Raw genomic sequence first — 125,311 nt, forward strand, 5'->3', positions numbered from 1 at the left:
GAGCTATACACACAAGCAAATCAAGAGTACAACCACAAATAAAATATAACAAACCATTCATTAAACAGGTCACCCAATAACACATTCACCACACCTACATATCATCACACAAAAAAAGTCATAAAACCCAATCGCTCAGATAATCTCATGGTCACGCACTCACCTTAACAAGTGATTCAAGAAAATAACTACAGCCAAAAGAGAAGCTCTCCAATATCCAAGAACAACCAAAATCGCTCCTACAACCAATCACAACAACAAACAAATATTGAAAACAAACTGCCAGAAAAATCAGAAAAGAACAACCTCACAAGTGAAACCACGAAATCAAAACGAACCGTTAACTTTTCAGTCCCTCCGGTAAAAATCAAGGTCTAGACGTCCAGCTTCCCACAAAATTTCAGCACGATCAGATGTCAGATGAAACCGCAATCGATCCCGAAAGACCTGCTGGTCTTCATCCGCGACTGAGAAGAAACACCCTACGTAAATGTGAATATCTCTTAGAATATTAACTCAAATTCACTTCTGTAAAAAGGAGAGTGTACGAAAATATCTTAACTACAACCCTACCAAAAATCAAAACCTTCCAAAACGAATTGTGCAGTCGGATCCTACTTCTCCCAAATCCTGACTGTTCTGTTTTCTCTATTATTCTAATGAAAAAGCTTTGATCTCCTTCTCTTCCTCCGTTACACCAAATAACCAAGAGTTCTGTCTCTTTCTCTCCCTTTCTCTGATAACAATGTCAATAATAGCAAAATAAATAGAGAGGAGGCGTGACTTATTTTGGAGATTAGGGGTTTTTGATTTAATTAGATTAAACCAGGATTTAATTAAACCGATAATTAAACTCCCCATATGGTTTATTCAACACAACCCAAAATATAATTCTGGAAAACGGATGTTACAATTCTCCCCCTCTAACAAAAGATTCGTCCTCGAATCTGCAAAACACCGCCGCTCGACCAAAAAACTCATTCAACCACCGTCGCAATGGTTCGCACCACCCAACCATCCAGTCTGCCGCAACCAGAACACCACTGGTCCAAACCACCCTGACCCCACTGGTTCCATCCCGACCCACCGGTCAACAACTTTCCGACCCAACCGTTCCACACCTTCCTGACCCCACTTATGTGCACAATCCTGACCCCACTAGTCCATACAATCCTGACCCCACTGGTCCACACAATTCTGACCCCATAAGTCAACAAAATCCTGAATCCACTGGTCAACACCAAATTCCGGGATTGAACCACCATCAAACCCGACATCTACATTCGGTCTCTATGCTTATCCACACGTCCTAGACATTATTTGCTCTCAACTCATCTACTCTCATGTCAAAACCTTTGAGCCATACCGATCTCACTCTCAGACCACTGTCCTCGAGTTATACCATCTCACACTTGGGTCTTCACCCTCGAGATCTTGGTGCCAGGGGGAACCACCATCCCCTCCGGAGAACCACCATCTCCCAGGAGAACCACCATCTCATGTGCCGCTCTCAGGGCCCACCACCCCTTAAGCTATCAGTATACAAGGAACCACCATCCCCTCAGGAGAACCACCATACCCACCGTCCCTAGGGCAAACAAGTCTCGGCGTCTCTAAGAACTACTTGACAAGAATTACCTTCCGTGGTCCGCGTAAAACATCGTAATGTCATACCAACCACCATATTCCCTCCCAGAATATCACCACCATCATGAACACTCTTCAGGCTAACTCTAGAAAACCCCCAACCACTCGGTTGTTTACACACACCCTTTCAAAAAATAGACAAGTTCTAACTCCAATAAAACTTTCCAGTTTTAGACACTTTCCATTTTTAGAAACCTTCTATTTATAGAAACTTTCCTTTTATAGTATTTCCAACCTATTTCTTTTTCCACATGACGCACAAGTCGCAAAAGAAAAATCCATAATAAATCTCAATCTTAACTTCTCGGAAATCCATTTCCAACACATCCACTTTCACAAATCACCGCCAACAGTATTTCCTGATACCGGCGTGATCCGCCACTTTCCAACAACTTGTCAATAGCCAACTGCACCTACCGTACATAAGGTAAAAACACTACACAACTTACAACACATAAAACAACTTACCATGGAATCTCATTGAAGGCTCGAAGAGGATGATACTAGGAGTCCATACTCAGTCAAATTGACTAACTACTCATAATCAATTTCCATCACACAACATCATTCACAACATCATATACCCAGCAACAGGAAAATAATTCCACCAATTATATTCCCTTAAATCTCTAACACCATACATTAACCCGCCCTAGAACCGTAAGGGCTCTGATACCAAACTGAAACAACCAGACCCGTTTTTTTAATAATAATAATATAATTAAATATCCCATAATATTTAATTACAATCCAAACAATAAACCAACATCTACAACTCCAATTAACATAAACCAACCATTAACATGCACAACAGAAACATATAAACCTAACTAACATAACCACAACACAACAATTGAGACCCTAGATCATCTTTCTCCTCATCGCCATGATTCCACGCTACACATTCATTACCTGCACCACAAACACAATGAGATGTGTGAGTATTAGCATAATCTAGTCGATCCTCCCATCTACGAGTTATACACACAAGCAAGTCAAGAGTACAACCACAAATAAAACATAACAAACCATTCATTGAACAGGTCGACAATAGCAAAAGAAATAGAGAGGAGGCGTGCATTATGTGGGAGATTAGGGGTTTTTGGTTTAATTAGATTAAACCAGAATATAATTAAACCGATAATTAAACCAAAATTAATTAAAATACTCCTTTGTTTTATTCAACACAACCCAAAATTTCATTCCGGAACATGGATGTTACAGCTATATACACAAGCAATTGAGACAACTCTAACCATCAAACAACAATCAATAACCAAACAACAAACCAGACATCCACATCAACTAAACACCAACCATGCATCGACCGACACCAATAGGGTACGCATTGTCCAACACCAATATGGTACGCATCGATCGACACAAGCTTGCATCGACCGACGCAAGGTTCACTTGCATCGACCGGCGCATGTTCGATATTGCACGAAATTCTTAATTACATCGACTGACGCCTCCACATGGCATCAACAATGCTCCTAGGTCAACTTGCACCGTCCTCGCATTGCATCAAACGACACACAAGGTGCATCGACCGATGCACACGCCGGGCATCGTTTTTTTCCGAAGCTTCTCGCCTGGTCTCCGTCCCTAAACATCCAAAAAAACAAAACCAATGCCACAAAAAGCTTCCCAAAGCCTCTTGCGACACAATAACATTCTAACAAGCCAATAGAACACATAAAACAAGCAGATCAGAGAAATCACAAACTTAGATAAGCCATGGTCATGCACTCACCTTTGCCAAGAAGATTCTGAACCTTAACCAAACAGAGAAACACTCGTAGGAAGCTCCTACACCGATCCCAGCTACAGTTGTCTACAGGAATAGCTTCAAAACGCCAAGAACTCTCTAGAACACCCTCAAAACTCTTTCTCTCTTTCTTTTTCTCCAGAAACGGCCAAACCCTCGAGTTTATGTTATTATCAGCGATTCCAGGGTTTTCCTAACCCCAAAACGCAACGTTTAACCTAAAATCCGTCCGCCATAACCAATCTGCATCGTTATATGCACATCTTGCATCGACCGATGCATCCCCTAAACCAGGATTCTGATTCGCGGATGTTACAAGATCTCTCAAAACCAGCCAAGAAAACTAACAAACCTCCAAAAACCTCAAGAACTCTTTTCTCTTCTCTTACTCTCTCTAAACGGTGACAAAAACAACATCCCAAAAACCTTTTCGTCGACCTTCCACTTAAATAGCTCGGTTTCAGGGTTTTCCTAAATCAAACCGATCCAAATCGACAATTAAATCGAACTGGTCGAACAAGGGTGGTGTCGATCGACACCCATCCCCAAAACTCACAGTTTCGTTCGCGGATGTTACAGAACTTCATAGTTAAACGTGCTTATGCTTGAGTAGTTTCAGGAAGGATGATCATGCAGGAAGGATGATCATGCGAGTGAGGACAAAGCACAAGGAAAGATTATATGGTGATTTGTAGGGACGGTAAAATAGTCTTTAAAGCCTCCCGGACGTAGCAAACCGGACGTCTCATATAGGTGGGCCTATAGGCTATGAGTTGACATGAGGCCCACTAAGCAAGGTGGGTCCATGGATTGGGAATGGACATGGCATCCACTAAGCAATGTGATGGTTGAGACGTTACAATTTTAGTATATTTTGGTGATTAGCAATTTAAAATTAGAATTATTAATCTAAGTGTTAATAAAAAATTTTATACAAATAATTTTATTTGACATAATAAGTAATTATTTTTTAAAAATAAAATATTCTCTACTCTTTTATGTAAAAATTTGCTAAATTACATTTGACTACCTAAATTTTTTAATTCGACATTTTCTTAGGTTAAATTTTATCATAAGACATTAAAACTTGCACAACGAACTGTTCCTAATCTAATTTATAATTTGAATACAATAATTCGTTCTAAACTAGTTATTTCTTGCTTTAGTATTTCTTATATATATCCTAAAAGCTTTAAACTGAAAATTAATTGGTCAACAAACATTATATTACCATGATAACTCTTTCAAATAGTTTTCTTATGATGTATACCAACAAAAAAAAACCAAAAAAAAAAAGTGATACACATATGGTTCAAATTATGGTATATATGTAATTATTTACCGAAAATAATAGATCTATATCTCTACCAAATATTTAAATGAAAAATAAAAGAATATAACAGGATAAACTCAAGACTATTGTTGTCTGCTTTATGTGTAAGTTAATAAAAATAAAGAAAGAAGTTGGTGTAGATAGAATTGGTAAAATATATAAATCAAGAGTAGCTAAATTAGAATGGTGCCAATTCAACCACCATAGACTACTGCAAAAGATCACCCCATTTCTACGTTTAAAAGGATTTAAGTGTCCTCCCTCTTACTTCACTCCTTCCTTAAAAGTTTTAAGTCAAGATCCATTTCTTCTACATTTAATAAAAAAAACAAAATTATTTACGATTTTTTTTACTTTTAAACGAGGTAAATTACATTACCTTCGTTTGAAATTAAACTTTACATTTTTATAATATTTTTTTTGTTCTTTATATTTAACCAATATGTTTATTAACTGTAACAAGAGAAAAATACCATCAATAAGTTGTACTTCACTTAAGCTTATTGTATATACTATATACAAATATGGTATTAGCTATTTAAAATTATTTATTTTACAATGAAAACTCTAAACAATGTACAACTGTCTTCCAAGTATGTTTGCTAGCAAATAGGTAAATACAATGGAAATGAACCTAAAATCACTAAACATACAATATAAAAAATGATGTGAGCGGGTAATGATTTTCAAAATAGATTATTATTATGAAGATACTTTTGATTCCAAAGAATCCAGAGAATATAATCTGCCTATTATAAAGCTGGGTTTTCTCTCTTCTCCTTCCTCTGTCTCATCATTTTTTCTTTCAATTTTAACAAATTAATCCACATCATCAAAAAAACATAAAATATTAATGCATCAATTACTTCACTCAATTTTATAATATTTTTATTATTATTAAAAATAATTTAAACTAAAACATAAACCAAAAACGAAAAAAAAAAATACAACCAAAAAAGTAATATCAAAGTAGAATAAAATAGAGATAATATATATAAAATTAGATATGTCAATCATAACATATAGCAATTGTGTAAATATTTGTAAAAGACTAACAATAGGCGAAAGATTATCATATATTTAATAGAACAACAATTACTTTTAAAAGTTACAATTATTAGGATAAAGAAAATAAGATCTAATGCAGTGGCCAATGGTAAGCCTTAATGCACAAGGCACCACACCCGGGATCGAGTCCCACTTCCTAGGAATGTATGGATTTGGCTAATGGGCCGGCCAGTTGTGGCCCAATGGTTGACAAAAAAAAATAAGATCTTTTTTTTAAATAAAAAAGATACAAAATTTTAAAAGTTTTTAATCAATTCGTGGTATTAAATTATAAATTCATGTTATCGATTAAAAGTCGGTATATATTGTTATTTTTAATTATGGTATAATATAGTTAATAATAATAATATATATATATATATATATATATATATATATATATTTAAAACTGGAGACTATGTTTGTGAAACAATCCCACCCATTTTTTTATATATCCTAATATCTAATGTTGAACGGGTGGGGCTGTTTCGTTTCAAGGACCCAACACTCCCTGGGTCATGGACATCGGTGCCACGAATCTCGTTGCTTCCAACATAGGTAATCTCCATTCTCTTTTTAATACGAGCACCATGCCTTTTGTCACAGTTGGCAACGATTCCTTAGCTGCTGTTAAAACAATTTGTCATGGTAACATTCCTTCTCCATCTCGTTCTTTTCATCTCAAAAACGTTTTGGTGTGTCCTGATATCATCAAAAATCTTGTATCTGTTCGTAAGTTTTTCACCGATAACTCTTGTACCGTTGAATTTGACCCTTGGTTTTTGTGTTAAGGATCTCCAAACCCGTAACAACTTCCTCCGATGTAATAGCCCGGGTCCTCTCTACTCAGTGACACCCTCATCCCCTGTCCTTGCTCTCTCCACTTCATCACTAGATAGCTCTGTTTGGCACAACCGTCTTGGCCATCCCAGCCATTCTACTCTATCTCGTTTTTTTGTCGTTATTTTCTATTTCTAGTCCAAAGACCGACTTGACTACTCTGTGTCAAGCATGTCAACTTGGCAAACATACTCTTTCTCCATTTTTTGATTCTCAAACTCTAGTTACTTCTCCTTTTGAAATTGTTCACTCTGATATTTGGACCTCTCTAATTCCAAGCATTAGTGAGATCAAATATTATCTTATTTTTCTTGTTAATACTCACACTTTCTTTGGGTTTATCCTCTTCGTCGTAAAAGTGAAAAATTTGGCAAATAGTTACATTTTTCTGCCTATGTACAGTGTCAATTCCAATGTCATATAAAATCTCTTCAATGCGATAATGGCGGAGAGTATGATAATCGTCTCTTTAAAAAACACTTTGCGCCTACTGGTTCCCGTTTTCGTTTTTCCTGCCCACATACCTCCCAGCAAAACGGCTGTGCTGAGCGCATGTTAAGCACCATTAACAACATGGTCCGTGCATTGTTGTTTCACATTTCTCTTCTGGGTGAGTATTGGGTCGAAGCTCTTCACACGACATCACACCTACTCAACATCTTTCCCTCGAAAGCAATCAACAATGATGTCCCATTCACACGTCTGTTCAAACAGGCTCCCACATATCATCATCTCCGCACGTTTGGCTATGTTACCTGAATCTCCTATCGACGTCTATTCACAAACTTGACAAGCGCTCTACGCCATCTGTGTTTCTCGGCTACCCCACTGATCATCAACGCTACCATTGTCTTGACCTCCACACCAGACGCATCATACTATCATGTCATGTCTTCTTTTATGAGAAGACTTTCCCCTTCTCCTCCTTTTCTTCCTCTCCTCCGTCATCTCCTCCTCCTATTGTGCCTATGCCACCACCCATTCCTCGGTCTATCTCTTCTCACGCTTCTCTTCCTCCTGCTCCTACTCCTCTTGCACCTATTCCTCCTCCTCAAAATGTTCCTACCACTCAAAATGCTCACCCAATGATCACTCGAGGTAAAAGCGGTATCGTTAAGCCGCGTACTCCATTGTGTCTTCACACTAATGCTACGATTTCTCTGTTACCTTTGACTCATGTTCACGCAGCTAAGGATCCGTTTTGGAACAATTCAATGAATGTGGAATATGATGCTCTTATTAAAAAGAGAACGTGGGATCTTTTGCCACGCCAAGCATACTAACATTGTGCACTCTTTGTTGTTGTTTAAGAATAAATTCAATGCAGATGGGACTCTGAGTCGCTATAAGTTGCGTCCTATTGCCAACGGGCGGTCCTAACAGCTCGGTATTGATTGAGAAGAAACCTTCTGTCCAATGGTTAAACCGACCACGATACGTGCAGTTTTCCATGTCGCCTTGGCTTGTGATTGGCCTCTTCATCAACTAGACATCAAGAACGCCTTCCTTAATGGTGATCTTGAGGAAACTGTCTACATGCATCAGCCTCCAGGTTTTTTGGATAAGACTAAGCCCGATTATGTTTGCCGTCTAAACCATTCTTTTTATGGTTTGAATCAGGCACCTTGTGCGTAGAACACACGCTTTGCTACTTATGTCCGTCGTCTTGGCTTTAATCAAAGCCTTTCGGATCTCTCCTTGTTTGTGCTCTTTCACGGCTCTGAGTTTGCGTATCTTCTCCTTTATGTTGATGACATTATCCTCACTGCTTCCTCTCCTCCCTTGTTGCAACGTATCATCGCTATTCTCAGCTCCGAATTTGAGATGTTTGACGACGGTCCCCTTCATCACTTCCTTGGCATTACCGTAAAATGTGATGCTTCTGGTCTCTGGCTCCATCAACAGAATTATGCTGCTGACATACTTCACCGTGCCAACATGGTTGACTATAACCCGTGTCTCACTCTAGTTGATACCAAACAGAAGCTTGCTCCCGATGGTAGTCCACCGTTGTCTGATCCTACACTCCACTGCAGCTTAGCTGGTGCCTTTCAATATTTGACGTTCACCCGTCCTGACATCTCTTATGCCCTCCAGCAGATTTGCCTCTTCATGCATATTCCCCGAGACTCTCATTTTCAAGCTCTCAAACGCATTCTCCGCTACATCAAGGGTACCATTTCTCATGGCATTCATATGACCAAATCCTCATCTCTCTCCCTTACGGCATACTCCAACTCTGACTGGGCAGGTTGTCCCGCTGGTCGTCGTTCTACCTCTGGCTACTGTGTGTTTCTTGGTGATAACTTGATCTCTTGGTCCTCTAAGCGGCAGAACACAGTTTCTCGTTCTAGTGCCAAGGCCGAGTATCGGGGTGTAGCCAATGATGTGGTTGAGGCAACCTGGCTTCGCACTCTTCTTCTTGAAATGAAGATTCCCTTATCTCGCGCTGTAGTGGTGCATTGTGACAACGTTAGTGCCATCTATCTTGCCTCTAATCCAGTTCATCACCAACGAAATTAACACATCGAGATCGATATCCATTTCGTTCGGGAAAAGGTTGCGATGGGTCACATTCGCGTCCTGCAAGTTCCTTCTCCTTACCAGTACGCCGACATATTCACCAAAGGCCTTCCCTCTCCATTGTTTCTTGATTTTTGGAACAGTCTCACCGTCCAGTCTCCTCCACCGACGCTTTGACTGCGGGGGAGTGTTAGACACCATATAGAGAATGTATAGAATATCTAAATATTCTTGTGAGATACGCTTCAATATTCTCTAGAAGATTCTATTGTATCATATATATACTTTACCTAATGAATGAGACATGACACGGAGTTTATCAATCTTACAAAAACTGCTGCTCCATAAGTCTTCTTAATGACATAAAAATGTACAGACTTGGCCAGACGATCCACAATCACCCAGATAGCATCCATAGTCCATGACACAGGCAAACCAGACCATGCACAAGGATAGTCCCATTAGTAGAGACCAGACATTCCGAACCTGCAGTCTTAGAGTCATTCATATATCCATTTTGTTTATTTATATATCCTAATATCTAGTGATCTCATACTCACTTACAACCTAGCCCTAATCAAACAACATCATATAACATAAAACAATTCAAATAATCAAATAACCATCAAGGAATAAAAAAATAACATAATTCCAACATCTTAAACATGTCATAAAAGAAATCACAGAAACAACAACCTAGCATCCGTTCTAGACAATTATGTTCCACTCTAGCATCCTAACAGAAGCACATAGCAAATAACCAAGCCTCTAAAACATCCTCCTCTTCATCGCCATGATTCCACGATCACACTTTGCCTGTATCACAAACACAAATGAGATGTGGGAGTATTATCATAAATACTGTGTGAGACGGTCCTCCCATCTACTGGGCTATACACACAAGCGAAAAGGCAATCACAATCGACACACAGAACAAACAAATCACACAATGCGTAATTCCACAACCTTGCGTCGACCGACGCACGACTTCCGTCGACTGATGCCTCACCGTTGCATCGATGCAACCCTCCAAATCCCTAGCTGCATTGACCGATGCAGCACATTGCATCATTGTCAAATCCCTAACTACATCTACTAATGCACTCCTTGCATCGACCGTTGCAGTCACGCGACACAACGCCGGACGCGAGTTCCTCCGTCTCCTCTCGGCTCCAATCCATCGAAATCGACTTCCAAAGATCATACAACTCACAAAGAACATTCACAAGCAATCAAGCAAGCCAATAACAACCAAAATCACACAAAACAACCATCAATTCGCTTAGATCAGCCATGGTCACACACTCACCTTTGAGAATGACGAAAAATGAATCTAAACCCACGAAAAAGCTTCCTAACAAGCTCCTACCACGTTCCTAGCCATAGATCTCCACTCCACCATTAAGATCTCTCAATAACAAGCACCAAAACTTCCAAAAACTCTTAAGAATGGCTTCTCTCTTTCTTTTCTCTCTTTCACCACTGAAAACAACCAAACCCGGCGAAAGACGTCAAAGTATTCTTTTATACTTGACTTCAAGGGTTTTCCCCAAACAAAAATGCAACAAAACGAGCGTTTAACATAAGTCGTCCCGCATAAACCGACCTTGCATCAACCAATACACACTCTGCATTGATCGATGTACATCCCAAACCAGAAATCCGGTTCACGGGGGTTACAGTTTGTTAGTGTTAAATTATAAATTCATGTTACTGATTAAAACCAGAAGGATTTGGTGCATATTATTATTTAGAATTCTAAATAATATGAATAATTAAAATTGTTTGAGCTATCTATGTTATTTATCTTTTTCAAAATTGAAAAATGGTAAAATTTGTTAAACAAAGGTATATCCCAAAAAGGAGAAAATATTAATCAAGTGTTTAAAAATTAAAATAACATATATATTAAATAGAAATGTATAAGGTTACTTGAAATAAAACATATTAAAGAAACTTATTCTGAATCTAACAAACCAAAAAAACAAATAGTGAAAATACTAAAAAGAAATTTGAGAAAGCTATTTGTAAGAAAAAAAACAATTATAAAAGTAGTGGTAGATTTTAGAATTTTAACTAAAATTTAAAATACAGGATAAATACTCATATTTAAAAGTTAGAGTAATCTTATGAGTTTGTAGGTTTAGGAGAATCAAAATAATAGAAACATAGTAGAGTATACATATTTGTAAGACCATCTCCAATGGTTTCCTCTATTTTTTCTTCTATAATAGAGGATTTCTATAATAGAGATGTGTTTTGCTCCAGTGGTTTTCTCTATTTTTTTCCTCTATAAAAGAATATTCCCAATAGATTCTATTTTTATTTTACAATTAACACTTTTATTTTTAAAAATTGCAAACTAATCCATTTTACTTTAAATTTTTTAACAATTTCATAAAATTATCTTTTGCAATTGATAGTCTCAATATTTTAGAATAAATTTTTATACTTAAATTTATATTATTAGTTCTTAAAAATACTGATTTTATTTATTTTGGTCATATATAAAAGAAGTTAAAGATTAAGAGGACTACTTTGCAAATAAAATAGTTTACCTCTATTAATAGAGGAAAAAATAGAGTTCCTCTATAAATAGAGAAAAAAAATAGCAATCTCTATTATAGAGGTGAAAGTAGAGTACCATTGGAGCAAAAATTACTCTATAATAGAGTATGGAGGCAAAAATAAGTACCATTGAAGATGCTCTAAGTAGAAAAAATTAAATATGTGAACATAAATTTTCTTTTTTCAAACAGTAAGATAAAATGTTATATTTGATGTTATAATATGCTTTTTATGGATAGAAACGAGTCTAAGTCAAAGAAACATCTCGACAAAGGGTGGGTATAGTCTGTAAAAAAATTTAACGTCTATGTTAGTAAGTAATGATCACACAACTGATAATAAAAAGGAGTATTGGAAGATGTAAAAGATGAAAAATAGTTATGATATCTCTTTATAATCAATATATTATAAGTGAGATAAAAGAATGTGAAAAGAGAGTAGATGCAAGAGATGCCGAGTATACCGAAAAATAAAGAGAGAATTAATTTGTAAAAAATGTTAAAAGAAATAGATAAGGTTATATATCGCTTAATAAAATAAATTTGATATCTGTATAGATTTATTTTTTTGATATTTAATAATTATAATTATATTAAATGGTTAGCATTAATAATAAAAAATTATAGTCTCGTGCAATGCTCGGGTTATAATTCTAGTAATATATATATAGGTAGCCTATGGACTTTTTCGGTGATTTAAATAAACAAACAAGACAAGAGCAACTAAACAGACACACGTAATCATTGTTGATATCTATGTTTTAAAAATCGCTAGGCGCAAGTCGGGCGGTCGAGGTGGGACTAGCGCCTAGTAAAAAATTAGAGATTAAATGGAGATTAATCGGGACTAGTTTTAGGTCTATTTTATTAAGTGGATTAATATTTATATATATAGTACTAAATATATGTATAATTCTATTTATGTTAAAAGAAAAAAGATTAAATAAAATATAAAACTATAGTATTGTCTTTAAAATTACGATAAACACATAAAAACATAATTTTAAAATAAAATTTTATGATTTTTATTAAAGATTGTACGTTAGTTATTGTAAAACATCACAAACTCTTAATTTAAATGTCTAAATAACAAAAAAAAAATTTGATTTATATTGGGCTAAAAAAATAATCGATATAGACAAGTATAATTAAATAATCGATGCTAGACTGAGATTAGTTTTTGATCGAGTCGGAAAGGGTGTGCCTAGCGATTTTACGGGGTGTAATGGGTGCTAGACGGGGATTTTTAGAACAAGACTTTTTATGAATACTATGAATATGTAATTAAACCCTCTTTTACATCACATTCAGTTCTAAAATAAGTGGCATTTGATTATTTATTTATTTATATAATCAGGAAATTCGCAAACAAAACCTAAACTATTCTTCGAACTATATATATAAAAAAAAAGATGAGTATTTTTTCATAATTAATTATAAATAAAAAAATTGAACCTTACCACATTCAATTAAAGTTCTCAGTACTAGATCACCAAAATTTGAGCCTAAAAGTAGAAAAATGTTAAGAAATAAATCATTTTCAGCAAAACAAACTAGAAAGCAATAAGTAGTAAGTAGTACTGCCAATTTGTTTCTTTGTCTTTTGATTCATTAACTATTTTGAGTAATGGACGATAAAATATAATTTGATGATATTTTCGTTTTCTAGTAGTTGATTTGTTACCATCTATTACCTTCATCTTCTTATAATTAAAAGAGGAGTACATTTTTTTAAATATCCAAAATGTTGATAGATATTACAGGAATTGCCATTCAATTATGTATGAAGGAGATGATTAATTAAAATGGAGAGGGGTAAATTTGAGAAAAAATAATCGAAATTGGAAAACCCGACCCATGAACCCAAGGATCCGTGTGTTTCTACATTGCATAAACAGACCCGACCCATTTAGAAAACACGCGGATCCTGTTGGAAACAAATTGATGTTTCATATATTTTTCCCTCTTCTCGCCGCCTCGCCAGATTCCCTTTGATCAACTTTCTTCTTCTTTGTGCTTCTTCTCTCGAGAATCTCTCGATCACTCAGAAAAATTTGAGGGTATTTATGAAGAATCAAAAGGTTTTTCAGAAGAGAGGCCAAGATGACAAAAGAAGAAAGATGAGAAGGTATTAGATTCATATTGTAGTGGTCGTTTTTGATTTTTTTTTTTTATTTTTAAAATGATAAGGCTCTCTATTCCTACAGCAAAATTCTAAACGGAACGAGAGAGATGTAGAGGAAGATAGCGCGGTTGACAGTTTTGGAGAAGATGATGTTCAACAATCAACATAATCATCACATGATGAGTTGTCTTCTGTTAAATAGTAGATCTAAAAAATTTCTCATAGCATGTAGTGAGATGACAGCCTAATTTCTGGGAGTATACATTAGAACAGCTCAAGTCGAGTCGACTACTAGGTTGAGGTATCAAAAGTTTAAGAATGTTCTAATAGGTTTTCGGTTTTTGTGTGAATTTGCATCCGTTGATGTGAGTGAATAGTACGCATTCTTCTCAAACTCTATGTTTCTTATGTATAATACTAAAAGCAGAGCATCTTATGTGTTAGCAGGGGACTAAATCTACATATGGTTTCCAATTTTTTTGGAGCAAGTTGAATATAATAACAGAAACAATTCGCAACAGTTCATAGGGTCCAATGATAGTGACACGTTTGAAGTAGAGAACAAGATGAATGGGGTTAGTTAAATTTCAGAAAATTATGTGCTCATTAATATAAAATGTTTTATGTGTTCAGTTTTTTATGAGTTTGAATTCTTTTGGTTGTTTCGGTTCTTGAACCTTTTATTTTATTATGTTGTATATTCTTTTAGGTTTTTTTGTTGTCAAAGTTGCAGGTTTTGTTTAATTAAATTGCAGGTTTTTTATTGTCTAAGTTGTAGGTTTGTTTTGTTTAAGCTATAGACTGCATATTTTAATAATAACCTTCTCTTAGCCTTCTACTTCCACAATTGACTGCATACATGTTGGCCAAGTCTGTCTCTATTTCAGGTTTATCAGTACGGTCTTAAAATTGAGATTAGAGGGTCATTGCTGAAAAGCTGACATTTTGTATATGTTTTGTTTTTAGTTGCTGGCAATCTATGAACAGAATTGCAGTTCAAGGCTTTGTGTGGGGTATCAATTCGTTTGACCAGTGGGGAGTTGAGCTAGGAACAGGTTTGGTTACTCAGGTGAGAAAGCAATTTCATTCATCATGCACTCAAGTTTACTAGCTTCAGTTCTCCGTCTTCCCTGAAGCTGAGATGTTACCAACAAAGTCTGTGTCCACTCTAGACACTTTTTGGCTTAAGGGAAATGCCAAGTTCTTGCTCGGAAGCGTCAATCCAAACCATCTATAGCTCAGAAGCAACAAATCAAACCAGATGAGCCTTGTGTGATGTTTTCATCAGTGAGCTTATCAAGGGAATAAATTAGTTTTCCCTTTTTTTCTTCTAGATTGTCACACTTTGTGTTTTCATTAATTATATGCATTTTCCTAGATTTTGATCTTTTTTAGAAAAGTTGAGGCATGTCCAAAATAAATCATTAAAAATGAAATTATAATTTTAAAAATGATTTTAAAATAATGAAAATGTAAACTAGAAACTTAAGATAGAATATTTTTTTGTAAATTAGAAAAATAATACCGTTAAAACAAAATTAGAAAAAGCGATATATATATAGTTATATGTACTGTGAACTCAAACAGGTCAGATGCGGGCATACTTTATACACCCACAAATTCATTTTATAATATTTTTTTTGGGTAAAAATCTTTAACAACGGGTTTAGACTATTAATCCAACACTAAAACCATTAACTTCTCAAATATTATAAATTTGTAACCATAGTTCATCTTCTCAACTAAGAATTTACAACAAACAAACAAAATGCATAACCTACCATATAACTATATTACTCTATCAAACAAAACAAATCTACAAATAATATATTATCCAATAAAATTCAACCAAAAGAATAAACACATTTTAAGTTGTAAAATATATAAACAAAAAAAAAGATAATTGTTTTGTGGTGTAGCACAAGTCCAAACAAATGATAAACTAACTAGACACTAAATTAAATAATTGAAAATTTATAAACTAAATAAAATAAAAATTATTTTCAAAATAAAATAACTAAAAATTAGTCCCGCGGTGCACCGCAGGTTCAAACCTAGTTATAATTGATAATTGATGGTAGCATGTTTGCTTAGAGATACCTTCATTATTACATCTATATACATAGATATATGATACCTTTACACCCTTAAATATAACCATCCCTTGGTTTTTACTTTTTAGTCGTCCAAAAAAAAAAAACAATAAAAATATATAAGCTTAAAGTCTTTTCAACTACTATTTAACATAACATAAACAAGAGTTTTCTGATAAAACAAATCACCAAACTCAAAAAAAGGCTAAAGTAATAAGAGCAACAGATCTGTCTCTCAATCTTCAGAATTACAAGAAGAAAAGAAGAGAAAAAATGGTTCTAAGAAGCTCAATCTCCAACACAAGAAAGTTCTTCCAAAAAACTATTGACAACTTCAAGTTATTTTTCTCCAACGATGGTACTTATCACAAACTACCCAAAGCACCTAACATCAATGCACATCATCATCCAAAGTCCAACATCATCACACCAACATCATCCACACACAAACAGTTTCAACCGAAACCCAAAGACTATGTGACTACAAACAGAGCTTTGACTCTAGAACCGAGAAGAGGAGACAGAGACGAGACACTACTTTCCCAACCAAAGGTGAATCTTGTTCGTCTAAAGCTAAAGGAGATGGAGAAGATGATGAATAATGATATAATAAGCGATGAGCATTATATCTCAGATGTAAGAGAGTTTTTGCATTGCTACTCTTGCCTTCGTTATACTGCTTATCGCGACGTGGTTGAGCATTTTTTCATGGAGGTCTACTCTGATTTCTTTAACTCTCATCATCATCTCGAGCACACCCGAGAGGCTGTACAAAGAAGGCATCCAACGGTGGTTCGAGTTGGATCGTACGGTGGCCATCAAAACTGATGGAATGGAAAACTTCTAATATACATGATCAGTGATTGATATGATTAGATTATAAAATTAGTTTCATTTTTTCACTCTTTCTTTTTCTTCGTATTTTTGTCAAATAGAATTTTTTTTTAATAGAATTTTGTAGTTTTAAATGTTTCTGAAGGTTACAAATAACAGTTGATGAAACGTTTTATTTTCTTTGTTTTGTTTGGTGGGTTATGTACCACTTTTCCTGGGAATTGTAAACTCAACTGGTTTCATTCAGTGATCAGGCTAATCAAATAAACTGGAAACAATCAATTTCAAATGAAAACAAAAACCGTTCAAATTCCGTTGAACAAATGTCATTAACGGATTTTAGTCCATCTATTATACGTCGTTGAAATTTAGATTGGACAAACCAAATCTTACAAAATATTATCCAACTAAGATTTACCCCGTGGTATATCATACCATAAGTCATTTATTTTATTTTTAACTTTTTAAATAAAATTTAGATAATTTTGTATTATAGTGAAATCGAGAATTTCTGAGTTTAAATATAAATGTAAATCCAAATTTATTTTAAAATTTCGCCAACAGAAATATACGGTAGGACATGTTGGATCAATATTACGATAGGGCGACAACATCGATCGATGCAGGGAGTGCATCAGTCGACGCAGTCGCGAGGATTCGCGAACAATCGAGATGATGCATTGGTCGATGCAAGGAGTGCATCGGTCGACGCAAGACACGATGCATCGGTCGATGCAAGGCGTGCATTGGTCAACTCGAGGGAATCAGAGAATTGCATCAAACGACGATAGGTGTGCATCGGTAGACGCGAGGCACGATGCATCGGTCGATGCAAGGCGTGCATCGGTCGATGTAGGGGAATTTGCATTGGTCAACACAAAGCGTGTGTCGGTCGATGCAGTTCTCAACTTACGAGCGCTTTGGGGCTTGGTTGGTTATTATTAATGTGATTGTTGTTTGTCCTTGGAGTTCTTATTGCTTGTGTGTATAGCCCAATAGATGAGAGGATTGTCTCACTAAAAAAAATAATACTTACGCTTCTCTTTTGTGTTGTGACGCAGGTAAAGGCAACGTGTGATCTTGGAATCAGAGCAATGAAGCGGAAGATGTTCTAGAGGCTTGAATTATTGTGGTCTAGCTATTGTTAGGTTGCTAGAGTTGAGTCGGTAGGGCATTGTAGGATGCTGGTGATTGCTTCTTGACTTTGTTGGTTTTTGGTTTGTCAGAGTTGGATTGGATTATTCAATGTTGAGATTATTTATTGGTTTGTTGGTATTATTTTGTTATCCGCTGCTATTGAATGATAATAGGTTGTTAGTGGATATGAGACCATTAGAGATTTTTATATAGTTCGTTGTGTTGCTGTATTTTTGGGATGTAAATAAGCTGGATTTTTTTGGTAAGATTCAATTTGTTTAAATGCCTATTTGTATAGGATTTTCGGTAGATATTTTTTCCGTATACGTTTATTTTTGGGATATATTTATCTATAATTAACTATTCTAACAATGATTTTTTAGGATGTTATTAATTAAAAATTTTAAGCAGGATCAGATTAGTGCAATCGAGTTTGTTTGTTTGAATGAAAACCGACCCGACTACCGACAATAATGATTACACAAATAACCTTAATGAGTTTTAATTAATTGGCTAAACCTAAGGGTAATAATGTGAGTCGTTTGGAAAAGAGAGATGAAACAAATTTGTACTCTGAAATTGTTAAGATAGATGGTATCTATAGAGAAAGTTATAAATGTAACTTCCATCACTTATTCTATAAATAACCATTCTCACATCATATCCTTCTCCACCTTATCTCAAATCTTAAATTTTTTTTTTTTTTTTTTCTTTTTAATGTTCAAGTATGGGTTGAAAACTCAATTGAGATATCATTCTAAGAGTTTAATTATATTTTTGTTTAATGTATATTTTACATTGTTTTTAGTTTTATTTTTTCTTTGTTTTATGTATTTCCTTTCTTCTTGATCTTTTTATATTATTGGTTCCTTTGATTCAACATTCTCTAATAATGACTCATATTCTCTTCTTCAGCTGAACATAAAAAATAATCTTAAAATCTCTAAAAGATTAGAGATTCTTGTAAATTAAACAAATAGATATATAATCATCTCTTAAAACAAAACATTAATATTTTATGTTATTTTACTATTCAAAACATTTATTCAGTATACACATGTATCAAATAAGTTATATATTAGAAAGAAAAAGAATATAAGTAATGAATTAGTTCTTGTGGCTTAGATCATAAGGCGCAAAAAATATTACATATAATTAAATAGTTTTAGTTAAATAGTTTTCATCTTTTCTAAACCATATCCCATCCATTCACGAAGTTGACTGCATTGAGGTTCAACTCTATTTGGACTGTAAACTTGAATGTCATTATAAAATCTCATCTGCTCCCCACACTTAAATAGACAATGCCATATTGTTTTACTGAATATTCTTCCCTGACTTTAATGACTCGCTAAGCTTCGTGGTTTAGGTATAGGACTCCTAAATCTTTTTTTGAAGCGGAAATGATATTGGAGAACTTGACCATGACCGAGTCGATTCCAAATTCTTATCATGTTTTCCTGACAAGCGTAATTTATTTCAAAATAAATAACAATAACTAACATAGAAAGTATTAAATGCTTCACATTTTTGGATCTAAAATGATAATTGAAATAATAAGGGTATTGTACTACCCGTGGACCGAATTGTGGAAATTCGGTAAGGTGTCGATCGACACCTTATGCGAATGAGTCAACTGGTTCAATTTTAAACTATATGGTTTGCATGGTTGGTTTAGGAGAGCTCTAGATCCGAGTATAAAAAAGAAAACTCGACTTCCTTCGTCTCTTTAGCCACTTTTGATATTTCCAGAGAGAAAAGGAAAAGAGATAGTTTTCGAAAGAGCGTTCTTGGGTTTTTAGAGATTCTTGTCTCTGTTGGTCTGTTTTTCCTCCTGGAGAGTGAGGTATAAAGGCTAGGGACGTGTGGGAAGGTTATTGTTGGGCTAATTTCATCGTTTGGGGCTTAGATCTCTTTGTTTGGCTAAGGTGAGTGCATGACCATGACTTATCGAAGCTAAGATCTCTGATTTCTGTGACTTTGTGTGTTGTGTGATTGTTTCCTTTCAGTTTTATATGTTTTTCGGGGCTCCTGAAGCTTGGATTTGTTCCTGGGATCATTTGGGACGAATTGGAGAAGTTTCAAGGCGAGATTTGGAGGTTCTTGTCGAAGAGAAGCGATGTTCGACATGAGTGTTGATCGACATAAAGAGTGTATCGATCGACACAAACGCGATCAGTTTTATATGTTTTGCGGGGCTCCTGAGGCTTGGATTTGTTCATGGGAACATTTGGGACGAATTGGAGAAGTTTCGAGGCAAGATTTGGAGGTTCTGATCAAAGAGAAGCGATGCTCGACAATAGTGTTGATCGACATAAGGAGTGTATCGGTTGACACAAACGCGAGGACAGCTCGAGGACTTTAGCGAATCTCAGTCGACACCATGTGTAGGTGTCGATCGACACTGCTAGGGTTTCGGGGATGTCGAGCAAGGTGTTGGTCGACACCAGTTGTGGTGTCGGTCGACACCAGATGGCAGTGTCGATCGACACCCACTGATGTCATTCAACACCCTTCTTCAGTGGCGGCTGATGTTGTGAATGCTTTGTATATTGCCTGGTTGGTTTTATTTTTTGTTGTTTGTGTCATGAAGATATTTTATTTCTTGTGTGTATAGCCCAATAGATGGGAGGATTGCCTCACTTAATATTTCTGGTAATACTTACGCCTTTATTTTGTGTTGTGGTGTAGTAAAGGCAAAGTGTGATCGTGAAATCAAGGCTATGAAGAGAAGTATGTTCTAGAGGCTTGGTTGATTGCTATATGTCTTTTATAGGATGCTAGAGTGGAACTTAGTTGTCTAGAACGGGTGTTGGGTTGATGGTTCTATGGCTTTGTTTTCTGTTTTGGATTGTTGTTGGTATTGGTACTATGTTATTCGTTTATTCGTTATTGATTTATTGGGATATTTTTCTGTTATCCGCTGTAGATTGATTGGGGTTAGGTTGCTAGTGAGTATAAGATCACTAGTTCTTAGGATATAAAAAAAAACAAAAAAAAAGGCCGTGTTGTTTCAGTTTGGTATCAAAGCCCATACAGTCCTTGGTATGGGTTCACTGTGTAACGCCTCGACTGCCACCTCTCAGTGGGCCACATGTCCAATCCCAGTTCATGGGCCCACCTTTTTAATGGGCCTCACGCCCTCTCACTAGGCCCGTGAGCCCATCTATATGCAACAGTCAGTTTGTTACGTCTGGGAGGCTTTAAAGACTTGTTACCATTCATACAAATCACCACATGATCTTTCCCTATGTTTTGTTCTCACTCGCACCGTTGTGACAGTCACTTCCCGGAAGGTTACCTAACCTAAGACTACTCCACCTTAAACACGCTTAACTCTGAAGTTTTCTCAGGACCCTTGACCGAAAAGATAAGTGCACTTTAGTGACATAAGTGGCTGAATCAATTCTTTTAAACCTCTCCGCAAGTCTATGAAACCGGGGTGTCAAAATTCATCCCCACTAACATATTGCAACGTCCTCGTTGCGCACCAAGACCGTCACCCCTGACGGTGTGAGTCTACTTGACTCCACACCGTCTAGGTTCAGCTCTGATATCACTTGTAACGCCCCGACAGCCACCTCTCAGTGAGCCACATGTCCAATCCCAGTTCATAGTCTCATCTTCCTTAATGGGCCTCACGCACTCTCACTAGGCCCTTGAGCCCATCCATATCCAACGGTCAGTTTTTAACGTCCGGGAAGCTTTAAAAACTTGTTACCATCCCTGAAAATCACCACATAATCTTTTCCTGTGTTTTATCCTCACTCACACAGTTCTGACAGTCACTTCCCGGAAGGTCACCCATCCTAAGACTACTCTCGCTCAAGCACTTTGAACGAACCCATATACCTTGGAGTCAACTTAGTCTACGTCAATGACCTGTTCGGACCCTGCAACATGGTCATCTTGAGGTACACTCTGTCTCCTACCTGAAACTCAAGATCTCTCCTCCTCCTATTGGTATAACTCCTCTGCCGGTCGTGAGCTTCCTTCATGTTCAGCTTGAAAACCCCAAATCTTCTACGAAGTCTCCTGAACAAAACTCGCCCCGTATATGCTCCTCTCCCCCATCTGAGTCCAGCATAATGGTGTACGACATGACCTCCCATACAACGCCTCATAAGGAGCCATCTCAATACTCGCCTGGGAATTGTTGTTGTAAGAAAACTCTACCAAGCTCAAGTGACCAGCCCAATGGCCACCCCAATCCAACACACACATTCTCAGCAAATCCTCCAGCAACTGAATTGTCCTCTCTAACTGCCCATCAGTCTGGGGATGATAAGCTGTACTCATATGCACCTTAGTGCCTGATGTGATCATGGATGGAGCTAGGGAGGAGGAGCTTTTAGCTGAGCTTGAACCCGAGGAACTTGTAGCTGAGCTTGAACCCGAGGAGCTTGTAGCGGAGGAATCATTGCTTGTACCTGAAGGACCAATGACTAGAGCAAAAGCTAAGAGGCTAAGAAATGCACTAAATGGGCTTATTCAAGAGCTTATGGCCAAAGAGAGCATGGGAAGAACTATTGGGGATGATACCTATCAAGTCCAGCCTACTTTGAGCCTAATTCAAGTCCAAGAAAGCCCAAAATAATCATTTTGTTTTGTGGTCAAAGAGGAGTGACGAAAATTGAGTTCAACTCACTTTCGGAAGGACACCTTGGGAAGACAAAGTTCAAGAGTTGAATCTTCATTAAACTATCTATCTTTATTGTGTTTTAGTTTCAAGAATAATACTTGGCTTTGTGACCAAGTTTTCTATCTCTATATAAACTCATGTAATCTCATTTGAGAATCATCAATCAATTTTTCTTTTCATTTTATGAGTTTATCTCTTTGTTCTTTGTCTAGAACATTTCTTTGTTTCTTGGTGTGTAATATCCAAGCAACAGCCTCCTTTTGCTGGACTAGTGTGTCATATCTAGCAGTGATTGGAGTTGGGAATATCAGCAGCCTTCCGCAACTGCTGTGCGACCCCTCAATCAATCAAATCTCCCTTGTTGCACCTAGCACCTTGGCGAGTTTCTATCCTTTTTAGTCCGGCTGAGTGATCCTCGAATTTTGGGCGTATCAGTGCCCATCTCTACTTGAAATGCTCTCTAGAACACCGAAGTGAACTAGGAATCTTTATCAGACACAATCATCGCTGGGACCCCATGCAACCTGACTATCTTCTTCACATATTTCTTAGTCAAGACCGCTGCTCCATCAGTCTTCTTAATGGCCAGAAAATGTGTCGACTTAGTCAACCGGTCCATAATGACCCAAATAGCATCAAAGGTCCAAGACACTGGCATCCTACCACAAAGTCCATCGTGACCATATCCCACTTCCACTCTGGAATGGACAGAATCTTCAGCAACCCGCCTAGAACCTGATGTTCAGCATTCACTAGCTGACACACATCGCACCTCGCGATCCAACTAGCTATATCTTTATTCATGTCGACCCAGTGATAGTACCTCTTGAGATCATGGTACATCTTAATCGCTCCTGGATGAATAGAGAACATGCTCGCATGAGCCTCCCTCAGGATTTCCTGCCTCAACTCCGCCCCTGCACCAATATAGTACCATTAGCTGAGACCTGATACTCTTGATTAACATCTTTAGAGGCATTCACCAGCCCCAAATCCTTCTCCTCAGCCAACCGCACCCTGCTCAGAAGATCTGCTTTATCAGCCGCCTCCATACCTAATAGCTCCTGAGAAACCGCACACAACCTCAACACACTGATATCTTCTATCAGAGACTCCATATCCTGCTCCTGAGCCGAAGCCACCCGCTTCTGACATAGAGCACCTGCAACCAAGTTAGCCTTACCAAGGTGGTAGGCTATCTCCAAATCATAATCTGCCACCAGCTCCATCCACCGCCTCTGCCTCAAATTCAGCTGAGGCTGAGTGAATATATACTTCAGGCTCTTATGATCTGTAAAAACCTACACCTTTGCACTATAAAGATAAGATCTCCAAATCTTTAGGGAAAAAACTACAGCAGACATCTCCAAATCATGAGTAGGATAGTTATCCTCATGCTTCCGCAACTACTGCGAAGCATAGGCAATCACCTTCCCATGCTGCATCAACACACACCCCAAACCAATTCTGGAAGCATCTGTATAAACCACGTAGGGTTCTTCCTGCTCTGGCAATGCCAACATTGTCGTAGTAGTTAGCATCTCCTTCAGGCTTGCGAAACCCTCCTCACACTCCTATGACCAAACAAAAGGAACATTTTTCCTTGTCAACTTAATCATCGGTCGTGCCTTGCTCGCAAAGCCCTGCACAAATCTTCTGTAATAACCTGCCAATCCAAGGAAACTCCTGATCTCTGTGGCATTATGCCGTCTAGGTCAATCCCTGATGGCCTGAATCTTCTCCGGATCTACAGAAACCCCGTCTGCAGACACAATGTGATCCAAAAATCCCATCTCACGCTGCCAGAAACTACACTTGCTCAACTTAGCAAACAACCTCTGCTCCCGCAGCTTCTCCAGAACTGCTCTCAAATGCATTGCATGCTCCTCAAGACTATTAGAATAAACCAGGATATCGTCGATGAAATGATCGAGTTAGTGTCATTGTGGAACCTAAAAAAAAAAGGAGTAGTGGAAGATGCTAATAAGGAAACCCAAAATGAGAAGACTCCATCATCTAAAATCAAAATACAAGATTAATCTGATTGCCGGTAAGTAATTATGAAAGTTTAAATATCTTCTTCTTCTCATAATAACCAATAAAAATCATTTTTTCTAAAGTAATTTTTTAAAAATAATATTTACAAATATATATCTGCATGTGAAGTTATGTGGAGGATTCTAGCTTACAATATACATTATAGGCAAACCACTGTTATGCCACTCACTTTCCATGAAGAAGGCAAACAACCTATTTATTACCGAGAAGGTGAGTCTGCACATAATGTCATGGATCATGACTCTCTTGATGAATCTCAGTTTCTTGCTTTATTCGAACTTAATAAGCGTGATGAGGAAGCAAGATAGTTATTATACGAAGAAATACAAGTAAGTATATTTGGGATGGGAAGGAGAAATAATTTTACAATAGAAAAACAAGTGCATTTGCTATAAGGAGAATTAACTACGTACCTCCGACGATAAACGATGCATATCGTTTGAGGATCCTTCTCAACTCCAAAAGAGGTCCTACTAGTTTTAATCACATAAAACTGTGAATGGTGTCATACACAAAACGTACCGTGAAGCATGTTACGCTCTTGGGTTGTTAGATAATGACAAAGAATATATTGAAGGTATCAAAGAAGCACACTTCATGTGTTCTCCAAAGTTCGTTCGTATAATGTTTGTCATGATGTTTCTCTCAGCCGTTTTAAGTACTCCACATATTGTATTGGAAGAATCTTAGGATTTGTTAGCTGAAGATATACTAAGGCAGAAAAGAGAAGAATTAAAGCGACCAGGTTCATTACATTTACTTTATTCTTAAGATCAATTTCTTTTCTTTTGATGTTAGATGAAGTAAATATCTTACCAAACTATATTTTACAAAGCTTACATTGATTGATGAAGAAAGGAAATTTTTTTTGTCTTCATGAGATAAACAAACAGTTAAAAAGGAATGGTTCTTCACCAAAGGCTTTTAAAACTCTTCCCCAGCTACAGAATGAGAACCTTCCTGTTTTAACCAGTTAATAGCTGATGAACGGAGAGTCAGCAATCAAGGTTTGGTATTCCTCTACATGTTCATAAAACATCTAAGTGCCATATGTCATGGTCCTCTTGAAACGACCCGACCCGTTTTTTATTTTTAATGAATAATAATAATAATAATAATAATAATAATAATAATAATAATAATAATAATAATAATAATAATAATAATAATAATAATAATAATAATAATAATAATAATAATAATAATAATAATAATAATAATAATAATAATAATAATAATAATAATAATAATAATAATAATAATAAGAATAATAATAATAATAGTCTAAACTAGTTGTCCCATACTCACTACTGGTCCAATACCCACTAGCCACCTAACCACAATCACACAACAGCGGATAACATAACAATACCAATAATCGAATAACCAATATTAATTCATAACGATTAAACAATAATCCAAACAACATGAATCAAATAACCAGCAACCTAAACCACATTCTAGTGACTCAACTCTAGGAACCTAGAAAGGCCAGACAACAACCAATCACATCACTAAAACATCCTCCTCTTCATTGTCTTGATTCCACGATCACACTTTGCCTTTACCTGCACCACAAACACAAATTGAGATGCACGAGTATTTTATAAACACTCAGTGAGGCTATACACAAAAGCAATAAGATCTCTTCATGCAACAAATAACAAACTAGGCAAGATACAAAGCATATGCATCAACCGTCGCAACTGAAGAAGGGTGTCGACCGACACCAGATGGTGTTGACCGACAATGGCAATCTGGTGTCGACCGACACTATACTGGTGTCGACCGACACCATGCTCGAAACCCTCAAAATCCTAGTTTGTGTCGACCGACGCCTCCACATGGTGTCTATCGACACTTGCCAAAGTTATCGAATCGTCCTCGCGTTGGTGTCGACCGACACCCCAACTGGTGTCGACCGATACCGATGCTGAGCATTGATTTCCTTCGATCAGAAACTCCAAAACTCGCCTCCAAGCTTCTCCCATCTGATCCCTGAATCCTCATAAGCAAATCTCATCCATCGAAGCCATGAAAACCCATAAAGAACTCAAAGGAAACAATCACACAAGCACAAAAACACATAAAATAGAGATCTTAGCTTAGATAAGCCATGATCATGCACTCACCTTAGTCAAACAACGAGATCAAAGCTCAAACGACGAAGCTACCACCACAGGAACCTTCCCACCACGTCCCTAGCCTTGGATCCACACTCTCCACAAAGAAAACTCTCTCACAGATCAAAGGAATCTCCCAAAAACCTCAAGAACAGTCTCTGGAATACTCTTTTCTTCCTTTCTCTCTAAAACTCTCAAAAACGGCTAAAGGGATGAAAGGGGATCGAGTTCCTCCTTTTAAACTCGAGTCTAGGGCTTCCCCTAATCCAACCACGCAAACCGGACGATTAAAATCGAACCGATCAACCCGTTTGCAAACGGTGTCAACCGACACCACAAGTGGTGTCGATCGACACCCTAAACAAAAATTCCAATTTTTGTTTCGCGGGTGTTACCCCTCTGATCTTAGTGAATTAGTAAAAGAAGCAAAATTGATAATATGGGATGAAGCTCCAATGATGAGTAAATACTGCTTTGAGATTTTGGACAGAAGCTTGAAAGATAAAATGCGTGATTCTGAAGAGAAACCTTTTGGTGGTAAGGTGATTGTTTTTGGTGGTGATTTCCATCAGATACTTCCTGTTATCGTTGGTGCTGGTCGAGAACAAATAGTCAACTCATCGTTAAACTCATCATACCTTTGGAATCATTGTAAAGTGTTGACGCTAACAAAAAATATGAGGTTTCTGCAAAACATTGGTCCGAATGAGGCCAGAGAAATTGAGGATTTCTTGAAATGGATTCTTGATGTTGAAGAAGGAAGACTTAACGAGCCAAATGATGGAATTGTTGATATAGACATCCCAGAAGATTGCTTATCAAAGAAGTAAACTCTCCAATTGAATCCATCATTAATGCAGTCTATGGTAATAGCTTTGATGCAGCGAAGGATACCAGTTATTTCCAAAGCAGAGCTATTTTGTGTCCTACAAATGATGATGTCAACTCTATAAAAGACGACATGCTATCAATATTAGATGGTTAGTATATCAAACTCTAAATGCTATATAAATACTACGGTTTGCAGTATTTTGTACTCACTATAATTTGTAGCTTAGTTTCAATGTTTTTTCTGTGTAACAGGTGACAGAAGGGTTTACTTTAGTTCAGATAGTATTGATCCTTCTGATAAACGTATGAAACCTCACATCTCACATCGTCCGTACCACACCGTCCGTACAACATATGAATGGGCTGTCCGTACAGCCTCATGTATAACGAAGCCCAGATCGTATATGAAGCATCTCCATCAGTCACAAAGTTCTCTAGAACCTTCCCAAGTAGCCGTTAGAAATGAGAAAGCAAGTGGGAGCTCAAGGCAAAGTCACATGTTGTGTTAAGAGAAGACATGTTGCTTTCATAGTCTTAATTGTCTATAGAATCTTGTATAGGATATTCCTTGTGTCACATGTGTCTATATTTAGATTGTAACTAGGAACTAAATTAAGTAAGAAGTTGTATTCTTCTTCTATACTTTTCTTATTCTCTCTACACTCTCAAACACTCATACACTCGCTTACACTCTCTCTCTCGTGAACACATACTCGATCTTCTTCTTCTTGTTCTCAAACTTACAAAATGGTCCAAAGACAATCATGCATATAGCCCCGATTTTTTAAACTCTGTTAGGATTTCAAGGGTACCAAACCATGCACTTCGTTTAAAAATTTGTGGTCCGGTAATGTTGTTGCGCAATATTGATGCGCATGGAGGTCTGATGATTGGAACAAGACTACATATTACACAAATGACTGATCATGTTCTACAAGCACGGATAATCACAGGTACAAGAGTTGGTAAAATAGTTATGTTACCAAGAATGGTATTAATACCATCAGATACATGATTACCTTTCAAGATGAGACGTAGACAATTTTCGATAACCGTTGCTTTTGCAATGACTATCAACAAGAGCCAAGGTCAATCACTCTCATATGTTGGGTTATATTTTCCAAGACCTGTTTTCTCTCATGGCCAGTTGTACGTGGTGATCTCCCGTGTAAGCACTAATCAGGATTGAAAGTTCTAATTACTGATCCAAAAGGAAAACCTCAAACGAAAACAAGGAATATCGTCTTTAAAGAGATTTTCCAAAACATTTGATTCATCTTCATGGATATCTATGTAAGACTTTAATTTTATTTTGTTTTCTTTGTTTTTAAACCTATATCTATATTCCTTATGCAAATTATTTGAAAAGGATTGTTTTCTTCCATTTTGCAGGTGAAATTATAATTTTTCAACCAACTTATAAATTTATAATTACTTCTTAAACATGTAAATTAACAATAAGTCTTATTCAGTTCTTTTATTTTTAATTAATTTATAATATTAATTATATGTGGAATCCTAATACTTCCAATTTATTATATTCATTACAATATTTTACCAACATACAAAAATAAAATGGTGATTATTTTCAAATTTTTTATCAAACATATATATTTTATATCCTATAGAAGAAATAATTATAGATTACTACATAATAAGGAAATAAATATAACACACCAACTAATACCAGACGAAATAGGCAGGACATGATTATTTGCAGCACGGGTAGTGTTTCCCGTGTCAAATTGACACTCATGGAAATTAAAAAAAAATATATATATATATATATTTTTTAGAGTAATAATAATAGTTTTAAAATTATAAATGAAATTGAATTTGATAACCAAAAAGTATGCATTCGCCACCTAACCATTTATGTTGACCACTAAAAAGGCAAATAAAATCAAAGCGGATAAAATAAGAACACCAAATAAAGGAAACTATAAGAGACATTGGTCATTATTCATTTGGTCCCTTCCTCTTAATTACACAGAAACAAAAGGAGAGCACATTTCAAGAACCATGGCGAACAGTGGTGAAGGTAAAGTGGTGTGTGTTACAGGAGCCTCTGGTTATATCGCCTCATGGCTCGTCAAGTTCCTCCTCAGCCGTGGCTACACCGTTAAGGCATCCGTCCGAGATCCCAGTTTTGTACCCTCTTATTCTCTTCTCTTCTCTTACCCTTCACATTTATTCGCTTCGCTCTAGGGATTCTATACCAATCAAGTATGCTTTGCATGCACAAATCATAGTTTTAGATTTTTATTGTAATAGTTTGTTGATTCACATCTTAGTCTCACTGGAAGGTGCCAAGGAGAGACTTCACTTGTTCAAAGCAGATCTTTTGGTTGAAGGATCATTCGACTCTGCCATTGATGGCTGCGAAGGAGTTTTCCACACTGCCTCCCCTTGTTATAATAATAAGTAATAAGTGAGTAATATATGATAGTGAAACATATGGTTGTGAGATAGTTGAATAAATGGAGGATTGTAAAATAAAGTAGAGAGTTGAATAAATAGAGGGTTGTAAAATAAAGCTTAAGGAATATTCTATGTAATATTCCCTAAGATTTGTACTATAAATACCAAGGCTTGGTGAAAAGTCTCATACAAGCTGAAGTGAGTGAGTTTGAGGAAGAGTCTTAAGAGTTCTTGTAATCCCTTTAAGTGTTTCAATAAATAAAGTTTATTCCCTTGTATAAAGATCTTTCTTATATTCTTACATAATCTTTGTCCAAAAATACTTCCTAAACACTTAGCATTGATCCTAAAAACCTCCTAAGTGGTTATACCACTATGTGTGTGTAATTTTGGTATCAGAGCCATGACAGTCTAAACTCTAGCTCTTCTCTTCCAGAGAGGTAATACGCCATGACGTTGTCTTCTACCATGCTAGTAAGAAAGTATGCTCTGTGGTTGCCATATTAATGGATCCTCCACATCAGAAATCTAACTATGCTAAGAAAAAACGGTATGGAGGAAAATTTCTATGAGGTTGTAATGCTCGAAGTACCTTGAGGCTTTTAATGTTGCAATAGGTTTGCCTCGGTTTGCGTAGCTAAGCACCTCTTGATTGATTTCTCTATATTCGTGGTATGTAAAATAAAACAGGGAGACAACTTATGGATTGTTATTACTTCAATGGTTAGAAGAGAGTTATAGTATTCTGTCTTGGTTTCTGGTTCTATCCTATATTATGGAAAGTTCATCTTCTTTGTCTAAAACCCCTTCTTTTCGATGATCAACTTCTAAAAAGATTGATTACTTATATGAAATAGAGTATGTGAGTGATGATAGCAAAGTTCCTATTACCCAACTCCCATTACTTAATCCTTACAAAGCTTTCACCAAACCAAATTCCACTTTTCCAAAAGTCATTCGACAGGTGTTTGTCCCTAACAAACATAATGCAAAGGAGCTTGTTCTAGCCTCTCCGTTAGAACAACACCTTATCCCGGCGACAGAAACAGAACAGATGATTCCCCTCAGAATCAATGAAGGCATGATACATCATTGGCGAACTCAAGGATATACTCATCTTCACTATGGAGCAATACGTTTGGCGCTAACACTCCATGGCAGAAAAGGCTTACCAGTTGTAGCACGGGTAGCTCTCCTTGACACCCGATACAAGGAATACCAGCATGCTTGTATTGCAACTATCCAGACAACACTAAACGTTGGTACTGTTTTCGTCACCCTCTTCCCAAATTTCAACGTGGCATTGGAAGACCCTCAAATATATCAGAACATGCAAATCCAGCTGCAAATCACAGGCGCTCCATAGATTGGAAACACTTATGCGGCAACACTTCACCATCAAATGGCGTACAGAGTCCAAAATCATGCAATGGACTTAAGTCTCCCAAGAGACACTGAAGATGCACTACTCATACAATTGGAGTCACAGCATAGCCCGTCTTGCATCCATATTCCTAGACATATTCCTAGAGATGAGCTTGTCAAGTTACTTCCAGAATCATGGGTTACCAATTACGAAAAACTCCATGACCGGAGTACCCCAATACAATCGGTGGACTCTTCTATTCATAGGAGAAAAGATGGAGCTGTAGAGATTGCCTTCAAGCAACAAGAAGAAAAGTCAAGACCAACGGCTTTCTGCACAGAAATCAATACAATTACTCCTTTTGAAGACACTCAAACCTTGGAGATCAATCCACGTTTAGATGGTGTTCCAATCTCATCCTTTGATTCGTTGGGAGATCCCATTTACGCTTTCCAAGATGAAACAGGCCACAAATTCTTTGATGTTTGCGATTGCCAACACTGTCAGATGAATAGTTCAGATGATGATGACACCCCAAGGCGTAGGAGAAAAAAGAAAACTACACAACAAATTCTCAAAGAACGATTTGAGTCTGGAGATCCACAAGTTGGCCTTCTCGGAGAACCAAGTGGTAAGAATTTTGAATACTATGTATTGTATTCAGGTGGCTCAACTCCCACAACACCTGAAAAAGAAGAGGTACAACTAAGTTACATGTTCGGACCCCCATCCCAGCAGGATTCACCATTTCCATCCAAGGAGTTTGAAGAAAGCAATATAAAGCACTCATGGAAAATCCGGAATCCAAATGTTAAGAATCCAGATAGTTCAGTAAAGCAGATCAGTGCCGCAGAAGCAACGTTAAACTGGCAGTCGGAGAACGCCGTAACCCAAAACCATCTATTAAGTCAGATTGACAAAAAGGTAACCATCATGGACCTTTCCATTAAAGAACTCACCAAAAAGATAATCTCTCTCCACCAAGAACTTCTCCACCTTGCAACTACTGTCTCCATGAACTCTCCCCTCATGTTCTTAAAAGAGTCTGAACTAAAGTCCCTTAAAGCTCAATTACACTCCTTACAAAACCAACCCAAAACTCAACCACCAACTCCATATGACCTTTTTACACCATATCCCATCTACACACCACGTTACACAGCCCAAACACAATCTTTATCTTTTTCCCAAGACCCAAGTATTTTTGGAGCATCCTCCTTCTTACCAACAAAAGTTCTCTATGAACAACAGTCTACCAAAAAGAAAAAGCCAACAGAAAAAAGACCAGGGAAGGAAGCCATACTTGAACCACCCAAACCGCTTACCGAGACATCAAAATCTCAAGACCAACCCGAAGCCAGCAAAATGCAATTCATGGTGGAGCACGCTAATCCAATCACTGTTTTTCTCGAGAAGGTCGCAAAACAAGAAAAAAGACTTTCTCAAGGAAGTATGATGAATAAGGTACCAACAACATTAAAAGATGAGAATGATGAGGCCATGATCCCACATTTTATGATGGCTTCACCTGCTGTGGTTGAAGAAGACATAGAGAGTGAAGGTGGAAACGTATATGAAGAAACCCAAGAAACTGGACGAGACCAGACAGAAGGAAATCCGCGGTTTAGTACAGAACCACATAAGGGTTTCTCTTTTGATGATGTTCCCCCTTCAAAATGGCGTGACAAAGTATATGAGATGCATGCATGGCTAACAGAACAACAACTTAACCCAGGAGCCACTTTACCTACATTGATTGATAAACTGGTGGCTAAATTCCAAGGACGTCTCAGGCAATGGTGGATAAGCCTAGGTCAATATCGACAATTACAAATCCGACAATCTCCAACAATCGATGCTTTGGTGGGACACATTCATAATGAATTTCTCGGCACATGGGATCACTATACTATCCAAGCAAGAGAAGAATATCTTAGCATGAAATGCTGTTCCTTCAAGAGGAAGTATCTTGAAAGACATTATGAGCGGATGTCAAAGAGATTATATGCCCTAAATGGAATAGATGATGTCAACCTCAAACAGGCGTACCTGAATTCACTTCCAGAACCACTTGGAAATGAAACGTCAAGGGTATTGTCTCTCAAGAATATGCCTCTCAATCAAGCTTCACTCGGAGAAATATATCAAATTTCTCTGGCAGCCCTTGAAAAGCTATGCAACCACCAGAAGTTTTTCAAACAGCTTCAGGAACAAGAAAAACTTCTAGGAAAAGCATGTGATCGGCCGGAACTCAGTATCAAATGCAGAGAAAAGAAATGCCATTGTTCTACAAGTCATGGAAAAGAAAAAAGCTATAGAAGCAAGTGGCAGAAGAAATATCCAAAGTTATCTTCTAGAAAGAAATGGAAATTCTTTAGGAAGAAAACTCAAAGAGGTTTCAAAAAATCAGACAGATGTTACATCTGCAAGAAGAAGGGACATTATGCGAAACAGTGTCCTAACAAGAAGAAGAGAGACAACCTCCTTGGCTACTTGGCACAAGTTGAAGATATTGACGACTCAGATATTGAATCCATCTTTTCCCTTGATGATGAACCAACTGATGATATTCTTGCAATGGGTATGGAGTTTGAAGATGAATCTTCAGAAGAGGATACTGGAGATGAAAGCGATAAAGACGACCAATTCATGTTGTTTGACCTCTACACATTCGATTTCTGCAATATAGAACAATCACATCAAGAAGAATTGTTGTATCTAACCCAACCATCTCCAAATGCCAAGATCTACATCTTCCCAAACAAGTATGATAAACCAATACCGGTTATTGCCTATTTTGACACCGGAGCTGCCTCATCCATCATCAAACCAGATCTCCTCCCAGCCTCACATTGGAATCCATGTTCAGTCGCTTTCAAAGCAGCCAACGACCAGATATTCCATATCTCTCTTATCAGCAAGCCAATATACATCCACCTTTTCCCCGGATACATGATTAAATCCAAAGTATTTGGTTCCGAACTCCCTGGAAAGGACTTTATACTTGGATTTGATATCCTCCATAGTCTTCGGAGAGTTTCGTGGCACCCAAAAGGTCTCAAGCACAAAAATCAGCTGCTACCTTGGACAACGGTGTCTCATCTATACCCTATGGAGATGCTTAATCCCATAAAAGAAGAAATAGCAAAGACATCTTGCGCCACCTCTCATTCGGAGTTTCTCACAAAGTGCTCATCTCCTTTATGGAAGAATCCAGATTTTTTCATATCCTTACCTTTCAAGAAGAATGAAGATATCAACCCAACTAAAGCAAGTCACCCAGGAATGAACCCAGATCACTACAATCTTGCACTCGAAGAGATTGACCAACTCCAAAAAGAAGATCTCATTGAGAAGACCACTTCACCTTGGGCATGCGAAGCATTCTACGTCAACAAACGGGCTGAACAGGTGCGAGGAAAACTCAGATTGGTCATCAACTATCAACCACTCAACCATTTCCTTGCCGATGACAAGTTTCCTTTGCCAAAGAGAGAAGTGTTATTCCAAAAACTCCCGCAAGCACAAATCTTCTCCAAGTTTGACTTAAAAGCAGGATTTTGGCAGCTTGGAATCAAACCAGAAGACAGACCAAAGACGGGATTCCGTGTACCAGATCGCCATTACCACGGGAAAGTCATGCCCTTTGGACTTAAGGTAGCTCCTTCACTGTTCCAAAAAGCTATGATCAAGATATTCGAGCCTATCCTCCCAAATGCACTGGTGTATATCGACGATATTCTGCTATTCTCCTCAAACATAGATTCCCACACTTCGTTACTGGCAAAATTCCACGATATCATACAGAAATACGGTATTATGTTATCAGAGAAGAAGATGGTGATTGGAGAAACGGAGATTGATTTTTTAGGAATGCACATATCCAAGGGAGAATACTACCTCCAACCTCACATTGCCACCCAGCTCAATGAGTTTCCAGATGAAAGATTATCTTTCAAGCAAGTCCAACAGTTTTTGGGGATTGTTAACTATATGGCGGATTTCATTCATGGTCTTGCAAAACATAGATCGATTCTCTCTGCTCAACTCAAGAAAGATGCCCCTCCTTGGAGCCAGAAATGCACAGAAGCAGTGAAAGAATTGAAGAAAATTTCCACAACCTTACCAGCTCTAAAAATCCCATCAAAGGGAAGAAGAATTCTGCAGACAGACGCAAGTGATTGCTATTGGGGAGCAGTACTCTTAGAAGAAGACGAAAAAGGGAAAAGACATATTTGTGGCTACAAAAGTGGAGTCTTCAAAGATAGTGAAAAACACTATCATTCTACTTACAAGGAGATACTCGCTGTCAAAAGAGGAATAGAATAATTTGAGTTTCATTTGGTGGGCCAACATTTCCTCATCGAAATGGACCTGTCCTCCTTTCCAAAAAATGATTCAGTTCAAGCAGAAGATGTTACCACAAGCTCAGTTACTCAGGTGGGCAAGTTGGTTTTCCCAGTGGAAATTCGATGTTAAACACATCAAAGGAAAAGACAACTTCCTCCCAGATTTTCTTTCAAGAACTCAGCGTCAAATCTCGTCAATAGTACCCATGATATACACCCTCAGTCCAGGCAATCCAACAGAAGATAATCTGCGGAAAATGATTGCCGATATGCCGCATGGAATAAGGGAATCGTTACTCGACAATGTATTGATCTACAGAGGGATTGAGACAATGCATGGTTTTCTAAAGCTCTATATACACCGGTATGGTCTTGATCAGGGTCCACTTCTTGGCCTCCCTTACCACCCGGCCTATCCCTTCCTTACCACCATTCATATGAACCCTACTCATTATAGCCGGTTTCCTATAGAAGCATACCTCCTACTCTGGTACATGGCAGATCTTTACACTATTGCGGTCCTCATCCATAAAAGTCAACTGCTCCAGTACTTGGCGAAATGCATATTAACCAGACGGAAGGCGCATTACAAATTATTATACAAATGGCTCACATTATTCCACGATGTTACCTGGTGGCAAGAACATGTTCGTGCACAGCCTGAGTTGGATATACTTGTCACGTTCAGGATTACTACCATCCAAGAAGAACAAGACGGAGAAATCATTATTCTAAAGAAATATGATGCGAACGTGGAGACAAGCTACAATAATGATGCTTTTGCCTCGGGGAATTTCCATCAACGTGCAAAGCAAATTGCATTATTGAATGGATTTAATGAATCTGAAGTTGACCCTAATCTTCTTTGTCCTCACACATCTCACTGGCACAACAGACACGTCTACCTGCTAGGATTCGCTGAAGAAATACGACAAGTGCTTGCAGGCTTCCATGATCAATACGCGTGGCCACAATCAAATCCAGATCATCCAGTCTACAGAGTTGAAGGGAAAAAGTACAAGATAAAACGATACATTCCAGGCCAAAAGATCTACGTCACAGAAGTCGCTTCAGACAGTGAAGAAGACGACAACAGATAAGATAGACGTCGCCTCTCTTTTGGAGACAGGGGGAATAAGTAATAAGTGAGTAATATATGATAGTGAAACATATGGTTGTGAGATAGTTGAATAAATGGAGGGTTGTAAAATAAAGTAGAGAGTTGAATAAATAGAGGGTTGTAAAATAAAGCTTAAGGAATATTCTATGTAATATTCCCTAAGATTTGTACTATAAATACCAAGGCTTGGTGAAGAGTCTCATACAAGCTGAAGTGAGTGAGTTTGAGGAAGAGTCTTAAGAGTTCTTGTAATCCCTTTGAGTGTTTCAATAAATAAAGTTTATTCCCTTGTATAAAGATCTTTCTTATATTCTTACATAATCTTTGTCCAAAAATACTTCCTAAACACTTAGCATTGATCCTAAAAACCTCCTAAGTGGTTGTACCACTATGTGTGTGTAATTTATGATGTCAAAGACCCACAGGTTCTTATCTTATATATCCTCAAACTTGCTTGCTTTTTTATTTTGTGGATTAATTTGGATCTTAACTTTGTATCCCCATTTGAGATTGAACTTATTGATCCTGCGGTCAAGGGGACACTTAACGTTTTCGATTCGTGCGCCAAAGCATCCACCTTTAAAAAAGTTGTTGTGACCTCCTCCATGGCAGCTGTTAATTACAATGGAAAACCAAGCACGTCTGATGTAACTGTCGATGAAACTTGGTTCTATGACCCTGAGTTTTGTGAGGCCTCTAAGGTCTGTTGAAACTTCGATTATGATGTAAATTTATTTTGTTGCCATCTACTATATATGACTAGTTGTCCCTTCATTATCCATATGTCATGTAATTAACGTTAGGCTCTTCAAGTTCAAACTAAATGTTGTTGCTTTTTATACTGGACTTAGATGTGGTATTTTCTATCCAATACCTTGGCCGAAGATTCTGCTTGGAAACTCGTTAAAGAGAGAGGCTTAGAAATTGTTACTATTAACCCGGCAATGATGATCGGTCCTCTCTTACAACAAAATCTGAACATGAGTGCTGCTGTTATACTCAACTCAACTTAATTAATGGTAAGCAAAACACATGACGACCTTTTATCAAATGTTAGAGAACCAGTTTTGAGTTCATGTCTTTATATAATAAGCAGGTGCAAAGACTTTCCCCAACTCGAGTTTCGGATGGCTTAATGTTAAAGACGTAGCCAATGCGCACATCCAATCATTTGAGGTCCCTTCAGCTAACAGACGTTACTGTATGGTCGAGAGAGTCATTCACTACTCCGAGATTGTTAGCATTCGGCATGAGCTTTACCCAAACGTCCCACTCTCCGGAAGGTAAAATATTTCTAAATATATTAACATGCCCAGTCCTGGTGGTCGTTTCTGGTTTCTAATAGGCTTTTGTCTCATAATAATGGACAAGTGTGTGGATGAGAATCCATACATGCCGATGTATCAAGTGTCGAAAGAGAAAATAAAGAGCCTTGGCATATACTACATACCCTTGAAGGTTAGCATCAAGGAGACCGTTGAGTCCTTGAAGGAGAAAGGTTTCGTACACTTTTGAGAAAGAATGTGAAGCCTTGGATTCCATCCAGATTAGATAAAGTATTTGGAACAGTATACCAAAAAATATAATGTTTCGAACTTATCAGCGTACTGTTGGTTCCATAAAATAAGATACTTTTTCCTTCTATTTGTTGTTGGTGAGATATATCAAATGTGAATTTTAGTAACGTAAATACGTAAGGAGCTTTAAAAAAACTTAATAAACTGAAACTGATCAAACAATTATGTGAAAATTGTTAATGTTTTTCTTCTGTTCATTATAAAAGTTGGTGACAAGAGCGTTCAAAAACAAACATTTTTTTTTGTCACTTTTCAAAAATACTCTTTCATGTACATTTTCAAAAATACCGTTTTTTGTATAAAATAATTAAATTCTAAGCCATAAATTCCAAATATTAAATCCTACCTATAACACCCGCAAACCGAAATCTCGGTTTAGGGGATTGCATCGGTCGATGCATATAGTGCATCGGTCGATGCAAGGTTGTTTTTCTGCTGTTTGACTTAAGTTAAACGCTGCGTTTTGGGTTAGGAAAACCCTTCAGTCGGGTTTTTGTCTCATTCGACGGATTTGGCCGCTTTTGAGAGAAAACAAGAGAGAAAAGAGTTCTTAACCGTTCTTAAGCGTTCTTGGGAGATTCAAGGAAGTTTTTGGTGTTTCCTGGTGAGATTTTAGGCTTAGGAAGTTGTAGGAGCTTGCTAGGAGTGTAGATCTTGCGTTTTAGAGTCAGAATCGTCTTGGCAAAGGTAAGTGCATGACCATGGCTTATCTAAGCTAGAGATTTCTCTGATCTGCTTGTTTATGTGTTGTTTGGCTTGTTAGTACGTTATTTGGGACGTTGGGAAGCTTTCTTGTGGCTTGGGATCGAGTGTTGTGGTTGCAGGAACAAAGATCCGGCGAGAAGCTTCGAGGAAACACGATGCTCGGCATGTGCATCGGTCGATGCAAGTGCAAGGACAGCGCGTAAAACCTAGGGTTTTCGTGTTATGTGCAGCGTGCGTCGGTCGATGCAGTGCGAGTGTCGGTCGATGCAACCTTTGTGTCGGTCGATTCATGTTGGTGTCGGTCGATGCAGGGTCCTGGTTTGTTATTGTTGATTGTTGATTGTTGGTTGATGGTTAGATATGTCTCTATTGTTTGTGTGTATAGCCCAATAGATGGGAGGATTGCCTTACTGAATGTTTATTAAATACTCATGCATTGCAATATGTATTTGTGGTGCAGGTAAAGGCAAAGTGTGATCGTGTAATCAAGGCAATGAAGAGGAGGATGTTCTAGGGACTCGATTGGATGTTGTCTTGCATTGCTAGGTTGCTAGAATTGGGTCATTAGAAACATTGCTAGGTTGTTGGTTTCATGTTTTCTGATGATTGGTTATTGGATTATTGTTATATTTGATTATTGGTTATTTTGTTATTGAATTATTGTTGGAGTTTGATATTGGATATTTCCGCTGTTTGATTGTGATTGTGGTTAGGTGACTAGTGGGTATGGGACCACTAGTCGAGTTTATTTATTATTATTATTTATTTTTATTTATTTAAAAAAAACGGGTCGGGTTGTTTCACTCCTCCTCAAAACTATATCCTAAATGTAAAATAAAGAACATAAATCTAAAAAATAATTCTAAAAATTAATTAATATATTACAATTATATAAAAAAGGATAAAAATGAAAATATAAAAAAAAAATATTTTTGAAAAGGATATCCCAAAATGGATATTTCTAACAAGTTCTCGTTTATCTATAAGGCATCGATCATCCGTAAAAGAAGTAAACAAAACAAAGGATTTGTAGTTTTGTACACATACGGTTCGCCAACAAATAGTTATCCTGACATTTTGACAATATGAAAACTAATAGTCAAGAAATTTAAGAATAGTTTTTTATCGTACATGGCTGGCTATTCAAGTTCAAGTAACTAAAACATTCGAAACTTTCATCTTGTCTGTTCCAGCTTTTGAATTAGTCATTTCAGTATTTAACATTTTTTAAATTACAATTATTTTATATGTTAAGATTTTTCTGAAAAGAAACTACCATAATAGATGGAAATATATACATTTAGAATTGTTTAAATGGATTGGATGGTTGAGATTTTTGGCTATAGTGTATCGAGACGAGTCGTAGGCTTCACCGAGAAGAGTAACTAACGAAATAAGAATGAAGTGATAGGTGATTATCGACTACACCATAATCATATTTCTTTATTTTCTGATCTAAGAGGAAAGATAATAAACTTGCTAGCTTATAATAAGAGTGCTCAGGAAAAAGATGACAAACAATGAGAGAAATTCAGAGATTGAGGGGATGTATTGAAACCATGATTTTAGAGGATTTTATGGGATTTAGGAAATTTAGGTTTTTGAGAGGTTTAATAAAAGTTTTTAGGATATTTAAAGTAGTTGTTAAATATTTTGTTTTGTGATTTGATGAGATTCTAAGGGATTTTGATGGGTGATTTTAAAAGACTTCAGAAAAAAAAGGATTTGATGAGTATCAAAGGGATCCAGTATAGTTCATCTCCTTTATTACCAATCTTTTGCATATAGTGGAAAAATCAAGACATTTTATGTATATAATGAAGAAAAACATAATCTAAAAAATGAAAATAAGATTCCTTGGAAAAGAAAGAGAAAAATGTCAGAAGAGAAAAAGGAAAAAGTGAAAAGGAAATTTCTGTCGTACTTTCTAGAAGAGAGAAGAAGGCCCACATTCCTATAAAAAAACAAGAGAAAGAGGAAGGAGAAGAACATATATATGAATGGATTGAAAGGCTCATAATTTTCTTATGTTTTATTCGTTTTCAGATTTTTCTCTCTTTGGATAAGTTTTTTTTTTACATCTGCTACAGTGGTTTTTTTTTGTAAAACAAATATCTCAAATATAGGCTCTAGAAGTGTGATTTTACAAGTTGGATTTCTAGTGTAAAAAAGTATCCATTTATAAGTTGGATTTCTAGTGTAAAAAAAGTATCCAAAATCTCTCAAAATCTCCCAAAATCATTATTATGGGTTTTTAAAGAAATATAAAGTTATGTTTCAACAACAGTTGATTTCATATGATTTTTAAAAATTGTTGTTTGAATAACAAGAGATTTTAAGTGATTTTGATTGATTTTATAAAAATCTCAGTTTCAATAACAGGAGATTTACAAAGAGATTTTAAAATTCTAAGTTGAATAACTTGGTGTTTCCTTATTGAAAATGAAAGAAGAAGAGTAAAATTCATGTTTTGAATACACCCCAAGTTGGTGTTTACTCTAAAATCATGTTTTGAATACACCCCAAGTTGGTGTTTACTCTAAAATCATGTTTTGAATAATAAGGAAATACTAAGTTAGAGTTTTACCGTCCTCTAAAATCATGTTTTGAATACAGTCCCCTAAGAAAATATTTACTCTATTTGATTTGGAGTTTTCATCTCAAAAGTCCCTAAAAGAGTTCTGACAATCTCAAAACTCCCTCTATTTAATCTTATTTCTTTCTGATTTTTTTTTTAAATAAAAAAATGGTTTTTTACAGTGCTATCCCCAAAAAATCAAGATAATTACACAGAAAACCTGGGTAATATCCGCCCGACTAAATCCTACTCGGATCTAACTCACAAACACGGAAATAAAAAAGAAAAAAACCAAAAATTAAACATTACTCACACTTTATTTTTAAAAAACCGCTATCTCCTCTCTATTTCTTCAAGCAAATCAATCGATTTGGGTAAAACTAAGTAGAACTAGAGTTTTCATCTTACAATCACGAGATAAAGTAATAAAGAAGATGGTGAAAACAAGAGGCGGTTTGCCGAGGAGGAGCTCTTGATTGAAGAAGACGAGTGGGACATGTTCGAATCTGGGACAAACTATTCCGGTGGAAGAAGAAAGAGGGGTTCTGGAACCTACAATTCCAGTGGGTGAAGAAGCGAATAACGTGAATCAGGAAGAAGAAGGAGAGTCGGGTTCGATTTCGACGGCAATAGGAGGAGAGAGAGATTCAATCTTTGGGCAAATTATTCCGGTTTCGGAACCATCCATTGTTGTGAGTGAAAAAGGAGATAAAACGAATTCTCCGAAATCAATTAATGGAGAAAAAGTGGAAGAAGAAGGAGAAAAAGGAGTAGATAACGAGGGATCCACTTCTCTGAATTCAAGTAATGGAGAAGAAGAAGATGATGGAGAAGGAGAAGGAGACGGAGAAGGAGAAGACGTTGATGGAGAAGACGGAGAAGGAGAAGACGGAGAAGGAGAAGACGGAGAAGGAGAAGACGTTGATGGAGAAGACGGAGAAGGAGAAGAAGATATTGAAGGAAGTTCGGAAACTAACTCGAGAAGGAGTACAAGCACAAGTGACCACATTTATTCAAGTGTAAGTACTAGGATTTGTCATTAGGAATTAAATAGAATTTTTGAAATTTAAGTAAAACTGGCAGAAATGGGTTTAACTAGTATGTGTAATACTAGTAACACTTGGTACAACTAGTGTTTGTAAAACTTGTAGAACTTGTACAACTAACAGGTGTAAAACTAGCAGAAATGGGTACAACTCGTTTGTGTAAACTGGTATAACTAGGTAAAACTGGTTTTGTTGTAGGAATTGGAGGAGGAAACAGAAGCGATGCAACCTTTAGGAACACGCGTTGTGGAATCGGAGGAGGAAACAGAAGCGAATGTGGATGCTCCTTCTTCGTTGTAAATGGTGTACCAATCTGTTATAGTCTGAGGGAACACGCGTTGATGTCTGGATTAGACTGTCGTAGCTTTCCACTTCATTATAAGCAAGCCGACAGTAATGTCTTGAAAATGAAGTATTTTGCAAATAAAAAAAGGTTAGACTTGAAAACGTGAAAAAAATCTAGAGGAAATGGAACCAGATCGTTCTCGTGATAGGTTGAAGATGGCGGTCCTCTTCTTTCTAGCAAGCATCATTGTAGGCCAGAAAAAAGACTCGGGAAAAGATGCTATGGGTGTGGATGATTTTTGTCTAAGAGTGGTGAATGATTTCAAATTTTGTAAAACTTTTTCTTGGGGCAGATTATCATTTGATCACATGCTAAAATCGATTTCCCATACAATGAGCCGTTTTGGAGGGGTTGTGAAGAAAGAGGGGGCGTTATGGCCTGTTCCAGGTTTATGTATTCCTTTGGAGGTGAGTTAGTTTTAAACTTTGAAGTCTTTTTTGTTGTTGATATTTCTTATAATTAAAGCTGATTTTAGCTATATGTGGATTGTGTAGTTTTTACTATTTGAGGCAATTCCAAATTTGGGGAACCACTACATTGAAGAAATTCCTGATGCGGATGAAAACTGTCCTAGGATGTGCAGGAGAATGTTTAAGAAAACTAGGCAAAAAGGGTTTCCTCTTCAGGAAATAACTGATAAATTTGGTACAACAACGGTTAGTTATCCTAACAACTGAAAATCAGTTACTTATCCTTTGTATAAATTGGTTTGTTATGTATCTAAAGTTAATCGTGTACACAGGAAATTGCTAGGTGATGCCATCTATTGATGAAGAAATTCCTCTTCTCAATGGAATCATGGAAGAAGTTGACGAAGACGATATCCATGATGTCGTTGTTGCTAGTTGGATGTGGCGTCTTCGTAGAGGATTATTTGTATTATTTGAGGAGATGTACACAACAGATGTGGCTTCTCGGTTAGGACAAAACAATGCGAATGTGGTGATCGAGGAAGTAGACTCCATTGAACATCCAAGAGTAGATACTATTGAATTGGTGGATCTTCTAAACACAATGAAGCAGAATATGAAAATTCAGTTCAATAACATTTTGGCCAAGATTGATGGGCTTGAAAAAAGGATAGAACCGTTGGAAGAATATGTGAAGGAGGAAAAGAAATCAAAGGTAAGAGACTCTAGTAATACTTGGTAATACTAGAGTATAAGATGTTAACTATATTTGGTTTCATGGTAGGCACCTGCAGATGAAGATGATGAACTCCCTGTCGATCCACCAAACAAGCAACCGAGTACTTCGGAAGTAGCAGAACGGAGAGAGAAGAAGAAGAGGAATGTCGTAGACAACATTGACACCCGAATCACCACAAGATCCAAGACTAGTAAACCTATGTAAAACTATGTGATTTTCCTGGATTTGCCATCTATTACTAGTAAAACTATGTTATTTTCCTGGATTTGCCATCGTATTACCACTTCGTATCTTTCAAAACAGAACCATTCAACAAAAGAATTCATAGAAAAAGATAGAACAATCTTCCTTCCTTAAGGAACATCAGTCAACAAGAGAATTCATAGAAAAAAATAAAGGACATCAACAAGTTCTAAGCCAACCAACAAACATAATATCCATCATAACACAATTTTTCAAGGACATCGACTCGACAAGAACATTGAACATTATAGACAGTAACAGAGAAGGCAAATCTTTTTTCAACCTTAGCACAAACCAGACAAGAACATTGAACATCATAGACAGTAACCTAGACTAGAGGCTAGAGCTTACAAATCTTTTTTTTTTCAACCTTGAACAACAAAGGCAAAGATTACAAATCTAAATTTAAGATTAACAAAACACCCGAAGAAAGAAGTGATAAATGATAAAAATAGTTAAACTAATAATCGATTAAGTGGGCTATAGAAAGAGAGAAATGAAACAGATCGAAAACATACCTCTGAATATTGGTTTCTCGACAACGTAGACGGCAGTGACGAAGAGAGATTATTTAGGGATTCCAGTTTTCTGTATTAGGGTAGACAGGGGTACAATGGTATATAAGAGATGACAAAGATGTACGTAGTCGTACGGGAACAAGGCTGAGTCGAGAAAGACAAAAATCCAAAGCAATTGCAGGCTGTCAAAAGTGATGATTCATCACAGGTGAAGGTTCGGGAAGAACTACAGATAGAGTTTCGGGTTCTCGAGTACCCATTCGGTTCTTGGGTAATAACCGGAACCGGCCCGATACTCACGAATATAGAAAATAATTATCCATCGGTTATTTTGGCAATAACCAAACTCGAACCGAATTGGTTATTTCGGGTCGGTTCCGGTTCGGGTAAATGGATACAATGTTTTTTGCCTAGGGCTAGTTCATACCAACAGAATTTTGGTCCACTATGGGCACTGTGGGCACTGTTGGCACTATGGGCACTTGCTCAGGCTGAGGCTCTGAAGGGATGACATTCACAAACAACATATATCTTCGCTTCTCATAATTAATGGAGTCTAGATAAACATTAACATCCTCATCATCATTAAGCTCACAATGTTCCAATGTTTCTACCTGTAGTGGCTTGTAGCTCAACTACAACTGAATGTTACTTTCAACAAACCCAAACTTCTTGTATATCCTTGCTTTTAACATCAACAATGTTATATTTCTCTTGAACATTATACTATACATGCGACCTTTAAATTTAAAATGTAGGATGATGTTCTCGTACATTGTATCCTGCCAAACCAACCAATATAAAAAATCTAAATTAGTACTACTACTAGTTTTACTAGTTGTATTACATGAATCAGTATTACTAGCTTTACTAAACATACCAGTATTACTAGTTTCACCACATTCTCTCTCTCTCCTCCTATCAAAATCGAATCGAATGGTAAACGAGTTCTAATCTAATCTCCATAATTCACTGAAATCCAAAGCCAAATCCCTTTCTTATCTAATAGATAGCTCAATCGACCCATAAACCTTTGTAAAAAATCCAATGTGCTAAGCTTTCTTCAATCAAAATCCAATTGAATTTCTAAATTTACAAATCAAAAACAAATTCAACCAAAAGTTACTCTAATGTGAAGAAAAGTAATTTAATTCAACACGAGCTGGTGAAGAACGACAGCAATAGGAGCTCTGACGACGGACGATTTATCGGCGGCTGGGTTGAGAGGTCGGGTCTCTCGGGTCGAAAGAGAAGCTCGATTATTGTTGTTTTAAAAAAAATAATAATAATAATCAAAATCATAAAATGAAGAAGGATAAAATCGTCTCACCACCACTTATTAAAAAAGGAGGAGATATGAAGAATAGAGAGAAAGATAGGAGATTTGCCAAAAAAATTTAGGGACTTTTGAGATCACTCATTTGATTCGAGTATCTCTAGTGTTGAGAAAATCACTTCGAATTGACTCGACCATAATCATTATGGAGAACCGAATTGAACCAAAACAACCATACTTATTAACCAAATTAATTAACCATAATTATTATCCTTCTAAGACCGTCATTGGGCACTGCTTCAATCCCCAACAACAGGATATGAAGTCGTTGTTGCTTATGATGCCAAGGATTTGGCAGGTTGAGGGGAAGGTGGCGGTGCAGATTTGGGTTCGGGAAAATTTTAGTTCGACTTCGAGGAGGAGTCGGATATTGTTGAAGTCTTGAAGAAGGAACCTTTTCACTTTGATCTTGGATGGTGTCTCTCGTCAGGTGGACTACGGTGGTGGATCCAGCTTTTCCCTCGTCCCTGAAGTTTTGGATTCGGGTGACTGATGTGCCTATCCAGTCCCCGGTAGTGCCTACTTTTCGTGATATCGGGTCTGCTTTGGGCATTGTCAAAGATGTGGATATTGATAGAGGGCGTGTGCAGGTTACTCTTGATGGTCTCAAGCCGATTTTTTTTTAGACAGATATTGAGTTTTACAATGGTGAGATCACGGTGGTCGAGCTTCAGTATGAGCGTTTATATGGCTGGTGCAAATTTTGCTTCAGTTTGTGTCATGATGAGTTCGTATGTCCAATAAGGGAGCTACGGTTGCTGTTGGTCGGGTCAGCTCAGAGGTTGGTCAAGATAATGGGCAGTTGTTGAGCTATAAGGGGCCGGTTCTGGCTGAATCCAAGAGGGGAACTGGTTTCAACAAGGGCGGTTCTAAGGGTTCACATTACGGAGGCGGTAAGCCCCGCCATGAGCAGGTTGTTCGCAGTTCGGGGAGTTCTGGTTCGAGGGCTTCTCAGGCAGCTCGTACCAGACAAGGTGCTTCTAAGGATCCTATGAGGCAACGTTGGATACTGCTCCTGCTCCTACAACGGAATCCATGGGTTTGGTTCCTTCGGAGACATGGCATTCAGAGCGGCAGTATAGGCAGCAAAAGAGGGCTTAGAAGGCGTTGTTCCAGGATGGTAGTGGTGGAGTTGGGTCTACGGGGCTGTTGCAGGCGATGATGATGTTGCCGAGGAGGGACAAATTTTGGTCAGTCCTTCAGCGAGAGTAGTGGAGAAGACCGTGTCCTCGTCAATAGGCACGGTTGGTGTTGCCTCAGTGGGGACTATTAGGCTTTAGGGTACAAAGGATATAGTGCAGGATGTGGATCGGTGTTCTCTTCAGGATAAATAGCAGGTTAAGCAGCAGGGGTTGGTTATTGAGCAGCAGGGGGACAGATCTCTAAAGGGTGTCGTCTCTTTGGTTTCCTCTGGGGGTTCGGATACGTCTTTGCTGGTTGGAGAGGGTTTGGGTAGGGTCATGGATCTGATGGGATTAGATGAGGTGGCTGAGCAAGATGTAAGCATAGATGGTGTTGGTGGGGATTTGGATGGGGATCAGGTGGATGGTGACATTTCGGAGGAGGACATGGAGTGTGATGATGGTGATCTTGGTGAGGGAAGGCTCGAGGAATCACTTAAGCTGGCTCCGGGTGACAAAGGTCGAAGGGGGAAAGGTCTTATGCTGCGTGGGGTCAGTGCAAGGAAGCGTAACACATAGATGCTCTTGTCCCCACGGAAGCGTCCTACTCACGGGACGGGGAAAGGAGAACCCGAACACGTCTCAAAGGCCCATGAAGGGGTGAAGGGGGGGCCCAGGTGGGAGAAAGCCACCAAAACCAAAATTTGTTAAATGAATGTATTAAGTTGGAATTTTCAGGGACTTGGTAATAAGACCACTATAGGGAACCTTAGGGATCTCTGGAATAAACATAGGCCAGATTTTTTATTTCTTATGGAAACAAAACAATCTTTTTCTCGTTTGGAAAAATTTGTAGGACATTTTGGCTATCATAATTTAATAACAATGGACCCGTGGGATGTAGCGGGGGTTTGGCTTTGTTTTATAATTAAGAGGCTTTCAATGTTTCAATTTTATTGGAGACTAACAAAATGATTGATGTTGAAGCAGTTTATAAGGGACGTGTCATACATTTAACCTTTGTCTATGGTGACCCAGTCCCTAAACACCGGGATATGGTTTAGGAACGGTTGTTACGGATTAGTACAAATCGGTCAACTCCTTGGTTAATTATTGGCAATCTAAATGAATTAACTGGAAATCATGAGAAACGAGGAGGGAAGCTACGTCCTGCATCTTCTTTTATCTCTTTCAACGGGTTGATTCGAGATTGTGGTTTTTTGGAATTTCCCTATTTGGGGGATTGTCTGTCCTGGCGGGTTTGGCAGGATAAGAAACCTATACGGTGTCGGTTGGATAGAGCTTTAGGGAATGAGGATTGGCAAGGTCCTTATTGACGGTCAACCTAATGGTCAGATTGTCCTGGAGAGGGGTTTACGGCAGGGAGACCCGCTTTCCCCTTACTTGTTTATTTTATGTACGGAGGTTCTGACTGCTAATATTCGGAAGGTGGAGGCCGATAAGCGGATCACAGGCATTAAGGTGGCAAACAAGTGCCCGCCAATAACACATTTGTTGTTTGCGATGATAGTCTATTCTTTTGTAAGGCGGATAAGGAGCAATGTGGTGTGGTTTTGGATATCCTTAAGCAATATGAGGGTGTCTCGGGACAACAGATAAATTTTGCGAAATCTTCGATTCAGTTCGGTCACACTGTTGATGATCGGGTCCGGTCGGAGATGCAGGGGGTCCTTGGGATAACAAACTTGGGTGGTATGGGGTCGTATTTATGGATTCCTGAGAGTTTGGGAGGGTCTAAAACAAATGTTTTTTCTTATGTTAGAGACCGACTACAGAGCCGGACAACGGGCTGGTCGGCCAAACTGTTGTCCAGAGGGGGTAAGGAGGTGATGAGTAAGTCTGTTGCAACGGCTGTCCCAACATTTGTGATGTCTTGTTATCGTTTACAAAAACAATAACAACCAAACTTACTAGTGCAGTGGCGAAGTTTTGGTGGAGTTCTAATGGCCAGTCAGGGGGTATGCATTGGATCGCCTGGGAGAAGCTTTGTTGTAGCAAGCAAATGGGTGGTTTGGGTTTCAGGAATGTTGATGATTTTAACACGGCTCTGTTGGCTAAACAATTATGGCGACTGATTGAGGTTCCAAACTCACTGTTTGCCAGGGTTTTCAAAAGTAGATATTACCGGAATTCCACTCCCATGGATCCAATACGGTCCTACTCTCCTTCCTATGGGTGGAGAAGTATCGTATATGCTCAATCTTTGGTAAACAAGGGCTTATTAAACGGGTTGGCTCAGGAGACACCATTTCTATATGGACTGATCCCTGGGTTCCAACTCAATTCCCAAGACCAACTTTAAGTAACGGTCCTTCTAAGGACCCAACTCTCCGATTGACTCAGTTCATGGATTCTCAGTCGAATACTTGGTGTACAGATCGGCTCATTGAGCACTTTGATCCTGTGGAAATCGCCTTGATAGAGGCTATTCCCTTCAGTAGCCTCTCGATGGCAAATTCTTTAGGGTGTAACTTTACAAAATCTGGTAAATATACGGTTAAGTCAGGATATGAAACAACACGTCTGGGTATTTCTAACACATTCTAGGCTCTTGGGTGTGGCCCAGAGATTACCCCTCTTCTGGCTAGGGTTTGGCAGGTTCAACATCCACCAAAAATTAAACATTTCATGTGGCAAGTTTTAACGGGGAGTATTTCGGTTTCTGCTAATTTGATAAGGCAGGGTATAGATTGTGATGTTGGATGTATGAGGTGTGGGGCGGATGTGGAGACTATTAATCATGCTATTTTTGAGTGTCCGCTAGCCCGTTAGGTTTGGGCTTTGGCCCATGTACCTAGAGGGCCTCTCTATTTTCCAACGGAATCCATTTATGCTAATGTAGGTCACTTTCTAGGTTCTACGAATCGGGGTTCCCAGGTAGAGACTTTTCCTTGGCTAATGTGGTATATCTGGAAAGCGCGAAATGCCCGTGTGTTTGAGAATCAGACGGAACGTCCAGATGATATTGTGTGCATGGTGCAAAGGGAAGCGTCCTCCTGGCTGCAAGCCCAGGTGGAAGACGAGGTTGAGGAGGTTCCCTCCTCTCCTCAGGTTCCTTCTGTTCGGTTACAAGGGCATATCTCTCCCCTTTCTCTAGTTTACTCTGGCTATCGATGCTTTGTTGATTGCTCTTGGAAAGAGACTGATGCTTTTGCAGGTGCAAGATGGTTTTGTACTTCTTCGCAAGGATCATCACTTATTCTAGGAGCTACCAATTACCGACGCAGTCTATCTTTGTTACACGCAGAAGTGGAAGCTTTCAGCTGGGCGATTCGGTGCATGATTGGCCACGATTTCTGAGATGTGGCTTTCTTTACAGACATATCGAATTTGGTGAAGATGATGTCTTCCCCTCACGACTGGCCGGCCTTTGCAACATATTTGGATGGAATCAAGTCGGATCGAGAGGAGTTTTCTTTTTTCTCTTTATTTTATATTTCTCTTAATGCAAATATAAAAGCAGATTTTTTGGCACGCTAAGCACGCTTATCTCCACATCATGTTTTATTTATAAACAACTTTTCTTCAAACTGACTCATATGAACTGATTCTTTTGTTGACAAAATATATATATATATATATATATATATATATATTAACCAAATTAATTTTAGATTTGAAGACACGTGAGATGCGCGTGCTAAGATACACAGCTATAATCTGAGTTTTTTTTTTTTTTTTTTTTTTTTTTTTTTTTTTTTTTTTTTTTTTTTTCTATCGCAAAGATCTTTTTGGTTACATTGGATTTCCACTTTTTTGCTTTCTTCTCAGTTCGTCACGATCGGAGCATTTTTTTGTGTGTCCGATCTCAAATGCCCAACTCCTCGATTCAGCTATTTCCCTGGTAGCATCGAAGTTGCTCTCTTCCACAAATCTCGAGAAGTAACAAAAAAAAAATGGCTTTGGTGGCGGCTTTGGAGGCGGATCTCCGAGCTCTCTCCGCCGAGGCGCGGCGGAGGTATCCCGCCGTGAAAGATGGAGCGGAGCACGCAATCTTGAAGGTTAGTAATGTACAACTGTACCGTCCGAGCTCTGTTACCAATTACGCTTTTCAATTGAGTCTCTTAAGATTGAATTCATTGTCTGATTGATCAAGTGAAGAGTGATTGACTGCCAAAGCATGAATTGTTGAGCTATATCACTTGAGAGACATCTCTGTTTTCATGTCACTTGGGGTTAAATTACTGAATATGAGGAATTGATGGGCATTTTATATTCTTGAAATCGTTGTTGGAATGTTTCTGATGAATTGAATTGTAAGTTCCTTATAGTATAATCTTTATTTTCAGCTTCGGTCGTCATCAAGTGCCAGTGATCTCTCAAGTAATGAAGACATTCTTCGGATCTTTCTGAAGGCGTGTGGAGTCAGGAATACAAAACTTAGTGTTATAGGACTTTCGTGCTTGCAGAAGCTTATATCTCATGATGCTGTTGAACCTTCATCTCTAAAGGAGATACTTTATACCTTGAAAGATGTAAGTGAAAGTTTCTCTAACTTCTTTATATAATTTGTTCTGTAATGCAACACAAAGACTTTGAAGTTACCTGAGGATTGAGATTCATCTCTTGCATTTTCTAGTTATCGTAGATACCTTGTGACAGCCTTAAGTCTTTCTGGTACATTAATTTCTGCTAGAGTCATTCTTGTTTCTTCTTCTTTTTTTTTTCGTTGTTGGTAAAGGCGAAACCGACTTTACATTTCTTGCAAAGCGCTACCTAACTTGGTATTTCCTTACTTGCAGCATTCAGAAATGGCAGAAGAAAATATCCAACTAAAGACTCTACAAACTATTCTAATAATATTTCAGTCACGACTACATCCAGAAACCGAGGTGATTACAAAAAGCTTGGTCTAGTAAGAATGGAAATCTAGCAGTGCTGGTAGACTAAATTATATAGTCAGCCAAACATCAGTCCTGATCCTGGTCATTGACATAAGCAGAAGTTAAATGGTTTTAGACATATAACAATGGAATGCAGATGTCAGGAAAATTGATTTTTTGGAGTGACCCATTAATCAAAACCAGTAAACCAAACTGTCTTGTGCTAGTGAAAAATTAAATCTCCATGGATCTGCTTCTTTGTGGCTTTGCTATTCGTGAGGCTTAAGCGTCTTTCTTTATTCCAGGATAATATGGTCCTAGGACTAAGTATCTGTCTCAGGCTTCTTGATAATAACCGATCTCCTAGTGTTTACAAGTAAGTTGCTTTTATTTTTCTATTTCTCCTAAGGTATTTTTTTTCTTTTGCCTTTTCTTTTTGTTACTTTTTTCAAAATCAATATCCATGATTTGGATTTTTTTTTTGGGTCTCCAGTACGGCTGCAGCTACCTTCAGGCAAGCAGTTGCCTTGATTTTTGATCAAGTGCTTTTGGCTGAGTCCCTTCCTATGCCTAAATATGGTTCTAGCAGCCAAACAGCAAGGACTGGCTCTGTTGCTGGAGATTTGAGTCAGAATATCAATAACTCAGAGTACGTCAGTCCTTATTATTTCTGTCTGACTTACTCTTGTATCTTATTCTTTGCACTGTCTTTACTGTGTAGATATATTTATTTTTGCTTTTGTGGAATTTTGGTTATTTATATACACAAGTGGGGAATAGAAATTCTATATGCTGGTTGGTTTGTGCTTTTCCTGATAAAATAAAAGACATAGGCTCTCCATAGAACTCATGGCTATTCAATTGGAACCTTTGGTATTGGGTATTACAGTTGTTTGATATACTAACAGACATATGAAAGCAGGCCCTTGGAAAAGGATGCTACCTGTGGTCGATTGACTACAAGAGACACACTGAGTGAAACTGGAAAACTTGGTCTGCGGTTGCTTGAGGACCTGACAGCCTCAGCTGCAGGTGGATCTGTATGTGTTAATTCACTATATTTATTCTGATAATGTATCTTTTCTCCAAATAAGTGTCGTTAAAGGAAATTTTTCTGAGTTAATTGTTATATTCATGCTTTACAGGCAGCTTGGTTGCATGTTGCTTCTCTTCCAAGGACCTTTTCCCTCGAGCTAATTGAGTGAGTTGGCAAGTGTTATTAAAAATGTAATTGCACATGTTCGAATGACTGAAAATCATGTTTCAAATGCACGAGTTCTCAATTTACTTTGCAGGTTTGTTTTGTCAAACTATATATCAGTTTTTAAGATACTACTTCCCTACGAACAGGTAATGCTATGCTCTTTCCAAATGCACATGTTTTCCATCCTTCCATTAGCATGATGGCCTTACTGTAAAAGCTTACCTAATTTTTCATCAGGTTTTGCGACACCAAATCTGTTCCCTTCTGATGACATCACTTCGGACCAGTTCAGAGGTAAAACCATACCTCACTGCCTTTTGTATATTCGTATACTTCCACGTGATCTGAAAAAAAAAATGGATGTATTAAAGCATGTCTAAATGTATTTACTCATAAAATTAAGTTTGTTACTGCCCAGCTCGAGGGAGAAATGGTTGAACCTTATTTTCGCCGGTTAGTGCTGCGGTCAGTTGCTCATATTATTCGACTGTATAGCTCGTCTCTCATTACAGAATGCGAGGTACAGTATGCACAAGTTTACATGTTCTCTGTTAACTTTTGTACTATTGACTGCAAAGGAACAAACACATAAAACATGTTGTCTTGTTGACTATGATATTTGCAAGTTTTCTTTACTGATGTGCGTCCATTCTTTTCTGCCTGCTCAGGTGTTCCTAAGTATGCTCGTGAAAGCTACATTTTTAGATTTGCCACTGTGGCATCGCATTCTCGTTCTTGAGATTTTGAGGGTAATCATTACATTCCATTATTACTACTTTCACGTGTATGTTTGATAGTACAAGAGTTTGTGTTTAATTTCTTTTCTATTCACATTTCTAAGATCTCTTGTGTATGTGCATTAAATAGGGGTTTTGTGTTGAGGCAAGAACGTTACGGATTCTTTTCCAGAACTTTGATATGTAAGGCTAGTGACTTCTATTTATCCTTGTGATGCACTTAATAATGCAAATTAAGGAGATTAATCTACTGTGTTGTTCTTTCTTCATACTGTGCAGTGGATAATTTTCTAAATTTTAAGAGTTTTTCTCGTGATTCTACCCACTTTTACTGTGAAGCTTCGTTTAAGATCGTAATGCTATGTCTTATAATCACTTTACTATAGAAGTTCTCTCTTAGTCCTGATTTTTCTCTGATTATGTTGCTTATGTGATCTAATGATAAATCTGTCTTTCAAGGCACCCCAAAAACACAAATGTTGTGGAGAGCATGGTTAAAGCGCTTGCTCGAGTTGTTTCTAGCATACAGGTGGGTTTGTAGGGCAAGTTTCCCATAATGTGTTCTGTAGTCAAGATTAGTCACTATTTTTATTTGTTTACCAGTTGGTTTTAAATTTAGCATTTAGTTTTACTAATTTTGTGCACCAGGAAAGATTGTTTTGGGAGAACTTTAGGAACTATTAAGTGGCTTATTTAGCTTAAGAATTGACATCTAATAACAGGAGTAAATATTTGGAGCATGACTTAATTTTCGAATTGGTTTTCTTGAAAGTAGTTTCAGGAGACAAGTGAGGAAAGTCTAGCAGCTGTTGCCGGGATGTTTAGTAGCAAAGCTAAAGGTAATTAATTATTTTGATACTATGATGATTATTCATTACCTTTAAGGACCTCAGATTAAGATGAATTTTTACTCCATTCTGATGAAAGATGTCATTAAATATTTCCCCAATTTCCCCAATGCTATAGGAATTGAATGGATTCTTGACAATGATGCTTCCAGTGCGGCTGTTCTCGTTGCGAGTGAAGCTCATGCAATAACTTTGGCAATTGAAGGCTTACTTGGAGTTGTCTTTACAGTCGCCACGTTGACAGATGAAGCAGTAGACGTTGGGGAGGTATTTAATGCAGGGTTCTCCTCTGCCATTATGCCTATGCCATATTCTTGCTACTCTTTGCCCGGTTGTCTCTTATCTTTCATAACTTTCCTTGTTCAAACCTCCAGCTTGAATCTCCCAGATACGAGCATCTTCCTTCATCTGATTATGTTGGGAAAACCTCACATCTCTGTATCTCAATGGTAGATTCATTGTGGTTGACTATACTTGATGCATTTTCCCTTATACTATCAAGGTATATAGCCCTTTTCCAGACTATACATTGATTGTGATGAGGCGAGCACTGAGGACTTTGTTTGTTCTAAATTTTCTTGAAGGTCACAAGGAGAGGCAATCGTATTGGAGATACTGAAAGGATATCAAGCATTCACCCAGGTAAATGTGAACCAGATGGAAGTATCTATTTGTGCTGTGGCTGCTAATTGGTGATCCTTAAAAATAAAGTTTCCTTGTTCTACACTTTTTACATTGCCAGTTAAGCTTATGTTGTCGACCTATTCAGAAGAATTGATGAGTATACTTAAATATATCTCTCAGGCATGTGGCGTTCTTCATGCTGTAGAACCCTTGAACTCCTTTCTTGCATCGCTTTGTAAATTTACAATCGTTTTGCCAACTGATGCAGAAAGGAAAAGGTATCTTGAAAATTTTGCTATTTATCATGTCAAAGATCCTCAATTAATGCAAGCCTGTTAATTTTTGGTATTTAATTTGTGGTTTCAGCAGCGTCGTACAGTCTCCTGTGTCCAAACGTTCTGAAGCACAGGTTGATCAGAAAGATGTCATTGTCCTGACACCCAAGAATGTTCAGGTATTTAATTCAGTATTCTTTATTAATGTCTCATTCAGTATTCTTAAACGTTCCTGTTAATGTCTCATTCTTTCGAAAAAACAAAATCTTCTTTGCCGCTTATCCATTAATAATTAGTTCGTTAAACGTGTTTGGCTGACCTAGGACCGTTTTTGATTATTTTTCAGGCATTGAGAACACTCTTCAACATCGCTCATAGGTTGCATAACGTGTTGGGCCCATCATGGGTGTTGGTGAGTGTTTTGCTTCAAGTATGTTCAAGTAATCTATCTCATGATAACGAGAAATCCTAAACGAATACAGGTCCTTGAAACTCTGGCAGCCCTAGATCGAGCTATTCATTCTCCTCATGCAACCACCCAGGTAAATTTGGCAAAACCCCATGTAGGATTTTATGGCTATAGCTTGATTTTTATTGTAGTTAGTCTATCACAGTATCATTTTATCTTACTCTCTGATGTGTAAATACTCTTATGAATCTTCTAGGGAAGTATAACATTATTTTGTACTTTTAGGAGGTCACAACTGCAGTCCCAAAGCTTACCAGAGAGCCTTCTAGGCAGTACGCCGATTTTAGCATTCTCTCTTCTTTAAATTCTCAGGTAAGCCAGATCAATTTTCTTCTATAATCTATGCCCTTGGATTTCTCTTGTTAATGTCTTCTTGTTGAGATTTCAATGGCTAGAGCTACATAAGGCTCCTTGTTGATGTTTTCGGTAGTTTGTATGGGGTTAGCTAAATTCTGCAATTTCTGGTTCTTGACTCATTGCTTTCATCTTCCTAGCTGTTTGAGAGCTCGGCGCTGATGCAAGTGTCTTCTGTTAAATCACTTCTTTCTGCACTCCATATGTTATCCCATCAATCCATGACAGAAACTTCGGGCAGTGTTTCATCAGCTTCAAGTAAACAAATTGGGAGCATCAGTTTTTCGGTGGACAGAATGATTTCTATACTCGTAAATAATCTTCACAGTATGTTCTGACATCTTCAGAGTATAGTCTTTGTTTTCCATGCTGTCGCCTTGTCTATTTGTCCAGTCTCTGGATTATTTTTATATTGGTCATTCTGATTTATCTTCGTATGACAGGGGTGGAACCACTATGGGACCAAGTGGTTGGCCACTTTCTTGAGGTGACGAGGCATTCATAATTTTGTTTATTTGCAGGATATCTGACATTGTTCTGGGCTTTACTGACACTTCAACTGCATATTACAGCTTGCTGAGCATTCAAATCAGAACTTGAGAAATATGGCGCTTGATGCCCTGGATCAGTCCATATGTTCTGTCTTAGGTTCAGAGCAGTTTGGAGAAGATCCAGCCAGATCAAGAAATGCAACTCTGGATGTGAGATCTCTCTTCACTGTCCTTGTTTAAATTTGAGAGTTTTCCATCTCATGCAAAAAGGATCTAGCTTTGATTTTATCTTTTCCCTTTTTGGTTTTGTTATTCTTCCTAGGTAGAATCAAAGGAAACTCAGTTAAAGTCAGTTGAATGTGCTGTACTATCTTCCCTCAGGGTTCTTTACTTTTCTGCTCAAAAGGCCGATGTTCGAATTGGGTCATTAAAAATTCTCCTTCATATACTTGAGGTATATTATATATACACGATATGAACATTCATCGATCGAGCTTCGTTTACCTTTAATATCTAACGATTTGCTCCTGCATAAATTTTATATCCTCAGAGATGTGGAGAAAAGTTGTATTATAGCTGGCCAAGCATTCTTGACATGTTGAGGTGGGTTTCCTGCTCCCTTCTGGTGTCTTCCACGCATGTAAAATTGGATTTTCCATTCTATATACTTATCCTACTCCTCGTACATTCTCTTAAGGTCTGTTGCAGATGCATCAGAAAAGGATGTGGCGACCCTTGGGTTCCAGGTTAGTAAAGGGTGACTGCCTGTGGATTCAATAAAAGTTTTAGTGTATGACCTTAGTCCATCGCTTACTGATGCCTTGTCACTGATACCTTGTTTGTTCCTCCAGAGTCTCCGGGTTATTATGAGTGATGGACTTCCTACTCTTCCGGAAGACTGTCTCCATGTGTATGATCCTGTTTCAGTTATAATTACTATGCTTCATATTATACCCGTTGATACTTGGTTGTTAGAGATGCAACATATTACTAGTTTTATGAGATGGTGGTTAATGATGTTAATATTTCAGGTGCATAGACGTTACTGGAGCTTATAGTGCACAAAAGACTGATTTGAATATAAGTCTGACAGCCATTGGTCTGTTGTGGACTTTGACTGATTTCGTAGCAAAGGGACTCCACCATGGGTCTCTAGCGGACAAAGGATTTGGTAAATAAGTTTCAAATCCTCGTCTGCACTTCTCACCTCAAGAAGCTCTATATATAAAATATTTAGTAAGCTGAGCTGTTCCTGCCGGATTCAATAATGCAGATTCCACTCCACAGCAAACAAATGGGGAGGACGGGGAAGACCATATGATCAGCAATTCGAACAACTCAGATTATGAAGCTCGAAGACAAGTGGTCAATCATGATAAATTGCTGTTTTTAGTCTTTTCGTTAATTCAGAAACTCGTGGATGACGAGCGACCAGAGGTCTTTTTCATAGACCACCGTTTTATGTTAATTTTTATTTTCTTGGAAAGTTGGTGCCCCATCAAGCTTATTTTTTCATTGCTATCAAATTTTCCAGGTCAGGAATTCAGCTGTGAGGACATTTTTTCAAATATTGGGAAGTCACGGGAACAAACTTTCAAAAAGCATGTGGGAGGATTGTCTATGGAATTATATCTTCCCCATGTTGGATGGCGCCTCTCACAAGGTGAGGAAAGTGATTCGATAAATTCATTTTAGAAGACTCTTCTGACAGGTGAATCTTCGTTTGTAGGCTGCAACATCATCAAAGGACGAATGGCAAGGGAAAGAAATCGGTACTCGAGGAGGGAAAGCAGTGCACATGCTTATACATCATAGGTGACAAAAGGAATTCTCTTTGTGTGGATATCTTCTGCATTGTCCTTCTCTTTCTTATAGTCTTGGATGCCTGAATAGCTCATTTATTTCAAAAGACATTTACCAGTGCCCACCACTGAACCTTGCCATCCATTTTCTGATCTGCAGTCGCAATACAGCCCAGAAGCAATGGGATGAAACATTTGTCCTTGTCCTTGGAGGGATAGCCCGCCTCTTTCGGTCTTATTTTCCTCTTCTTGAAAGCCTACCGAACTTCTGGTCAGGTGAGAGAATTGTGATTTGCCTTGACTGTAGTACTTATTGTTTAGGAGAGGCTGAAACTTTGTGGAACTTTCTACTTCTGTAGGATGGGAGTCTTTGCTTGCTTTTGTTAAGAACAGCATTTTCAATGGGAGCAAAGAGGTATCACTTGCAGCGATAAATTGTCTGCAGACAGCTGTTGTGTCCCACTGTGTCAAGGTAACTGCGCTATATTAAAAATCTATGAGTTACTAAGTTACTATAGACACCGTCATAACTATGTTTCACTCTTAAAACTTTACCCTTTTATGAATCAGGGAAACTTGCAACTCCGATATCTTAATTCGGTACTGGACGTGTATGAGCTTGTTTTCCAGAAGTCATCGAGTTACACAGGCGACACAGCAACCAAGGTGAAACAAGAGATTCTGCATGGTTTAGGTAATTCAGTTTTTTTTTTAATGAAATATCTGCATTTTGGTTGACGAAAATGAACAATTTCAGTAAATAGAAATGCCTGAAACAAAGGTGTTCTTCTTTGCATGACAGAATTTTTGTAACATTTGGATCTTACTCTTTCCGTTTTCTTTCTCGTCCAATGTTTGACAGGTGAACTATACGTGCAATCACTGAAGATGTTTGATGATAAAATGTACATGCAATTGTTGGGAATTGTAGACTTAGCTATAAAACAGGCCATCATAAATAGTGAAAATTTTGAAAGTGAATATGTAAGTCTGTTCTCTCATTATTCATCCTTTACCTTCTTCTTCTTCTTCCTCTCAAGTACTAAGTCTCAAAACTTGGATTCCTGCATCTCATTCTTCCATTGATTATTCAAGGGACATGTACCCCCTGTACTACGTCATGTTTTGGAAATATTGCCCTCTTTGGGTCCTCCTGAGCACCTTTCGTCAATGTGGCTAATTCTGCTAAGAGAGTTTTTGCATTATCTTCCACGGGTTGATTCTGTTCTGCCAAATGAGGAAGGTGAGATTGAGAAAAACAACATAGGTCACTGTGCAAGTAAGTACTTGATGTCAATTTACTCTCAACAAGTCTTTATCTAATATTCTTTTATTATTTCACCCAGGCGGTGAACTATTGGAACATAAAGCTGATGCTTCGTCTGAAACAATTCCAACCACAAGAATTACGACTAATATGTTTGCAGAAAAGCTGATACCTGCCTTGGTAGAGCTTCTCCTTCAAGCTCCTGCAGTTGAAAAGTATATCCTGTTTCCCGAATTCATCCAGAACCTGAGAAGGTAAAATAAACTCTCATTGTATACCGTTTATTGATTCCGATAGGCATTGTGCGAATGGGTTGGCTCTTCTGAACTCAAAGTCTCATAACATGAGTTTCGAAGGGGAATCATCGGTTGTTTGCTTAATCTAGTCAACCCAAACCCCACTTTTCCTCTCTCATGTTCCATGTCCCTGCCCAGAATTGCTAAAATAAAATGTTCTTGAATTTCTGTAGATTGGTTTGAGTTATCAATTTCTGTAGATTGCTTTGAGTTATCATGTCTATTTTCCTTCTGCTGTGTCTGGGAGAAGTGTGTACAAAAAACTTATAGGATCATTTTTATTTTCAGGTGCATGATGACAAGACGAGACAATCCAGATGGTTCACTCTGGAAGGTAGCAGCTGAGGGCTTCAACCGTTTACTTGTTGAAGATGTGAAATTATGTTCTGTGGGTGGTGACACAGACCTAAAAATTAGCAAAACAGCTAGGATACGCATTTGGAAAGAAATAGGAGATGTTTACGATATATTCCTTGTTGGTTATTGTGGACGTGCACTTTCTTCAAATTCTCTCCCTGCTGCAGCACTCAAGGCCAATGAGACCCTTGAGATGGCCTTTTTAAACGGTCTTGGCGATATCATTCTTATGTCGACCGTTGATGCACCTCGAGAAGTGAGTAGCTTGAATTTCATGTAAATCGTTCCCTGTTATCCTAATGTCTGAGTTTTTAATGTGATGTGTCCACTTCTTGAATAAACAGGTCCTGGAGCGGCTTGTTTCAACCCTAGATCGCTGTGCATCACGTACATGCTCATTGCCTGTTGAAACTGTAGAGCTTATGCCTGCCCACTGTAGTAGATTTTCCTTGACATGCTTACAGAAATTGTTTTCCTTGAGCAGGTAATATCGTCTTGAGGGCATATTCTTGATCATAGCCTATTCCTTTAATTTTTATATTGCTTCTTCTGCAAAGACACTAGTATTTCGTACTTTGATAATGTGATAGAGCGTGCTCCTCTAAAAAATCCCTCCTCGACATTAGTTGTGTATTTTGAATCAAACACATATAACAATATGCAGACAAATCATAGAGAGAGACCTCAGGCGCATTGCCATTTCTCTGCAGAAGATTAGAAATGTCCATGAATAGTGATTTGGTACCCATTCTTACACTCATGTTTAACAAACCGATATCATTTACATTTTTAGTTTCAGCTCTGAAACCAAGGAGTGGCACTCCACAAGAGCAGAAGTGAGCAAAATCTCTATCATCACGCTAATGGCCAGATGTGAATTCATTTTGAGTAGATTTTTAATCGACGAGAATAATCTAGGTAAGGGTCACTATTTTGTTTAAATTTTAACATCTTCTTTGCTTCCCATTCGTTAATCTGTGGTTATCTTTTTGGCAGGCAACCGTCCGATCCCAACAGCTAGACTTGAAGAGATTATCTTTATCCTCCAGGAACTTGGCCACCTCAGCATTCATCCTGAGGTTGCATCTGTTCTTCCGTTGCAACCCTACCTGAAAACCATCCTACGTGAAGATAACCGCGACACCCGTGCGCACCTACTTGTCCTTTTTCCCTCCCTGTGCGAGCTTGTGTTGTCAAGGTAATATTGCTTCTTCAGTTGCAGTTTGTCGTTCGAAATAAAAAAGGGTGACAAAATCTCTTTACGGTCACTAAAAACTCAGATTTCAACATCAAATTCAATAGTGGGGAAATTCTGTTACTAAAAGATCCTATCAAATTTTGATTTTGAGAGTTTTGTTTTCACCAGGGAAACGCAGGTGAGGGAGTTGGTGCAAGTTTTACTACGAGCAGTTGCTATGGAGCTAGGCCTAGAAAAGGTTAGTCTATCTAGCTGATGGTAGTAGATTGGAGCTCTAAACTTTCTCTTCTTACGCTAGATTGTTGAGAAAATTTTGGCTCTCGACCACATAGGCTGTATTCTTTGTTTTAGCTTGTACCGAATTTACTCTGTGTGCGGTTTTAACATGGGAGTGTTCTTCAATCTTTCCCGCTGATGTTACAATACGCCATTTCTCGAGATTTTATGTATGTCGGTCCAATAAAGTATTCTTCTGTTAACTGATTCTGAGAACCATGGTTAGATTGTTAACCCTGTCTGGACCAGTCTAACCTGCTTTCATGTAGCTTGTCATTTATTTGATCCATCTTTTTACCATGTTTGTTTTAACTTGTTTTATTTTCATTCTGATTTTGCTGGATATTATTTGAATTAATTTTGGGTTTAGATGTAGTTTATACGTCAATTAAATACGAATAATTAAAAAAAAAAAAAAAAATCTTATAGACATACATCGGCATATATACAAATTGTAGTCAGTTTATATAAACTTGACTTCTCAATACCAAGAAAGAAGAATGGTATCACTTGGCCTGATTAATTCGAGCAGCAGCAGCGACGGAGGCAGCCACGCCGGTTGGATAAGTAGTGAGATGAGGATCGTTCCTCATCTCTGCGCCTGTCACTCCCTCTGCGTCTTTTCTTGTTGCTGCTTTGTCCGACGGTAATTTACTACTTGCGCCCTTTCAAAACCATTGTACCCCAAAGGAGAAAAAATCGTTAGAACCCACAATTGTAAGAAACAAACACGTACATGGATCAATGTTTTTGCACATGTGTGTTCCGTTATTTGTACTCACAGTGAGAACGTCAGCGAGCGTAGTCTTTTCGTCTTCGGAGGTGACCCGAGAATTAAGAGTGGCGGCTGATTGAGCCGAGGCTGCAACACCGCCAGGCATGATGTTGGTCCGTCCCGTGGCTCTAACCTCGGCTGCTTGTATGGCAGCTGCGTCACTCCATTCAACGGGCTTATTACCTGCTGTGAGAACCGCTGCCTCTAGAGCCTCTCCAATCGTTATGGTTCCTTCCGATGCTGGAGCCACCTTTTTCTTGTTTACTTCTCCCTCCACCTACAAATGTAATGTTCTAATTACGTGAATTATTTTTTTTTTTTTTTGAATAAAATGTAAAATTTATTCGAAAAAAACATTGTTACATCAAGTGCAGCGTTTGTTAAAGTAAATGAATTACATATCACATATTAATAATTAGTTGCTTAGTGAATAGGGTATTTTGAGGCAAGCCATGTCACCAGACGCAGTCCCGAAATCGTCCCGAATTACGTGAATTATTTATTATATATAATTAGAACATGGTTTCAAAAAATATATATGATTTGAAAAGTGGACCTTTTCACCGGAGGCCTCGGCGACAACACATTTCTTTTTGTCCTCGGCTGCATTAATACCTCCAACCGCCGCCGGAACCTTTTCAGCCTCTCCTTTTCCGTCAGCGCAATCTATAAGTTTCTCTAGTTGTTCTTGGCTCATCTTTTATTCTCAAACCGGTTTCTTTTTTGTAGGCGATATTTATATTTGTAATGTTCAGAATTTATAATAGTTTTGCATGAGCCATTCAATTCCGTGACTTATCTTACATAACAAGAAGAAAGGTGCTCCTCAACTTTCTCTGATTTTGCCGTCTTAATTTAGCCATTAAAGAATCAAACATATCTATAATTCGGTTCGGTTAAAACTTAAAACAAAACAAAACAAAAATCAAACCGACAATTAAACCAGAACGATCCGGTTTAGCTTACTAGATCACTCTCGGTTAGGGTTTCGAAGTTTCAGTCTCTCTCACTTCCTTCTTCTTTCCTCATTCACAAAATCGTGAAAAGAGAAACTTCGCCTACTCGCCGCAACGTCGCCGGAACCAACTTACTTTTGCTCACCGTCTCCCCGGAGTTTCGACAATCTCAGGTTTTCTCTTGTCTCCATGATTCAAAATTTTGCGATTTAGGGTTTTCAATTTAATCAGTGTTTTTTTTTTTTGTGATTCAGTCTTGTGATTGGTTTCGTTCTTACCTCAAGTGTTTAATTGATCAACAGAGAGAAGAAGAAGAAGAAGAAGAAGAAGAAGAAGGAAATAGAATGAATCAGAACGCTAATGTACCGGTAGAAGTGATTGGTGATGAGGAGGTGGCCATGCTGCACGAAGGAATCGGTTTGATACTTTCGCGGTGGACTGCTATGAGAGCTGCCGTCGAAAACGGTTGGGGCGGCAAAAATTCTCAGGCGAAAGCTGAGAACACCATCTCCCAAATTTTCGATCATTTCACCCTATCAAAAGGTTGGTTTCTTCTTTGATTTTTTTTTTTTTTTTAATCTATCAAGAACGAACTTGTTCTCTCTGAATTCTGAAATACGATTACTAGTTCTGCAATGGTTGCTTGGTTTGTAGATCCAATGGACTATGACCGGTTAGTTGATATTCTAGAGAATGGTCTTAATGAGCTTAATACTGAGGCTGATGATGGAAGCCCCGAAGAGGTATATATGTATACTACTTAAAGCTATTGAAATGTCTTGAGTCGTTTCTTGTTTTTGGGGCTGCTGAGAGTGTTTTACTTGCTATGTAATTGAAAGGTGACAGAGTCACTACTGGATTTGTACCAAGAATGCTGTGTCGGTAACTTCCAAATGGTTGAGAAACTAAGGGCTACTAAAGTTAAGGCGAAAGCAAGTGTTGTCAAGGTTGGTTCTTTCTAGTTTCATTTTACTTCTCGTAATGCTGTCTTGTTGCTTTCACATTCCTGAGGCTGAGTCACAAATAGTAAAGCTCATGTCAAAGCAGGATATTGTCTGTAGTAATATTTAGATTAGCTTCTACATATATCCAGTACCCTTCTTGGTATTTCAAAGTTTTACTACATTTGTTTGGTTCCTCGTACACATCTAGCTGGGATTATTTCAGAGTTCCGAGAGTTAATATTAAGATTCTTATACCAATTCTTGTATTGTAGGTTGCAAATGGTAATGATGAGGATGATGAGGAAAGCGATGATGATGAGGATACAAGCATGAATGATGATCAAACCACAGACATGATGGTGGATGCATCTGAAAACAGCTCAAACCGTAAACCAGAAGCCATGCCCGTTGATGAACCAGTAGCCGATGATGGCTGGACCGTAGTTCCATCTAGAAAAAACAAGGGAAAGAAGAATTAACCGGTCTAGGGTTCCCAAGGTGTTGTGTAATTTGAACAGTTTTGGTTGTTTAATTTATACAATATATAGATAGCACTCTATAAATTGTCACTTTCTAAACAAATTCCGAAGATTTTGTTAATGGTTTTTGCACTAGGAAATTCTCCATTCTTATGCAATGAATGCATCATCAGATTTCTCTCTGTTTCATAACTCGTTTTAAATAATCGTTATTGTAATGAAAGTTAGCAAAAGATCGAAAGAATGGTATTCAGACTGCATTGAAATTAGTTTGGCACAATAGTGCTTACTTGAGAAAAGAGGGAAAACTCTAGCTCCTAATTAGCTTGTTTTACAAAGAAATCAACATGAAAATCAAAATGAAATGGTTGAAGCAATCCTTAAAGAAATCCAAGGCATGATTAGATGTCACACCCGAGTAGTCTTTGAGCAAGGATTGGTTTGCCGATGCGGAAACGAAAAGGGACGTTGTTCTTGTTCTGAGGAGTTTACTAATGTTGACTGGGCAGAGAGAGTAGAGAACTGGTACTAATTCATGACCAAAGACGAGATGGAGAGTAATCTTTCTGAACCCTCTGACTCAGAAGACGAAGGCAGAAATGATCCAAGTGGCTAGAGACCTAGAGAGTTCAGCTTAAGAATCGAGGTTCTCATGGTATTGTATGATGCTGGACGTATTGATTGCATAATGTATACTTATTATATGGCTTTGTGTGCGCAATGGTATGTATTTAGATGTATATTAATATTATTTTATGAATTATGTAGGCGGATGTATGCCTCTAAGTTTTTTTATAAATGCATGCTAGTAAATTAAATAAGGAAGGATGGTGTCACATTAATAACCATAAAAACAAAATCTTACTCAACTTTAAAAAAAAAAAGAGAGAAAAAAGTAGGGAAATTAGATAAGATAGAGATAGCACAATCAAAATATACAAATTTCACTATATAAAAGCTGGATGAGGCTTATTGTAGTCTAACACGCAATATACTAACTTTTCATGTTTAAATATTTTATTAGATAATAGATATATACAGTAGTCAAATATGTTTATTTAAATAAACTAAATATAACAAAATATATGAATATATATAGCAAAAGATTTTTATATATAGTAAAATAAATAAAAATTAAATGAGAAATGGAAGATCTCCTTTTTTTATGAGTTGGTAAAATATTTATTTGTTCACTCCTTCCTCTGTATAAGAAAGCCACGAACTGAAATGGGAATACGGCATTCGAGTTTGTCAAAATACGTTTCGTGGAGATTATACTAGGAGGAGAGCGAAGCAGCCGGTGAATCAATATGGCAGAGACCGGGGAGGCGACTACAAAGGAGATGCGAAAGACTTCTCTATTAGGAGAGGTTGAGGTAGAAGTTGACATCAAAGCTCCTGCGGCGAAATTCTATCACGTGTATGCAGGAAGACCAGACCATGTCGCCAAAGCCACTTCTCGCAAAGTGCAAGCATGTGATCTGCTCGAAGGGGAGTGGGGCCTCGTAGGCAGTATTGTCAACTGGAACTACGTTTATGGTGTTAACTTATATGCATTTTTTATTTTTTATAACGTGGATATTTTTGTGGATACATATATAGTAGATTTGATTTTTGGTGATGAATAATTTGGGTGTAGGGGGGAAGGCAAAGGTGGCAAAAGAAAGTATCGAATTGGTGGAACCAGAGAAGAAACTAATAAAGTTTAGGGTCATAGAAGGAGATGTTTTGGCCGTGTACAAGAGTTTCTTGATTACGATTCAGGCAACCCCGAAGGAAGGAGGGGTTGGAAGTGTGGTGAAATGGCACCTTGAGTACGAGAGGAGTGATGAGAACGTGCCTCACCCAGATAATTTCCTCCCTTTCTTGGCTGAGATGACCAAAGAGATCGATGAACACCTCTTATCCGAGGAATAGACAAACTCTTGGTATTTTCATAATATTCATTTCTCGAAAACTCTTTGCATGATGATTATGTCTAGTCTGGTGTTTGCATAGTTGACGTTAAATTTTATTTTGTGAGTTGCAATATGTAACTTTTAAATGTATGTCGTGATTATTAATAAAACCAGATACCATGACATTTGCTTTGTTTTAATAAAGTTCATGCTTTAGACGGGGAATTAATCGCTGTAGATTGTTTAATTACAATGACCATGATGCTTTTATTGATTTTACAATGACTAGTTCCAGGGCACAAACATCTCTTACCAAACCAAACCAAATCACACGTTACCCTCCATTCATTCAGTAGGCAAATTCTCTGCTTCATATCTAACCGAATCAAACAGTTTAGTTGATAAATAACGTTCTACCCCACTGGGAAAAACCACCTACAAACCAGACAATAACCGGAATATTCTATAACTTCGGATTGATTTCGGTTTAAGTCAACGCTTATGGTCAATCACAGTCAGAGACAGAGCTTACCACAATGAGTTTCCCTGCATTTTCTGACCGTTTTGCAACCTTTAACGCAGCCGTTGCTGTAGCTCCAGAGGATATTCCTACCTGCCAAGTGAATGATCACATTTATTAGAGACTCTAGTGTTTTTTTTTTTCTCGGGTTTGTACCGAAAAAAAAAAAACATGTTGACTGATTGTACCAATAATCCTACTTTGAGGGCAAGAAGCCTTGCTGTTTCCATGGCTTCATCACCTGTCACCTAAATCAATAGATTACAAAATCTTAGATTATTGTTTGATGATGATGATAAAGAAGTAGCTCATCTCGACTACTTACTTTAATAACTTCATCAACAATGGTTAAGTCCAAATTGAATGGGATGATACCAGCACCAATTCCCTGGATCAAATGATGACCTACAACATGAAATCCCAACAACCAATATTATTCTGATTAGAAAATCAAGATTTCGAACGAGAGAATGATGATTTTGTAGATAACTTGGAGAGGAATATGTATATATCTTGTTGACGGTTGACCAACTACTATGGGCGTTAAAGCAGCCAAAATATGAAGTAAATCCTGTGAAGGCCGAGACGTTCACATGTGTACAGGCAAGCATAGTTTATTTTGGCTTCTTTATGTTATATGTGTCAAGAGTTAGAATATATTTCGTTACATTTTGTTAATGAACTATCACTATCAAAAATGTTCATTTTCTGACCTGGTTGGCCTCCGCTCAGGACCGGACTCTCTAGAGGTTCCACCACACAAACCTATATAGATCAAGGTTGTAACCGATTTATTAAACTATGATTTTTACGGTTGTTTTCAGTAGTTAGTGAAGTTTTTTGTACCTTAATGTCTTTATTCTTCTCCTTGAGGAACTTCCCTACTCCAGAAGCTGTTCCACCAGTGCCAACACCAGCAACCAATATATCTACTTTCCCAGCTGAATCTCTCCATATCTCCGGTCCCGTGGTTCGGTAATGAATCTGCAAGATACAAACTTGGATTCAACCATAGAAACAGAGAGAGATTCAATGAATAGGGAACTGTGAGATAATATAAACCTCTGGGTTTGCAGGATTCTCAAACTGTTGGGGAATGTAACCACCAGGAGTTTTGCTTAGAATCGCTTCAGCTTTCTCCCACATTCCTTTAATGTTAATGCCCACGTCTGTGAGATGAAGCTCTGCACCTAAAGCTCTTAGAATAATTCTTCTCTCTAAGCTCATAGTGGAAGGCATCACAAGGATCACTTTATAGCCTCTTGCAGCTCCGATGCAGGCTAAACCAATCCCAGTGTTACCAGCCGTTGGCTCGATCAATGTACTCTTTACTCCAAAATAAAACATTTTCACTTCCATATGTGAATTTCTTAATGGAAATATGCAGAAACTTTTTCAAGTGTTATGATTAACCTTTCCGGGAGTAATCAATCCTTTCTCTTCTGCGTCTTTAATCATACTATAAGCAATTCTGTCTTTGACGCTAGAGCAAGGCTCCATCATCTCAAGCTTGGCAGCGATACGAGCCACACGACCATCAACAATTTTGTTCAGATACACCATTGGTGTGTTACCTATCAACTACACAAACATAGTAAAAAGAACTTTAAAGTTTTTCTTTGTTCCAAGAAAGCTAATTCATACTGAAAGAAACAAGAGAGTTTTTTTACTTCAGTGACATCGTTCTTGATCATGCATCGACCTTCCATGTTGGTCTGTTTCCTGGAAACTCCTCAATCTATGCCCAATCTTACAGAGCAGAAGTACAAAGAGCAAACAAGAACAAAAATAAAATAAAAAATGTAAATTTAGACCAGGCTGTGTTGTGGATTAGTAGTATAGAGTAATTGTATATATTGACTACCCTACTTTGCATGTGGTGCACACTGTAAATTTTACAGCATGAAAACGAGGTTTGTGTCATCTTGCATAATTTAAAACAGAGGAAATAAAATATTGAATTCGAGAATACAAATTACGGTTTCGCTTACTATAAATATCAAGAAACAAAATCTGGCCAATCATACGCGAACAAATATTCCAACGAGATGTAGTTTATATTATTCGTTAGTCTCAGCTGCCACATTTTGATTCATGACATAAATATTTTTGAAATAAAAAGAATTTAAATTGACTGAATCAATTCTTGGTCATCCAATAAAATAACGAAACGATGATTTTTTTGGTTTTTTATAACTTGTTATCTAAATTCCTGTCATATCTTTTTTGATAAAGACATTTTTACGGTATCTCAACCAATTAAAAAATGGATCATAGCTTTATAGATATGAAATTTATTGGTTGCTTATTTAAAGTCTTTTTTTTTTTCAAGATTAAAAATGTTTCATGTAACAATATATTTCAATATCAACCGATAAGGATGAAACATGAAAATGTTTAAAAGAAACATGTAGTTGATGAGAGTTGTAGGAAAATGAAACACGGTCTTGGAATTCTCTCGTATAGATTTTTTTTTTTTTTTTTTCCTGAAACTAATTTCTAGGGGGTGCAGTCCACAGATAGACCCTCTCTCTGGATATTCAAATGGGCAGTTAGATAGGCCCATATTCGTGTGAAGATGTTCAAGAAAATGTGACTTAGTTTCACGCAGCAGGAGAATCGAACCTGAAACGTTATAGCGTCCCAGTCCCGCTCCCTACCACTCGACCACAAGCTCCCGGACCTCTCGTATAGATTATTTCATCTACTAATTAATGGTTGCCCAAATTTTTATAGTTGAAGTATGAATATGCACAGCTCTATGATTTATGTATGGTACCACAAGTGTGTGTCATATCGTGTTGTGTGAAATAACATGAGCCACTAATATTTAAAAGCTTAAAGAGCATTATGGTCCTTTTTTCCGTAATGATAGGATTCTGATTGAACGGTTGGACAATATAACAAAATTGTAGCAAATCAAACTTCTTAATCCTTATGCCTTGGTAAGAGCCCCAGACGAAATCTTTTCTTTGATAAGCCCCAATCGTGTGAACGTACTTTTTGTCATACATAAACACGTTTAAACGTGGTCTTTCTTATGTAAACTACCAAATCCAAGAAAAAAAATAAATAAACTACCAAACCCAAGAAGAAAAACAAAGGCTGCTAAGAATTTTTTTTCAAGAATAAATAAAAGAGTTATTTGGCAAAATGATACATTTTTCAAACATAATTAGAAAGATGATACATTCACTATTTATAATTACAAAAAACCACATTGATCACTGTTGGTCTATTTTCTTAGTTTTTTTTGTCATTCAACAATCTTTTTAATTACACTTCATGCCATTGTATCTTCCCTTTTTTCCTTATTTTTTGATTTCTTAAATAATTGTTAATATATTTTTTTATAGAAAACTTCTTAGATACAAAAAAATTCTATATTTTTTTTTTACAATTTGATATAATTTGGTTTAATAATTTTTAAATATATTATATATATTTTGTATCCGTACACATTTTTAAGTGTACAAATGTCTATACACTTTATTAAGTGTACAGATGTCTGTACACATAATTAAGTGTACAAATGTCGGTACACATATTTGTGGATGGTTTAAACCGTACTCAAATATTGCTGGACAGTGAGAATCTATCTAACATGTTGGATGGTTGAATTGTACTGCACTATTTTGTAAATATTCATCTATACACTTAATATTGTGTATAGACATCTGTACACTTGTGTATAAATATCTGTACACTTAAAAAGGTGTACGGATACAAAGATGTATATATTATATTTAAAAAATATTAAACAAAATTCATATCAAATTGTAAAAAAATATATATATAATTTTTTTGTATCTAAGAAGAAGTTTTCTAAAAAAGATTATATTAACAATTATTTGAAAAATCAAGAAAAGACAAAAAAAAAGAATAATGTCATGGGATGTAAAAAAATAATAAAAAACCACTATCTCTCTCTTCTATTCTCTGCTTTCTCCCTCTCTCCTTCTCTCCTCTTTCTTTCCAAACCCATTGACCACCACATTTCGGTAATGTCCCCCATCACCCTTGCTCCACTCTGATTTCTATTTCTACTCACCTCTATTTAACACTACCCTGTTTTTTCTATTGTAAACAGTGAGTGTATCAAACTGATAATTAAGTTTTATAAATGTACTAAAACCCCGACAAACCCTAAATAAAATCTATAAACATTGGAAAGACTCTTGGTACGTGTGTAATAAGGAATTGTTACACATGAATTAGGGATTAAACCGGTTTGGTTTCGGGGTGATTAAAGACTGTTAGTGAGCTAACGATGCCGTTACTAGCTAACATGACTTTTCTTCAGTCTACATTGTCTCTCTTTTCTACGTCTCCAAGAACACAGTGAATCGTTAAGGCCAAGTCTTTCTAATATGACCAAAGTAAGTATCTTATATCTATTTGATCTTAGGGAATTCGTTAATTAAAGTTGTGAGAGTTGATGGTTGATTGTGAAGGAGTCTAGTGATCGGATTATCAGCTCAAATATATCGCAACAATATGATCCGGATATATCCTCTGCTAAATTTAAACCGGAGATTTTATTGGAAATAGTAAACGAACAACTCATGATTGATCATCATAGAAGATATGTAACGATCTTATTGATTTTATAATGGCCGACAATGATCAAGCTGTAATCTTAGTACCACCATCTCCGAATCCTAGACTCATTCAACTGACAAATTCTCTGCTTTATATCTGACTGACTCGAACAATTCAGTCGATAAATAACGTTCTCCTCCACTAGGAAAAATCACCTAAAAACGCGACAATAACGAGGATATTTAATAAACCCGGTTTGATTTCGGTTAAGTAAAAAAGCTTATGGTCAGTAAGAGAGTCAAAAAGACAAAGCTTACCACAATGAGTTTCCCTTTATTTTCTGACCGCTTTGCAATCTTTAACGCAGCAGCTGCTGATGCTCCAGAAGATATTCCAACCTGCAAGATGAATGATCGCATTATGTAAAACAACTTTGGTTTATCACACTATGTTTTGTACCGACAAAAGAACGTTAAAAACCGATTGTACCAACAATCCTTCTTTGATAGCAAGAAGGTTAGCCGTTTTAATGGCTTCCTCACCGGTCACCTATACCAAAAGATTGCAAGACACCTCAGGATATGGTTTTACGATTGAGAGAAGTCGATATTCCCGGCTACTCACTTGAATGATTTCATCAACAACGGTTAAATCCAAATTGGTTGGAATTTCACCAGAGCCTATTCCCTGGATCATATGTAGACCTACAAATATAATTAAACCATCATCAACTATGATTAGAGATGGTCAAGTACTCCAACACAAGACTGATGTTTCTTTCCTCACCTGGTTTCCCCCCGCTGAGTACCGCACTTTCTGCCGGTTCTACCACACAAACCTATTGATCAAGATTTAAACAATAGAATTATGTTCGGAAAAAAAAAAACCAAAGTTTCAACGGTCGTTTTCAAAAATTAGTAGTAAAGTTTTTGAACCTTGATGTTTTTATTCTTCTCCTTGAGGAACTTCCCTGTCCCACTAACCGTTCCACCAGTTCCAACACCAGCGACCAAGATATTTACTTTCCCCGCTGAATCTTTCCAAATCTCGGGACCGGTGGTTCTGTAATGAATCTGCAAGAAACAAGTTTGGATTCAACCATAAGAGAGATATATTCCAAAGAATATATAATTTTGGTTGGATGCATGATAATTATATAACCTCGGGGTTTTCAGGATTTATAAACTGGTGTGGAATGTAACCACCAGGAGTTTTGCTTAATATATCTTCAGCTTTCTCCAACTGTCCTTTAATTCCTAGGTTCATGTCTGTGAGATGCACCTCTGCACCTAATGCTCTCAGGATGATTCTCCTCTCTAAGCTCATCGTTGAAGGCATCAAAAGGATCACTTTATATCCCCTTGAAGCCCCGATGCTGGCTAAACCAATCCCAGTGTTACCGCCCGTTGCCTCAATCAATGTACTCTAATAAAACATTTTGAAATTTCAATAATGTTAATTTTAATGGACTATGGATAGGTTATATGACTTTTTTTTTTACCAAGGTTAATTTGTAACTTAGCGGTGTGTACTAGTGTTGCAACCATCATGACCCGGAGGGTGTGTGTGTAAACGAGAAAAGAAAATGAAAATACACTAGGCTACTACTAGTCCGGGTCGATCACTTTGTAAATGTTTCTATCAACCTTTCCGGGAGTAATCAATCCTTTCTCTTCTGCGTCTTTAATCATACTATAAGCGATTCTGTCTTTGATGCTAGAGCAAGGCTCCATCATCTCGAGCTTGGCAGCTATACGAGCCACGCAACCATCAACAATTTTATTCAGATATACCATTGGTGTGTTACCTATCAACTGCACAAAATGTACCGAAATATATTAAAAGCCTCAAACATGATTTTTTATTCCAACAAAAGAAAAAAAACAAAGAAAAAGCAAACTGACATAAAAGAAATTGGAGATATTTACTTCAGTGACATCGTTCTTGATCAAACACCGGTCTACCATGTTGGCCGGTCTTCAAATCTTCTGCAGAGACAATATTTTGGTACTATAACATCAAAATGGAGTAGGGTCTATAATGATCATAGAAGAACTAAATCAATGAGACTATGTTTGGAAGAGATAGGAGTAATAATAACAGTGCAGAACTACACATTATCTTCTTCTTTTTTATTATTGATAAAAAAGATAGGACCAAAAACAAAACATCTTACCATTAGAGTTTAGACAAAAATTTAAAGAAGAAACGACAAAAGACCGCTAAATCTAAAACCACACCAGGCTATATGTATACATATGTAATGTATGTAGATTAGTATTGTGTGGTTGATACAGTAGAGTGGTATTATCTATATGATTTAACTATTTTGGAGAAAAAAAAAATAGACAATGAAACAAATTAAACCAATTATTGTTGTAAGTTATAATCGTTAAGCGCTTGACGACTTGACCTCAGAAACAAACATGAAAACAGAGAGCATATTGTGGTTATACATTTGCTAGTGATACTTACACACACAATTACAAGAAAACAGGTGATTAGCGACTATAAATAGCGACTACATATGTAGTCGCAAAAAATAACAACTACATAGTGACGATTTAGCGACTATGTAGCGACTACAGAAAATTAGTCGCTACTGAGTCACTCTATAGCGACTAATTCATACAGTCGGTACGGTGGTCGTATTTTAACGACTATGAGGCGACTATATTGTTGATGGAATTATGTAGTCGCAATTTAGTCGCTAAATAAACGACTACAGTACGGCCACATCAAATAGTCGTACACTTTGGCGACTAAGTTGCGACTCATTTGGCGAGTCATAAGGTAGTCGTAAAGTGGTCGTAAAATTTGGTGACTGTACGGCGACTCATACGGCGAGTCATTACATAGTCATCGTGTAGTCGCCAAATAGTCGCAAAATACAGTTAAAAAAACGTGTTTTGCATGTGGGGGTTGGTGTACCAACTTTTATTATGTAGTCGCCTATTAGTCACCTAGGAAAGTCTATAAAAACGAGTTGGACTCATTTGTTCTCTTCATTCCGAACAAGACACTTTCCTTACCTAAAAAAAAAAATTCTAAATAAAAAAAAAGTTTGGCTTTATATAATCTTATATTTTCTCCAAAAAAAAATATATATATATATATATAATTATAATGGCGGGATATTACAATTATGGTGGTAATGGCGGTAATTATCGGGAGTGGATGTACAAGAGGTTCGATGAACTGACGGGGAATTTTTCATCTGAATTCGAAATGGGGGTGGACCAATTCTTAACGTTTGCAAGTAGCCAAGATACAGTTCAGAATAATGGGGGTAAGTTTCTCTGTCCATGTAGTATTTGCAAAAACAATAGATGTCCCTCGGGTAGAAGAGTTATGAGTCATCTGTTTAGTAATGGATTTATGCCAGATTATTATGTTTGGTATAACCACGGAGAAGAAATTAATTTGGATATAGAAAGTAGTTACACTGATAGGACGTATGATGGGAGTCATGAAGAAATGGGTAATGTAGTAGAAGATCCATATGTGGATATGGTGAATGATGCATTTCGTTATAATGTGGGTTTAGATGATAATTATCATCAAAATGATAGTTATGAGAATGTGGAAGAACCGGTACAAAACCATTCACAGAAATTTTACGACTTGTTAGATAGTGCAAAAACTCCTTTATATGATGGTTGTCGTGAAGGTCACTCGCAATTGTCATTGGCTGCTCGAGTCATGCAAAATAAGGCAGAGTATAATATGAGTGAAAAGTTAGTAGATTCGGTTTGCGGAATTTTGAGGGATTATTTACCAGAAGGCAACCAGTCTACCGGTTCACATTACGAGACAGAGAAATTGATGCGTAATTTGGGCCTTCCATACTATAAAATTGATGTTTGCATTAACAATTGTATGATTTTCTGGAAAGAAGACGAAAAGGAAGAGACATGTCTATTTTGTGGTTCACCAAGATGGAAGCCTAAGGAGGACCGACGGAGAACAAGAGTACCATATAGTCGTATGTGTTATCTACCTATTGCTGATAGGTTGAAGAGAATGTATCAGAGCCAAAAGACTGTAGCGGCAATGAGATGGCATGCAGAGCACCAATCAAAAGAGGGAGAAATGAATCATCCTTCTGATGCGGAGGAGTGGAGATATTTCCAAGAGCTTAACCCTCGGTTTGCGGAAGAACCCCGTAACGTCTACCTTGGATTATGTACCGATGGGTTCAATCCATTTGGCATGTCTCGTAATCATTCACTGTGGCCTGTGATCTTGACTCCATATAATTTACCCCCTGGTATGTGCATGAATACAGAGTACTTGTTTCTTACAATTCTAAATTCTGGGCCAAATCATCCGCGAGCTAGCCTCGATATATTCCTACAACCTCTGATTGAGGAGTTAAAAGAGTTGTGGTCTACTGGAGTCGATGCATACGATGTGTCTTTGAATCAAAACTTTAATCTAAAAGCAGTGCTGATGTGGACGATAAGCGACCTTACTGGAAGGACCTCAATCTCCGACATAATATTGATGTGATGCATACCGAGAAGTATTTTGTGGACAACATCTTGTACTATATATTTTTAAATATAATTTCCTAAGACATGAAATTTGAATACATTTTCAGGGATTGGAGCATTTTTCAGGGACTTATGCTCAAGAACTTTGCAAAAAAGTCGCGTTCAAATTCTTAAACATAACATTGTTTTGATCTTATTGATACACAGAGTTTTAAACCCTATTTTCCTACTGCAAGTGCACAGCAAAGAAGTAGTACTTAGGGGTCGAATCCCACGAAGACCAAGTTTTACTCTATGGTTCTATTGGTTCAATTTCAAGCTAAGACAATTCAAAGTTGGGTTTGTTTGGTAACAGTAACGCGATTAAAACGGTATAGAAAGGCAATAAGCAAAACACTAGATCAGGGGTGATTCTCGGGAATTTCAGAGACAGCAACTAAACAACTATTCAGGGCATAGGTTAAGTACCAGTCTAGAACTCAAACAAAAATATAAACTGATCCACTGTCGTGGGATCAATAACTCTATCTGATCGATTCTGTGCGGAAACGCGGAGCACATGCTCAGACATCCGGAGCACATGCTCGGCGGTCCATAAACCCTAAACTGTCGTTTGAGCCCAGAATCGCAGACAAGCATTAAAGAACAGGAATGATAAGTTCACAAATCACCTACACATCAACTTTCGCAGGTCTAGGATAATTTGCCCACTAATGTCTTTTCTAGCAACCTATTACACTTTTGATGAATAGATAAACCTAGAATCATAGATTGGGTGATCAAATCAACCTAAGCATTAAGTCTAACAATAGTGAAGACAATCGATTATATAAAGCCCTATTTGTGTTCTGTTGCTAACCCATGAAACCCCTTTTGAAACCCCTAATCTAGCAAAGAAAACTACTCAGACATAGAGAAATGAATCATAGCAAAAGATGAGAAATTCAATGACATAAAAATAAAAAGGGTTCAGAGAATGATAAACAAGGTGGCCGCTCTTCTTCCTCTCACAAAAACGTCGCTCAAAAACCCAAAAGAAAAGAGTATATTTTCTCTCCTAAAAACCCTAGGTTAAATAGCATACAAGTAGAGAAAAATAAGGAAAGAATCCAAATTCAAATCTTCCTATTAAAAATCGATATCCTCTCTCTTTCTCTCACAAAGGATCGCCTAAAATAAGGGGAATTAGGCAGGGAATCGGCGCCTAGATGCTTGCCACGTGTCGTCATGAAACCGTAAAGTTGAGAGCATGTGCTCGGAAGTCGGGAGCATGTGCTCCTGGGTCTAAAATCAGCTTTTCTGCTCCAATTCAACTCCTTTCTGCTCCGATTGCTCCTGCTGTTCCAATCCTTGCTTTTAGCTTCCTAACCTCGTATTATAACCTGAAAAGGACTCAAACAACTACAAAACTATCAAATAAACGGGGTCAAAGTGAGTCAAAACCGTAACATATCAACTCCCCCGGACTTAGATCTTTGTTTGTCCTCAAACAAACTCAAACCAAGCGCCAAGAGAGCCAAGGTGGGAACTCGCAAAAATCTCAGAAACCGTGAGTAGACCATGACCTGCAGACCACATGTGTTAGAACAAGCTATACCAAAAACTTCTCTAACAAACATCTCCAAAACCAGAACCATAATTGGCAATCAAACCCAGAAAAAGATCACTTTCCAGACAGAGACTCTTTAGATTCAATTAAAATTGGCGTGAGCTTCTCATTAAGGGCATTAAGCTAGTGAAATCGAGGCTTGGTAGATAAAAGGCTGTTTTAATGGTGGAGCTATAGAGTGTTTAGGAGTTACCATTACTTCGAAAGAGATGCAGGATATCGCACAAAATGGTAAGGGAGAGTGGACTCATTAATGTCCACAACCTCTAATCACTCTCCTCTTCTTATCTTCTCAAACTCAGCCTCTCTTTTCTCCTCAGGGTATAACGCATGCTCGGGGGTGTGTAACACTAGCTCTGGTCCCTTTCCATCATCCTTAAACGTTCTTTTTTTTTTTTTTTTTTTTGATGAGAAATTGTAATGAAGGATGATGGGGGATCTTCTTCTGATATTGCCTCTGGAGCATGCGGACCGTATCCTAGGCTCTCTCTCTGCTCAAAACAACTCGCGGACTCGGATGTATATAATTTCGGGAGCAGGTGCTCGCTGGGTTGGAGCACGTGCTCTGTCCGTCCGGCTCTGTCCGTCCGGCTCTTTCCTCTTTGGTTCTCCAGCAAGAGCGAGTTAGAGATTGTGTCAGTCCTGCTCTCCCCGACCGTTTTGCACATAGCTGCACAGAATGAGAAAACAAAAATACAAGTGCAAGTGGTTTGAAAGGAGGTTAGGCTCGGGGTGGGTACTAACTTAAAATGAGCTAGCTATTCAGGATCAGCAAGATTGGCAAAATGAATAAGAAGTCCTGAATATGTGACACGTTCCCTATCCTAATGCCCAAAACGAGAAGAATTTAAATCCGGTTAGGTTCCAATAAAGTAGAGTCTAAGTCTTTCCGGTGAAACCTTAACGAGATGAAGCTTTTCTGGCCAGGTGAAGGGTCCGAATGTGAAGAGGTATTAGCTCGTCTCTGTACTCTTAGTTCTGCAACAATGGTCACTAGGAAAAGCGGTCAAACTCACAAATGGTTAAAAACATCACAGATTTCGGTCCTAATTCCCACAAGTTTTGGTTCGACTCACATGACAAACTGACTCAATAAAAAGAAAAATAAAGAAAACAAAGGACATAGGTGACCCTCCCCCGGACTTACTTCACACCGTCTCCGGTGTGAAAATAAGCCAAAGAGAGACCTAGACAAGAAGAAAAATAAAGATAACAACAAAAACGAAAAGAAAATAATGCGGATAGAACAATGATGGTGTGTGTAACCGTGATCAGACGTCGGAATCGTTGGGGCTCTCGCTCTCCGAACGGGCAAGGTGGCACCTTCGACGTGGTGGTCTCACCGGTGGGCTTGGGTCGGCGGCGGTGGTGGTGTGGTGGCAGCAACCGCGAGATAGTGTCGTCAGGATCCTCCGCATCAAGCTGTTGTTCTTCTGCTGCGACTCGACCATCCATCTCCTGTATTCAGCGGTATCGGGCTCATTAGAGATCGGTGGGAGATCAAACTCACCCTGAGGATCGGATGATGTGAATGGTGGAACGCTGTCCTCGCGGTGGTGGGATGAGCTAGCAAAGTCCGCTGGTGGTGGATCAAACTGGGTAGGTGGAGGCGGAACATCTCCCAGAAGCAGTGGGGCGCTGGAGAAACGCAGATCATCCACCATGGCTAGCTGCGTAAGCTCAGGAGCTGGGAGGCGAATGCTCCCCTGATTACCGTCAGGGCCACCATACCGGTATGTGTAGAAGGGGTTGGCTAACTGGATGACTCGGGAGTGGACCAGATGTTGTATGTCAATGCGCTCCCTCTGCTCTACACGAGAATACTTCGTCAGATCGATCCGCATGTGCTCAAAGAGATGAGTGAGAAGGCTGCCAATCCTCTCTGTACGGCCAGAAGTCTTGTGCTTAGCAGCACAGATCGTCTCAGCGAAGTGCATAGCCATGTTGCACCGCACGTCAGATGGAGCAGGTGCGCCAGGAAACAGAGCATGTGCTTCGGGTTCCGCGGGTGTCAAAAAGCTGCACCCCAAGTACAACATCAGCAAGTCGTCGTGGTGGACCTTGTTCCCAATGTCGCGATTGAAGACGAGGTTGCTGAAGACGCGGGAGGCGATTCTGACTGCGGGATGCGAGATGCTCGTCTGGCTGGCCTTGTTGGAGCGGTAGGGCCCCGAAGCTATCAAGCTCCAAAAGGTGGCTGCCTGTGGGAACTTCCTCGGGAAGCTCATGTTCTCGTCCTCGAGATAGAACCCGTAATGGAGGCCGAAGTCATGCAGGGGCAATTCGTAACGGCGCCCGCCGGCCTTAAAAGAGAATGTGGCGCCGGCGATGGATTTCTTCTTGGGGTCAGCGTGTGTGAGTGTGGCGGAGGCGAGGCACTGGCGGACCAAGTCAGGGTATAAGTCTCCCTCCCAAGTGGTAAAGATCCCAACACGCGCTTGGCACAATATCGGGTAGACTTGGTCGTGCAAGCCGAGCATCTTGAGCGTGTCATCACAAAGAGTGCGGGTAGGCTCGATCTTCACGGACAGCAGCTTGTTGTATTGGTTGGCGTCTCTCTGATCCCAAACCGTGTCAGACTCGGCGGGTAGCGAGTCATCGTTCAAGTTCAACGGTTCTCCCTCGCACCGTGGCCACGGGAATGATTGTGAATCGTCGGTTGGTCTCTTTGTTGTGCTCTTTCTTCCTGAGGTAGAGCGTCTAGGGGCCATCTGTACCTCGAGTGTGTGCTTAAATGGACTAGAGATTGAGGATTGTGGTGGATAATGAAGCAATCTAGTCTCAAAAATCACTGAAATCGGTCTAGTTTTGAAAAAGTTAGCAATGGGAGAGAAAGAGAGCTTCGACGGCGACGAGGAGAAGAAAAGAAGAAAGAAGGAAGAAGAAAAGAGAGAAGGGTTTGCGATTTGGTGGGTTACCTGGGCCTGGTGGGCCTGGGCCTGGTGGGCCTGGGCCTGGTGGGCCTGGGCCTGAAATTCATTAAACTTACCTGGCCCAATCGCTCTTCTCTGTTTCTTCTTTTGTATTCATTTTGCCGAGCATGTGCATCGGGTTGCTCGCGTCCGGCGAGCATGTGCTCCGCATCTTTTTTTTTTTTTTTTTTCAGTTCGCCGAGCATGTGCATCGGGTTGCTCGCGTCTGGCGAGCATGTGCTCCCCATTTTTTCCAACATTCCTGAAACCAAAAAGAGAAGAAACAAATCCTAAAAAGAAAAAGAAAAACTCAGCAATATATACCCGGTGGGTTGCCTCCCACCCAGCGCTTGTTTTAAGTCATTAGCTTGACTTGAAAGCTCCTTAGGCAATAGGAGGGTCGCCTAGGGCAAAGGTTTCACCCCTTGCGTGCTCAGAGGCGGTAAGATATGGTTTCAGCCTCTGTCCATTCACCACAAATTCTCCTCCTTTTGTGTCCAGCAACACAACAGCCCCATATGGTCTAATCTCCTTGATGGTGAAGGGTCCGGACCATCGTGATCTTAGCTTTCCGGGAAACAGTTTCAGCCTAGAGTTTACCAACAAGACTTGATCATTAGGAGCAAAGGTCCTAGTGAGGATCCGCTTGTCATGGTAGGCTTTGGTACGCTCCTTGTAGAGTATTGAGTTTTCATAGGCGAGGTGCCTAATCTCCTCTAGCTCATGCAGTTGCATCTTCCTCCTTTCATGGGCGCTCTTAGTGTCAAAGTTTAGCATTTTCACTGCCCAAGCAGCCTTGTACTCTAGCTCAACTGGAAGGTGACACGCCTTACCATACACCAAGTGAAACGGTGTAGTCCCTAGGGGTGTTTTGTAGGCGGTTCTAGAAGCCCATAGAGCTTCATCTAGCTTCAGAGACCAATCCTTCCTTGTTGTGTTCACTGTTTTTTGCAAAATGCTCTTAATCTCCCGGTTAGAGATCTCAACTTGGCCGCTTGTTTGTGGGTGGTAGGGGGTGGCGACCTTGTGCCTCACTCCATTCTTCTTGAGAAGACTCTCAAAGACCTTGTTAATGAAATGCGATCCACCATCGCTAATGACTACCCGTGGGACACCAAACCATGGGAAAATAACCGACTTGAACATCTTGAGCACGGTCTTTGCATCATTATTGGGGCTGGCCAAAGCTTCTACCCACTTAGACACATAATCGACAGCCACCAATATGTACTCATTGCCGAATGAGTTCGGGAAAGGTCCCATGAAGTCAATTCCCCAAACATCAAATACCTCAACCTCCAAGATGAAATTCTGAGGCATTTCATTCCTCCTGCTGATGTTCCCTTGTCTCTGACATGTGTCGCAAGTAGACACAAACCGCTGCGCATCTCTGAACATGGTAGGCCACCAATAACCCGCTGGAAGAGCTTTGGACACGGTTTTGAAAGTAGCAAAGTGTCCAGCATAGGGTGAGCTATGGCAATGAAACAAGACTCCAGGAACCTCCTCCTCAGTCACACACCTCCTGAAAACACCATCCGAGCAATGCCTATAGAGGTAAGGCTCATCCCAAAAATACCGCCTTATGTCTTTTAGGAACTTCTTCTTCTTCTTCCCCACAAACTCAGTAGGTTCTTTCTCTGCTGCTAGGTAGTTTGCATACTCTCCAAACCAAGGAAAACTCGGCTGTTTGTTGGTATCGATTGCCTTGCACGGGGTTTTCGGAGCATGTGCTCCCAGGCGGAGCATGTGCTCCCAGGCGGAGCATGTGCTCGGTGGGATCAAAGATGCCAATCGAGTAAACATGTTCTTCAGGAAGGCTATCATCCACGGGTAGCTCTTCTTCTATCCTCATTCTTGACAATTGATCTGCAACTCCGTTCTCAATACCCTTCTTGTCTTTAATCTCCAAGTCAAACTCTTGAAGTAATAAAATCCAACGGAGTAGCCTTGGTTTTGCATCCTTCTTGGTCAGTAGATACCTCAATGCTGCATGATCAGTGTGAACAACCACTTTGGAACCAACAAGGTATGATCGAAACTTCTCAAAAGCAAACACAACCGCTAAAAGTTCTTTCTCGGTTGTAGCGTACTTGCACTGAGCCTCATCCAAGGTGCGGCTGGCATAGTATATCACGTGCAGCTTCTTGTCTTTTCTCTGTCCCAGAACCGCTCCCACGGCATAATCACTCGCATCAGTCATGACCTCAAAGGGAAGGTCCCAATCTGGCGGTTGTACAATCGGAGTGCTAACCAAAGCTCCTTTGATCGTGTGAAAGGCCTCCAAGCAAGCAGAATCGAAATCAAACTTCACTTCCTTACACAACAGTTGGGTAAGTGGTCTTGCTATCTTGGAGAAATCCTTAATGAACCGTCTGTAGAAACCGGCGTGGCCAAGGAAACTGCGGATCCCTTTTACCGAATTAGGCGGTTGTAAACTCATCATCACCTCAACCTTGGCTTTGTCAACCTCAATCCCCTTTTCAGAAATCTTGTGTCCCAGCACTATCCCATCTCTGACCATGAAGTGGCATTTCTCCCAATTCAGCACCAGATGTTTGTCTTCACACCGCTGCAACACCCTGCACAAATTAGACAAACAAACGGAAAAGGAGCTCCCATAGACGGAGAAATCGTCCATGAAAACTTCCATTATATCCTCAATCAGGTCAGTGAAAATGGACATCATGCAACGTTGGAAGGTCGCTGGTGCATTGCACAAGCCAAACAGCATTCTGCGGTAAGCAAAGGTGCCGTAAGGACATGTGAATGTGGTCTTCGCTTGATCGTCGGGATGGATTGGGATCTGAAAGAAACCTGAATAGCCATCTAAGAAACAGTAATAAGGATGGTTAGCCAATCTCTCAAGCATTTGATCAATAAACGGCAAAGGAAAATGATCCTTACGGGTCGCAGCATTAAGTTTTCTATAGTCTATGCATATGCGATGTCCCGTAACTGTCCTAGTAGGAATCAACTCATCCTTATCATTCTTAACCACTGTAATTCCACCTTTCTTAGGGACTACATGAACTGGACTAATCCAGGAACTATCAGAAATAGCATAAATTACACCCGCATCTAGAAGTTTCATTATCTCTTTCTTAACAACATCCTTTAGATTCGGGTTCAACCTCCTCTGATGTTCTACCGAAGTCATTGATTCATCTTCCAGATGTATCCTATGCATGCAAAGTTCTGGTGAGATTCCTGGGATGTCATCTAGTGAATACCCTAGAGCATTTCTATACTTCCTAAGTTCACAAAAGAGCAAAGCGGTCTCTACATTGTTTAGTTCAGAGTTCACTATCACGGGGTATGTAGAGTTAGGACCTAGGAACGCGTACCTTAGCCCGGCTGGAAGTGGTTTTAGCTCTACCTTTGGAGCTCTTAACTCGCTCCAAGGACCATCCGCTGACTTTACCGGAGCATGTGCTCCGGAATCCGGAGCAGGTGCTCCCTCGGTGGATTCCTCCCCTGATTGGTTCTTATCGTCTAGGCTGGCGTAAGCTACCAGTTGCTGGAAGCGTGTACCTGCATCCAAAATGCGTGTAAAACCATCAGCTTCCTCATTCAAGAATCCATACTTACCCTCTGCCTTTGTCAAGGCAACCTCCAACGGGTCGAGAGTGAGAACTTCATCGGTGACCTCATGTGCAACCTCTGAACCATCATCAACCACAAAAGTCTGACCATCTATCATAGGTTTCTTGAGCAGCTTATTCATCTCAAACCTTGCGATCATATCCCCCAGCTGGAGATCGATCGCTCCCCCTTGCACATCTATAATCGCACCAGCTGTGCATAAGAATGATCTACCTAAGATCAGGGGGTCACGTGGTTCTTCTTCAAGTTCCAGAACCACAAAGTCTGCTGGTATAAGCGTGTCCCCTATCTGGACATGTAAATCCTCCAACACTCCTATGGGGCGCTTGGTGGATCTATCCGCGAATACTAACGAAATCCGTGTAGACTTGAACTTCGTGTATCCCAGCCTTTTAGCCACTGAATATGGCATAAGGTTCACACTGGAGCCTAGATCACAGAGGGAGTTTGCAAAAATCGTTTTACCGATTCTCACGAATAAGACAAATCGCCCTGGATCATCTCTCTTCTTTAGCACTTTGTTTTGCAGCACAGCACTGCACTCTCTTGAAACCATCATCACGTTCTCTTCCTCTGACATTCTCCCAGAAACTAACCCTTTCACATATCTCTTCAAAGCAGGTATCATCTGAACAGCATCAGCTAGGGGTAGTTTTACCGTCAATTCTCTCAACATCTCCTTGCACTTTGCATCCTCCAAATCCTTGCGAGATTTCTTAGGAGGAACAGGGTAAGGAACCCTAGGGGTGTACACGCGTGCAGGAGGTACCTCAGTAGGAACGGTCTGATCGGGAGTCGGGAGCACGTGCTCGCTGGATGGGAGCACATGCTCGCCGGATGCTTTGGCCTCTTTTTGACTCAACGGTAGAGTCTCAGCAGCATGTTGAGGAAGGTATTCTTCAGCAATACCCTTGCCCTTGTCAATCCTAGCGGATGGTGCTTCCATAGGACAAATTTGGATGGCTTCTGTAGTTCGGGTTGAAACCCCTGTTCTGCACAAAACCTTGCCCACTCACATAATTAATCTCCATTGTTTCATCCTCTCCATCACAAATCTCCTGAGCTAGCGGCATGTCTCCGGTCTCATCGACAAAATGGACAGTTTTCTGGCTCCCCTTCAGAAGAAGGTTCACCTTGGCTGTCAACTCGTCAATCTTTTGCGTATCGACACTGTTGACCTTCACGGACCTGTCATACTCAGGAGCCTTGTTGCTGGAGCTTGCAGCTAGGTTCTCAATCAACTGATATGCTCCTTCCTTAGACTTCGTCATAAAATCCCCATTGCTGGCCGAGTTGAGAACGTTTCTGTAGTCCCAGTTAACACCATCATAGAAAATGCCCAGAATCTGTTCATCACTGAATCCATGGTGCGGACACTCTCTACGGTACTCTTTGTACCTCTCCCAAGCCTCGCAGAAGGCTTCTCCAGTGTGCTGTTGGAACGATGAAATCTTGTTGCTCAGGGCAGCGGTCTTAGTCTTGGTGTAGAAATGGTCCAGAAACGCAGACCTACACTGTTCCCATGATGTCAGAGACCCAGGTGGCAATGACTTCAGCCAACGTGAAGCTCTATCCGCAAGAGAGAAAGGAAAGAGCTTGCACTTCAGAAAGTCTGGCAGTATCCCATTTGAACCAGTGGTGCTACATATCTCCTCAAAATTCTCGATGTGGTCCATTGGAATCTCATCTGGGAGACCGTGAAATAGGTGCTGCTTCACTAGAGAGATCATCTGTGGCTTGATCTCAAAATCTTGTCTCTGGATGGTGGGAGGAACAATCGCCGCTCGGTTGGTGTAGGACACATGCGGGTTGTCCTTGTCCCCAATGGACGGTTGCGGCGGCGCGGCTCTTTCGTGTTGAGCACGGAGCAACTGCCCCAACTGTTGTCGAAGTTGCTGCAACTCGGCAGCCATATCCTCATTGTTTCTGTTGTCACCCATGTTGACGGATTGAAACTTTCTGTTCTTGCGGTTTGTTCTTTCTGCCAAAGAGAACTCTGCGGCTGACAAAGCAACTAGTTCTTCGGTGTTGTTTCTTCTTGTAGATCTTCTTGACATGCACCTGAAACACACGTAAAGAAGAAGCAGGAAGACAAATCAGTAAGGTCTTAGTCTAGTAATTTCGCCGAAAACCAAAGGTAAAATTTTGGTCCCCGGCAACGGCGCCAAAAACTTGATACACAGAGTTTTAAACCCTATTTTCCTACTGCAAGTGCACAGCAAAGAAGTAGTACTTAGGGGTCGAATCCCACGAAGACCAAGTTTTACTCTATGGTTCTATTGGTTCAATTTCAAGCTAAGACAATTCAAAGTTGGGTTTGTTTGGTAACAGTAACGCGATTAAAACGGTATAGAAAGGCAATAAGCAAAACACTAGATCAGGGGTGATTCTCGGGAATTTCAGAGACAGCAACTAAACAACTATTCAGGGCATAGGTTAAGTACCAGTCTAGAACTCAAACAAAAATATAAACTGATCCACTGTCGTGGGATCAATAACTCTATCTGATCGATTCTGTGCGGAAACGCGGAGCACATGCTCGGCGGTCCATAAACCCTAAACTGTCATTTGAGCCCAGAATCGCAGACAAGCATTAAAGAACAGGAATGATAAGTTCACAAATCACCTACACATCAACTTTCGAAGGTCTAGGATAATTTGCCCACTAATGTCTTTTCTAGCAACCTATTACACTTTTGATGAATAGATAAACCTAGAATCATAGATTGGGTGATCAAATCAACCTAAGCATTAAGTCTAACAATAGTGAAGACAATCGATTATATAAAGCCCTATTTGTGTTCTGTTGCTAACCCATGAAACCCCTTTTGAAACCCCTAATCTAGCAAAGAAAACTACTCAGACATAGAGAAATGAATCATAGCAAAAGATGAGAAATTCAATGACATAAAAATAAAAAGGGTTCAGAGAATGATAAACAAGGTGGCCGCTCTTCTTCCTCTCACAAAAACGTCGCTCAAAAACCCAAAAGAAAAGAGTATATTTTCTCTCCTAAAAACCCTAGGTTAAATAGCATACAAGTAGAGAAAAATAAGGAAAGAATCCAAATTCAAATCTTCCTATTAAAAATCGATATCCTCTCTCTTTCTCTCACAAAGGATCGCCTAAAATAAGGGGAATTAGGCAGGGAATCGGCGCCTAGATGCTTGCCACGTGTCGTCATGAAACCGTAAAGTTGAGAGCATGTGCTCGGAAGTCGGGAGCATGTGCTCCTGGGTCTAAAATCAGCTTTTCTGCTTCAATTCAACTCCTTTCTGCTCCGATTGCTCCTGCTGTTCCAATCCTTGCTTTTAGCTTCCTAGCCTCGTATTATAACCTGAAAAGGACTCAAACAACTACAAAACTATCAAATAAACGGGGTCAAAGTGAGTCAAAACCGTAACATATCACTTATGCAACTTAGAGAAGATATTTCCACCATCATTTTTTGATGTGATGGAGCACCTGCCTATACATCTCCCATATGAAGCAGAATTGGGAGGCCCTGTCCAATATAGGTGGATGTATCCTTTTGAAAGATTTTTCAAAAATTTGAAAGGAAAAGCGAAGAACAAAAGATATGTGGCTAGATCAATCGTTGAGTCATATATCAATGACGAGATTGCTTACTTCTCTGAGCACTACTTTGCCGATCATATACAAACAAAATCAAGGTATAATTAAATGAAATTATAATTTATACTTAATTTGAATTACTTTTAATTATCTTATTTGATCAGGTTAACAAGATTTTATGAAGGTGAAGTCCCAATATATCATGTCCCTGGAGTCCCTAATATATTTACTCATGTCGGTCGTCCAAGTGGGGAAATGCATGAAGTATGGCTTTTAGAGAGAGACTTTCAGTGCGCACATGCATATGTTTTACGGAATTGTGACTATTTTCAACCAATTGAGAGGTATATAATATAGACTCGCAAATATATAGACTCCACAAATATTTCTCATATATATTAAATATATTTAATTTTTTTAGTATGTTCGAGGATTTTCTTTCTACCAAATATCCTGAATTAACCGAAAAAGAACTGTCCACGAAAAGAGCTGAAGAATATCATGTGTGGGTGAAAGATTATGTAAGTATACTCGAACGCATGTAACCGACTCTGATTATGCATTTATTTAATTATATCATTGATAATATTTATATGTATATAATAATGTTTGACTTTATTATATATATATATATATATATATATATGCAGGTTATATACTGGAACGCCACAAATCCATTTCCTACTTGGGTTCAAGAGATAGTGCATGGACCTTTACACAAGGTCAAAACTTGGCCAATATACTTTACAAGAGGCTATGTGTTTCATACGCAGAATGACGGCTCTGGACGGAAGACATGTAACTGTGGTGTATCTGTTAAAGGTGAAAATTACACTGATGCATCTGATGGTGCAGATTTCTATGGGAACTTAACTGATATCATAGAACTTGAGTACGAAGGGATGACCAATTTGAAAATCACACTTTTTAAGTGTAAGTGGTATGATCCTGTCATTGGTAGAGGGACTCGGAAGAGCAATAGTGGCATTGTTGACGTGAACTCTTCGAGAAAATACAACAAATATGAGCCATTCATTTTAGGTACGTAAAACTCAATATAATTTATAGATAAGTTTATTTAATGTAACTATCCATACTAAATTGCGATTTTGCAAACAGCATCTCAAGCAGATCAAGTTTGCTATATTCCGTATCCATACACAAAGAAACCAAAGCGAGAGTGGCTAAGTGTTCTGAAATTAAATCCGAGGGGAAACATTTCAGGAGAATATGAAAACAAGGAACCGACTCTGTTGCAAACAGAAAATGATGATGCTGTATTGATGACTACAGTTGAAGATCTCATAGTCGACAATTTGGTAGCAGGCGCTAATCCAATAAACCTTGATTACGATGTTGGAGATGCGGATCCAGAAGATGAATTCCAGTGTAATTTATCGTCTTCTGATGATGAAGAACAAGAAGACGAAGATACATAATTATTTGGAAAAATTACTATGTATTTGTTTTTTAATTTTTTTCTTTTTACTGTGTAATATTTGTGTAATATTATTGTGTAATATTATTATGTAATATTATTGTGTAATATTATAAAAACTATTCAGTATTTTATAAATAAACTTGGTTAATTAAAATTGTAATTCAAATTTAAAAATTTGGGCTTAGATTAAAATTTGGGCCTAATTAACCAAACCTATTCTCAATTCTCTTCTTCCTCTCGATCCCCCTAATACGAAAACCCTATTCCATTCTCTTCTTCCTCTCGCAGCCTTCGCCTCCTCTCGATTCCCCCAAATCCTTAATCCTAATCCTTCTCTTCTTCTTCTTCCTCTCGATCCCCTAATCCCCCAAATCCTTAATCCTAATCTGTAACCCTAATCCTTCTCTTCTTCCTCTCGATCCCCCAAATCTGTAACCCTAATCCTTCTCTTCTTCCTCTCGATTCCCCCAAATCTGTAACCCTAATCCTTCGCATCATCTCTCATACGATGCCTAATCGAGGAGGAAGGAAGAGGAAAACTGCTCCTAATCATACGCAGAGAGTCGGAGTGTCAACACCAAATCAACGGCCGCACACTCTACCCAGTCAGTACAACTTCACGTCGGCGGTCCAATCTCCTCCTCCGCTGCAGACGCCTGAAGTACAACGACAGTCATCGGCAGCCCAGATCCGGAACTATCCTCCACCTCAACAGCTTGTTTAGAACTCCTACACTCACCCACCGCAGCCTCAAGTACACCCGACTCCTTCTGAAGAAGTCCACTACAATCCGTCGCATCCTCCGCCTTCTCTAGTTGACCCTCCGCCTTCTCCAGTTGAAGTCTCTCAGACTCGCAGTAATCGTTTGCATCCATCGTCTCAAGGCAACAATTTCCAAGCTGATTATCCTCTGGTGTTGCCGGAACTCCAGGAGGACACATTGCAGGCTCTAAATGCACTGCTTGTAGTGCCAAACAGACATGAGCTCACCACCGTCCTCTCTCCCATTCCCCTACCAAAGACCGAATGGTATGGTTAGGTCTCGTCTCATTTCATATTAGTGTTTAGGTCTTGTTTAGGTCTCTTTGGTTTTGGTTTTGTTTAGGTCTTGCTTAGGTCTCATTGGTCTTGGTTATGAAGTGTTTGGTCTCTGATGCGATTACAAACTCTTTGAATAATGGTGCACACAAATCTTGATGGTCAATTTTGAAGCTATGGTGAATCGTTTCTTAGAATTAGGATTAAGTCTTCTTAGTTTAGTTGCTATCATCCTTCTTCTTCTTAGTTTAGTTGAGATCATCCTTCTTCTTCTTAGTTTAGTTGAACTCATAGACTTAGCATTAAGTTTGATTATTGATTTGCTTTAGCCTTTGGTTTTGTTATTTTGAGTGTCTCTGATGGTTGACTTTGGTTTTATTGTTTCATGTGTATGGAGGTTTGATCGTGACACTGGATCTAAGCTTGTTCGAAAGATTACTAAAATTCTTTTAAACAAATTCGAAGGTCCTTTCTACAGCTGTTCAAGTGTTCCTCGGGATAAACAGGAAAGATACTTCATTGAGTTTGCGGTTAAGTGTTTTGTCCTCTAGCCTTCATATATAGCTTTAATCTTCCTATACTGCTTTACTCTTCATATATTGTTTTATTTACTTGTGCTTCTTTTCACTCACATTAGCTATTTTCTTTTTGCTTTTTGTAGAAAACCCACACTTGGGATCCTTTGATAACTGGGACTGTTCAAGCTAACTTCGAGACCATCTGTCAAAATCGGCTCAAAGACATGGTTAGCACCGTGAGAACTACTAGACGCCAACCTAAATGGATTGGAACTACTCTATGGACAACAATGACAGAATACTGGGACACTGAAGAAGCACAACAAAGGAGCAAAACATATTCTGATGCCTGTATGTCTGACCGTAATGGCCTCGGTCCTCATGTCCACCTCTCAGGGCCAAAGTCGTATCGACAGATTCAAGACGAACTGGTGAGCCAATTCTGTTGTTACACATTCGCCACTTTTATTTTTGATCTAGTTGTTACATTGAAATTTTACTTGTTTGTTTCTTAACATTGCAGGAAGAGGAATTGGGAAGAAAAGTACGTATTGGTGAGGATTTCATCAAGGCACATACAAAGCCTGATGGGACATATGTTGATCGGAAGGCAGAGAAGATAGCATAAACATATGAGAAGAATGTGCAAGAGAGGTTGTCTCAGCTCGAGGAAGATCCTTCTGCCATCTTAGATGGTTATTCACGGCCCCGGGAGCTAACAACTGAAGAATATACAGAAATCTTTCTTCAGGTTACGTTTTATTTTAACAATACACAAATGTTATCATGGAGTTTAATTTGTCATCCTCTAATATCTTATTTTCTCTTACTTTGCAGTCCACTGAGAAAGATTCAAGAGGAAAACCTTTTGGAGTTGGAAGCCTCCATGACTGCATTGTCAATGGCAAGCAGAAGCAAGCAGGAGACACTTCTACCTTTGTGGCTATGCAAGAACAGTTGAAGGAAGCTCAACGGAAGATAGAGGAGCAGGCTTCTCATATGTTGAGGCGTGATGCAGAAATGTTGAGGCGTGATGCAGAAATTGTTCAACAATCCAAAATTATTGCTGGGCAGAAGGAGAAGATTGACGAGTTGGACTTGGTGGGGAAGTTTCTGCGGGAATGTGATCCACGGTTCAAGCAGTTCTTGACAACCCATTCAGCTAAAGAGACAACCACGACTGAGCCTATTCAACAAGAAGATCCAACTTCAACTCCATAGGTTACTCTATGTGTTACCTACTACTAAGTAACTCTTTTTTGATGAACTCAATAGCTACACTATGTGTTGTACTTTGTGTTTTGGAAACTATAATAACTTTTAAGTACAATGTATTTTGGCATGAATATTATGTGTTGCTTTAGGTTTCCAATTAGAATCATTTTTTGGTTTGGTTGACAGGGTTAAAAAGAAAAAAGAGAAATTACAATATTCTATATCCAGTTTCAGAAAACATTAGTCGCCAAATAGTCATCAAATTTTAACAATATAGCTAAAAACTAAAGTGACTATATAGTGACTACTACATATATTAGTCGCCAAAACGTCACCAAAACTTATACGACTATCTACCGACCAAATTAACAACCCATTTGTTCAGGTTTCTTAATCACAGAATAGTCGCAATCTAGTCACTAAAAATAACGACTACATGATGACTACTATGTATATAGTCGTAACGTAGTCGCAAAAGAGTCACTATAATTTACGACTAAATGATGACTATTGTGTAACAACATGTATATAGTCGTCTATTAGTCGCAAAATTGCGACTAAATTTACGACTACAACAATTAGCGACTCTCGATTCACGATTGTATGAAGTAGTCGTTAATTAGTCGTAACTCTTGATTTTACGACTACTAGGTGACTAATAGTATAGTCGCAAAATGCGTGTTTTCTTGTAGTGCACGTACAGATGACTAATAGTGTAGTCGCAAAATGCGTGTTTTCTTGTAGTGCACGTAGTGTATATCGAAAATACAATAAAGATATTCACTGCCGCGACCACAAGCATTACCGCCACCATCAGCCCATCACCATTGGTGGAATTGACGATCTTACAATAGTGGTATTATGGTAGTTGACAGTTTTTTTTCGGGTGCTGACACAATAATGACATTAACACAAATCATTAAACTTAAGTCATGGTCCGTAGTTTATTATTTTGGATTTATGATTTAAGGTTTGGATGTTACATCTATGGTTACTTTTATTTTCATGTAAATAGAGGCCATGAGTTCTTCGTCCAAAAAAAAAAAAAAAAGGCCATGAGTTCTTGAGAAATTGTAGTTTAGGACGAAGATGCATGGTGATAGCGACAATGATAATGTTGACAAAAATGTGATAGACCCCGAATGTGGTATATCAAAGAATAACCAGAAATAGATGAGATTAGAAGAACAGAGTTAAGATTAGAAGAGAAATGAGGAAGAAGAGAGACGAGAAAAGATTAATTCAATTCATAACTTATCTTAGCACATTTGGTAAAAAGTGCCACATACTATGTCAAAGGAGGAGGGTTCAATTCAATGCCTCTCATCTACAATTTTATATTCAAAAAAAAATTATAATAATAATAATTCATTGTTGATTTTTTTGATGAAACGTTTACAGAACCATCTAAGCAACTTAAATACAAAGAAAACATATAGCTTACTTGGGCTTATATAATAAACCGAAGGTGAAGCCCACTAGGATCCAGTAAACTCATGTCGAGTCGTAGTATCAAAATGGTGGTGGCCGTGACAATAATAGTCGTGATGGCAATAGCAACGGTGGTGGGGGCAGAGGCGATGGTTGCAACCACGGTGGTTGTGGTTAAGTGTGGCGATGTTCTTTTTTTTTAATAGCATAGAAATTAGATATATGATTATGTTTGTTTGTGTTATGGCGAAAAATGTACTAGAACTTGGTAAGATTTTTATAATTTAGTTTAGTTTGAAAGTCTTGTATACGACTCTTATTACATTCAGACTTTCAGTTTTTATAAAAAAGGATTACTTTAATACTGTTCCAATATATAAGACTTTCTAGCTAAAAGTACAAGTTTAAGAAATCATAAATGTTTTGTTATTTTTACATAAAATATATAATTAAATATTTATTCAAAAATTTAACCAATAGAAAAAAAAAAGACTAGATAATACAAATACTCATAACATACTAAATAAACATAAATGATGTTGAAAAGAATCTTATAAAATGGAACAAAATAAAAAGACTAAAAGATCTTATAATTTGGAACAAGAGGGCGTATGTTATTTATTATTCAAAATTCCACCAACTTAATATTGAACTTAATTTAACTCTTCAAGAGATTTTTAGCATATTTTATTTTACTTTTATTATAAAAATTTAATAATACCATCTATTTATAAAATTTTAACCAACAGTTCAATCAATTTATTCAATAAAATTATATTCTTATCTAAACTAATCATTTAAGATAATTAGATTCGTCTTCGTTTCCTAGCTTGTAAACCAGAATTAAAACGTAGCTTTTGGAAGCTAGCTTCTGCATTTCCGAAAAAAAAAAAGAATTTTGGAATTAATTTAGAGAATTTGGTATTTCTTACAAATAGGATCAAGTGCTATCTCCATAAGACCATAACCACATAAGAGAATTAAAACGTAGCTTTTTCAATCCTAGGATGAATCCTTGACCACCATGGTTGATAATGATTGTCATTGAAGATAGATCTATCTCCAAAGTGGTGTTTGAAGGAGAAAATGAAGGTGGGTTGGAGATACTTAACATGTGGTTAACACACAATGTAAATTGTGAAAGTATAAAGGAAAAGTTTTGTCTCGTTGGCTAAAATTGAATATTGCATCCAAGGGTAAGCTTGTATGGAGACAAAACCTACGGATATGCTGCAAATCCATACAAGCTAGCTAAAGTGGACATCTAAAAGGCTATGCTTGAATGGTGACAAATTCTCAAAGGTGCAAGACGGTGTTGAACACTGTTTATTAATGTTCGGATCTTTTTGTTAATTTTTGCGTTTTCAAATATTTTGTCTTGGATATAAAATGTAAGATTTAGTCTTTGCAAGCGTAACCCAATATTCTCATTCTTTAGGGGATATGCAGAATATAGTCGTTGTTCTGGTTGCCCAAATCGTAAGAATGTATTTCTATATCCACAAACACATATACACGGTGTGTTTTGAGGTACATGATACACTAAGAAAACAAATTACACAAATTGATCATCAAATAAATATAACAATTGCAACATATAGTGAGAAGACATCAGTGATTTACTTGACATGTCTTCGGAAGTTCGGAATACATAGATCAAATTCCAAAAAAGACATGTTAATGTTCATAAGATATAATATCAATATTATATGCATCACGACATATATTTGCTTGTTCTTTATATAAATAATTTACCTCGAGAGCCTTGTTATGTTTATTGAACTCTACCAAAAACTATAATCTAATAGACTAATACAAAGGTTATGCACAACCCCACCTAGCATTCATTCACCCCTAATCGACAAAAAATAAAAAAGATTCAATCAAGAAAAATACTAAAGAAAACAAAAACCTGGAAAGATTTCATCACCATCAGAAATTTTTCAGTACTCAGATTATTAGTTTATAAAACTTGCTAATACTATACCTCACCACCATACCACAAGACCAACATTCATCTTCTTCCTTCTTCATCTTGCTCTCATAACTTAGATACTTATAACAAACCCAATTAATTAAAAGTCTTTCTTTATTCATCATCATCCTCCATTGGGAAATGTCTTTAACTCATTCACCGTGGCTCTAATCTGCTCTTGAACCAATTCTAATCTCCTCGAATACACTTCCAACTCCAGAATCTGTTGTCTCCTCCACCGTTCGTCACCAGCTCCTTTACCTCCAAACCCGAGATTCATCGACGGCATTAGCATCGGACTCAACACACCTAGAGCATGAGCACCACCACCACCTCCAGGAAACCCACCCATTGCAGCCATCATCATCCCCGTCGTACCATTCATCATCTCTTTAATCATAGGCGACACACAATTCTTCACCGTCTCTTCAATCAACCCACCTAGATTCCTCCCGTCGCTAAACTCACCAACATTCTCGTTAAGATTAACAGCGTTAGGCGGCATTCCCCCGCCGTCACACGGAGCTAAAACCGGTTTATCTTCATCCATCTTCCCAATCCTCGACCGTGATCGTTTCCTACTCATTGTCACTTTCTTCTCCAACCCGTTCTCCAAATCGACAACATCAGCATTAGCGTTACCCATAGAGATATTGAAACTCGAGCTACCATTGGTGTTATTTACATGATTGGTTTCCTCGAAATCCATAACACTGTTATCTTCAAACCCAATGATCTTCCCAGTTTGATTCCAAATCTTCCTAGAGATATCAAAAGTAGCTTGATCATGAGGGCTTTTGAAGAATACCTCTTTCCCAGAACTAATCTTACTCATCACATTCCTATACTTCTTCTTCAACCTCCTCAGCTTCTCCACGAGCTGATTCTTGTTAAACTCCAACTGAAGCTTAGATTTGATCTGCTCGTAAAACGGCGCCGTATCAGGCGGGTGTGAGCTGTAGCCACGGTGGCTCGTTATGTAATCGAGAAAGCCACGGAGGAGCTCGATCTCGTCTTCGTCTGTCCATAGCCTCTGAAAAAGCCGTCTGGAATCGTCGATCGGTGGTCTCTGGTGAACGACCTCGGTCATACGGTGCCATTTCTGATCGGAATCCGATGGAATTGAAGCTACAGGAACGGCGGATCCGGCGGGAAGAGCGACGGTTACGGTACCTGTAGTGGAGGAGGATTTCGCGGCGGCCGGAGCTGTTGAGATTGCGGAGACCATAGAGGGAGAATTCAGATCTTCGTATTCTGGATCGTCTTCTTCGGCTTCGTTTGGTTCGGGTATAACAACATCTTCGTCTGATTCAGTTTCACCTCCTCCTCCTCCACCACCGCTACCGCCGCCGCCGTCTTCTAGATCCGGCGATTCAACGGAGAAAACAGTGTCGCGTTGATCCGACGCCATCAAAAAAAACGCAGAGGGAGAGAGGAAAAATTTGTAATCGATCGGATCAGATCCAGAGAGAGAGGGGGAATTGGGTTCACGAGGATTGATACGGCTTGGGCATGTTGTGTGTTTAGGCCTTTTGGGGTGGTGGTGCTGGTAGGGTATTGAGAATCTTGGACCTGAGGAGGGGTAGTTTCGGGATTTTATGAGCTGTAATTATTATGACTAAGGGTGTTGTAGTTGCAGGCAAGTGGTCCAGTGTTTGTTCTCCTAACCCGTGCTTGGGTGGTTGTTGCGGTTTTGTTGAAGCGTGATCATGTTTTCCAAAAAAAGTCAATGGTCTTAACCGCAACCGTTTCCGAACAGAAAAAGCGTTTTCTTAAACGTGATTTTTGTGTATGAGTGTTGACGAAAAAGTGACGACTGGGTTGTTAGCACTCAACTGATGATGGGCATTGCTTCTTGCGTTTAAAAGGGTGTTTTTAGCAGTTACGATCAAATGAGTAGTGATAATGTTGGTAAATATAGCGGTAAAGGGAATAAAACCAATGGTTAAATAATACCCTTTCTTGATATACTAGATACGGACTCGCACGTACGTGCGAGGTTGTTTTCATAAGTAATATTTGATTTTTTGTAACATATAGTTATGTTATTGTTAATATAAATGGTTTTTTGTGGGTTTGTGGCTATGTAGCACGGGGACACCATTAGGTACACCGTCTCTGTCTCAGAAAATGGCTAGGAAACGCCATGGAAATGTTTCTCAGACGTTTCAAACTATTGGGGACGGCTGGTCATTGTTAGGGATAGGATAGTTGTGATTTGGAGACGTTTCCGAGACAATTCTTATAAAAACTTAGTGTATCTAATATCTAAAAATGTTACAAACTTCTTTCCTGAGTTTGTAGCAAGTTATGCCCTATAATAGCCTAAATGGTTTTGTCAAAAAACCTTAATCTTCTATGGAGACTAAACAAAAACCCGAATCAATATGTAGAAGATGATGACTTATAGATATATGTTTATTGAAGTACCCATGTCGTTCCTGTATTTATAAATTTTTATTTTGCCGTTTCACGTAGTATCCATTTCTAGTTCTCGTACCCGCTTCAGTGCTACGTAGGTTTGTGAAAAGGCTTTTTTTCTTAAGTACTTTTATAGGATAGTAGTAAACATATTGTTAATTACATTTTGGAGAGGTAATGTTTGTAGTTTGGATTATTCAGATTATTTGTATTTTTGAAGTTTGTGTTTAAATTAATATATTTATATATTATATCATATCATAAAAATATTTACAAAATTCGTCGAATTCTTTATTCTTATATTTTGACATATGGTTAATTTATATTGGATTACAATTCTTTGTTGTTAATTTTTTTTTAATTATTGTAGAACATAGTTTAATATCTTTTTTTTGAACATTTTTATGTTAGATAAGTTGAAAATATGTTACATAGAATATTGGAAATTTATGTTCTTTTCTCGTTCCTTCATCTCGTTTCATCTGATTACGTAACAGTTTGATTCAAAAAAAATTATTTGATAAGATAAAATAGTTTACTTGGCTCAAATATTGCTAGATAATAATTATTTCGAATATGTTTATATTTTATTTTATATATTTACAATTTATAGATTAGTGATATATATTTAAAATATTGAAAGTAAGTCGTTTAACAAAATTTTATTCAACAATTTTTATTATAAATCTATAATATTAAAAGATATGGATTTGTATACGTACAATTGTTGTATATGCTGTTTTCCAAAACTCTAGTAATTCTGCAACTATGTTGTACATGAAATTAGGTTTCCGTATATTCAAGCTTTACCAAAAAAATGTAAATCTTAATTACATCATTGAATTTGATGATGATTAATAACAAAATTTTAATTTTGTTAGAATCTTAACAGCTATGGTATATACCATTAAAACTTTTTCATAGTTAAAAATTGAATTTTTCACTTACAAAAAAATATCTAGAGAATTTTCAATACTTAAAAAGATATATCATGAGTCTATTTGAAATGGTTTTATAAAATATATTAATAAACCATTTATCAACACATATATATCTTATACAATATGTGTGGATGGATGCACTTTCTCTGATTACATGTTTTCGTATTTAAAAGTCTAAACACAATAAAATCAATCACAAGTAGTATAGTTTTCACAAGTAGTAGTAGTTTTCCTGTTTAAATGGTTTCATACTTATTTCTTGTGTGATCCAAGATTCTCCATGGCTAAAACCCTGCATAAACACACCCTAGTTATTAGCTAATATAAATACCAAATAATTAAATTCTTAATGTGTTTGATTCCCGAGTCCTAAAAATCAAACCAAAGTTTGCGATCTACAAAAAACAAAACACACACTTTAATAATACACAAAAATAACCTTTAAACAAAAGTATTTTTGATAAGTATTTTTGATGATTTAATAAGAACTCAATTTTAAGCTTTTTCATCAAATTAAGGCTGTGCCATGGAAAATAAATATCAAACTTTAACATAATATAAAATCCACCAAGTCAATAAACTAAGTAAACTTAAAGAATAAATAGATCAAAGTACCATTGGTTTAAAGAAACAATGACACAAAAGGTGGAGAAACAACCATTTCCATGCTCTATTTGAATGCTGAAAACAAAAATATAAAAGTCAAATTAGATTCTAATTCAATTAGCAAAAAGAACAAAAAGATTATGTGCTATCCAAATTGAAAAAAAAAAATGAAGATATTTGTAGGCTTAAACAAAAATATTTCGTTATATATATAGGAGAATGGTATAGAAAAATTTTGATATCTGTTTAAGATTTTTCATTTATTATTAAGATATTTTTGCCAAATATATTGCATTAATTTCCTAATTGTTCGTTGATGGTTTCCACAAATTTCGCCATCACATCGCCCATATTTTGTTTGAATATTTGTTTCATGACTAAAACTACTAATTACTTCAATTATCTTCAATTAATTCAAACTATGATCGATATAATTTTATTATAGATTTTAATTTCTACTATTAATTGTTATTTATTTTAATTAAATATAATATTTTTTTTAAAAATAGATTTTAAACAATATTAGAGAATTTAGTAGCTCTGTTATATAAGAACATTAAAATCTTTTCATAAGTTTTTTTTTTGTCAACCATTGGGCCACAACTGGCCGGTCCATAAGCCAAATCCCTACATTCGTAGGGAGCGGGACTCGATCCCGGGTGTGATGGTGCATTGTACATTAAGGACTTACCATTGGCTACTGCACTAAGGTCACTTCACTCTTTTCATAAGTTTTAAAATAATAATTTTCGATATATATTACCTATAATTTAAATATGATATGATCATGAGACCATCCAAGAAGATCTTTGAGCCATGTTCAACACGAACAAAGTTGAAGATCAATTCTTCCAGCCAAACAATTATTTGTGATACATTCCATTTGCCAAAAGAGGTTAATCTAGTTGTTCACTTGAAGAGTTTAAGGTCCAACTGGTTTAAGAGTTTCCAGAATTATGTATGGCAACCAGGTGTTGTTTCTACTAAGCCAAAAGTGAAGAAATAGAACAGCCCATGTTGTTTCTCATCAACAAAATTGGACCAAGGAGTGAAAGAGAGAGAAGTTAAAGGATGTACTTATTGGGCTAATTCAAGAGATTTTGGGCAAGGAGAGCATAGGAAATTCTATTGGGGATGTTGTCTACCAAGTCCAGTCCATTTTGAGCCTAATTCAAGTCCAAGAAAGCCCAAAATAATCACTTTATTTTGTGGTCAAAAGGGATGACGAAAATGGAGTTCAACTCACCTTGGGAAGGACACTTTGGAAAGGCAAACTTCAATAGTTGGGTCTTCATTCAACTATCTATCTTTATTATGTTTTAGTTTCAAGAATAATCAATACTTAGCTTTGTTACCAAGTTTCTTATCCCTATATAAACTCACGTAATCTCTTTTGAGAATCAATCAATCAATTTCCTTTTTATTTTATGAGTTTATCTCTTTGTTCTTTGTCTAGAACTCTTTGTTTCTTGGTGTGTAATATCCAAGTAACAGTCTCCTCTTGCTGGACTAGTGAGTCATATCTAGCAGCCATTGGAGTTGGGAATATCAGCAGCCTTCCGCAACTGCTGTGGGACCCCTCAATCCATTAAATCTCCCTTGTTGCACCTTGCACCTTGGCGAATTTCTATCCTTTCTAATCCGGCTGAGTGATCCTCGAATTTGGGCATATCAAAATATATTCTTAGTAATTAATCTGTTTGAAACCAATATAAAAGAGCATATTCCTTTTATAGTTGTTTCATTAGTTATTTTCTTATTATTAATATTTTTTTATTTTCACAAAAAATATTATTAAGATTTTAAACAAATTTGAAAATCAAAATAAAAAAAAAAACAAATTTGAAAATCTAACGTTATCTATTTCCATTTTTGATAATCCTATATTTATTTTCTTTAATTAACCACGTCATTTATAATATCAAATTAGGTTTGACCAATTCTTTACCCAATTAAATAGTTATCATTATATTAAAACAAATTGTTGTTTCCATAAATATCTCTAAATATATTATCAAATTAAACATGTTTACATATATATAATTCTGAATTTAAGTGTCCAATTTTTATAGTAATAAATTTAATTTTCATAAATATTAGGTAATTGTTATTATTGAATTGTATCTGTTTGATGTGATAATGTATATGTTAGGTATTAATTGCATCTGATTTTAATCTGTTTGGGTCCTATCAATATCAATCTGTTTGGCTATCAATATCAATTTGTTTGGTTCCTTATTTATAGTTATCCATATTCAGTGTTCAGTGGCATTTTATTGTAATAATCTCTAACTCTATGACTTTTTATTAAAAATGCTTCCCTTTTAATAGTATAGATATATATTAAAAAATTACAAGTTGTTTCTAATTTTCAATGCAAAAGAAATTAGTTTGTTCATTAGCTCTGATGATTTATGTTCTACAAATTATTTTATTATTGGTTATATCGTGTTTAGATAAATAATAATTGATATTTTAGTTTAGTAACAAACATAATATAAATAATTTGTTAATCAGTGTAAAACCTTAAACATTAAGTAATAGAGATAGTAGTTTTCTTTTAACGACTTCTTTATTACGAAAATTAGTAAATATTACATTTTAGTTCTTGCAAAAGAAAGTTAGGAATACATGTATAAACATGATAGCAAGTATTATGTGGTATAATTGCTTTTGATAACAAATCCACCGGCCGATCGTTGTTTTTTGATGTCCATTTGAAATCGACTTCATCAAATTGGGCTTTTAGTAGTTACCTTCCTTTATCCAATTATAGCTTCCAAAGTTGAGGTCGTACCATTAAGAACCTCATAACTTTGCTTGTAGTCACCTTCAAAAATAACTTTTCTGAGTTCTTTACTCCATATGTGTTGCATCGCAATTAGAAGTGCTTGTAACTCACATTCTAATGAGGATGCAGTTGAAATCTGATGTGATCATGGATGGAGCTAATGAGGATCAGCTTGTAGTTGAGCTTGAACCCGAGGAACTTGTAGCTAAGCTTGAATCCGAGGAGCTTATAGCGGAGGAACCATTGCTTGTACCTGAAGGATCAATGACTAGAGCAAAAGCTAAGAAGCTAAGGAATGCACTTAATGGGCTTATTCAAGAGCTTATGGCCAAAGAGAGCATGGAAAGTTATATTGGGGATGATGTCTATCAAGTTCAGCCCACTTCGAGCCTAATACAAGCTCAAGAAAGCCCAAAATAATCACTTTATTTTGTGGTCAAAGAGAGGTGACGAAAATAGAGTTCAACTCACCTTGGGAAGGAAAACTTCAAGAGTTGGGTCTCCATTCAACTATCTATATTTATTTTATTTTTTGTTTCAAGAATAATTAATACTTGGTTTTGTTACCAGGTTTTGTATCCTTATATAAACACATGTAATCTTATTTGAGAATCATCAATCAATTTTCCTTTTCATTTTATGAGTTTATCTCTTTGTTCTTTGTCTAGAACACTTCCTTGTTTCTTGGTGTGTAATATCCAAGCAACAGCCTCCTCTTGTTGGTCTAGTGTGTCATATCTAGCAACGATTGGAGTTGGGAATATCAGCAGCCTCCCGCAACTGCTGTGCGACCCTTCAATCCATTAAATTTCCCTCGTTGCACCTTTCACCTTGGCGAGTTTCTGTCCTTTCTAATCCGACTGAGTGATCCTCGAATTAGGGTGTATCAAGTGGTATCAGAGCCACTCCACCGGTACTTGTCTGTTCATCTTCTCATCTTCCATTTCTAAATACTTCTTCTTCTTTCTATCTTAAATATGGGTAATTTCCTTACCTGGGCCATCTCTATTACCAAAAGAAAGAAAAAAAATCCTAATATAAATATATATATATATATATATATATATATATATATATATTTTTACATTTGGCTAGGGGGTGGAAGATAAATCCTGCTGGCTGAGGAAAAATCCAGCCTTGGAATTGTTAAAACAGATTTCACAAAATCCTCTTGTCTTTCTATCTTCCTTCTTCCCTTGTTGCTTGGGAATTCCATTGGGTTGCTTGGATTTGTTCTCTTAGAACTTAAAGAGAAAGCTCTTGAGTGACCTACCAAAATCGAGAGAAATACTTGAGTGTGTGAGGATTTTTTTATCTGCTAACTTTTAGTGTTAAGTTTTCAGAAAACCATGGAAAGTGATGGAGAAAGAGATCGGCCAGGAAATTCTGTCGCCGGGCTATCTAACTTGCAGATGAGGGCATTGAATGACACTATTACTAACCTTATGAATACATGTCTAGAAAAACTACACCAGAGGCTCGACGAGATTCAAAATAGCCAAAAAATCTGTTCTATACCCACCGCCAGGAGAGAACGTTCAAGGAGGATTTACCGGCCCGAGGAGGAAATTAAAGAAGAGGAGTTCCATGAAGAAGATGGTCAATCCATCAACCGACCTAGACGAAGTCATAGAAACTGTGACCAAGGTGATGTTAATCCTTTTCGTACAAGAAATGATAGAGTATATGACAATTTAGGTGGTTTAAAACTTAAATTTCTAACCTTTGAAGGTAAAAACGATATGGATGTTTACCTAGAATGGGAAAGGAAAATGGAGTTAGTATTCGACTGTCAAAAAATTTCTGAACTCAAGAAGGTTAGGTTTGCAGCAAATGAGTTTATAGGTTATGCTATTAACTGGTATGATCAAGTTGTGACTCACATGAGAAGGACAAGTGGAAGACCAATAGCTTCATGGGATGAGCTCTCTACCTTGATGAGGAAACGGTTTGTGCCGGTTTATTACCACAAAGATCTCCACCAAAAACTCAAACGCTTGCTTCAAGGAACCAAATCTGTGGAAAATTATTTCCAGGAAATGGAAAGCTTAATGATCAAAGCGGATGTAGATGAAACCTTAGAAGCTACCATGGCCATATTCCTTGCAGGCCTCAACCGGGACATTCAGGACATAATGGAGCTTCAAGAATATGAAGGCTTAGAGGAAATGTTGTACAAGGTGGTTCTAATCGAACAACAAACAAAGAGGAGGGGTTTCTCTAAACCTTCATTTGCACCAAAACCAAGTTATCAAGAAAAAGGTCAGTCTCTGACCCCATCAAATTCAGTTTTTAAGACTAATGCTCATGCTCGTCTTGATAAAGGAAAGGCAGTCGAGACCAACAATCGGGCAAGGGATATTCGGTGTTTCAAATGTCAAGGACTTGGACATTATGCCAACAAATGTCCAAATCAAAAGGTAATGATCCTCCTAGACAACGGTGAAGTGGAGTCCGAGGACGATAAAGAAAAAGAGGAAGATCTCGGTCCAATCTTTGACGAAGAGGAAGAACAGTTTGAATATCCAGCTCAAGGGACACTTCTGGTCACTAGAAGATCATTGATCGTTCATCCTAAGTCCAATGACCGAGAACAAAGGGAGAATCTCTTTCACTCTAGATATTTAGTTAAAGATAAATTTTGTTCTTTGATCATTAACGGTGGAAGTTGTACTAACGTTGCTAGTGATACTCTTGTTAGGAAGCTTGGACTTGAGACCAGGCCTCATCTGCGGCCTTTTAAACTGGAATGGTTGAATGAAACGGGCGAACAGTACGTCAAGGAGAAAGTCACGGTTACTCTTACCATCGGCCGATATGAAGACGAGATCCTGTGCAATGTCCTTCCCATGGATGCAAGCTATATTCTTCTAGGACGACCTTGGCAGTTTGACATAAGGGCGATACATGATAGCTACACCAATCGGCATTCCTTTGAGCATAAAGGAAAGAAGATCACTCTGGTTCCTTTAATTTTGTTGGAGGTCCATCAAGACCAGGTTAGTTGAAGAAAAGTCGAGACAGAGAAATTAAACAGCAAAACCCGAGGTATCTCCTAAGAACTCCAACTTCTTTGTCAAAGAGAGTCAAGTAAGGAAATCTTTGTACTCTCAACAGCCATTATTTTTTCTTGTGAATAAAGAAACACTAATAGCATTTTCTGACCTTGCACCGAAGCTCCCGAGTGATTTGATAGATGTTTTTCAGGAATTCTCATATATCTTTCCAGAAGAGAACCCAAACGGTTTGCCGCCAATAAGAGGTATAGAACACCAAATTGATTTCATCTCAGGTGCGTCACTTCCAAACCGGCCGGATTAACGAACCAATCCATTGGAAACAAAGGAACTTCAAAAGCAGATTAGAGAGCTTCTTGAAAAAGGTTACATCAGGGAGAGCCTAAGCCCATGTGTTGTACCTGTTCTCCTTGTGCCTAAGAAGGATGGCTTGTGGTGCATGTGTAGACTGCCGTGCCATTAACAACATCGCGATAAAGTATCGACATCCTATTCCTACTTAGCTTTGGCATGATATTTCAATGGATTTTGTCCTTGGTTTGCCTAGAACTAGGACTGGTAAAGATTCAGTTTTTGTGGTCATCGATCGATTTTCATAAATGGCGCATTTCATACCTTGTCACAAAACTGGTAATGCTTTGCATGTTGTTAAGTTGTTCTTCAAAGAAATTTTGCGATTGCATGGAGTGCCTAAGTCAATTGTTTCTGATAGGAATACAAAGTTTTTGAGTTACTTCTGGAAATCACTTTGGTCTAAACGAGGGACTAAGTTGCTATTCTCCACTACTTGTCATCCGCAAACTGATGGACAACTGAAGTAGTTAATAGAACTTTGTCTACTCTCTTGCGAGCTTTAATCAAAAAGAACATTAAAACTTGGAAAGAATGTTTATCACATGTTGAGTTTGCATACAATCAATCAGTTCATTCCTCACCCAAGTTTTCTCCATTCCAAATTGTTTATAGCTTTAATCCTTTATCTCTATTGGATCTAACCCCTCTACCTTTGAGTGAAAGAGCTAGCTTGGATGGGAAGAAGAAAGCTGAACTTGTCAAACAAATACATGAGAAAGCTAGAATAAACATTGAGGAGAAGACAAAGCAGTATGCAAAATAAGCTAACAAAGGAAGGTGCAAGATGGTATTCAAACCCGAAGACCAAGTGTTAGTAAATATTACATTTTAGTTCTTGCAATAGAAAGTTAGGAATACATGTATAAACATGATAGCAAGTATTATGTGGTATAATTGCTTTTGATAACAGATCCACTGTCCGATTGTTGTTTTTTTATGTCCATTTGAAATCGACTTCATCAAATTGGGTCTTTTAGTAGTTAACTTCCTTTATCCAATTATAGCTTCCAAATTTGAGGTCGTACCATGAAGAATCTCAAAAATTTGCTTGTAGTCACCTTCAAAAATAACTTTTCTGAATTCTTTACTCCATATGTGTTACATCACAATTAGAAGTGCTTGTAACTCACATTCTAATGAGGATGCAGTCGAAATCTGATGTGATCATGAATGGAGCTAATGAGGAGCAACTTGTAGGTGAGCTTGAACCCGAGGAACTTGTAGCTAAGCTTGAACCCGAAGAGCTTGTAGCAGAGGAACCATTGCTTGTACCTGAAGGACCAATGACTAGAGCAAAAGCTAAGAAGCTAAGCAATGCACTTAATGGACTTATTCAAGAGCTTATGGCCAAAGAGAGCATGGAAAATTATATTGGGGATGATGTCTATCAAGTCTAGCCTATTTTGAGCCTAATACAAACCCAAGAAAACCCAAAATAATCACTTTATTTTGTGGTCAAAGAGGAGTGACGAAAATGGAGTTCAACTCACATTGGGAATGAAAACTTCAAGAGTTGGGTCTCCATTCAACTATCTATATTTATTTTCTTTTAGTTTCAAGAATAATTAATACTTAGCTTTGTTACCACGTTTCTTATCATTATATAAACACATGTAATCTTATTTGAGAATCATCAATCAATTTTCCTTTTTATTTTATGAGTTTATCTCTTTGTTCTTTGTCTAAAACACTTCTTTGTTTCTTGGTGTGTAATATCCAAGCAACAGCCTCCTCTTGTTGGACTAATTTGTCATATCTATCAGCGATTGAAGTTGGGAATATCAGCAGCATTCTGCAACTGCTATGCGACCTCTTAATCCATTAAATCTTTCTTGTTTCACCTTTCACCTTGACGAGTTTATATACTTTCTAATCCGGCTAAGTGATCCTCGAATTTGGAAGTATCAAAATCCCTACAGCTTAGTCCGCTTCAATAAATACATCCATCTCATTTCGCATAATCCAACCTACCTTTGACTGTATGGTATCAGTATTGAAGGAGCCATAAAAACCGCTATAAAATGATATTTTTCAATTTTGTTTCTTTTTTTTTAAGTAAAACAATATAAACTTTGTACTTTTCATCCCGTAACACCCCCTTAGCTTCTGACCATTTCTTTCAGTTGTCTACTTAAAACCTTCTATTTATCTGGAAAATTGAATTCAAAAGAAAGAAGCAAAAGCCTTACGAAAGAGAAAAAGATAAAACTAGGTGTCGAAACCAATTGCACCAAACTAACAAGATTTCTTCATTTATGAAGATCCTTTGATAAAGACTTACCGAAATGCATACAGCCATGAGCCAACCAATAATAAACGATTCCCCATTTGAAGTTTGAGTAACTACCACACAATTCCAAATATTCTAAACTTCATAACCCAGTAAAATAGAACCACCTTTACCAATTCCAAATATCCTAGACACCACTACAATTCCAACTGGCTCATTTGTCTAATGTAATAGAGCCATTTTTTTGTTCCACGAAAGTATAGTAGTTAAAAAATTCGACTAGATTCGATTAATTAGTGTAAAACTTGGTTTTTGACAGATTAAAAATGAAGATATTGACAGAGAAGAAAGTATTTACCAGTTCAATTCAAATGGGAGAAAAGTAATACAAAGCATGTCAACAAGAACCGAAATTGAGTTTTTCCTTTTTGTTTTTGTTTTCCTTCTGGTTATAAAATGAACAATTTGAAACAGAGATTTTATTAAGGTAAAGCAAGTGCGTATCTTCTTCCTTTACTTCTTCTAATTGCCATCATGAAGGAGAAGAAGACAGGAGAATGTGATGATGGAGAAGAGCTTTTAGTATAAACGGAACTTCTCCTTAGTGTTCTGGAATACTTGTTCTGCGATAGCGGCGCCATTCCCGTCCGCTTTCTTGATCTCCAGGCTGGATTTCTGGTAAACCCCGGTGCCTCTTAGAGCATCAGCTATGAAGTCATCAAACCCGATGGCTATAGCTGCTTCGGCTTTAGCTCCATAAACCAATCTCTGTTCACAAGTAGAGAGATGAGTACTCATCATGATACTGAAGAGAACTCAAAAGATGGGTTTGTGTGTGTAGACAAGTTTCGACATTTTACCTTGAGTCTCGAGAGATGGATGGCTCCAAAGCACATGGGACACGGCTCACAAGATGCGTAGATCTCGCATTCTGATAGCTCGAGTTTGTTAAGTTTCTTGCATGCCTGCATGTTCACAACAGTTTCCAAATCATTATTCCAAAACCAGTTTTTTTTTTTTTTTGCAGCATGTGCAGTGTCAAGATTCCAGAGCAAAGTGACTGCAACAAATTTGATCAATCATATACTCTTTCTTATACCTCTCTAATGGCTGTGACTTCAGCATGTGCAGTTGGATCTGTGTATTTTAAAACCATATTGTGGCAGCTAGCTACAACCTCGTTCTTATGCACAATCACAGCACCAAATGGGCCACCATCACCACAGTCAACTCCCTTGTAAGCTTCTTCAACAGCTTGCGTTAGGAATTTGTGGTCGCTATCGTGCACAGCTGATGATCAAAGACAAAGTATAAACATAAACAACGACACAACTTGTGCAAGCACATACAGTTTTCAACTAACTAAGAAACGGTGGAAAGTCAGTAACTAAATCGAAAAGCGAAAATTACGAAAAGCCAAAGGTTCCTAATAGAAACAGGATCTTCATCTGAAAGATTAGTTCTATGTGATTGAACTAGTGTGAAGTCTAGAAATGGATAAGCTTAATCTGCAAATGACGATTAAATATGCATCTACCATTATAAGAATCACATTATAAGTCCTCACTAGAAGTAATGCACTACAATAATTAAGGTCCATTACCTTGTTGGTGACCGGAAAATGCAGAAGCCACAGAGATGGTTCCGTCTTTTGCTTCCACTACACAGTTCAAATAAGAGAAGCCATCAGATCCTCCGAACACATAAACATCAAAGATCAAAGAAAAAAAAAAAAGAAAGAAGCAAATCAACACAGCTTCTTCTGCGCACAATTGATCATAAACATAAAAAAGTTGGAGCCATTGCAAAGAAACTGATCATGGTTACTCATACCACAAGTTAGCGGACACAATAGAGATATACCATTACTTGTGAAACAAGAAAACACCACTAACAGAGGAATCTTCCAGCTAAGATAACACAAAACAAGAAGCCATTGTTGGTAAATCTCAAAAGTCAAAATCGAACATAAACCAATTCTACGCTTTAATTAAACGGTGAAACATATCTAAAGTGTGATGATGATGATGATATAATCACATTGTAGAGCTTTGTCACATGTCATCTGTGATTGACAACGAGTACACAGATTTTTCTGAATCTGCATGTGAAATCAAAATGTTCGAAAATCCAAAAGATTCCCCGATCTGGGAAATTGAACATTGAATCAAACTCTGAGAAAGAGTCTGATTCGAGATTAAAAATCCAAAATCGCGAACATGTATACTCAAAAACAACGAATCTGGAGCAAAATCAAAGGGAACAAAAAAAAAAAAAAAAGAAAAAAAAAAAAAAAAAAAGAAGACTCCGATCTCGATCCGAGAGAAAACAAAATCGTAAAATAAGTTTGATTACCCTTAGTTTCTTCCATGACTGAGGGATCTTCCATGACTGAGGGTTCTGGAGAAATCGAAGTAGTGGTTTGTGTGAGGATTGAAGAAGAGGAGAAGTGTTTTTATAAACAAAACGAAAAAAAAAAAGCCAGAGGAGTCCAAAATTGAGATTTGGGGGAGAGGTAGATAGAGACGAACACCAGAAGCTGAGGTGTGTGTGAGAGAGAGAGATAAATTGTGGAAAGGTTGAATTTAGCGGAGGAAGGAAACCAAAGAAAATTTTGGGTTTTTAATATACTGAAAAAAGCTGGGTGATTCGACCTGAAAAAAGAGTTTAAAACATTTTTGAGGAATTTTTTTTTTTTTTTTTACACTAATTTAAATACTTTTTTAACTCATTACTTTTTCTTAATTTAAAAGTTTAGATAGGGGTGTATCCCAAAGTAATCTACTATTTGAGAAATCTATTTTCTTAAAACTGTTAATTATTATAATAATTTAATTATGACAAATATTTACTTTTTATTAATATTTAAAATTTTCGTACCTAGGTGTTAAGATCGATTTTCTAGTCTCGCTTGTTGATCGGTTTTTCCGTTATCATCCACAAACGCTATGTTTATGTTTGAGATTGCAATTGTTGATATTTTAACAATAATCAAAAAAATTGTTTTTGTACAGTTTTATGACACTTTGGAATTATTTATATCAAACTTTTATATATAATAATTTTTTTGTAATAAAAACAATTATACAAAAAATATTTCATACTTTTTAAAAATATATTTCAAATTAGTTATTTATCATTTAGTTAGTATTAGATATTAAAATTTTATATGAGAATAGTTGACAAAATAAAACTTATATGATAATATCGTTTATTGGTTTCATATCTATATTTTATGCTATATATTTTGGTAGGTTTTATGATAAACTACTTCTATAACCGCTGTCAACTAGTAGAAATGTTGTGCAAATGTTCATGTTTTCATTCATTATACCACTTGTATAAGGAGATGACTGGTGTAAATGGTAGATGCTTTATCTTAAAAAAAACTTTAAAAACTAATTTTTACCAATAGTACTATTTTAATTATTTAGTAGTCGTAAATTTCTTCTAAATTTTCTCACGGTCATATATATATATATATATATATATATATATATATATATATATATATATATAACTTTTGTTATTTTTATTTTACTAAAAGTTAACAATTTTAGCTTTTAATTATGTTTTATTTTTTAGTCTAGCTTACATGTACAATGGTTTTAGACTTTTTAGGCATTCACACTCTTCTAGTTCTAGTAATTCTTCACTATATTTTTTCTTGTTTTGTTCAGCAGTACTTCACTAGTTAACTTAAAACATTATATTCTCTCTAATGAAGGTTTTGAATGGATTAAACCATATTGAAAGAATTGAATAAACAAAAATGGGGATCACTACGACACATAATGCATTATTATTGGTTGTTAAAGTTTTTTATAGTTTTGATTTCATTATAACTATTTGACATCATTTATTTTATAGTAATCAAATTTTTATTCTGTTTTGTTTTACATCAAAATTTATTATTTTTTATATTCTATAAATAGAGACTTGTTTTATTTTATTTGAACATATAAAAAATAATAAAATAAATAGAATAAAGTGTGAAATTTTATTAAACAAAACAATTGTAGATGACAAAAATTAAATAGATGTTAAATTATTTAGGTGGAGGAAAAAGATGATGATGTGAAGTCTTAAAAAGTATAAAGGAGAGTGTTGAAAAAAGAAACCAATATACATAGTCTAACTAAAACAAAACTGTTATTCATTTTAGGAACCAAACATATATAAAAGAAATGCTTGAAATGGCACAATAATAGAATCGGATAAGTCAAATGACTCAAATCGATAACACAAATGGGATCAGGAGCACACGTTATCATTTGGTAGATAAGAAGACTCATCATCTTGCATTTTACGGTGGATTAGAATAAATATAATCTACCTTCCTTTAAAATATAAGATATTTTAGTTAAAATTAAATAAATTAAGAAAAAATTACTTTTTAAAAGTTTAACCAATCAAAAACAAAATTGCATAATATAAAATATGAAATTAATTTAAAAGATAAATAAAACTTAAAAACATTCTATATTATAAAATAAAAATATTTTTCTAATACATCATATATTATAGAAAGAAATATATATCATGAAACGGAAGGAGTAATAGATAAGACTCATTTTTCATTTTTTTTACTCATTGATTGGCCAGAAGAGTTCTTGAGCTATGGAAAATATATCTAGTTCTAAAAGAACTTTGGTAATATTGATAAGGGTGGTACAAAGATTCTAAAATCACAAGTCACAACCATGAAAATGCCAAATTGGTAGACTAAGAAAAAGACAAATCTTTTAATAGACAACATACATGTATGTGTATGCGATATAAAGAATTCTGTAAAGTTGTCTATACGAAACAATTATTGAACGAGAGAGACGCACGTTACCGGTGTGAGTTGGTTAAATGAATAACGAACAAACAAATGGAATCGAGATTAATGGCCCATTTTTGTTTACCATTTTACATGTAAACGCATCAAATCGTCTTTCTTTAACATTTTTAAAGTAAGTCATATAATATTTATTAGAGAGTCAGTTTTGAGACCTCTTAATCTCGTTTCGTGGAAATTTTCAAGAAGTTTCGGCATGGTTCGTTTTTGTGCATTTAAGTTCACGTGTACGGCTACCACTCACCCGAATCTTCCCTCTTGCATCGATCCTTTCCTTTCTCTCAAAAGATAGTAACACATATTGGACTTAAAAAGAAAACAAGAATATAATCAAGGCAATTCTTGTCTAAATGATGGTCTTTTCAAATGTTGTAGTGGTTCTACAAAAATTATTGTGGTTCTATCTATCTAGTGTAGACGTTTTGAAGACTAAAATGGAATAGTCAACCCAACTTTTTTTTAAAAAAAATATATAAAAAATAACTTAATATTGTAATTGTGTAAAGATAGTAAAATATATTGGATCTAAAAAGAAAGTACGAATATGATCAAGTGCAATTGTTTTCCAAATAGTCTTTTCAAATGCGGTAGATGATCTACAGTTCTCTATCTATTGTAGACGTTTTGAATACTAAAATCTATTTTAATTTCTATAATATGGACAATTACGACACACTACAAATTTAGTTGGCACAGTTAGAATATTTTTTTAAGAAAGTTGACTATTTTACATTTAGGCAATGTTTTCACGACCGGACCGGAAGGCGAACCGGACTACCTTCTAGGTCACCGGGTCATCGGTTCAATCGTGTTCGACCGCAGGTCAATTGATTATGATTTGTTTACTATATTAGTATATTTATAAAAATTATATAGTTTTATAAAATACTAAAATAAAAATAATCATACCATAGTTAACAAATTATGAATCTAAAAACAAAAATAAACTAATAAAGTGAATGAATCATTTGATTGAATCACATAGGACCAAGCTATATCACTTTTTCCTCATACTAAACGGTTTGCAGTTGCTATTTCTTCGTAGTTTTCTTCAGTTTCCATTACTTATAAAATACACAACTACACAAAAAGAAAAAAAACAGAGTTCAAACATAATACTATAACAGATTCTTAAAATATGCACAATACATGAGGATCAGTTATTTATAATTCAAGTATACGATATAATGGATTTCTATATATGCAAACACGATGATGAATTGATGATTAACTATGATAGTTTAAAAAACAGAGCCACAATTAAAAAACAGAGCCACGATAAAAAAAAACAGCCACGATCATGAAAAAAGTATTATGTTAATGTCCAAAATCAAGTAATGATGGAGATCAGAGACATAAAAAAAATTAAAATAAAAGAGAAATTGATAATCAACTGTTCGCTAAGCACTACGAGAGATGAGGACTGCGAGAGAAGATGAAGCGAAGCGACGAGAGGTTCTCAAAAATTAAACCCTATATTTGGTCTTAAATATTTTTTTTGAACTGTAACCCGGCCGGTCCGGTCCAAATTACCGGGTCGTGGGTTTATAGCAGTTTTTCTGGGTTTTACCGGTTGTAAGATTTCCGATTATTAGTAGTGAACCTAAACCAGAGAACTGTCCGGGTCGCGAGTCAACAGGTCGGACCGGCCGGTCCGATCCGGTCGTGAAAACATTGCATTTAGGGTATATTTTAAGGATATGTTTTAATGTTTAGAATTTATTATTTAGTTTTAAATATTTAATTTGAAACAGGATTCTATTTGATTATGTGCTAAATTTGGAAACAAAATTTATTTTTGTGCTATTTGTTTTTGTGCTATTTGTGAAATATTGAAACTTTTAGTTACATATCTAACAAATAACCCAAGGAAAAATTATATATTGTTGTAATTTAATATAGCTTTTGCACAACAATAATTATCAAAGTCATAGTTTAAATCTCAATTATGAAAGAGTTGTATCATTTTCTGTCATATCAGAGGTTCAAAGTCCTTATCTATTTAGCACATGACAAAATTTCAGTTTAAGAGTTAAGATAATTGAAATAAGAATCCAATGAAAGAAATCGATTAACATTCTAACATATTTTATTCCACTCTTTCGGCAAAAGACTTCATAAAGAATTAAAGATAGTATAATTTAAAATCCAAAAGAACCTCACATCCAATAGTGAGGGAGTAATAAGGACTCTAAACATGAATTGTGTTCTTACTTTCATAATTTCATTCAACCTACTTTACTTCATAACCTCTTGAAGCAGAAGCACTCGTGCTCTTTAAGCTTTCTCTGGTGCATATCCTAAAATCCTTGTATAACTTGTTGCATCACCATCTATTTAGATCTTTCTCTATATGGTATTCTAACGTTAAGTGTGATTCCAAATGTAAGTTATAATATAAATTGATTCCATATGAGAAGCTCGGTTGTTCAACAATACAATGAAACTAAATCTAGGAAAAACAGTCAAATGAACATAATTCAGCTTGCAAGGCTCATGTTATGAGCTGGTCTGCTTTTCTAAGAGAGGAACCAAAGAAGATGGGAAGTTTTAAAATAAATGTATTCAAACAAAATCTTAACCGCACATGTTATCTAACGCTTAAAACATGATCCAGCGAGTGTGACAATAAGAAGCGCAAAATCGAGATGTAATTAGAAGCCGTCTAAAAGAGCAAACATGGCCATAAAAAAAGGAATAATGCAGAACAAAACCAATATTCTGCTGCTGTCCTCTTCAACATCCTCACTTCTTCTTGGGGTCACCAGCCTTGGTCTACACATACATTGAAACAATAAAAAGATTGTAAACAGGACATGAAACAAACAATTGCAGATACAAATATCTCTGGTCAGTGTAGGTCTCTCACCTTCTTAACACCACGGATTTTCTTCGCCCTGTTCTTCCTCTCCTTCATCTGTTTCCTTGACCTCTCAATCTTGGTGTCAAGTCCGTTCTGTCAATCACACATGAATCATATTAAATATGGGTTTGCAAGTAATCCTTAGTACCCTCTATCTATATACGAACTCCATAGTTTCTAGCAAAGCAGGCAAAAACAAAGCATCAAGAGAGAATGCTACACTAAAAAACACTAGACCAATGGTCTATTGATCAAAGAAGTAAAGAGCATATTACCCTGATCAGTCTGTACTTGGGCTCAAATTTCTTGGCGTTGTCAACAGAATCATAGATCAAACCGTATCCAGAAGATTTACCACCTCCAAAGTGAGTTCTGAATTTGAAACAGAAGATAGCATTCGGGTCCTTAACCTCGTACATCCTTGCCAACTTCTCCTTCAACTCAGCCTTCATAAAGTAAACATAACGTTTAGAACCTTGTCATACTCTAACAACTACGCACAAATGTAATAGACACTAGGCAGTGGAAGTAAAGAACATACCTTTGAAACATTGGCTCTTCCAGGATGAAGAACATCAATGACCTACAAAGAGTTGGTACACAAATCTGTTTATTAATACTCCCAAAAAAAAGAACTAAATCAATCATACAACAAAAATCTGAACTCGTCGTGATCAAATGTAACATCGAAATGGATCATACAATAGAAATGAATCCTATGAATCTGTACCAATCTACGAGCATCTCTATCTTAATTATAACGGCGAAGAGGCTACAGCACTGTGAGCATGAAATGAAACATAGAGAACAGAGAGATTGGAAAAGGAACTCACGAATTGCTTCCTGGCGAGAAGCCTGTTGGTCATGAAGTTTCTGGTTCTGATAGTGACAGCTTTCTCCGCCATAGCTGCTGCGATTTTAACTCCGAGATCAGTCTCTGAGCTCCGGTTTGCGAAAAAAATCAACGAGTTTATCTCCTTCGCAGCGGCTTTAGAAGAAAACAGCAGCCAAAACCCTAGATCGTTTATATATAGCTCCTCGCTTTTAGATTATTAGGGTTTGTTTGTTTTTTTTCTTTTCTTTTAGTCGTTGATGGGCCAAATTTAATTGGGCCTTATAAAATCCATGTCGAATTAAATTAGGAGTATTCTTAAATTTAATTTAATTGAACAGATTTTGGGTATTCTTAAAACTTTGTTATTTAATCAATGATTTTTAAAAACAATCTGAAATTCTATATTATTGAACGTGTAATTTATAAATATCATTTACCATCTCTTGTTATTCAATCAATCTTATTATATAAAGTTGAATTTTCAAAGTTAGCCATTAACAGGATTATGACATGTGTCAAATATACTGATGAGATGTTGATATGTGTCAAAAATTATTATTTTTCAAAACAGCTAATTAAGATAATACCATTAAATCTATAAAATTTACATGTCTATATCTAAAAAGAAATTTCCTAAATCAAAAATTAAAATTAACAAAACTAATATATTTTTCATTGTACGCTAATTATATTACACGTTTTCTCAATTAGGTTTTGACATGTATAAACAAAAAAATAATTTATTAAACATGTATATTATTATTAATCAATAAATAGGGAATAACAAATCTAAAACGAATAACATAAGTTATGTCAAAAGAATTATTATTTTTAAAACGTACTATGACAGCTAATTAAATCTACATAAATTTACATGTTTATATCGAAATCTTTGATCTTTCATTTTTTTTCTAATATAATTTTGCTTATCTACTATGGGTCTTTGATTCGTGCAGGTTCTTTAATGGAAGCTATCATATGCAATGAAATGGAATCAAAGTATGTAAAACCCGATAAATTAATCAAGGATGGAGACACTGCTGAAGATTCCAAAAGTGATTCTACAGTTAGTAGCGTTATAAGTTTCGAAGATTAGTCGATGGTTAGTGTTTATAGTCAAAATCTAGAGTTTTCTCTTCTGGATAATGTTAATGATTCCGGTACTGAAACAAAAGCTACGTGATCGAGTAATTGAGAAACGATTTTCAAATTTGGAAAGTTAGAACGGTAAACCGTTTTGAAATTGGTTTCAAACCGGATTTATGTGGTTTTTTTATCTAATTTGGTTCGTAAACCGTTTAAACCCAGGTATATAGAGAAATATATGAGAACTTTTGATTCAGATAGAAATAAGTTGAGAACTTACTATTCAAGAATATTTGAGACGAGGTCATAGTTCTAAGTAGTTTTGGTACAATGCGATACTTATGAGGAGTAAACATGCCATCGATCCTTTAACGTGATTATGACATATGTCATGTTTTGGATTGTTTATAAAGTTTCTATTTTGTATATCTGAATTATCTAAGACTTATATATACCATCATGATTATAATTTTCAAATTTTTATTTTTCTTATGTTATATAAACTTTCTTTCAATTTTTCAATAAAAAACTTTTATTGGGTTGGTCATAAAATCATTGTATTCGAGTAGATAATTTTCACCAGTTGTTCATCCAAAATATCTTTGGAGTAAAAAAATTCATGGTTAAAAAAATTATGTCACAAAACAATTTTAGTAATTGTAAGAACTATAATTATGCCAAAATGAAAGTAAAGCAACATAAAATATTTTTAATTTGTTTAAAAGACATTTTATAGGTGGTGATAAAGAGCATACTTTTACATAAAATAATTTTGGGTAAAGTGCATATTTTTAATGGTAAATCATACAATAAAATTGTACGTTGTTATTAATTATATGTTGTTTTGATGAATGTTTTGCATGTATAATATTTTGTAATAAGTTGTGAAATGTTCTTGAAATTTGACAATAATAATATTTGTAATGATAAGTATTCGGAAAAAGTTTTGGTGGGGTATAACTTAGCTTTAGATTATTGTAATAATTGTTATAATATATTTAAAATATAAAAATATAAAAAGTGGATGAACGTAAATACAAATATGATTTTTTCTCTAACTAAAATTATTTATATATTTACTTGAGGAAATATATTGTTTAGGGTTTAGGATTTATTTTCTTCAACAATTTTAAAACTCGCACATCGTGCGGGCCTTAATCTAGTAATTTATAAATCTCACTCCAAATTTACTGTTATTCAAAATATCACAATTTTTTTAAAAAAAACTACTAAATGTGATTCTAGGAGACTTTTCTAACATTTTCAGTTCAAAAATATGACTTACAAAATCACACCTTAAAAGGTAAAACTTTGAAAGACTTTTTAAAAAAAAAGAGAGTTGGACACCTATTGCAATTTTTTTTTACAAAGTACCTCCATCTCTCTCTTTTTCTCTCTTCTCTCTCCTCTCAAATAGATACCTCAAGCAAAAATCCTAAAAAGTTTCGTTGATGTATAAATCCCATTCATAAAACGTTTTATTAGTTATCGATTCCTCGGGAAACACAAATCCTGTGTGGCGCTAAGGTTAGTCTCGTCGGAGCCGAAGCTTTTATTGGATCCATCTCCAGCGTCGCTCTCCATAACCTTCTCTCCAGGCAAAAATAACCCCTTTTTTACCATCTCAAGCTGATCAATTTCGTGTTACAGAACATCTAACTAAAAGCTGGATTCAATTTTATTATTTTTTAGGTGCTTAGGTACTTTTGATTTTGAGAACTTTGTTTCTTTTGATATCATATAAAACCCAAAAGAAAACTGCATATTTGATTCACTAAGTTTTTATGAAATTGGTGTTAACTGCAGGAAATGGTATTGAATCTAAAACAAGACCAACTATTGTAGCAAATAGTGAGAATCTTTTGGAAGATGTAATTGTTTATGAACATTTAACCAAGTACCTTTTTAATCTTGGTGTCTTTGTTAATGTGACATAATTTTTTTTGGATGTTTTTTTAGTAAGCTGGAAAAATGTTATAATTGATTCTAAAGAGACAAAAGTTATGATCTTTATGAAAGTATTGGTTTGTTCAAGTTGTTAGGATACTGTCAGTAGTAGGGCAAGCAAAAAGACTCAAAACAAATCTTCTTTTACCTTTGTTAAGAAGATGATGCTTGGATCAGATATATAAGTTGATCATATATATCATTGGATCATTTTTGATATATATTAAAATGAGCAAAACCAATTCACGGTAAGTGTTAAAAGATCAAATTGTATCAGCTTTAAGATTGTTGCTTCTGTTATTATTGAGACACTTACGTTTGATTAACCTGTGTTCGTTCATTTATTCTTGGTTTGGTGTGGGGGAGGAGACTTGTTTAAAGATGTGAGTAATGAGAAATAAACTGACGTTGATGAAAGAATTGATGAGAATAATGAAGAAGAAAAGCTTCATGGTACTCAAGAACAACAAAGAGACATTGCTAATAACTGGAGAGCAACTATAGCAAAAACCATGTGGACAGATGCAATGAATATGAGATCATAACACATTATCATATAGATCACGACATTCCAAGTTGCTCTCTTCTTTTTATTTTTATTTTTATTTTTAATATCAAAATTACCTAAATTTCAATAATCAAATCTCACCAAATCCCAAAACTCAAATCTCATCAAATCCTAAAATTTCAAATTCAGTAACCAAATCTCCTAAAATTATACTCAAATCTCTCAAAATTTTAAAATATTAAAATTGTAGCAAATCTCCCAAAATATCAAATTCGATACACCCCTTTAATTTGTTTCGGGTTTGATATACAATATTATGACAAAACAACAATTGAAAAAGTTAAAGGAGTTGAAAAGATTTTTCAACAAGTTTTTACCATTTAAATAAAGAGGTTGAAGAAGTTAAAAAAAAATTATTCAACCAATTTAATTTAAAAATTTGAAAAAAAACTAATTATACAGCAAAAATATTTAATTGATTCATCCACATTTTTGGAGATAAATAAATTGAACAATATTCAATCCAATTTTGTTCAACTTAATATTTTCAACTTCTTCAGTTTAAAGCAAACATTTGTAGTAAGCTAACAACAACCCGAAGTGATGGATACATCAATTCAACTAAAAATATTATTAGTATAATTATTTATCTATCTATCAAAAGTATTATAAATAGTTGCACAAAGTTATACATATTCATGATTATATAAAATTGAATAAAATGATTGAATATCATTCAACTTATTCATCTTTAGAAATATAGTTGAATATGTTGAACATTTTTCTCTCTTAATTTGGTCATTTTTCAACTTTTAAAGTTAAATAGGTTGATAATTTTTTCAACTTTTTCAACTCAAATGATGAAAATTGGTTGAATATTTTTTTCAATCTCTTTAACTTGTTCAATTGTGTAACTATTTGCACCCTAAGATCCTTTTGTGTCAAACAAAATATATAATTAATATTTTTTGTTTTATTCAAATTTGCGTTTATTTGGTGTAAGAATACATTTCACCCTTAAAATATTTGATTTTTTTTAGTGTGGTGGAGAAAATATTGATAAGATATTACTATTTGTGGTCATGTCTTTTGTGTTTTTGAAAATCAAATTCATATATTTTATATTTTATGTAGTAATCACAAAAAAATTTGCATGTTTCTTATAGAACCATAACAACATATATTATATTATTTGATTATTTAATTATTTAATTTTATTATATGTTAGTACCAGTCCCATCGCTGACTTAGTGCATAAAGTGCATTTGCACCATGTCCAACCCAAATTCAATTTTTTTCTTTTATTTTTACCCTAATTTTTATAAAATTTGAATTGATTAGTTACACTTTAATCTAAATTTAAACATATTGTTGCCTTTTTTTTTTTTTTTTTTTGCAATCCTATGGTTGATTTACGAGTCCTCCTCAAAATCTGGTAAGTAATTTAAATATTTAGTGTGTAAATTTTTTATTTTTTCTTAAAAAAATTGAATATTCAATGACTATGGCACGAGGTGTAGTCGATGTTTAAGCCGGCCCTGGTTAGTACCAATCAGATTTAAAACTCATTTCTTTGGAGATAATCTAATTTAATGATATAATATTTTTGATTTATGCTATTTAAATTTGCCTAATCAAATGACACTCATTGTGCATCTAAACGAGATGATTCCTGGCATATAATGCTTTCATGGCTTTGGATGGAATTGTGACAGTTGACTCAAGAAACTAAAGGAGATGAAAATGAGAAATTGATCTTCTATCATCAAGCAAACAAGGATGTGTCCATTATCTACAACCATGTGCTTATTGTTTTGAAATCTGTATCACGTCGAAGAGACATTTATGATGATCTTTATATTGAAATAAGTGGTGCATTGTAACCCCCAATTTAATAGTCTTTAATGGATGTTACGAAATCATTTAACAGTGTTAGATTTTAACCTTACTTGTTTAAATAAAAACATATACTGCATGTTTAGATAACTTTACATAAAATATAATTTCACAATTTTATGACTTTACATAAAATATAATTTCACAATTTGTTCACAAATATTTTACATGTATACCACCGATTAAACATTCATCTTAGTTACATCCTCGTACAATTCTACTATCTGTTTTACCACAAAATTTTGTTTTTACATCAAGACATACATTATTATTAAAGTATGCTCTTTATGACCACCTATAAAATGATTCTAGGAAAACTTTAAGTCAATTATATGTCTCTTTACTTTCAGTTGGTATAGTTTTTTAAACCACCAAAATTGTTAACTTAAAGAAATATTTGGAATCAACAATATATTATATAGTAATAATTGACATATTTATATGAAAAGCTAAAATAAAAATATACGCGATTACAATGAGTCTGTCACCAATCTTTAAAAGTTGAGAAATTCAAAAAAAATTTGACATAATTAAAAAATAGATAAAATATAAGCACACTCATATATGACTTTTTGATAATTCAAAGATATAAACGAAAACTTAAAGAACCAATTTGAAAATACTACAACATACTTAAATTTAAAATATTAGTGAAAAGGAATCAAATATTAATCTAACATAATTCTAACTCAAACATGAAATTGAAATAAACAATATAAAAAAATTAGTTAATTATGACACATGTTTAAACGAGTAGTACATAATGAAAAGTTTTAATAAGAAATATGTGATGATTTAAATTAGATTCTTCCCATTTTGGGTTTTAGGGTTTTCTCAATTTGTAGCTTTCATTATATAATAAGAATTGGTTGCTCTCATTTTGTAATTAAAAAAATAATCTTAATAACTTTATTATTTGGATTCTCAAAGCAGTTCTCATCATCCATATAATTTAAATAACATTATGGATGATGATAGTTGTTTTGGGAATGATCTCTTCAATGATATGATGATGTGTTTGGTTTAAAGAGTGACTTCTGTCTCGACACCAGCAATAAGATGATCAAACTTCTAAAAGTTTCAATGACGGTAAATTGGAATGAATGACTTGACTCGAGTCAGATTATTGTTTGAGTGGCACTTGCAAGCGGATTAGGAAAATGTACTGGCTAGATCCAAAACTTATTAGACCGTCGTCAGCACAGCAACGCACTAAACATTTCCTTTAAAAAAAAATTTATTATTTTAATTATATATATATATATATTTATTAGTAATAACAACTAAGAAGTTGACACCTGTTTATATCTCTGAGAAGCCTTGCTACTGAAAAAACGATTCTCTTCTTTCTCTCCTCACTTATTATTATATTAATTTATATGTGATTAGTACTCATAACTGGAGATGCCTTTAGTCATTCAAAAAAAAAACCTTAAGATATTCTAACAATTTAACAATCTATTTAATACAATATTGTATAGAGTCAGATTTTGTCTCAATTTATTATAGCTCTTTTGCCTCTTTAATTTTTTAGCTTTTCTTGTGATGAGTTTGAACCGAGTTGATCAAGGATTAAAATACTACTGTAAATAGTAATACTGGTTCTTTAAGAATTATTGTAAATTTGTTTTCAGTGTTGACTTAACTGTAAATTCTTTTTATACAATATGAAGAGAAATGTATTAAATGCGCCAATATAAATTAAAGGAAGTGAAATAGTTCTTTTAATACATCTTGGGACTAAACCTTCCTCTCTCTCGTTCAACATCTCCGGCTAGATTTTTCATCTGCTAATCTGTGAGCCTTCCACAGTTTCATCGGATAGCTCATCACAGACTATATGGATCTTCCACAGTTAGTGTATCACGTTACTTGCCTCTCAAGAAAAATCCTCTTCTTCGTCTGAGTGGTTTACTTTTATCTCAAACGTGATTTCCTCAAACCGTCCATGCTTCTCTTGGCACCCTTTTCTGCCACACGGCTTCTCGTTGAAATCCATGATTGAACCCACGGAGGAACGGTTCGATTCGCAGCTGCAGAAGATGCTCCAGTTGGGAACAAGAGAAGCAATCTCTCCATCGATCATATTTGCTATCTTTATGACATCACGGTCGTCCATCTCCAACTCTTCAACCATCTCTCTTGCAACGCTTATTGCTGTGTCGGCCTCAATGTCAAACGGGAAGTATATATTTCTGATACGCCCTGCAACAATGACCATAATGTAAGGAAATTAGTGGGACATTTGCAATCTTGTTTAGTCTACAACTGAAAATATTATGTCTTTCGGACATAGGAACTGTAAAGATTAGAATGTTATAGAGTGTTACAAACCTTCCTTGTCGACGGTTCTGAGTCGCAGGAATAGTCCATCACCATTGTCTCTTTTCTTCCCTTTAATGCTTATGTCAACATTACCAAAGCTTTTATCATCTTCCTCATCTTCTTCAGTATCATCAATATGAAACTCTATTAATGCGTGTGACTCCACAGAATCCTCTCCATTGTAATCCCATTGGTTTTCATTATCGTGGCTGTAGGAACCGTTTGAGTA

The 125,311-nt window shown here is 36.9% G+C and overlaps 13 protein-coding genes, 1 long non-coding RNA gene, 1 other non-coding gene and 2 pseudogenes across 41 annotated transcripts in view; 10 read left to right on the top strand and 7 right to left on the bottom strand.

Annotated features, from left to right (window-relative positions):
- Positions 1-13,935: 13,935 nt before the first annotated feature.
- Positions 13,936-15,232, top strand: LOC147939963 (uncharacterized). The gene is made up of 4 exons (XR_015563723.1): positions 13,936-14,154; positions 14,301-14,428; positions 14,820-14,922; positions 15,026-15,232. It is a non-coding gene; the product is annotated as an uncharacterized LOC147939963 (long non-coding RNA).
- A 908-nt stretch (positions 15,233-16,140) lies between these two features.
- LOC104707083 (uncharacterized) lies at positions 16,141-16,788 on the top strand. Its single transcript, XM_010423356.3, has one exon. It carries the CDS (start codon positions 16,220-16,222, stop codon positions 16,772-16,774), a length of 555 nt encoding a protein of 184 aa, XP_010421658.1. The 5' UTR covers positions 16,141-16,219; the 3' UTR covers positions 16,775-16,788.
- A 12,750-nt stretch (positions 16,789-29,538) lies between these two features.
- On the top strand, positions 29,539-35,702 carry LOC147939964 (uncharacterized). The gene has a single exon (XM_087460385.1). It carries the CDS (start codon positions 31,395-31,397, stop codon positions 35,685-35,687), a length of 4,293 nt encoding a protein of 1,430 aa, XP_087316511.1. The 5' UTR covers positions 29,539-31,394; the 3' UTR covers positions 35,688-35,702.
- Positions 35,703-37,432: 1,730 nt separating this feature from the next.
- Positions 37,433-38,114, top strand: LOC147939965 (phenylacetaldehyde reductase pseudogene; annotated as a pseudogene).
- Positions 38,115-48,757: 10,643 nt separating this feature from the next.
- Positions 48,758-50,767, top strand: LOC147939966 (uncharacterized). The gene is made up of 5 exons (XM_087461098.1): positions 48,758-48,928; positions 48,994-49,134; positions 49,586-49,918; positions 50,015-50,171; positions 50,310-50,767. Exons 1-5 carry the CDS (start codon positions 48,758-48,760, stop codon positions 50,765-50,767), a joined length of 1,260 nt encoding a protein of 419 aa, XP_087317224.1.
- Positions 50,768-51,146: 379 nt separating this feature from the next.
- On the top strand, positions 51,147-62,691 carry LOC104709493 (uncharacterized). Of its 20 annotated transcripts, none has more exons than XM_087463387.1 (44): positions 51,147-51,468; positions 51,757-51,942; positions 52,210-52,299; positions 52,596-52,666; positions 52,784-52,939; positions 53,213-53,330; positions 53,436-53,491; positions 53,586-53,640; positions 53,732-53,788; positions 53,913-54,014; positions 54,163-54,243; positions 54,362-54,414; positions 54,691-54,760; positions 55,007-55,070; positions 55,198-55,346; positions 55,454-55,581; positions 55,664-55,721; positions 55,884-55,981; positions 56,073-56,157; positions 56,325-56,390; positions 56,461-56,520; positions 56,673-56,759; positions 56,942-57,128; positions 57,245-57,288; positions 57,374-57,502; positions 57,615-57,746; positions 57,843-57,895; positions 57,990-58,038; positions 58,144-58,202; positions 58,324-58,463; positions 58,566-58,729; positions 58,827-58,955; positions 59,022-59,107; positions 59,255-59,370; positions 59,454-59,566; positions 59,665-59,788; positions 59,957-60,078; positions 60,190-60,337; positions 60,441-60,615; positions 60,946-61,270; positions 61,359-61,498; positions 61,814-61,932; positions 62,011-62,212; positions 62,381-62,691. In XM_087463387.1, exons 1-44 carry the CDS (start codon positions 51,364-51,366, stop codon positions 62,466-62,468), a joined length of 4,839 nt encoding a protein of 1,612 aa, XP_087319513.1. In that variant the 5' UTR covers positions 51,147-51,363; the 3' UTR covers positions 62,469-62,691. The 20 variants fall into 20 exon arrangements, with proteins under 20 accessions (XP_087319513.1, XP_087319512.1, XP_087319510.1 ...); XM_087463386.1 differs by having other exon boundaries at positions 51,148-51,468; positions 56,070-56,157; XM_087463384.1 differs by having other exon boundaries at positions 51,152-51,468; positions 56,070-56,157; positions 61,808-61,932.
- Positions 62,692-62,804: 113 nt separating this feature from the next.
- On the bottom strand, positions 62,805-64,003 carry LOC104707084 (late embryogenesis abundant protein 47-like). The gene is made up of 3 exons (XM_010423357.3): positions 63,820-64,003; positions 63,271-63,540; positions 62,805-63,153 (listed from the first exon to the last, which is right to left on the bottom strand). Exons 1-3 carry the CDS (start codon positions 63,958-63,960, stop codon positions 62,995-62,997), a joined length of 570 nt encoding a protein of 189 aa, XP_010421659.1. The 5' UTR covers positions 63,961-64,003; the 3' UTR covers positions 62,805-62,994.
- Positions 64,004-64,178: 175 nt separating this feature from the next.
- On the top strand, positions 64,179-65,782 carry LOC104707085 (uncharacterized). The gene is made up of 5 exons (XM_010423358.3): positions 64,179-64,392; positions 64,522-64,762; positions 64,874-64,962; positions 65,059-65,166; positions 65,436-65,782. The coding sequence occupies exons 2-5, from the start codon at positions 64,564-64,566 to the stop codon at positions 65,640-65,642; spliced, it is 603 nt and encodes a 200-aa protein (XP_010421660.1). The 5' UTR covers positions 64,179-64,392; positions 64,522-64,563; the 3' UTR covers positions 65,643-65,782.
- Positions 65,783-66,706: 924 nt separating this feature from the next.
- On the top strand, positions 66,707-67,744 carry LOC104707089 (MLP-like protein 31). The gene is made up of 2 exons (XM_010423364.3): positions 66,707-67,181; positions 67,282-67,744. The coding sequence occupies exons 1-2, from the start codon at positions 66,953-66,955 to the stop codon at positions 67,557-67,559; spliced, it is 507 nt and encodes a 168-aa protein (XP_010421666.1). The 5' UTR covers positions 66,707-66,952; the 3' UTR covers positions 67,560-67,744.
- On the bottom strand, positions 67,731-70,024 carry LOC104707087 (bifunctional L-3-cyanoalanine synthase/cysteine synthase D2-like). 2 transcript variants are annotated; one of them, XM_010423362.3, is made up of 9 exons: positions 69,731-70,024; positions 69,474-69,641; positions 69,123-69,386; positions 68,907-69,044; positions 68,774-68,825; positions 68,386-68,465; positions 68,261-68,308; positions 68,073-68,153; positions 67,731-67,975 (listed from the first exon to the last, which is right to left on the bottom strand). In XM_010423362.3, the coding sequence occupies exons 1-9, from the start codon at positions 69,767-69,769 to the stop codon at positions 67,886-67,888; spliced, it is 960 nt and encodes a 319-aa protein (XP_010421664.1). In that variant the 5' UTR covers positions 69,770-70,024; the 3' UTR covers positions 67,731-67,885. The 2 variants fall into 2 exon arrangements, with proteins under 2 accessions (XP_010421664.1, XP_010421662.1); XM_010423360.3 differs by having other exon boundaries at positions 68,249-68,308.
- Positions 70,025-72,579: 2,555 nt separating this feature from the next.
- Positions 72,580-74,884, bottom strand: LOC104707090 (bifunctional cystathionine gamma-lyase/cysteine synthase). 7 transcript variants are annotated; one of them, XM_010423368.3, is made up of 10 exons: positions 74,779-74,884; positions 74,531-74,590; positions 74,249-74,416; positions 73,764-74,027; positions 73,538-73,675; positions 73,389-73,440; positions 73,227-73,306; positions 73,092-73,151; positions 72,920-73,000; positions 72,580-72,817 (listed from the first exon to the last, which is right to left on the bottom strand). In XM_010423368.3, the coding sequence occupies exons 2-10, from the start codon at positions 74,567-74,569 to the stop codon at positions 72,728-72,730; spliced, it is 972 nt and encodes a 323-aa protein (XP_010421670.1). In that variant the 5' UTR covers positions 74,570-74,590; positions 74,779-74,884; the 3' UTR covers positions 72,580-72,727. The 7 variants fall into 7 exon arrangements, with proteins under 7 accessions (XP_010421670.1, XP_010421668.1, XP_087319529.1 ...); XM_010423366.3 differs by having other exon boundaries at positions 74,507-74,590; positions 74,779-74,832; XM_087463403.1 differs by lacking the exon at positions 73,092-73,151 and having other exon boundaries at positions 74,779-74,869.
- Positions 74,885-86,584: 11,700 nt separating this feature from the next.
- LOC147939967 (small nucleolar RNA R71) lies at positions 86,585-86,691 on the top strand. Its single transcript, XR_015564887.1, has one exon. It is a non-coding gene; the product is annotated as a small nucleolar RNA R71 (small nucleolar RNA).
- A 3,852-nt stretch (positions 86,692-90,543) lies between these two features.
- On the top strand, positions 90,544-91,442 carry LOC147939968 (uncharacterized; annotated as a pseudogene).
- A 4,739-nt stretch (positions 91,443-96,181) lies between these two features.
- Positions 96,182-98,123, bottom strand: LOC104707092 (putative transcription factor At5g28040). Its single transcript, XM_010423370.3, has one exon. The coding sequence runs from the start codon at positions 97,828-97,830 to the stop codon at positions 96,544-96,546; it is 1,287 nt and encodes a 428-aa protein (XP_010421672.1). The 5' UTR covers positions 97,831-98,123; the 3' UTR covers positions 96,182-96,543.
- Positions 98,124-109,114: 10,991 nt separating this feature from the next.
- LOC104707093 (guanosine deaminase-like) lies at positions 109,115-111,495 on the bottom strand. The gene is made up of 5 exons (XM_010423371.3): positions 111,135-111,495; positions 110,383-110,439; positions 109,879-110,069; positions 109,640-109,744; positions 109,115-109,547 (listed from the first exon to the last, which is right to left on the bottom strand). The coding sequence occupies exons 1-5, from the start codon at positions 111,166-111,168 to the stop codon at positions 109,359-109,361; spliced, it is 576 nt and encodes a 191-aa protein (XP_010421673.1). The 5' UTR covers positions 111,169-111,495; the 3' UTR covers positions 109,115-109,358.
- Positions 111,496-116,168: 4,673 nt separating this feature from the next.
- LOC104707094 (small ribosomal subunit protein eS24y) lies at positions 116,169-117,576 on the bottom strand. The gene is made up of 5 exons (XM_010423372.2): positions 117,319-117,576; positions 117,027-117,068; positions 116,761-116,931; positions 116,492-116,578; positions 116,169-116,397 (listed from the first exon to the last, which is right to left on the bottom strand). Exons 1-5 carry the CDS (start codon positions 117,388-117,390, stop codon positions 116,368-116,370), a joined length of 402 nt encoding a protein of 133 aa, XP_010421674.1. The 5' UTR covers positions 117,391-117,576; the 3' UTR covers positions 116,169-116,367.
- Positions 117,577-124,345: 6,769 nt separating this feature from the next.
- LOC104707096 (putative serine/threonine-protein kinase WNK9) overlaps positions 124,346-125,311 on the bottom strand; it is a 3,049-nt gene continuing 2,083 nt past the window's right edge. Inside the window, exons 6-7 of the mRNA XM_010423374.3 lie at positions 125,092-125,311; positions 124,346-124,962 (exon numbers count right to left, since the gene is read on the bottom strand). The exon at positions 125,092-125,311 is cut by the window's right edge and continues 261 nt beyond it. Coding sequence (XP_010421676.1) covers positions 124,637-124,962; positions 125,092-125,311 — 546 coding nt within the window. The 3' untranslated portion in view covers positions 124,346-124,636. The remainder of the gene's footprint in view (positions 124,963-125,091) is intronic.

The sequence above is a fragment of the Camelina sativa genome, chromosome 8, assembly GCF_030686135.1.
Source record: "Camelina sativa cultivar CO46 ecotype springtype chromosome 8, ASM3068613v1".
In the NCBI taxonomy this organism is placed as follows: domain Eukaryota; kingdom Viridiplantae; phylum Streptophyta; class Magnoliopsida; order Brassicales; family Brassicaceae; genus Camelina; species Camelina sativa.

Bases quoted from the DNA above. Each gene is read 5' to 3' on its own strand.
- LOC104707083 (XM_010423356.3), top strand. From the start codon at position 16,220: ATGGTTCTAAGAAGCTCAATCTCCAACACAAGAAAGTTCTTCCAAAAA.
- LOC104709493 (XM_087463381.1), top strand. From the start codon at position 51,364: ATGGCTTTGGTGGCGGCTTTGGAGGCGGATCTCCGAGCTCTCTCCGCC. The intron at 53,492-53,585 runs GTGAGTTGGCAA...TTTACTTTGCAG, and splicing joins TTTTCCCTCGAGCTAATTGA to GTTTGTTTTGTCAAACTATA. The intron at 60,079-60,189 runs GTAAGTCTGTTC...TGATTATTCAAG, and splicing joins AAAATTTTGAAAGTGAATAT to GGACATGTACCCCCTGTACT.
- LOC147939966 (XM_087461098.1), top strand. From the start codon at position 48,758: ATGAGGATTGGCAAGGTCCTTATTGACGGTCAACCTAATGGTCAGATT. The intron at 49,919-50,014 runs GCAAATTCTTTA...AACACATTCTAG, and splicing joins CCTTCAGTAGCCTCTCGATG to GCTCTTGGGTGTGGCCCAGA. The intron at 50,172-50,309 runs GTATGAGGTGTG...ATGCTAATGTAG, and splicing joins TATAGATTGTGATGTTGGAT to GTCACTTTCTAGGTTCTACG.
- LOC104707092 (XM_010423370.3), bottom strand. From the start codon at position 97,830: ATGGCGTCGGATCAACGCGACACTGTTTTCTCCGTTGAATCGCCGGAT.
- LOC147939964 (XM_087460385.1), top strand. From the start codon at position 31,395: ATGGCGTACAGAGTCCAAAATCATGCAATGGACTTAAGTCTCCCAAGA.
- LOC104707085 (XM_010423358.3), top strand. From the start codon at position 64,564: ATGAATCAGAACGCTAATGTACCGGTAGAAGTGATTGGTGATGAGGAG. The intron at 64,963-65,058 runs GTATATATGTAT...TGTAATTGAAAG, and splicing joins ATGATGGAAGCCCCGAAGAG to GTGACAGAGTCACTACTGGA. The intron at 65,167-65,435 runs GTTGGTTCTTTC...CTTGTATTGTAG, and splicing joins CGAAAGCAAGTGTTGTCAAG to GTTGCAAATGGTAATGATGA.
- LOC104707094 (XM_010423372.2), bottom strand. From the start codon at position 117,390: ATGGCGGAGAAAGCTGTCACTATCAGAACCAGAAACTTCATGACCAAC. The intron at 116,579-116,760 runs GTAATATGCTCT...TGTGATTGACAG, and splicing joins CCAAGTACAGACTGATCAGG to AACGGACTTGACACCAAGAT. The intron at 116,398-116,491 runs GTGAGAGACCTA...ATGTATGTGTAG, and splicing joins AAATCCGTGGTGTTAAGAAG to ACCAAGGCTGGTGACCCCAA.
- LOC104707084 (XM_010423357.3), bottom strand. From the start codon at position 63,960: ATGAGCCAAGAACAACTAGAGAAACTTATAGATTGCGCTGACGGAAAA. The intron at 63,541-63,819 runs GTCCACTTTTCA...TTACATTTGTAG, and splicing joins CCGAGGCCTCCGGTGAAAAG to GTGGAGGGAGAAGTAAACAA. The intron at 63,154-63,270 runs GTGAGTACAAAT...TGGTTTTGAAAG, and splicing joins CGCTCGCTGACGTTCTCACT to GGCGCAAGTAGTAAATTACC.
- LOC104707089 (XM_010423364.3), top strand. From the start codon at position 66,953: ATGGCAGAGACCGGGGAGGCGACTACAAAGGAGATGCGAAAGACTTCT. The intron at 67,182-67,281 runs GTGTTAACTTAT...ATTTGGGTGTAG, and splicing joins CAACTGGAACTACGTTTATG to GGGGGAAGGCAAAGGTGGCA.
- LOC104707087 (XM_010423360.3), bottom strand. From the start codon at position 69,769: ATGGAAGGTCGATGCATGATCAAGAACGATGTCACTGAA. The intron at 68,466-68,773 runs GTCAGAAAATGA...TTCATGTTGTAG, and splicing joins CCTGAGCGGAGGCCAACCAG to GTCATCATTTGATCCAGGGA. The intron at 67,976-68,072 runs GTAAGCTCTGTC...TCTGGTTTGTAG, and splicing joins ATGCAGGGAAACTCATTGTG to GTGGTTTTTCCCAGTGGGGT.
- LOC104707090 (XM_010423366.3), bottom strand. From the start codon at position 74,569: ATGGTAGACCGGTGTTTGATCAAGAACGATGTCACTGAAGTAAATATC. The intron at 73,001-73,091 runs GTACAATCGGTT...TTCATCTTGCAG, and splicing joins CTATCAAAGAAGGATTGTTG to GTTGGAATATCTTCTGGAGC. The intron at 72,818-72,919 runs GTAAGCTTTGTC...TCGCGTTTTTAG, and splicing joins ATAAAGGGAAACTCATTGTG to GTGATTTTTCCTAGTGGAGG.
- LOC104707093 (XM_010423371.3), bottom strand. From the start codon at position 111,168: ATGGAAGATCCCTCAGTCATGGAAGAAACTAAGG. The intron at 110,070-110,382 runs GTAATGGACCTT...TTTGATCATCAG, and splicing joins ATTTTCCGGTCACCAACAAG to CTGTGCACGATAGCGACCAC. The intron at 109,745-109,878 runs GTATAAGAAAGA...GTGAACATGCAG, and splicing joins AAGTCACAGCCATTAGAGAG to GCATGCAAGAAACTTAACAA.